Source organism: Engystomops pustulosus, chromosome 1, assembly GCF_040894005.1.
Source record: "Engystomops pustulosus chromosome 1, aEngPut4.maternal, whole genome shotgun sequence".
Taxonomy (NCBI): domain Eukaryota; kingdom Metazoa; phylum Chordata; class Amphibia; order Anura; family Leptodactylidae; genus Engystomops; species Engystomops pustulosus.
In genome coordinates this window covers 27,696,515-27,840,693 of record NC_092411.1, presented here as the reverse complement: position 1 = coordinate 27,840,693, position 144,179 = coordinate 27,696,515, and the positions used below count along the sequence as shown (strand labels likewise).

General features: G+C 41.4%; 1 protein-coding gene across 1 annotated transcript; it reads right to left on the bottom strand.

Annotated features, from left to right (window-relative positions):
* Window positions 1-68,621: 68,621 nt before the first annotated feature.
* FGF10 (fibroblast growth factor 10) lies at window positions 68,622-134,025 on the bottom strand. Its single transcript, XM_072136410.1, has 3 exons — window positions 133,148-134,025; window positions 70,627-70,733; window positions 68,622-69,339 (listed from the first exon to the last, which is right to left on the bottom strand). The coding sequence occupies exons 1-3, from the start codon at window positions 133,449-133,451 to the stop codon at window positions 69,148-69,150; spliced, it is 603 nt and encodes a 200-aa protein (XP_071992511.1). The 5' UTR covers window positions 133,452-134,025; the 3' UTR covers window positions 68,622-69,147.
* Between the last annotated feature and the right edge of the window lie 10,154 nt (window positions 134,026-144,179).

Genomic DNA, 144,179 nt, shown 5'->3' with positions numbered 1-144,179 from the left:
AGCCATCCATCAGTCTAGTAACCCTTTCTAGACAGGGCCGGACGGCAGAGAGCTGGGTGTGGCTCAATAAATCCCAACAAAGCAGCAACCTTAACCACAGTTCACACACACAAAACACAAAGGAAAATTAACCCCACGGACAGAAGAGGACACTGCCACGGATATTGGTTAAAAAAAGGAAAAAATATTTGATTTGATTGTCAATAGATGTAAATATAAAACAAAATACATATTATACATATTACTGTGTATAGAATAAAAAAAGTGTTATTTAGAGGACAGTGTGAGTGTATTTTTTCAGAAAAAGTTCCCATCCTTTAACAGAACAAGTCAATAAAAGTTAATTAACAAAGCTTATGTGCCCCATTTAAAAATACAATGGGGCAGATTTACTTAACCGGTCCATTCGCGATCCAGCGTCGCGTTCTGTGTGGAGGATTCGGGTCTTCCGGCGATTCACTAGGGTAGTTCCCCCGATGTCCACTAGGTGTTGCTGCTGCGATGAATTGCATCAGAGTTCAGTGGAGTACACCAAGCCAGGCTAGGTGCAGGTAAGCACGTGTCAAGCGGCACTTTTTTTTTAAAAATGCGGCGGTTTCTCCGAATCCGTCGGGTTTTCGTACGGTCATGCCCCAGATTTCCGTCGTGTGCATGCTGGCGCCGATGCGCCACAATTCGATCGCGTGCGCCAAAATCCCGGGGCAATTCAGGGAAAATCATCGCAAAACGGAAAAATTCCGCCGTAAAAACGCGATTCTCCACATTTCTCCCCAAAATACTCTTGAGCCAAGTTTCAACCAATCCCATACTTTAATCCCAAATTCACCCGCAGGTCCAACCAAGCGAAGTAAAAACTTGAAAAAATCCAGCTTCCACCGCTCCAATTAGAACGTGTTAATTCCCACATATAACTATACAAAATAAAACCTCCACTCTTAAAGTTCATATCCCTAATGCTAAACTTTCAGGGAGTTTCTATACGTACTCTACATAGACAACAGAAATGCGTCGGCTTGTGAAATTATGCAAATGAGGCTGAGGGGCTCCAGCCTCCATAGGTATCAATGGAGTCTGGAGCCACTTGGCTCATTTGCATAGGTTTTAAAGCCCTTTTCTCTTAAGCATAATAAACTTAAAGAAGAGCAGACCCTTCCAGAGAGAGCACACACCAGTATGTCAGTGTGCTTGGTTTACAATCCTTGATCCAGGTGGTAGATGTCCTTTAAGAAAAATTTTGATCTCAAAATTAATATTGAGACCAGTAGGTTGTAGTGTGCTAAGGTGTTATATCTAGGGCCTTTTCCTAATATGTAACTTTTTCTCAAAGTCCTGGCCTCTCCAATTGTCTTTAACTACCTCTATACCAAAAAGCCATAAAGGGAACCTGTCATCAGGAGCCCTTTTTCTAGATAAGTTAGATCAAACTTTATCTTTCTGTATGCAGAACTGTGTCCCTAGTCGCTTGGGAGTGGCCAGTGAGGATTGGAAATCCCTTGGAAATCCGATCCGCCGTGCTTTGATTTCAAATAAAAATTTCCCATGTCCTCCATATCTCCTCCCCCACCATTGCTTCCCTCTTCAGGACGTTATACATGTCTGCCCGTCCCTGGCTCCTCTTCTCATTGACCATCCCCACACTTGGTGTTGCTAGGCAGTGAGGTGGGTACGCAACGTGCTACAGAGTTTGCGTACCCCTCGGCCCCTCTCTGCCTAGCAACACCAACTGTTTATGTGCTGTTTTGGTTCTTTGGAGAGCAGAACCTCATGAGCTTCTCTGCTAAACTGGTATCAAGGATATATTACCGCTTAAAAACTTGAGCCAAACCTTTATCTTCTTCTTGGATCACTTCTTTATTCTCTACAGCTGCCTCCTCTGTTCTTTTATCCCTCAAATGCATAAACGCAGGGCATATGATTGTAGCACCTGCTGTGCTGGAATAAATAAAGCGGTGGGCTGCATTAAATCGGACAATTATGGATTGCAGAAAATGTCTGGTTTTTCATAAAAATGTAAAACATAGGTATTGTATAGTCAACGTACCAGTTGGCAATGGCCAAGTTGAGGAAGCCCTGACTTTGAGGGAGCGACCACAGCACCGGTTAGGTACTATTTAGTGTGATCACATGGGCGGGTATGGTTTTCATTTCTCAAGATCTTATTATGTTATAGACTAAGGTTGCATTCACCTGACCGTAGTGTGGACATATGTGCAATATACATCCTCATACGGTACAGTACGTGTGGCACTGTACTGTACCGTATACTGGGAAAAGATAGGGCATGCTCTATCTTTCCCTCTGTTTGTGGGCATTCGGCCCTGTTTGCTATGCAGCGCTCAACCCTCCTCCTCTCCAACACGCTGCCGTATGCTCGCCCGGCTACGCCTTACTTTGTCACCCATAAAATTAGAATTTTTTACAACTTGTTATGGAAGCCAGGGTTGTGCTCTTGAAGCTTTTTTGGGTGGGGAATCATGGGTCGCAGGTTGTAAGGATGAGAATTCTGTCTTTGTATTGTCTTACTTTTTTGGAATGTTATGAAAAATCTTTAATAAATTTATGTAATTATGTAATTTATGTAAGTACCCGTTGGCTTCTTTTGCATTCCTTTGAATTGGCTTCTCAGGTTCCTTGCCCACTATTCAGTCTTGTACAAATGTGACCAAATTCTTAGACTACTCTACACATACTGAGCTCGAAAGTGTGGGACAACCTCCTTGCCTTCAAATGTGACAATGCAGAAGCATATCTTGTTCTATCCTGAACTGAGTGGTTTTACTGAAAAAAAACTATTATAAAATTATGATAATGAGGCTCTGTCGCTCCTGTGGCTGCTCAGTGCTTCTCCTCTTACCCTTATTAATCACTGCTTCAGAGAACGCTGTATTCACTGTGTTGTCCCTGACAGGAAGAAGTAATCAATCACTGCACAATCCCCCAGCTGCTGTGTATGAGTCATCAAGGTTGATAAGTCCTATCTGGACAGTTCAGGAAACTCTGTGTAATGTGTTTATGTAGACAGGCAACCTGTCTGAATTTCCTGAATTTTATAATTGTTTTTTGAGCAAAACCCCTTGGATCAGGGGTTAAACAAGATATGTTTCTGCATCAGTGTAGCTACAGCATTCTCAAGACATGTTTGGTTCACAATGCATAAAAACAAATGGTAGATTTCCATTAAAAATTCTCTCCTCTTCGCATGTATCTGTTTTTCCGATTCTAAAAATACTGCAGTAAAAACATCTATTGGCCTGTTTACTTTGCTCCATACAACGGACATGTGCTAACATTGTTTGTAGAAGAATGCATGGATCCAGCAGGAGAGGTAACAGGTTAATCCGCAACTTAAGAGCACAAAGGCGACTGGTTGTGTTCCGCTGGACGATGCTCGGGATGTAATGGAATATTTGGACTGAAGCATTGCCTAAAGAGAACATTTGTTCCATTTTTCTAAGTTCTTGCATCTATGGCAAAATAAGACATCTGACTGTTTTCTTATTTCACTGAGGTCAATGGAAAAGGGCATCTGACAGAAAGATACAATCTTGTCCACTTCCAGTATCCAGGAAACAAATTGTTTGCAGAGGCCTCTGCTAGTTTAGCCCTGTAGCGATGAGAGAGCATGCAAAGTAAAATCACAGCCCGCCAAACATGGAAGTCTCACCCAAAATATATTTAAAGGTACATTACATGTAAGAGATTCATGCACGGGGAGTTACTGTTGTTATTATATATTTACCACTTAAAGGCCTTTTTGTGTTCCATTTTTTTTGGCTGTTCGTCAAGTCATAGGAGGGTGTCGTTTCTGTGAGACAAATTGTACTTCCTAGTGGTCCCATATGATATTCTAAAAGAAGGACATTCCAAAAGTGGTCAAAAATCAGAATTTTTTTAATGTTATTATTTTTGCGCCAATATTTATGCGGTAAAATTTACACATTGTGGGGAATGTAGCAATTACTAAGCGCTACACTATTAGTAAATCAGGCGCTGAGTAGGAGCGTCGAAAAGCAATCTCCGCCAAGTCTTATAGGGCAATAGTAAATACGACAGGCCAGGGCATTCATGTCCCCATGAAATCTGGTAAAAGTGCTGAAAAATCAGCTATTTACATGCCTTGTCCATATTGGCAGGGCTGCCATCAGGGGGATTGAGTGTGACTGTGTTCAGGGGGCCCTGAGGAGGAGAAGGGGCCGCAAGTCACAGAAAACTCCCCTCCCAGGTGCAGGGAACTCACTGTGCACACAGGGCAGGATTATCATTCTATAGGGGACCCACAAAATTTGATAGTCTGGGACCCCAAACTTTCTAGTGGTGGCCCTGTATATTGTGTCAGTATAATAGCAGAGATGCCTAGTTTATATAGTATTTTAATGTGCTTAGAGCTTTAAAAATGTAAAAAAAATATTATATTTTTTTTAAGTTATTATTTAAGACATTTTTAAATTGTAAACCCCTAGTGATGTTAACACAATAAAGATAATTTTTAGCCCCTTACTTTACAATTTTACTCAGTTTTATTGCTGAATTGGCATCTATCACTCAGTGATGGTCAGTGTAAGATTCCAGAGTGTGGGCGGGGACTCTCTAAGTAGACACTTCATGATTCCTCTGTGCTATGAGATGCTGTGTGCTGAGAATGTGCTTATATTATCAGGGTACAGGTTTATATACACTTTCATTTAGCTTCTTAACTGAGATGGATTCATGAGATGGATATAAAACATAATAACACTCTGCTAACTCACCTATAATACACAAAGGCAGCTCTGCTATATGCTTCCTTTTAGGATAAAGATCTTGTTTTGCCTCTATCTTGTAGAGCGTGCTGCTTGCTAGCAGGAAGCACCTGTGTCTGACCTGGTCTTTTAATGCCAGGGGGTGCAGAAGGCAGAGAGCACTGCAAGGTGCATACAAGAGAAGCTATTCATAAGAAGAATCCATCCATACTTATAGTCAAGATTTACAGACAAATCCAGGGGCAACCAAAATCAGTCCTGGTGTACACAATTTTGATTGCCCCTGGACCTGAACCTAGAACCTCTGAGTTTAGAGTCGGCAGACGTATTGCTCTCCTGTCTGACACTGCACTGAGCTCCTCTGTCCCTCTAGCCCTCACACTTGCGTTCCAGGACCAGCTCACACACAGACTGACTTCCTGTCTGCAAGTAACACATCTTGAGGAGAGTAAAGGTGCAAGCTACAGACAGATAAGGTCTTTATCAGGTGAGGACAGGATATAGCAGAGCTGTGTAAATTATGGCTGTGAAGATAGCGCTGAGAATGCCATGTGTAAAAATCATCTCATGGGCAAACCCCTTTAAGTATCTTGTCTTCCTGGGAATACCCCTTTAATATGTCTTTTAGAAATGCACAACTTTTTGATCACTTTTATTTCAAATTGTTGGTGGTGGCAAAATTGAAAATAAATGTACAAGCAGTCCCCTACTTAAGAACATCCGACTTACAGACTACCCCTAGTTACAAACGGCCCTCTGGATGTTGGTAATTTGCTGTACTTTAGCCTTAGGCTACAATGACCAGATGTAACAGTTCTCAAAAGTGTCTGCAGTTAAGCTTTATTGATAATCCTGTTTCTTATGACAACCCAACATTTTTAAAATCCAAATGTCACAGAGACCAAAAAAAATTGTCTGGAGTTACAATAGTTCCGACTTACATACAAACCAACTTAAGAACAAACCTACAGATCCTATCTTGTACGTAACTGCCTGTATACTCCAGAACACCCACTTTCTACCTATGCAGTGTCTTCTCCATCATTCTTCTCAAGTGATTTATTTCCCTGTTCTAGGATTTTTCATGCTGTATTTGTTTCCCATCCTAAAGTGGTACAATTAGGATGTTTATTACACTAGTTGATAAAAATTAACGTTCCCATATACTGTGAGTTTGGCAGTCGCAGATGTTGCCCATTGAAGTTTTGAGACAAATCCAAATCTAAACCACATCTGAGGTTATGTGAAAATAAACTCTTGATGCCAGAAGAGAGTTTAATGTTTTATTTGTCGGCCACCCCCTTAATAAACAGGGAAAGTCCCATAATCACACCTTCCTACATCCTTTAGTGAACCTTCATAAATATATTAGAGAACTAAAACTTCCCCTTAACAAGGACATCATTACCTCAAGGTACTGCTTCTACTATAACTAACAGTTTTTACAACAATAAAGTCATTAAAGACATTCACCCCTTCTATCTTGACAAATAACGTCTCTCAGGAGGAAATGCTCCGCCCCTTTGTCATATCAGGGACAGTAACCTCCCAACACTCACACTGCTCTCGAGATTATCGCAAATATTTCAATCAATTTTTATCTCAGATTTTTGTTGATGCCTTTAAATGGGATTATCCGGGATGGATTATATAATTTATGACTCTGACCTGCAGTATGCACATGCATGGTTATACATTTGCGCTTGTATTTAGTACCTTTCTTTGCATATAGACAAGTAAGCTACAATATTCTAAGGGTATGATTATATCATGCTTTTTTTGTGCACATTTACCACTACAGTTGAAAAACTGCTAAAAATTGCCCAAAAGAAGGCTCAGAAAACAGAACCACTCCTGAAACCATGGATGGCCACATTGCATGAGGATAACCAGTGTACAACCATAGCTGAGAGAGCGACAGAAATCTGAACCTCAGCTCTCTGCTAAAAATTATGGGGGCAGAATCAGAATCAGAATCAGTCAGTTGTATGATGGGTTAACACACCCTCAGAGGACTCCTTAGTTCTGTTTTAGTTAATAACTGCAGTATTCCTGGTAGATTATCTATGTGGGCATGTAGACACAGTGATGCACAGGTAACCTGTACTGTTGACATTGTGTGGTATATACCTTGGACCAGAATGTCGTTCACCTCTTCTGCTGCTGAGCCTGGCACCCTGCTTCCCACTCCTGCTCCCCAAGGTAGGCATCTCCAATCTCTGCTCACCACTAATTTATGTTATGTATAAGACAGGTTCTTATAGGGATTGTCTGAGGGTATCAAAAACCTTTTGGGCGGCCCGGAAGGGGCGGCCTCCAGTGATGCGAACTCCCCGGTCCGTGCCCCATGTAAGCAAACAGGTGCAAGGAAGCCCACCCGTTCCGCATGATACAACGCTGTGAATAGGGACAGGTGGGCGTGGCCAGACACCATGGGTGGCCGCAAGCTGAGCGCAGCATGGCTTTCTTGCCCCTGTTTGTTTACATGGGGCACGGACCAGAACAATTGCAGCGATGGACATAGGCGGGTAAGTACATGCTTATTTTTTTTTAACCCACCCCATTCCAGCCACCCAAGGGTATATTTTATTGTTGTAGCTCCAGACAGATCTTTTTGCTAGCACCGATCGCGGGTGTTTCCGGTAAGCCTTTGCTGTAATATGCAGCAAAGACTTACCGGCTATGGAGAGGGCTCAGCCCATGAGCCCTCTCCATGTACCCGCACCCGGCATGTGACGTAATACTACATCACATGTCGGTAAGGGGTTAAAGACCATACACCAATGCCCTGGGCCAATGATATCTATTTACTATTTTAAATTGCTTTTGGTTTCTTAGTCAGGGCATATTTTTAAGTTAATTTAGCTCCTTCATCGCTTCAATCCATCTACTATATCCTATTAGAAAAATATAGTAAAGGGGGTTCGAGGGGTCCACTTTAACCTGTTTATCACTTGACCAGATTAGAGAGGGGTTACATGGAGCATCTCTCTTGCTCTGGAGGACTTGTCCTGTCCTACATTGGGAACCCCTTGATATGAATAGGCATCGTGTAATGCTTAACTTTCCCTGCAGAGGCGCTGTAGGGAAATTAAACCCTTACTTCTAGAATTTCCTATACATCACAGATTTTTTATTTGCATGTTCACGAGACTGTTCTAATAAGTATAGAACCCCCTTTCACACGTTCACATGCATTTTTATTCAGTTCTCCTAAATCACAAGCAGATATTTTTTTTTTAAGAAAAATCTGTTTCTTCCATCTGAATGTAGGAACTGAGGCTTGAAAATAAAATCCTCCTTAACTTCTTGGCCGAAGCGATTGCTTGCTTGTATTCATGAAGCGGATTTATAACAATATACTTGAGTTTCTATTCTCTATTCTCAACTGCTCTTTCTTTGGTTTCCAACTTTCCTTTGAAATATTTATACCTGGAGTCATTAGCTTTAACTCCGTCGCAAAGGCCACAAAGAGCCGGTCGGACAAAAGAGGCAGATATTGGTGAACGGGCCTCTCTGTGTGAGTTACAGTGAGGAAATGTAATCTGTACAAACCAGGTGTTTCACTGGAAGGTATTTTATGCATTCAGCCATCGTGCTGCAAAGTCTCTGTTTGCTTTGTATTCATCCTGCCTGGAGGATAACAGATAAAGGACGTTACCACTCCAGACTGAGGTAATACACCCCATTAAAACATTAACCGTACATAAATAGTCATTAGAGCCATAATGAATACACTTCAGTATGCAGCCCAACCTGTCAATTATTTACCCATTATATTAAAGGGGATTAATCAAAATTCTTCTGCTCTGACCCGTGTAAAGTATTTGTGACGATTCCCCGATCCCCCGCGCCATCTGTAGCTTATTACTAATACCCCTTGATGGAAGGAACATGGAATTTGTTCCGCTGACCTACAGTATAATAGACCTCACAAAATGTTATAGGGATTTGTTTCCGATTTCCTGCGCAGCCCAAACGTACAGTTAAATGGAGCTTAGTTGAACACATGGAAAAGTTCGGTTAGTCGAAATATAAGCTGCTTTCTAAAAAATAAAAAAAAATTATTTCGTAATGCGTGCAAATTGGGAGAGAACATTGCTCCTAGCTGAGACCGTTCTTTCTTTCTTATAATCTATGGATGGGAAAATCATAGGAATACATAAAAAGCAGTCATGGCACCATAGAGTGACACTTGGAATTGGTCTTAACTTTGCTATGAGCATGATATATGCATTATTATCATAATGATTACTTGGCCAGAGGTTGAAAAGCATGGCAGCTTTCGTCCAAAAACAGTATCGCACCTGACTATGGTTTGTGCTATTGCACAGTTACAATACCAAAAACCATGGTAAGGTGTGGCGCTGTTTTTGGAACAATGCAGCCATGTTTTCCAACCTCGGGACAACCCCTTGAAGGGTTCTTATCCAGGAAATCTGGAAAACACTGAGGCATAGGCATAGGAGCCATACAAAAGAAAAAAACCTTATCATTCTTTGGCTCCCATTCACCCCTTTGATCAGGTGATTTTGGCCCATTCTTGTCCACTTTGGAATGTCACTCATTCTTACTTATTCTGACGTCCTATGACCCCCCCCCCCCCCCCTGCCACTTCTAGCTGTGCGGAGGTGCAAAAGACTAGAAGTCCTGGATCAATGTGGGGATCAGGAGCCAGAATTTCTGGACCAATTACAGTAATGCAATTACTGAGCAAACTGTAGAATGCTGTGTGTATGAAAAAATTCAAATATTGATATTAGGCATGAGAGGACCCATTCAGGTTTGGGTTAGCCAAACCTGAAGTTCAGCCGAACCTGAAAGTTTGGTTAGGTTTCAGATACCCAGACCCTCATACTCCCCCAATTGCTAACACTCGCGACTGGTGCTGGCACCATCTGCGCATGCTACCGTTTAAATGCTGCCAGCAAAGCTGCTAGAGGTGCTGAAGGTGCGTATGAACCACCATTACCCATAGGATCGTCGATCACCAAGACGGCAATCATGGGTTCAGGTCCACTAAACTCTAATTGGTACGTATTGTGATGAAAACCATGTCAGATAGGGTTTTTGCAAACAAAAATTTTCTGGAACAAAATTTTATTGAAAATGCACAGTATATTCTAGAACTACCATGTGAACACAACTTTACGGGGTGATTCACAAATAATAAACTGACGAATGTAAATCTATAGCAAATATTATAATGGCTTAAAGGGGTTTTCAAAAGTTGTGGTCAGACTACTAGTTTAGGGTGAAATATTTTTTAAAAAAAGTATTTTGACCCCTCCTGAGAACCCTAATTCCAGCTATGGTCCTTTGATCCAGTGGCTTCAAACTAGAAGTGGTGACGTCCCACTCATTGTACACTGGACCACATCATGCAATGACGTCCTATGAATGCTGAGGTCAAGGTTCGGGTCAGCCTCTACGTACACAATGAATTACAAACACATCAGGACTCTACTGGACTCTACTAGTGTTCTGGAAAGAGGAGAATATTTAGTTTTTTTGTTTACTACACTAGACTTAAAATTTTAGAAAACTTAATAAATTTGTTTAACTGTTGACTTAAACACACTAAGCAAGATTTATGAGAAGTGGTAAAACTGTTCTAGCTGCCCATGGAAACAATCAAAGCTCAGCTTTAATAAACAACGGTGAGAACATGAAAGCTGAGCTCTGATTGGTTGCCATGCTCATCTAGAACAGATCTGCTCTCTGACACTTCTGTTATATCTCAGCATACCTAGATGGTGGTCCCTCAACATCATCTCCACCAGGTGTCCAAGGATCCCCAAACTGACATGGCCTATATCACTGAAGACCCAGCCCCTGCATTCTTTTCCATTAGGCTCAGGTTACTCCAGCTCAACATTAACTCCGGTACCTGTAATTATTTTCTGTAACCAGATTGTACACAAGCGAACAGTCGGGTAACTAATGATGTTCATATTCCGTCCCAGCCGCTCTCCAGCTTTTCAAACAATTTAATTACAAAGCAAAATTGGGAACACCTGATACAAAGCTTTCCGTGAGAGGCCGCACAGTTTTTTTTCTTTGCAAAGGATTTTGCTCGGTTGCCACACATGATGTAGACAACAGAAACAAAGCCATAGAGGAAATCAACAAAACTAAACTAATATGATAAAAAGAAGTTGGAGACAAGAAACCTCATATGTTACTAGTTTAGCAGGATCAACACATATGGAAGCCAGGGCTCTTCTCTGGCACTTGCAGGTTTTTTTGTTTTTTTTTATTGTGCTCAATGGATCCTATAAGTGACACTGAAGAAACGCCCTTTATACCTTGTAATGGACTTGTGCCTCTTACATGTGTTTACTATCTACATACTGTGTAACTCTGAGTAGCCTAGCAGACATGTTGCCTTACTTATCCTCTCAAGATCTTGGTTACATTGTGACTCCTTGGCTTACCACAAAGTCTTATGGGGACCATTTCTGGTGCTGAGATGGAAGGGAACTTAAAGAAAACCTGTTAGTAAATTTAATCGCCCCTACATAAACATATTTTTTAAAACTCAGATTAGAAAGCATAGCAACCACCATCCCTAAATTGCTCCTCCTCATGCCTATAAACACATTGGGGCAGATATACTTGCCCGGTCCATTCGCGATCCAGCGGCGCGTTCTCTGCGGTAGATTTGAGGCTTCCGGCGATTCACTAAGGCAGTTCCTCCGACATCCACCAGGTGTCGCTGCTGCGCTGAAGTCCGGCGAGGTCCACTGGAGTTCACGATCCATTGCTGGGTGAAGGTAAGCGCCTGTCCAGCGACACTTTTTTTTAAAAAATGTGACAATTTTTTCGAACTCGGCCACGCCCCCCGATTTCCGTCGCGTGCATGCCGGCACCGATGCGACACAATTCGATCGCATGCACCAAAATTCCGGGGCAATTCAAGAAAAAACTGCGCAAATCGGAAATATTTGGGTAACATTTCGGGAAAACGCGAATCGGGCCCCCCATTCTGTTCCCAAAGTTATCTCACCATGTACGCAAATCACCCTATGTGAGTCTGATCTGTGTCTTCCGCAGCTATGTCTGTCATATACCTCCACAGCCGCTCCACAAGAATGAGGGAGAGGGAATTAGGGAACTGATTTCTCTTCTGTGAGTCACACACAGCCAATGTCTCTCTCAAGTCCCTCATCCCCATTCACTCAGGAATTCTCTTCAGCGAGTCAAACTCAGCTAACGTCTCCCTCAAGTCCCTCACTCCCCCTCCCTCAGGGATTATCTGCCGTGCTGCACACATAGCCAAAGTCTCTGTCTTCCTGAGTGAGAGGGAATAAGGGAGTTGACCCGAGTGAAGAGAAAATCTCCTGGCAACTTTTCAAAATGTGATTTTAACTGCACCCGAGCAATGAACTTTTCTAAAAAATAAAAACATGGAGCGCAGTATCAGGATTTCTGTGGGATGCTGTTATTAGGTTTAAAGGGAACCTGTCACCAGAGATCTCATTTTCACTAAAGACAGGAGGTAAAAGCCTATGACACCTGCAGTGCAAAATGCCTCTCTGCCTTTTCTAAGCATTTGCATTACAATAGAATTGTGTGTTATAACTTACTCTTGCATCCTGACAAAATGCTGGGGTCGTCACAGGGGTTGGGCTTTGGTTTGGATGTATTTCAACAAACAGCATGTGACTTGACTGAGCTGCAGGCTGCCTCCATCTTTGTGCTCATGTACAGCTTGTCCCTCCCCCACTGATGTCAGGCTGACCAGGCTGTGAACTCTGAGAAGAGGAGCAGGAGGTGCAGCTGTATAGGAGCACAAAGGTGGGGGCCAAGCTCTGAGGAGTGAGTAACACAGACAAGCCACATGTTGTTTTTTTAAATGCATCCAAACCAAAGTCCAGCCCCTGGGACTACCCCAGGATTTTGTCAGGATGCAAGGTAAGTCATAACACACAACTATATTGTAATGCAAATGCTTATAAAAGGCAGAAAGGCAGATTTGCACTGTAGGTGTAATAAGCTTCTGCAACCTGTCTTTAGTGAAAATGAGGTCCCTGGTGAGAGGTTCCCTTTAATGGTGAAAATCTATCACATGTTTCTTATTATAGCTTCATTCACATTTCATTCACATTGCATTTTCTTCATAGGCATATAAGCCAGGGAAGCTCCCGAGGTATAGACTGAGCATATCCATACAGTGGCTGATGGAGGCATCCTATTTGCCTCTGTATGCCCAGATTATGTCACATACTGTGGGAAACACATGATGGAAAAATGCAGAAAGATGGCTCTTTTCATCCTGCTCCCTCCTGCTGATTGATGTATATGCACAGTAGAGGCTATTGGATTCTATGGGGGACAGATACAAAGTATTGCATCCATCTTGACCTCCACTGAGCAGGGAGGTTCCCAATGATGTAACTCTCCTAATAAGGACAGTGACTACAAGGAGAAACACAGTGAAACATCAGCAGCAGCCAATCACTGGCTGCTGCTAATGTTCACTCCTCTTCCTGCTCTCAGGAGGAAGGGGAGGAGCAAGGTGACACATCCCACTCTATGTGCATACAGTTTGAAACGTCCTTGTCCTCATTTGGAAGTCACCCAACATATCCTTGTAACAGATGTGATGTGAAGCTAGCCTAATCCAAAATCCGACTGGACTCTGGAGTAAAATATTTAAAACTTTAAAAAAGGCATTAAAAATAAAATCCCACATAATAAGATTCTGGTAAAGTAAAATAAAGTTATCAGTTTCTGGTGATTTTGGAGGGATTGTCCTCTTTTACATTTCTAAAGTGAAGATTGATTTTATGATATTTGATTGAATTCATTAAACACCCTCTTGTCCGATGTTCACACAGTACTTTGCAATGAACTGTCTCCATATTGACCATCATTGATATATTTATATTTTCTTCAAACAGAATTATTTTTTTTTTTGCTCAATTCCCGCTCACAACACATGGATTCAATTTCGGAATGTGTACAGAGCTTTCACTGGGGGCATGTTCTAAAAACTCTTGGCTGTAGAAAGTTGCAGGAATGAGGACAAATTTGCCATGTTTAATCAGAGAGAATGATCACATACAAACACACGATATTTTATTTAATAAACAAGGTATCCCTTTTATCAATCTCCTTTTTTTTTCCGTATCACCTTCACGAGAAATATCTCATAGGCAGTCAGGGTGGAAATTTATCGGCAGACATAGCAATAACACAAACAAGAGTAGACACAGAAAAGACTGAAACAAAACAAATAGAGATTTCCTACAAGTAAAAGCAACCATGTAAGTATTTGTTTTTCTTGGACTTTTGGGGGTTTCGTCTTGGATTAAATCAGGCTTGCCATTGGATCTGCTTTAACGCTTTCCCACTTTAAGATCAGCTTCAACTATTTTTAACATTTACCATCTGGGACTCGGTCTCAGTTGTCATTTTGGGTAAAACTGTTACCTTGTGAATAAACGGAGTATAGATACTGTGGCTTGTTTTAAAAGGGATATTCGGGAATTACTGTTGGCTTGGCCATCATATCTGATTAGTGAGGGGGGGGTTCATATCTGGCCATGGCAAAGACCACCCCGATGAAAGCACCAAGCACCATAGCCTTTAACAGTTGGATCTGGACTTTAAGTCATGTCCAGAAGCAAAACTGCAGCTGCATCTAACTCATATAGGAGCCACAGCTGCAATTATAACTTCCCACCACTACGCAGAGTATGGAGCCAACCGAAAAAGAGTCTGTGCCTTGTGTTTGCACTAGACAACATAGCTGATCTATTGTTAGGACTGCTCCCTGACCCCCATCAATCAGAAATGGCCTGTTCCAATTATTCCAATACTAACCCATTTAAAGGAAATCTACCACCCAAATCCCGCAGGATAAACCGGGGACACTTCCAGGTACCGGGTGGTAATCGGGTTTGACATTGAGATTATTTTAAAAGTTTTTTTTTTTGTCCCTGTGGGTAACCCCTTTAACTCGATTTCCAACCTCCCAATAGACCTGGATCCAGAAGGACACTTACGGTTGTTGTTCGCTGTCCCACATGGCAGGAGATATGTGCTAAGACGTCAACTCTGTCAGCATCCGGAGTTGATGTCTTGGCTGGTTACAGTGATTTTGTAAATGGATGTCAGCTGCCTGCATTATGCCTGTGTCTCTGCTTCTGCTGTATGTAGCAGAGCTGCCAGCTTCAGAGGTACACACAGCAAGAGAGAGAGGAGCTGCTGCGGGGGAACGGGGAAAGGTGTTTATAATTTTGTGGGCCACAGTAAGAGGGAGACCTACTAAGGGGGATAAGAGGGAGAGCTGTTGGGGGGTAATACGGGGCACTGCTTGGGGGAACAATATGAGTGGGAGCTGCTGGGAGGCAAAATAAGAGGAAAAGCTGCTGGGGGTCAAAATATGAGGAGGAGCTGAAGGGGCAAGATAAGAGGAGGAAATCCTGGGGGTCAAAATAAGAGAGTGAGTAGCTGGGGAGCATAGTAAAAGGGTGACCTACTAGGGGGGATAAGAGGGGGAGATGCTTGGGGGGAGCAAAGTAAGAGGGGGGTACAATAAGAGAGGGACCTGCTGGGGAGGCTAAAAAAGAGGGGAAGCTGCTGGGGGGAGGTTTGAAATAAGAGAGAGAGAGCTGCTGGGAGGGGCACAGTATGTGGGGAAGCTGCTGGGGGGCACAATATGAGGTGAAGTGGGTGGCAAAATGTCAGTGGGGCTACAATGTGACAGGGAGTTGAGAGGACAAAAGGGGAGATGGAGGGCACCAATGGTAAAAATTTACAGTGTGGGGTGGGAGGTACGAAGTATTTGCTAGCAAAACCGCCTGCAATTCTCAAAGTCACCACTGGGGGACCACACTAAGACACCAATAGGATTGTTGTCTTGTGGGCGAGTATTGCAAAATCAAGTGCAATTTGTTGAATGAAGAAGAGGTAAGTTGGGGTAGGACACATATGTACCACTGTTTGCATTAAGTATTTGGTGCTAGTGATACAAAGAATTGATCCAGTGCCGGCAGCAGGTAGCTGGACCAATGATGGCAGAAGATGTCTGACTGTTATATAGTAAAATAATAAACACCATGTAGAAGTGTACAAACAGTGGCGCAGAGGATAACACGGAGGAGCATGACGGCCTGTCACAAGGTGTTTATACTAGAGGGCATCTGGATCCAATACAGGACAAGATGTCAAGAGGCGATTTTCCTAAAAGATTACCCTCATTAGGTCTCTGCTGAAAACCTGAGATTTCCATCCAGCACCCGGGTCTTATATTGCACCATTTGGGCAATATTCCTACTAGTCATATTCCTCATCAAGAATATAGTACGGGTGCTGTGATATTACACTTCACCAGGAGAGAGACTTAAAATCCAAATCAGGTCAAACCTGCAGGCAGCATATTGCACAGCAGGAACAGATGAGCAAATTGTACATTATGTCCTATCTGCAGGCAGCATGTTATAGAGCAGGAGGAGCTATGCAGATTATACATCGTGTCCTTTCTGCAGGCATCATGTTATTGAGCCGGAGGAGCTGAGAAAAAAGTACCTTGTGTATTATCTGCAGGCAGCATGTTATAGAGCAGTAGGAGCTGAGCAGAAAGAACCTTGTGTATAATCTGCAGGCAGCATGTTATACAGCAGTAGGAGCTGAGCAGAAAGAACCTTGTGTATAATCTGCAGGCAGCATGTTATACAGCAGTAGGAGCTGAGCAGAAAGAACCTTGTGTATAATCTGCAGGCCGTGTGTTATAGGAGCTGAGCAGACTTTACATTTAGGCAGCAAGGTATAGAACAGAAGTAGCTGAGCAGAAACAGGGGAAATAGGCACAATTTTTGGCCATGTACCAGAAGTTGAACCTATGTCAAAGATTGTACACCAGATATTAGGTGTATAAGCCCTGATAAAAGTGGCTCATTGTCTTAAGTACAAGCAGCATATTACATGTTATAGAGCAAGATGATATGATCAGATTGTACATAGTGTCATACCTGCTGGTAGCATGTGATAGAGCAAGATGAGCTCAACAGATCACACATAGGGGCTTATTTAATAAGGGTCCCCCGTCCGCATTTTCGCCCGGTTTCCCAACTTTTCCGGGACCGCGCTGCGGATTGTGTCGCACGCGATCTGATTGTGTCACAATCACACTGGCTTTCACACGACAAAAAATGGGGCGTGGGTCGTGGGACGGTCCGACGGATGCGGACTAAGCGTGGGATTTAACATTTAAATTTGTGTCGCAAGCCAAGCACTTTCATGCAACGGGAAGAAAAAGGTGAACTCCGGGGACCTGAGTGGAGCAACACATGAAGGATATCAGGCACAGGATCTACGTGGATCAAGGTACAGTGCATCATCAACGGGGAACACACCTCAGGGATCACGACTCGGACGGGTAAGTAAATGTGCCCCATAGTGTCATACCTCCACTCAGCATGCTATAGAGCAGAAGAAGCAAACTGTAAATAATGGCTGCTCTGCATGCTATAGAGCAGGATAGATGGCGCAGATTGTATACAGTGCCCTGTATCTGTAGGAAATGTGATATTGGAAACAAAGCCATTGAATAGTAGCTATCAATATCAGATCAGTAGGGACCAAACACCTGGCACCCCCAAATATCAGCAGCTCCCAGGAGTCACTGGGAAACAGAAACTAGTTGTGGGATCATGGCGCCGGCCTCTCCTAGTGGTCAGGCCAGGTATCGCAGCTGAGATCCCTACATTGGTAAGAGGAGATCAAGTGTTGGACTCCCACTGATCCGATACTGATGACGTACTCGATGGTTAGGTCATCCATGAATACATAACCCAAAAAACATGTATTTCACCTTAATGACTAAAAACATCTTCTCCCTTCACTTCCTGTGGCATCTGAAAAGTGAAACCTTGGACATTCAGCAGACGCGGCCCAAGAAACCAGAAACATTACTTTACTCGATTAAAGTTTTCCTGTTGCTGGATCGCTTCATTGTCCTGTGTATGAATTGTAGGGGCCTGGACATCGTCTGGACCTGTCCAAGAGGACAGTGATCAGGGGAGCGAAGGTTTCGGAGACGTCTTTTATGTTCCCTTGATGTCAGATAAATTTTGCATGTCGCATCATCATCAGAGTTTATTTATTGTAGACGTCTGAAAAATCTCAAATCAATTCCAGCTATGACCATCAGTGGAAATGCCTGGACTCCTATACGCATCACTATGTATGAATCTCTGCACTAAATAGTTCTGCCACAAGATGTCACATCAGAAAATGTTTCCCTATGTGCTGCCTGAAAGTGAATTGCACTCTATGGTACTCTATGCTGCAACAGTGCGCCATATGGCCATGCATGGTACTGCAAGTGAGAATTATATAACTGCAAAGCTTGAAAATAAGTAAAAATGATATTAAATAATATAAGAATACTTTTCATAGGACTTTCTCCTCCAGCGACTAATTGGATGCCGTTGTTAAAGGGGTTGGCTAAGATTCAGTATTGATGGCCAATCAGGAGGAACACCACTAGGATACAGGCCACGTACATGATCATCCTCCCTTTCCTTGAAGATGGTAATCTGCTATTGGCATTGTCCGTTTTCCTTCTGCATCAGTCTGTCATTCATTATTTCATGTTTATTGTTCTTATGCTCTGAACATTTCTTGAACACAGAGAAGGTCTCTTCCTGCACAGATTCCTTGTGCTTCCCCCTTATGAATTGGGTAGATTGTTAACAGAAATGTGTAGTGGCTGGGCTGCGTTACTGCATCTAAGACCCCATTCATATAAAGTAAAGCTGCAGTTATGCGGTAGGACCTTAACATGGAGAACTGCTGCCTTCTCTGGGTTGACACCAGAGGCAAAGAAGTTCAGAGCAATATAGATGAGCGGACTGGATGGTCAGTTCGGCGACCTAACATATTGCCAAATTGATGGAAGAACAACCAATCAGGCAAATTGACGCCCGTAGCCATGCAGGCACCCCCTGGCCAATCATAGTCATAGCTTGTTTGGGGCGACAATTTACCGAATTGGCTGTTTGTCCACCAATCTGGAACTTCGTCTGGGTCAGATGGCCAAACCGGACTATCGGGTCTTTTCATCTCTAGTCATCAATATAATTTAGCTGGAAAACCCCTTTAATATTTATGACGTACCCAATACCCATCCCTAATTTTCCTACTCACTCACTAAAAAAGACTTAGAGGGATATTCCATGAATATTAAAAATAAAAATTATGGGGTTGGGTGAGTACCTGCTTCTGGGACCTAATCAGAATTTTTGGAATTCATGGGAATCCCTGAATGAATGGCCTCCTCAGACACAAGACGTCACTTCCGTTTTATTTCCATTATTGTGTCCTGGTCCAGGAAGACTGGTTGATGAAGTGGATGCATTAACCTTCCAAATCTTTTGGTAGAGCTTAAGGCATATGTACATATGTGTTCCGGAAATAATTCCAAAATAATGGAAATCTCCTTTTAAAGTAACATTGCTGATGTGACCATCTCCTTCTTACAGCACACAACACCTAATGTATGGCTTGTGATACACCATTCATGGTCCTTCTGGCAGATTTCCCCAGCATTTAGGGGCTTCGTTTCCTACCCAGAGAACTTTGCTGTAGTTACATGTGAGGTAATTAGTCTTGCGGCAGCTTCACTAAACATACAGACGGTGTGTCTAATGACACATATGGCAATGATTTCCAACTTTTTCGAATATGACTTCATCTCTGTAAGTTTATGTTCAATCTTGATTTAGCAAACTGCAGTGAGCAAACTCAATTAAACTCTGGGCATCGCGCTCTCATGTAAGAGGTGGTCTGAACTTTTGCACTTTATAATGATAAACTTTTTGGAGATACAAACTTACTACACTCATTACATGGTTTACATTGCAAACCAATGTCAAATAGGCAGAAATAGTCAGTAGCATGAACAGGTCACTATGGGTAAAGCTTATGCTTATTCATAGAAGATTTACATTTAAGTTATCTTGCTCTAATTAGTTGTTCCGAGAATTCAAGAGAGGTTTTACCAACATATTTATGTAATAGCCTGTAAAGATGGGAAACCCATTAACTTGTGTTCTATTGGAGCACATAGCTGTCACCCCGAATCTTTGTCCATTAGAACTAAGGTCGCTCTCTGATCCCCACCCACTTGGTGGGGAGAGGGGGGAGATCAACTTTAAAATTTTAAATAGGAGCCCCATTGTAGATTCTGATTCTCTCTACGATTTAATAATTTTCATCGACAGATGGTGCTGTTTTAATCGGAAAATCAAAATGGGTAAAAAAATTGTTCAAAAAGGGGGATATCTCAAGAAATACACATTGAGACGCCTTTATCAGGGATTACATGTCTTGAAAAGGTATTTAACAAGTGTTTGTGCTGGGATTTTGGTGCACGCTGTCGTTTTTTGGTGCAGCTGCGCTGACTTCCATGTGGTGCAAATTGGGGCCGTCCCGTCGGACGATCCAACTGATTCGGACTGAGCGCGGGATTTAACATTCAAATTGTGTCACATCCCAAGCACTTACATGCACCACTAAAAAGATGGTGAACTCTGTCAGACCGAGCGCGGAAGCGACACACGCAGGATATCGGGCGCATGATCTTAGTGAATCGTGGCACAGTGCATTATCGTCGGACAATGCACTTTTGGTGAACTCCAGCGGACGGGTAAGTATATGGGGGTCATTTACTAAGGGCCCGATTCGCGGTTTCCCAACATGTTACCCAAATATTTTCGATTTGCGCCGTTTTTCCCTGAATTGCCCCGGGATTTTGGCGCACGCGATCGGATTGTGGCGCATCAGCGCCGGCATGCACGCGACGGAAATGGGGGGGGGGGGGGCGTGGCCAAACGAAAACCCGACGGATTCGAAAATACTGCTGCATTTTTAAAAAAATGTGTTTTGTGAAAATTGCACTTACCTTCACTCAGCCCGGCTCGGTGTATTCCAGTGCGTTCCGATGCTTTTCAGCGCAGCAGCGCCACCTGGTGGACGTTGGAGGAACTGCCTTAATAAATCCCGGCCGGACCCGAATCCACCGCAGAGAACGCGCCGCTGGATCGCGAATGGGCCGGGTAAGTAAATCTGCCCCTATGTGCCCCATTGCATCAAAGAAAACAAAAAAATATGTGACAAATATTTCTCAAATATCTACACAGTGATGCTAAAGTGCATTGTCCGATGATATTGCCCTGTACCGCGATTCACCAAGATCGTGCGCCCGATATCCTGCATGTGTCGCTTCCCTGCTCAAGTCCAACAAAGTTCACCTTCTTCTTCCTGGTGCATGTAAGTGCATTGTCTGGTGACACAATTTGAAAGTTAAATCCCGCGCTCAGTCCGAATCAGTCGGATCGTCCAATGGCCCGCCCTCCCCCCATTTCTGTCGCATGAAAGCGGCACAATCCAATCGCGTGCGACTCAATCCCAGCGCAAACCCCTGTTAAATACCTGTCAAAGCTGCAGAAATCCCGAAAACCGTGAGCAGTCCGAGAACAGTCCTTAGCAAATGAGCCCCAGTATTTTCACCCCCGGTTGTGTGGTGGGAGAAACTAATTTTATATGTAGGAATTACATTCAGCATAATTCAGCAGATTAACGCTGCATTCATAATAGTTTTAGGTTATTTTCGGGCGTTGGTGTAATATTCGGAGAGATCATTACCGTATATAAAGTAGTGTATGAAAAGCACCAAGCATATTCTCTTTATAGGCTGACACCCATCTCCTTGGAGGTCATAGTGCCAGCCCAGTCTCCTCCTCTGTATCCACTCCACTGTTTTAGGATCTAGCTCTGGATTTGGCTACTTAGCAGCACATGGTAAAAATATCATTTCTATAATCCCCCCTGAATCTCACGTTAGTAAAGCTGCTCCTTGGTCTTTACCTGACTTTTATCTTTGGGAATTGTAAATAATGTGCACTAAGTAAGGAGTTTTTTTTTACTAGAGAAGACAAGTCTCTAAGATTAATATGTTCCTTGCATGTTCCTCAGAAGATGTTGTTTATGCGTGGAGAGAGTGCTATGTATATAGGTAGAACAATTAGAAACTGCAGGAAAGATTAAAGAAGCCGGTGAGATCATTGTTTAATAAAAAGATCCATTGACTCCTTTATGGAAACATTCTTTTTCACAAGACATAAGAGGAATTTAAATGAACGTGCAATGTTTAGTGCAGACAAGATATGGGGATTACACGGAGGAGGTCACATTGTTACTGAATGTGAGGTCCTAATTGACTTTCAAGGTGTAATTTACTTTATAGCCGTATAGTTTATGGGAATAGAAGCAGAAATAGAGCCCCAAATAGCAACCAAGAAGACATGCTGAATGGAGATGGATTATAATGTATCTCTAGTAATAAACATTTAAGGAACTTATCACTCTGCAGTTGGTTTTCAACATGTTAGAGAGCAGGAGGAGCTGAGCAGATTGTACATTGTGTCCTATCTGCAGGCAGCATGTTATAGAGCAGGAGGAGCTGAGCAGATTGTACATAGTGTCCTATCTGCAGGCAGCATGTTATAGAGCAGGAGGAGCTGAGCAGATTGCACACAGTGTCCTATCTGCAGGCAGCATGTTATAGAGTAGGAGGAGATGAGCAGATTGTACATAGTGTCCTATCTGCAGGCAGCATGTTATAGAGCAGGGAGAGCTGAGAAGATTGCACATAGTGTCCTATCTGCATGCAGCATGTTATAGAGTAGGAGGAGATGAGCAGATTGTACATAGTGTCCTATCTGCAGGCAGCATGTTATAGAGTAGGAGGAGATGAGCAGATTGTACATAGTGTCCTATCTGCAGGCAACATGTTATAGAGCAGGGGGAGCTGAGAAGATTGCACATAGTGTCCTATCTGCATGCAGCATGTTATAGAGTAGGAGGAGATGAGCAGATTGTACATAGTGTCCTATCTGCAGGCAGCATGTTATAGAGTAGGAGGAGATGAGCATATTGTACATAGTGTCCTATCTGCAGGCAGCATGTTATAGAGTAGGAGGAGATGAGCAGATTGTACATAGTGTTCTATCTACAGGCAGCATGTTATAGAGCAGGGGGAGCTGAGAAGATTGTACATAGTTTCCTATCTGCATGCAGCATGTTATAGAGTAGGAGGAGATGAGCATATTGTACATAGTGTCCTATCTGCAGGCAGCATGTTATAGAGTAGGAGGAGATGAGCAGATTGTACATAGTGTCCTATCTGCAGGCAGCATGTTATAGAGTAGGAGGAGATGAGCAGATTGTACATTGTTTCCCATCTGCAGTCTTGTGTCTATTTTCTAATAATTCTGCCAACAGTTGTTGCCTTCTAACCAAGGTTCTTGCCTCTTATCCTGTAGCCAAACCCAGATGTGTGCAGGTCTATAACTCTGTCCCTCTTGAAAAAAAACTTGGCACTCCTGTGATACTTGATTTGCATATTTTATTATAGTGAATCGGCAATCCAAAATTAATGCAACGTTTCGGTCTTATAACATCAGACCTTCTTCAGGCACGGATTGCTGGGCTTGCGGTGGTGTGAATACGGTTCTATGACCGTTGTGGCGCTTGGGGAGCTGTGGAGCGTGGGAGACCCCGCTGTAGGTTGGCTGCGGGGTCTCCCGCGCTCCACAGCTCCCCAAGCGCCACAAGTATGCAAATCAAGTATCACAGGAGTGCCAAGTTTTTTTCAAGATTTATTGAGAGGTGTTGCAGCCTACTTGTGCACCCATACCACCAACATTGAGTGACGTGTACTACTTCCACTATAACTCTGTCCCTGGCGTCCTTAGCTCTTTGGTCTTTGCCGTGGTGGTGAGGTTGGAGTGTGATTGATTAATTGTGCCGACAGGTGTTTTTTATACAGTTAACAAGGTCAAGCAGGTGGAATTAATGTATGTAATAAATGTAGAGTAGGAGGGGCTACAGGTGATAAGTGCAGAATAGGAGGAGCTATGAGTAACGTGTACAGCGTAGGAGTTAAAGTAACAGGTCTGAGAAAGCCAGATTACCTGCTCTCTGGTAAGGGATGAAACACTCATTTCATGCAATAAAATGCTAATTAATTATTTAGAAACCATACAATGTGATTTTCTGGCTTTCTTTTAGATTCTGTAATTAAAAATTACAGACCTCTCCATTCATTGTAGGTAGGAAGACTCAGAGCAGACCCTTCTCCATAAGCAATTCCTTCATGGAACTGACCCACAAGAAAAAAGATAAAGCATTGTCGACCTGCCACAGAGAAACAAAGAATTGTTTATCCTCCCACTGCCAACCCACAAGAGGCACCGCAATAAAATATAACTTTATGTTCCATTTTTATGTTAAGACACATTCTGCAGAAAATAGTCTTTAAAAGGCAAGATCTCTGTTATGATACTCGGGGTCAAAGAGAGGATACAGTACATTATCCCAAAGAAGTAAATGTTTTTATGGTAAAAGAGAGAAGATTCTTTTTGACTGTAATTATATTTATTTGTATATTTGCCCAAAAGGATTAGCGAGGTGATGATACTATGAGTATGGGTGAAACGCTCTCTACACCGCAAATCCAAAACAAAATGCAGCTGAGTGTTCAAATCCCTATCAAAGCCACTGTATGCAAAAAATTTAGAGAATGCTGCAGACCTACAAACCCGCAGCATGATCACTCCGGTGCAGAACAACAATGGGGGGATTTATTAAACCATTTGTGCAAGAATTCTGGTGTCATTGACATAAACCTTCAGGGTTCTTAGATTGTTTGTTGACACTTTTGTGACTAGTGCAACTAGGGGACATGGTCTCTATAAGGAGGGCTTAGCCTTACAGAAAAAGCCTTTGCACCCAAAAAATATTAAAGGAAACCTACCATTTCATTTGATACATTATGAAGCAAACATACCTTTAGAACGCTGTAGCTACACTGATGCAGAAACATATCTTCGTTAATCCCTGAACTGAGTTCCTTTTCCTATAAAACAGATATAACATTATGATAATGAAGCTCTGTCCCTTCTATGGATGGTTCAGCACTTCTCCTAGCTTGTGAGTTTTTCTCTGCAGGAGAGGATCATGCAATAACTGCCAGAATAATCAATTGCTTCACCATCCCCCAGCTGCTGTGTATGAGAGATCCAGCTCAGGTTGATTAGTCATGTCTTGAATAACCTCCATTTGTAATTCCAAGCTCCGTGTGTAATGTGTTTGTCAGCCAGCTTGACCCAGCTTCCCCAAGGTCAGGGATTAACCAAGATATGATCCTGCATCAGTGTAGATACAGCAGTCTCAAGGTATGTGTGCTTCATAATGCATCAAATCAAATGGTAGGTTTCCTTTAAGACAGTATACAGGGGTCGGAACCCGGGTGTGGCAAATGGCCAGGTGGAAAAGGGAGGGGTAGTGAGTCTCCCCACCCATCCCCTCAACATTGAAACACACAAATCTGCCTAAATATAAGACATGTCCTTTATTTTGCCACATGGCCAATTTACGGTTCAGTCAGAAATACGTCCAATCAAATGGATGACATTATTTACCAATGCAGACAATGGGGCAGTGTTGGAGCAGTGTGCTACCCTTAAAAAAACATTGTAGTACGGCTATAATGTAGCCATAAAATATGGTCATGTGCATGTAGCCTAACACTGTGCCAGATTTATCAAACAAGTGATAAATTCAAACAAGGATAAATTCCCCCCCACCCAAGAGCTTTCACCAAATATTTAAACCTTAGTAGGGCATGGGGTAGAATCTGCTTTGAATCCAAATAAGAATCTTCAGCTTCCAAAACATTGATTCCAAAAAGTTTTTTCCTGTAGTCACCGCTTCCTGAGAAGTCATTGCCACAAGTTTTGGCACCCAGTTTGCTAACTAGACTTATTGCTGTCAGATGGGGAATTCAAGGCTACCTGCTCCAGCCCAGGCCCACCCACATGACAGTATATTTAGAATATTGGATGATGAAGCTAATTGCAATAAATGCTTGGGAATAGAACCTGAAAGGGTTCACTCATCCCTGGTTGTAACTCTTGCCAAATGTTGGCCCATTTCAATCTAGGTCTTGAGTTATCATGTTTTCCTTGCAGCAATAGAGGCTCTTGGTTCAAAGACAACATTTGACGGATGCCATAATGTAACCCAGATATATTATATTAAGGAATATGAGGTGTTTGCTAAAAAAATTTTTGGTGGAAGGATTTCCCCCAGAGGTCTTTGGCAATGGCTTACTCCCTTTCTCCATTTAAAATGAGTGCCCACTGGGCATGCCCAACGTGCACAAACAACACAGGAGCTTACATATATTTGAGATCTGAAATGTGCTGAAGGAAGTGCAAAAGTGTACCAAAAGTCATACATTCAAAAGGAACCTGTCATCAGCAATTGACCTAATATACCACTGACACAATATGGTCAAGCAGCGTAACACCTTCTAGTTTTTGTTTCTTTCATGGCACCATGTGGTGGCATCATCCAGAAAATCAACCTTGAAGTGAGCAGTAAATTGGTTGTATAAAGTAAAGGAGGGGAGTTTAACAACAAAGTCAATGTGGGAAGCTGTGAACACCTCCTCCTCTGCACTTGAAGTCATACAACGGATTTCAGAAGATCTGTTTAGGGATTTCTCTAGATGCAGGACCATCAATTACATTGAAGGAGCTTTCAGAGGAAAAGAGAGCTTGACTTCAGTGTTAAACTCTCCACCTCCTTGACTTTATACAACCAATTTACATCTCACTTTAAAGTAGATTTTCTTGCTGATTCCACCATACTGGGTTGTGAAAGAAACATGATCTGGAAGGAGTTCAGCTGCTTGGCAACATTCTGCTAGGGAGTAATTAAGCCAATTTATGCTGACAGGTTCCCTTTAAGCAAAAATAATTAATACAGCAAAATCCGTAAGCTGTAAGCTCGGCCTCTTTCACTAAGCCACTTCCTCATCCACTTCCTCAACACTCCCATTTTTGCCTCAAAAGTTGCAAATTGTTGGAACAAAATTACCTTGATCATACTTTTGATTCCATAGATCAGAGGAGAATATAAATTCCCTCCAATAACTACAGTAGTGATGTGCACTCTGCCTGCCTGATATACTAGTAATAGTAATTGATTGTAACGTCAGCTCCTTACGTTGGTAGTACTGGGTATACTATGGTTTCCCCAGTTCATGTCCCTTGTTTTGTTGACCGAAATCGAGTGGCGTTCTTTACTCTGTTGTATTCTACTAGGTTCCTGTTGGCAAAGTAATACACAGATAGAGTTATGTAAAATCACAAAAAGATGTGCATCCTTGGATACGCCTCGCAATACACACTTAAATACCAACAATCCGTGCATGATTGCACCCCATACAGTCCGCTCTTAAGACAACTCAATTTGCATGCTCTTCCATGTCAATTATTTTCATCTTTATTATAAACATCTGCTGCACGGTGCACACTCCGATGATGAGTTAGTTCCTTCGAGATCATTATTTTCTTTCCAAGAATTTTTTAGTAAAATCCCACAACTTGGCTCTGTGAGTATTAGTTATAGCCGCCGTGATTAGAAAGATGTCTGCGCGTATATTCTGCCCATTGCCTGTACCTGTTGCTTTTGTAGAAAATTTTGTATTGTGTTACTTAATTTTTTTTCTTATATTTTTTTCCTTAATATCTAATGAATATCTATATTCTAACATGCTAAAATCTTGCAGTTTTCTCAAAGGTCATGTATAGTAATGAGCAGCCCCAAACCCACACTGTTCGGATACATAATGAACTCGACCTCAGACTTCAGACAGAAGTTCAAGTTTGGTTCACCCCGGCCCCATTTAACACCAGCCAGCACCAAAGCGAATATGAACCCTTTAAATGTCCCCAAAAAACCCACCTGGGGGAAGTAAAGGCAGATGGCCTATGCAGGTTGCTACCCAGATGTCATTGCTCCCTCATGACAATTATATACAGTAAATCCTGCCGGCAGCTGTGCCATGTATTAACAGAGTTTACAGGGTGTTAAGGGTATTGAATAGGCTTCCTAAAAGTCATGCTTGATCAAGGCAGCTGCCTTACAAGTTAGCTAAAAAAGGCATGGTTTTCCCATCCTGGAAAATAAATTAATTTATTTGCATATTTTCCTAAGACGAATAAGTCATTTTTGCAGTTTTTCTTTTTTATTTTTATCAGAATTTGTTTTTATAGTTCTGAATGACACAGTTTTGTACATGTAACCTTATGGCCCATATCACACTTGAGTCAGGGCTTGATTTAGCATTCTCCATTTTAGTAGAACACAACGGAAACGACAAATGTTCTTTCTACTGCTTATCTTCAATTGTCAATGGGAAACATATCTTTGTTTCTGGTCTGTGGCTTTTCTTGTGAGCTTGTTTTTCGCTCTTTCCATGGACAGTTTTTATCTTTGGCTCTAGTTGCCTCTGATTTATGCATATATATTGGGGCAGATTTACTTACCCGGTCCGTTCGCGATCCAGCGGCGCGTTCTCTGCGGTGGATTCGGGTCCGGCCGGGATTCACTAAGGTAGTTCCTCCGCCGTCCACCAGGTGGCGCTGCTGCGCTGAAGTTCCCCGGAGGCACGCTGGAATGCCCTCAAATTCACTGGCCTATACCTGGTGAAGGTAAGTGTAATTTTCGCAACACATTTTTTGTTTTAAATGCGGCGGTTTTTCCGAATCCGTCGGGTTTTCGTTCGGCCAAGCCCCCCGATTTCCGTCGCGTGCATGCCAGCGCCGATGCGCCACAATCCGATCGCGTGCGCCAAAATCCCGGGGCAATTCAGGGAAAATCGGCGCAAATTGGAAATATTCGGGTAACACGTCGGGAAAACACGAATCAGGCCCTTAGTAAATGACCCCCATTGTCTCTTTCTTTACATTTGTGTTTGTCTCTTTTTTTCAGAACAATTGCAGGCTCCCTCAGCAAAGATTTCGGTGAGGTAGAATGGTGAGGGCATAGAATTGCAACTAAAAAGTAGCAAACTTGCCCAAAATGGCAGTTAAATCAAAGAAAACATCTGTCTTGCAAAGCTACATTAGGAACACTGCAACAGACTGATGAACTTATTGACACCCAGACTAAGGCGCTGAATTGCAGGGACATTACTTCTGGCGGCCGAACAGCTGCACAGGAACTATATTACCCCAACTAGTCTCTACATGATATTTCTATATAGTGCAGAGACTCCTGTCCTCTTCTCTGTGCAGCCTGTGGGATCGGGCCATCATATGGACCTCTCTGCCCCCTGTGACCTCTGGTGAAGCTCTCTGGATGTTACTTTACTCCCAGGCTGTACTTATCAGCTGTAAGGTGTCTGTTATTAAGTTTTATTGATAATCTTTGTTCCCATTACAGCACAAAATTTTGAAAATCCAATTGTCATAAAAAGGTTTTGTCTGGAGTTACAATTATAAAATATACAGTTACAGACCTGCCTTGTATTCCCAAAAAGGTGCAAAAAAATAAAATAAAGAAATGCACAAAAGGAAAAGAAAAGCCAAAATAAAGATATACCGTATATACTCGAGTATAAGCCGACCCAAGTATAAGCCGAGGCCCCTAATTTTACCACAAAAACCTGGTAAAACCGACATTTTCTTTACTCGAGTATAAGCCGAGTTTGGGTTTTCAGCACATATTTTTGTGCTGAAAAACTAGGCTTATACTCGAGTATATAAGGTATATCCTCCATAGAATAGAAGGTTACCTTGTGTTACATTTCTATTGCATATTACTTAGAAAAGCCCTGGGCTGCTGCGCTACATTTTCCAGTTTTAAAAAACAGAAATGGGAAGAAACTTTCCTAAACCTTTCTGGGGAGAAATAAAACCATGAACATGTAGCTTTTATGCATTACTTTTAAGTTTAGCATTACATTTTTAATATTTTTTTTGTTTGTTTTCTAGTTCAACCGGTTTTTTAAAAAATTTTTCCAGGCAGATAACAAAAGAAACAACAAAAAACAGCAGTTCTAGAAATTGTTGTGCAGTATTTACATTTTTTTTTATGCCATTCACTGCAGTGGACAAAAAACATACACCTATTTTGTGTAGATTTTCTTTTAATTTTATATTTTGTACATTTGTACATGTTAACTCCGGGAATATGAACATCTGATTAGAAAAACCCCATAATGCTGTAAATAAATGAATATAATAAAACTCAATCTCATTAGTCACATAATGGAGCTTAAATAGTTGGATTTTATGATTCACAAAATGTTATGGACTTTCTAAAGTAGGCGGAGTTATCACCAATATGGCCGCCACAGAAAACTACATGTCCCATGAACCTCTAGTTCTCAGTAACTTCTCCTCCCTCTTATGCTCTACTCCCAGTGATTATCTAACAGACTGTCCTGCTCTGTTACCATAGTAATGATGTGTAACTGCCATCACTGCACACTACCTCACTGAGATCACTTTTGTCCACAACACCAGCCATACTGGATGCCAGGGGCGTCGCTAGGTCAAAAGACCCGGGGCTCGTGCCCCCGATCTTTTGGCTCGAGCCCCGGATCTCCCCTGCGCATCCTCCTCTCTCTCATCACGATCTCCACAGATCGTCATGAGAAGGAGTCCAGTCACTGTTTTCCCCGGCAGGGGCTGCAGCCTCTGGAGGAGTAATACTCTGAAGGACCTGTGATGATGTCATGGTCACCTGACCTGCCGGGGAAACACACAGTGAACACATAGACCTGCATCATTGAGGTAAGTGGGGCTGTGTGGGGGACATTACCTACAGGGGGGGCTGTGTGGGGGCACATTAGCTACTGTGGGGGCTGTGTGGGAGACATTACTTACTGGGGGGGGGGGGCTGTGTGGGGGACATTACTTACTGTGGGTCCTGTGTGGGAGACAATACTTACTGGGGGGGGGGGCTGTGTGTGGGCACATTACTTACTGGGGGGGGCTGTGTGGGAGACATTACCTACTGTGGGTCCTGTGTGGGAGACATTACTTACTTGGGGGGGGGGGGGGCTGTGTGTGGGCACATTACTTACTGGGGGGGCTGTGTGGGGGACATTAGCTACTGGGGGGGCTGTGTGGGGGCACATTAGCTACTGAGGGTAGCTGTGTGGGGGCACATTAGCTACTGAGGGTAGCTGTGTGGGGGCACATTAGCTACTGAGGGTAGCTGTGTGGGGGCACATTAGCTACTGAGGGTAGCTGTGTGGGGAACATTTTGGGGGTGGTAGATGTATGGGGGTCATTGCTTTGTAGCTGTGTGGGGCACGTTACTGGGGGGCTGTGGGGGGGGGCATTTCTTGGGGCGTGTTCACACGTGGCAGTAGAACAGGCCTCAGTTTGATCTCATTTGCGTTTCTAGTGAGAACAGTGTGATGGGTAACAAGCTCCTGGTGTTTAAATGCAAGCCTTACAGTATTTGGGGGAGATTGTTGGGGGCAGCAGCCAGATAACACTGTCCAAGATGTAGGGACAATCGGGAACATAAGATGTGGTGATGTCTAATGGAGAAGATGGAGGACGCGTCACCTGCAGTCACTGGAAGGAAAAAGTAGGGGTTTCTCCTGTGGTTTCTGTAGTTGTATACACTGTCAGGTTGTTATTGGCACAAGCACATGTGAGGGGGTTGTGTACAGGGGGGGCATTACTAAAAGTCTGATACACATGCATTGGGGCCCATGCCCCGGATCTTTTTCCACCCTAGCAACGCCCCTGCTGGATGCAGTGCAACCAACCAACTACAGTCAAACATAGTAGTGATCACATGACCTGGCCAGGCAGGTGCCGGACATATGATGTGGACATGTGACCTGCAGCCATCTTTTGTAGCATTTTAATTCTTCATTACATTGTATGTCCACAATATTTTTATGCTAAGTGGAGACAAATTTTAAATAACTTTTTACATATTAACTTATATTTTAAGACCCATTTGTATATGAATTATGCTTATTCCTGGAATACCCCTCTAATTGCCATAGTATACATTGACTGTTGTATCTAAGGAGCTAAACAGCCAGGATGGGATTTTCCCCCTCTTAGCTGAGCATTCCCTCTTCTCTGCCCAGAAAACACAGGCCTGGGTTAAGTTAGGCCACCTAAACACATATTTATGGTTATGAAGGGGTAAATGACCACATCCTTGAAGGTCTTATAGTCCTTTCGGCTTTGTCTCTCGGCTTTGCAGCAACCATAAGTTTTTTTTGTTGACTACTTGTTTTATTCAGAATATATTTTTAAATTATTTTTTATGACACACAATGTTTGGATTATACAAATTTTGGATTATAATTCTCTTCTAATTGTATATATTTTTTCTTTTATGTATTCAAAAACAGAAAATTCAACTATTTTTTGGTGACCCAATCAGACTCAAGATTTCCTGGTGACCTAACTGAAAGAGTTATTTCCCTTTGATCATGTTGTAGTCACAGGCTGCAGTAATCAAAGAGTTAATAGCAGGGATTATAGTTTCCTCTGATACCGACTGAAGTACAAGAGTATTGCCCGGGAAAATTAAAGTAAATGTATTCCATTTTATATTTTAACTAAGAGCAGATAGTAAAACATATTCTTCTTTTCTAATGTGTTTTTATTTTCCTATTATTATTTGTAACTATAAAGGGCACTTACAGTTTAAAGGGGTTTTATAAATGAAATTTATCCTGTAGATGAGACCCCCACAGATCACAAAAACGAGGGGTCTGATGGGGACCCACGTACCTCCTTTGAACCCCTTGTCGCTCTGGGAGAGTAATGGAGCAGATGGCTGCACATGACCGTTCTGCTCCATACATTTCAATGCAGGCAACGAAAATTGGCCCGATTCTGGGACCCCTTGTTTTTGTGCTCTGTGGGAATCTCATCACTGAGACCCCCACCGATTAGCAAGTTAGGCCTTATCCCTTTGACTTATTTAGCTAATGTGGCAACCAAGTGGCATCCATATGGTATTGTAGGGTTAATGTAGTGCACATGCTGCCATGAGGAAATTTGTTTATATGCAAATTAGTATACTGGTGTGCCATTAGCATGATCCCCACCAATATATGATCCCATAGCACTGACATATACAAGGTCAGATGGACCCACCAGAGGAGCAGAGAATCCTCTGTTAAGCCCCCTTTTGGATGGTCATGTGATCACCAGGTTGCAGGCTACATATGTTATAGGCCTAGGCAGACCCGCGCAATTTTCAGGAAATTTTGGGTCTCACTTTTAATTGTGCCCAGGATCACACATGTTCTAATACCTCACACTCCACTTATTGCCCTGCGTCTCCTGGGAAAATAGTCAGGAAGGGGTGTGCTGGACCTTAAGGTCACGCCCACAATGCACTGCAATACAAATTTGCATATAAATAAAAATTTATATTTTCTTCATTCAAACCACAGATTTTCTCAAAAACACCAGGCTTATGATGCAGAACACTTCACCTACAAGACCACATGTTTACTTTATACGTGATCTCCGAGGTGACAGAATCCCTTTAAATATTTTCTAAAAAAAAAAAAAAAAACACCACTTTCCAAGACTTTCTAAAACTTGTGACCGAGCAGATTCTGGTTCTAATTTGTTGCTCTCCTCTTGGAGGGAGCGTCAGCTCTCAAGTTGTCAGAAATGTTTACAGTAGTTTGGTAATAAGTATGATAAATAAATACATTTTTCACATTCGCCGTTGTGTTCTTTATGGTTTATGTCATAGCGAGCGCGTAATCTCGCATTCCATCAGCCTGACATGTATAAACGGATTAAAGCGCTACGTACAGATCACAAAGCTAGCACATGGCTAATTTGAATTGGAAATCTAGCAATCACTCATTAGCGGCTGCCGACTGTTTTCATAAGGAAGTAATTATACATAAACCCGGCTTCTATTTAAAAGTGGGACAATGTGGATTTAGTTGGCCCGAAGCATTAAATATTTGTTATTCCACGTGTCAATCACTTCTTAAGAGGATATGGTTAAAGAAATAATAAATATTAGTCTCCTTCAAATCCAAGTACTTGAACTAATTTTCACAAGATTAGCCTCATTTTCATTTACTCCCTGAAACGTATGCAGGCGGCTTGACCACATATGAAGAAGTCTTGTAAATGGTAACTAGATTCCCATGAAGGACCATGATTCTAAAGATGGGGGATGACTGCCTGATCACTGAAACCCACACTATGCACCAAAACATTGGTTGCTGTTCCCTATATTGTAGGGAGCAATGGTTGCTCAAAGTTATAGTTAGGGTCACAAATATTGTAAGCATAATATATCTGTTATAATATATTTCAGATCTATTCATCAAATAGGATATAAATATTGAGAGAGAGAGAAGGCACCAATAGTTCTATATTATTATAATTATTATACAGCCAACATAATATATATATATATATATATATATACGAATAGATCTGAAATATCTTATAACAGATATATATATATATAAAAATGGAGCACCGTTAGTTCTATTATTATTATTAATATTATTATTATTATTATTATTATTATAAAGCCAAACAATTTTAGGTTCAGATACAAAGCATAATAACATAGAATATGAAAACATAGGGGTCACGTTGTATTTAATGTGCCGGGTACATATTACATATCACACACGTATCATATGTGTTGTGATCGGTATATTTTGACATTTGCAAGAGACACAGCAAGGTCAGTAGTTTTTGTTGGGGTATATATTGTTTAGGAGCACAGTGTGCAGCATAGTTATTATTATTCCAGGCACACAATGCTTTAAGTGGTAAAATATGGAGAGGTGTTGCAAAAGATGAAACTTCTGGTGATAAGATATGGCCCGGGACAAGTCACCATGAATTTCTTGAGCCAATATAGCAGAATTGTTATCTGTGTTTCTGATCAGCGGGGTCAGTAGGCCCTTGGGCGACAGAGCCTCAGTGGGTCCCTTTGCAGTGAAATCACATGGTGGCATTAAAAATTCAGAAACTAGAACAGTCTCCTGTTCCCTAAAATATTCCCTAGTTTATCATCCCAAACATTCCCCTTATGGTTATTTGATATAAGCCCCCTTCACCCTATGGATTCCCTATGTACATCCTTATGTGGCCTCTCCCAGCAGTTCTGGGCTCTGACACTTGCCCAGATATGCCCTATGCTGGGTCCAGCAGAGGCAGAGGCAGAGTACTGTCATTCACAAGTCAAGTCTTCCTTCTGACTATAGCAGCATTGTGAGTTGTTATTAGTGTTGCCAGTTTGGGGCACTTTTTATGGTTTGCTTGGTTATTTTAGTGGACATGATATAGAAGGGGATCAGGGGTTGGGAGCTGTGGTTATGTTGCTAAGTCCAAAGGATGCTGGGAATCAAAGGCGGATTAATACAGGAAAACACAATCTAGTTTCTTGGGGAATGGAAGATGTGTGAACAGGAACAGATGTATGAGGATTTCAAGGTCCGAATCAGTATAAAATTTGGTGGGTGGTTTTGGTGGCCATGAAAGCCCTTGGAGGCTTGGCTCCCAGGCTACTGCCCAAACCACCTATATTATAATCCACTACTTGTGAGAATAGGCACAATCTCTATAAGGCCCAGATGCCATGGTTACCGTAATCAAACACTAGTTAGGTCATCAGTATATCAAAACCCCCTTTAAGTATCTCTGGTAGTTCCACATTTACAACTATTTATCCATTTATAATGGGTAACACAGGACCTTGATTCCTGTGCTTGCTAGGGATCATCTCCTGGGATCCACCCATGGTTAGATCTGTGTAGCCAATTATGTAGATAGATGTAAAGTGTTGTTCATATGACGCCCCCTTTAATCGACATGGTTGCTTTCAGCCTCAAACCCTCTGTGGGAGATTTATCAGAAGTGTCTGAGGTAATAATTTTCTAGTTGCCTATGGAAACCAATCAGAGCTCAGCTGTAATTCTATAAACAGCTGTGGGAAAATGAAAGCTGAGCTCTGATTGACTAGAAGTTCTAGTTCTGCTCTCTGACACTTCTGATTAATGTCCCCCTCTAAGGCTACATTCACACGAACGTATGGGGGATGTATATACGGCCAAAGTATATACGGCGTATATAAGTCCCCCATACATCGCAATATGGCGTATATACGTCCCACCATACATCGCAATGGCCTCACGGCACCGTAGGACATGTCCTATCTTTCGACGACATACGGCACCGCGCTCTATGTTAGGCTATGGAGAGGGGCGGGGGTGAGCGGCACTCTCCCCCTCCTCCTCTCCCTGGCACCATCCTGTGCACGCCGTGTGCCCAACGGCAGTGTGAACGTAGCCTAAGTGGGCCATTAGTGATGAACCTACTACCTTTTTGGCATGTAGGAAGTGTGGAGGGGGCACTGTACTGCCAATCCTTTCCTAATAGAACCCCTTTAACTAATAAAATTCCATACAGTTGTATTTTTACTAGTACATAACCTTAGCGTGCATCTTACAAGACATCACAGTGAAATTCCTTATTAAAGGGGAGGGGGGCGCGATGCACGGGGAGGTGTTTATGGTCACAGGTGTTTTTAAATATGGGTTCCCGTGAGACCAAAGTAACATTGTTTTGCCTCTTTCCTCTGATGAGAAGTGTAAACACGTCTTTTGAACTAAATTGGTGTGTATTGTCTAAGGATAATGTCCCGCCATTGTAGGAGACATGTCATAACCCGTCCGCATTAAAGTTCTGTCGCTGAGAACCCTTTGTGTACTCCACATGACATAGTTCTGATGTCTTCATCATATGATGTTTACAGACAACCTGACTGCAGTTTTCTGCATTTTTGTATTATTATCAAGCAGTAAAATTCCTTGAATCTTGGAACCAATCATCTGGAAATTCTGATAGTTCAACATCTGGTTATGGCACAAAATGTGGAAGTTTATAAGAGAAGTGTTAAACAAATGACTGTTTCTGTGACATTCCTCCAGCCGATAGCAACGTAATAGTTACTTATTTTATATGAGTATTTTGGCTTCTTTTAGACTTCTTGGTACTTGGTTCATTGCAGATTTTACCTGCATTTTTGCATAATCTGAATGTTCTACTTACCTTTTCACCTACTATGAGCTTATGATTAGAGATGAGACCCCCTGGCCATTCAAAGACAATGGGGCATATTTATCATACGCCAGCGCTCATGATTGCCCCGCCGCTGCATCAAGAGGCTTCACATATGAAAAGTCACTGGCAGCAGCGAATGCGCCGGCACGGGACAGTAACACCCTGCTCCAGCCCACTCCTGGCCGGCCGTGCCTTCTCCTCGGCTGGCCACGCCCCCTCACGCCCTTTCATGCCCCACTGGTTATGTGATGGAAACTTTTACAATTTTCCAATATACAGGCGGTCCCCTACTTAAGAACACTCGACTTACATACGACCCCTAGTTACAAACGGACCACTGGATATTGGTAATTTATTGTACTTTATTCCTAGGCTACAATAAACTGCTATAACAGTTATCACAGGTGTCTGTAATGAAGTTTTATTGTTAATCCTGATTCTTATGACAACCGGACATTTTTAAAATCCAATTGTCACAGAGACCAAAAAAGTTCTGGCTTGGATTACAATGATAAAATATACAGTTCTGACTTACATACAAATTCAACTTAAGAACAAACCTAACGACCCTATCTTGTATGTAACACGGGGACTGCCTGTACTTTCAGTATATTCTACTATTTGTCACGGTTCTCTAGATCTCTACTTGCTGTCATTCTATAGAAAGCATCTATGTTTTACTTTCAGTTTGCTTTCTGTCCATGATCATTTGATGTCATATAGGTTCACATCCAGGGGGCGTAACTACAGCGGTAGCAGCCATAGCAGCCGCTATGGGGCCCGCAATGTCAGGAGGCCCCTTTATCCGACCTAACACAAAAAATGGAGGATGTGCAGCATTATTTCTATATTGTACTGCACATGTCCAGCATAACATGTATATAACATATACTGTGATGTATATATGCAGTATCTGTGATGTATATATGGTGTCTGTATACACCATATGTTGTATATAGACACCATATATATATGTTGAGTATGTTGCATATTACACAATGGGGCAGATTTATCAAGTGTCTGAAAGTCAGAATATTTCTAGTTGCCCATGGCAACCAATCACAGCTCCCCTTTAAAATATTCATGAGCACTCGTAAAATGAAAGCTGAGCTGTGATTGGTTGCCATGGGCAACTAGAAATATTCTGACTTTCAGACACTTGATAAATCTGCCCCTGTATGTGTGGGTATATGCTGTGTGTGCACATGAGTGTATTTATATGTAATTGTAACTCGCATGTATGAGAATACTAATATGTATATTTTTAAAGTGTGAACGGGGGCCCCATGCAGTAGCCTGCTAGGGGGCCCTGTTTCTCCTAGTTACGCCACTGTTCACATCTCATTATATCCCTGGTCATATGACACATCTCTGAATACTCTGATACTAACAAGCCGTGCACCTTCTCACCCTACCTTCCTAAATGCCCTCAAAAGGGCAGTTATTAAATTATTACACCAAAACTCTGTTTCTGACTGTCCCTCCAACTGTAGTCTCTCCCTACCTGCCTCCTCTCTGTAAAGGCTGTGACCCTGCCTTTTATACAGGAAGGTCACATGTTTTGCCGGGCAAATTACAGCCATGCAATTGAGGGCATGACTGTTGGAGTTAGGGCTGAAACACAGAGCGCTAATAGTGGTGTTCTGATCCGCTCATCACTGCTCTTGTCTAATAGTCTACAATCCAGCACAGAACTGTGATTATCTTCAATTTACTATGTGGGATAAAGGCTAAGGAACTTTTCACAAAGATGTTGTGGGGACGTATAATTTGTGGCTTTATATTTTTGTGGCAAATTTGTGGCTGGATATAAGTAACAATAGATGCCTAAGGTGCGGCTGCCAAATGGTGAGAACACACGTGTCAAGCCGTACCTTAACGTGAATGGGGAAAAGAAAGAGCATGCTCATTCAGCAGCCACGCCATATGCGTCTGTGGGGGCATATATCCAGCCACAAATTTGCGGCTAACTATATGTCCCCACAACGTCCTTGTAAAAAGTGCCTCAGTCTGTATCCCACATAGTAAATTGAAGATAATCACAGTTCTGTGCTGGATTGTACACGATTAGACAAGAGCAGTGATGAGCGGATCCGAATGCCACTATTAGGGTCCAGTGTTTATAGGTGGTTTGGATGGTAGCCTAAGGCCAAAGCTTTATAGGGTTCATGGCCACCCATGACCATCCAAAGCACCTGCCAAATTTTATACTGAGAAGGACCTTCACGCATGAAATCCTCATACATCTGCTCCAGCTCTCAATACACATTTACACAAGAGCCATTTCAGGACCTTTGTAGGTCCTCCAAAGGTCATGAAACCAGAGTTTGAAAGTAAACAGAAGGGATTCATTCTCTATTCCCCAATAAGCTGATTCTAGTACCATATGTATGAAATGATTCCAGACTTGTAGGGGCTATAATATTCATACAGCTCTGGGTAATACCAGTTACAGCCACTAATGGGTCAGAACAGGTTGGACCCCTTTATTCTGAAAATGGGTCATCGGTGACTGGAGACCAAGAGAAGGCGGAGATAGGTTTTTTAGCTCCGTTTATACGATAGAAGAAAGAACTTCTGACGTGGGTGATGCCAGTGCGGGTCATGCACCCTGTAATATACTAGACTGGCTGAATGTAGACATGATCCAATCTAAGCTAAATAAAATAAATGTGTACAAGGCTCCTGGACCAGATGGGTTACACCCCAGAGTTCTTAAATTCCGTAATGTCTGGTGTGGTGCCAAGTGACTAACGCAAGGCAAATGTGGTGCCAATATATAAAAAGGGCTCTAGAACTTTGCCAGGCAATTACAGGCCTGTAAGCTTAACTTCCATTGTGGGGAAAATACTGGGTATGTGACATCAAATAGTATAATAAGTGACAGCCAGCATGGGTTTACTAAGAATAGAAGTTGTCAAACTAAACTGATCTTCTTCTATGAAAAGGTGAGCAGGTGCCTGGATGGAGGAGCTGCTGTGGATATTGTGTTCTTGGACTTTGCAAAGGCATTTGACACTGTCCCTCATAGACGCCTGATGGGTAAAATTAGGGCTATTGGTTTGGCAGAAATCATTTGCAATTGCGCTGTGTCTATTTTTGCAGATGACACCAAACTGTGTAGTGTAATACAGTCTATGGAGGATGTTCATAGGCTGCAGGGTGACTTGGACAAACTGAATGTTTGGTCATCCACTTGGCAAATGAGGTTTAATGTGGATAAATGTAAGGCATAACAAATTACACTTCCTAGTGACTGTATTTAATATTCCATACCATGTACTGGGAAGCTCGAAAAAAACGTTCTTTAGGGGTCTGTACAATCTTTTAATCACTTTTTAAACAGTACAGTCCCAAAGTTTGGACACACCTTCACATTCAAAGAATTTTCTGTATTTTCAAGACTATAAAAATTTTCACAAGTAAGAATTGATACATGTCGAATTATATACTTAACAAAAAAGTGTGAAACAACTGAAAATATGTCTTATATTCTAGGTCCTTTTGTTTTGATTACTTGGCATTCTCTTGATGAGCTTCAAGAGGTAGTCACCTGAAAAGGTTTTCACATCACAGGTGCCCTGTCAGGTTTAATAAGTGGGATTTATTGCCTTATAATTGGGGTTGGGACCATCAGTTGTGTCCCTCATAGACGCCTGATGGGTAAAATTAGGGCTATTGGTTTGGCAGAAATCATTTGCAATTGGATTGAAAACTGGCTGAAGGATCGTATCCAGAGAGTTGTGGTCAATGATTCCTACTCGGAATGGTCACCAGTTATGAGTGGTGGACCCCAGGGTTCTGTGCTTGGCCCACTACTTTTTAATATATTTAATAATGATATAGAGGTAGGAATTAATAGCGCTGTGTCTATTTTTGCAGGTGACACCAAACTGTGTAGTGTAATACAGTCTATGGAGGATGTTCACAGGCTGCAGGGTGACTTGGACAAACTGAATGTTTGGTCATCCACTTGGCAAATGAGGTTTAATGTGGATAAATGTAAGGTTATGCACCTGGGGGCCAATAATCCAAAGGCAAAATATGTACTTGGGGGAGTAAATCTGGGAGAGTCCCTTGTTGAGAAGGACCTGGGGGTACTAGTAGATCATAAATTGAATAACAGCATGCAATGTCAAGCAGCTGCCTCTAAAGCTACATGATCTTGTCATGTATCAAAAGTGGTATGGACTCTCGTGATAGGGATGTAATATTACCACTATACAAGGCATTGGTTTGGCCTCACCTGGAATATGCTGTCCAGTTCTTGGCACCGGTCCATAAAAAGGATGCCCTGGAGCTGGAGAGGGTTCAACGTAGAGCCACAAAAATGATAAGGGGTATGGAGGGTCTTAGTTTAAGACAGATTAAAACAACTAGATTTATTTAGTCTGGAAAAGAGACGACTACGAGGGGGACATGATTAATTTATTTAAATATATGAATGGTCCATACAAAAAATATGGTGGTAAGTTGTTTCAGATTAAATCAAATCAAAAGACGAGGGGGCACTGTCTCTGTTTGGAGAAATCAAGGTTTAATCACCAGAGGCGACAGGGCTTTTTTACTATGAGAACTGTCAATCTGTGGAATAGCCTGCCTCAGGCGCTGGTCACAGCAGGGACAGCAGAGAGCTTCAAGAAGGGTCTAGATGCCTTTTTACACCTAAATAACATTGATGGTTATGTTATATAGAATTGTTTCCCCTAAATCCCTTCCTCATCCAATCCCTTCCCTTCCTTGGTTGAACTTGATGGACAAGTGTCTTTTTTCAACCGTATAAACTATGAAACTATGAAACTATACAAAATACAGTGATCTGCTTAGTAGAAATTAAAGATACTGCAGCAATAATCCCAATGCCGATCTTCAGATTGTGAAATATCCTCTTAATACAGATGTCTTAACCTTGCTATTAAAAGTTTCTTCAGTCTGTGCTATTGATGTCTTCATGACAGGTACTTTAATGTAAGATAGTCAGAGTGTAGCAATGATTTATAAAGAGAGCACCATAAGCAGCGTTACCGTGTAGTAATCATTAGATTATCCGGCATTAAAAGAGATTAGCTCAGCCTTTCTCCGCTTTGTACCTTACAATAATATGGCATGACTGCAGGATGACTGATAGACCTGTAAAATAAAGGCAAGGATTATTCTGGGCTAGGATCTTCTTTGGAGGTCACGTCATATCTCCTGGAGCCTCTAAACCCAATTAATCCTTTATGTCGAGAAAAGTGTTTTCTGGCTTCCACTTCATCACATGACTACCTACCTATCTAGTCACATTAGTAACATACCCTCCATGAATGTGGAACACATATAACAGTACGGTTACGACATAGTTACATGTCGAAGCTGCAATTTGTTAACCCCTGAATAACCTGACCATTTCTCGTTTCTGCTTTCCACTCCCTACTTTCCAAAACGGTTTCCATTACGGCTTTTACTTTTTTATTTTTCCATCCAAAGAGCTCTGTGAGGGTTTTTTTTTTGCATAACAAATTACACTTCCTAGTGACTGTATTTAATATTCCATGCCAAGTACTGGGAAGCTGGAAAAAAACTTTCTTTAGGGGTCTGTACAATCTTTTAATCACTTTTTATACAGTACAGTCCAAAAGTTTGGACACGCCTTCTCATTCAAAGAATTTTCTGTATTGTCATGACTATAAAAATTATTAAAAGTATGAATTGATACATGTGGAATTATATACTTAACAAAAAAGTGTGAAACAACTGAAAATATGTCTTATATTCTAGGTCCTTTTGCTTTGATTACTTGGCATTCTCTTGATGAGCTTCAAGAGGTAGTCACCTGAAAAGGTTTTCACATCACAGGTGCCCTGTCAGGTTTAATAAGAGGGATTTCTTGCCTTATGAATGGGGTTGGGACCATCAGTTGTGTTGTGCAGAAGTCAGGTGGATAAACAGCTATAAGTCCTACTGAATAAACTGTTCAGTGGCCATCATTACTGTTACAACTGTTAAGAGAAGACTGTGTGCAGCAACCTTCATGGTAAACTAGCTGCTAGGGAACCACTGCTAAGGCAACAAGCACAAGAGACTTGTTTGGGCTAAAGAACACAAGGAATGGACATTACACCAGTGGAAATCTGTGCTTTGGTCTGATGAGTCCAAATTTGAGATCTTTGGTTCCAACCACTTTGTGTGTCTTCGTGCGATGCAGAAAAGGTAAACAAATGGATGACCTGGACTCCACAGTCCCCAGACCTGAACCAAATCAAGATGGTTTGGATTGAGCCGGAACACAGAATGAAAGCAAAAGGGCCAACAAGTGCTAAGCATCTCTGGGAACTCTTTTAAGACTGTTAAAAGACCATTTCTGGTGACTACCTCTTGAAGCTCATCAAGAGAAGCCAAGAGTGTGCAAAGCATTCATCAAAGCAAAATGACCTAGAATATAAGACAGATTTTCAGTTGTTTCATACTTTTTTGTTAAGTATATAATTCCACATGTGTTAATTCATAGTTTTGATGTCTTCAGTGTGAATCTATAATTTTTATAGTCATGAAAATACTGAAAACTCTTTCAATGAGAAGGTGTGTCCAAACTTTTCTTCTGTACTTTCAGACATTTGGGTTATCTATTTTTCATTTATTTATCGGACATTTTGGGACGTGGTGATAACTACCGTATATACTCGTGTATAAGCCGAGTTTTTCAGCACAAAAAATGTGCTGAAAAACGTCCCCTTGGCTTATACATGAGTCACAACATTTAAAAATTAATAAACTTATATACTCACCCTCCGGTGGCCCTGATCTGCAGCGCTGCTCCCCCGATGTCCGCGCGGGTCCTCTTCTGGCTTCCCGGCGCCTCTTCTGCCTCCTGTACATCGCCCGGGAGACAGCAATGGCAGCGCCCTGCGTGATGTACACAAGACGGGTGCAGGAGCCAGAAGAGGACCCGCGCGGACATCGGGGGAGCAGCGCTGCAGATCGGGCCACCGGAGGGTAAGTATATAAGTTTTTTTTTTTTTTTAATGCTGGGCTGGGCTGTATACTACTGGGGGCAGGCTGGGCAGTGCTGTATACTACTGGGGGCAGGCTGGTCAGTGCTGTATACTACTGGGGGCAGGCTGGGCAGTGCTGTATACTACTGGGGGCAGGCTGGGCAGTGCTGTATACTACTGGGGGCAGGCTGGTCAGTGCTGTATACTACTGGGGGCAGGCTGGGCAGTGCTGTATACTACTGGGGGCAGGCTGGGCAGTGCTGTATACTACTGGGGGCAGGCTGGGCTGTGCTGTATACTACTGGGGGCAGGCTGGGCAGTGCTGTATACTACTGGGGGCAGGCTGGGCTGTGCTGTATACTACTGGGGGCAGGCTGTGCTATGCTGTATACTACTGGAAAATTTGTGTCGCATGAAGAATAGTGCAGCCATGACACAAAAGGGTCCCGTGTGACGCTAAATGTGGCGTGGACACTTAATAGATACATGCGTACAGTTGTACTGAAAACAACGTGCAACGTCAAGCAGAAAACTGTCGCAAAGGCCTTAATACTTTACTTTAAATTTGTTAAAAAATTTGGATGATAACTTTTGCATTTAGTTATAAATTATTATTTTTTTTAAACATTCTCCATTTTCATAGTTCTGAATTCTCTGTTTTTCAGATAGATAGTGATACCACCCAAACAACTAACATTCCTAGTATTTCTGCTTCATGTTGGCATATTTTTTTATGCATCCTCTCATTTTTCCAGGATGTTGTGAGGCTTAGAATTTTGGTTGCGATTTTAAATTTTTTTAAAACCTATATTTATAGGGAACTTCTCAGCTTTTATGTGCCTAAATAATGGTACAACCCTGTAAATGACCCCCTTATAGAAATGACACCTCCCAACATGTAAAAAAAAATACATTTTGAAGAAGATTGTTAACCCTTTAGACGTTTCACAAGCATTAAAACAAAACGGAGGTGTGATTTAGAAATTATAATTTTTCTGGACAATACATTAATTTTGGCCAAAATTATACATTCATAATGCGTTAAATAACATAATAATCAACACCGCAAAGTTTGTTAACCAATTTCTCCTGACTATGAGGATCCCCCATATGTGTTGGTAAACTCCTGTATGGGCATCATAGAATGGAAGGAGAGCCCAGGGCTGTCACTAGGGCCCCACGAAGACTGTCACACTAAACCCTCCCTGATGGCGGCCCTGGGAGCGCCATTCAGAGCAGATTTGCATTGTCACATTGTACAGGCTATACTTTTTTGGACATATTAGGGGTCATGAGATCTACTTCTCAGGTACATCATTTTGGGTCATTTACAGCTAATTGATGAGATTTCATTAACAGTTTCTTGGTGGAGGAAATTAAAATCATCAATTCTTGTTTACGATTTTTTTTTTTGGCTGTTCACCGTACAATAAAAATAATACTTTTTCGTACTGTATTGGTCACTATGATTATGGCAATACCTCATTTTTCCTCATACCTCATAATTTTCCCCCAGGGGATCAATAAAGTTGTATTGTATTGTATTGTACAGGCAGTCCCTGGGTTGCGTACAAGATAGGTTCCATAGGTATGTTCTTAAGTTGAATGTGTATGTAAGTCGAAACTGTATATTTTATAATTGTAGCTGCAGACAAAATTTTTTTGTGTCCCTGTGACAATCAAAATTTTTTGCTGTAATGGGACAAGGATTATCTATAAAGCTTTGTTACAGACACCTTACAGCTGATCATTGCAGCCTAAGACTATAGTAAAGCATCCAGAGAGCTTCACCAGAGGTCACAGTGGGCAGAGGGGTCCGTCTTTAACTAGGGGTCGACTGTAAGTATTGTATTATTATTATTATATTATATTATTGTATATTATTTCCCAAAAAAGACAAAGGTAAGTTTCTCCTAAGGAATGTTCTAAGTGAGTGTTGCTAAGGAGAGCCTGAATTCACTATGTATAGTGTGTTAACCAGATAGCTCTCCTACAGCTGATCTCTGCATCACACATCATCATTTATCATTTGTCATTTGTGAATTATATGTGATATATGTCCTTCCACCTATCAGCAATGCAAATGCCCAGAATACCTCTTTTCAAACAACCGACCCCTGGTCTTTCCCTTTATTCCAAAATGGTTGACCCTAGTTTCAATGGCCCTAGTTCTTTATGCAAGACTTTCCTATTTGGCAAAAGCTGGACACCATCTCACCAACTATATCAGTTTGCTTCTGTAAGATGATGCACTCCTCCTCTTCATCATTTGCATTTTTCTGCTTTATAACAAATTTGCTTTATAAATTTCTGTTTAAAGGGGTATTTCAGGAATCAGCATAATTCATATACGAATGGGTCCTTAAAATAGAAGCTAATGTGTAATTAGTTGCTATTTAAAATTTTGCTCCCCTTAGCAGAAAAATGCAGTTAATATACACTGTAAAGTACAATTAAAATGCTACTGGCCCTTTAATAAGTCAGTTGATTTCCTCTGCGTCGAACAGACACAGGACAGAAGATGTCTGCTGGTCACATGTCCACAACACATGTCCTGCACCTGCCTGGCCAGGTCATGTAATCATCTTTATATTTGGTTGTAGCTGGTTGGTCGACTTGCAATGCATCCAGTATGGTCAGTGTTGTGGTGTTGTGTAGGGATGGCAGTTAGACATCATTACTATATTAACACAGTAGGACAGTCTGTTACATCATCACTGGGAGCAGAGCATAAGAGGTCATGGGAGTTGTAGTTTCCCATGGCGGCCATCTTGGTGATAACTCTGCCTACTTTAGAGAGGCAATAAAATATTGAAATCATAAAATAAAAACAATTTAAGCTCCATTTTGTGACTAATGACATTGAGTTTATTTATAGCATGATGGGTTTTTGTATCAGACGTTCATATTTCCAGAATACCCCTTTAAGGCTGAATATCCCAAAACATAGAAGGACATCATTGTGGCAGCTAGAACCTATTACTAGAACTGGAGATGTAAAACACAATGAGGACAAACTCCAAAAATGTAGTGAAGAATATAATTGTTGTATTTCTTACCAAAGTCTTTATGATGTGAACAATCTGCTTTTCATTACTCTACTATTTGATTTTTCTTTGTCTATGAATGTTAATGAAGATTTCTTCTGTGATTTCGCATGGGGTAGCGCAGTTCTACATCATTTCGTGGAATATCTGAGGAGGGGGCGCTGCTGTAAAAGAAGAGGCGCAGACCTTATTTTTAAAGACAATGGATGGAGAATATCCATATAAGTATAATAAATGTTCTGTGAATTGGATTATTTCCTTCTGAAGAATATGAGGCTGAGATCATAATAAAATGGAGTCAAATGTGCACAGCACATAAACCTTAATAAGGGAAGGTTCTGTTTAAAGGAACACTCCAGGAAAAACTGAATTACTATAACTATAACTGCAGCATCTAAAGAGTTAACCGGCGTTCTGCTGTACCACTCGTCTCCCCCCAGGATCACGGAATTGTGTATTGTCTGTTCATGTCTTAATAGGTTTGGACCAGCTAATTAGGATGTAAATAGGGATCATATTGGAGCCAATTGGTAAATCCATGCTATACCCAATTTCCAGGTGAGGTATAAAAAGTGCATATACTGATTATTAAATTATTAGATAATAATTATCTAATGAACACATCAGATTTTTGCTGCAAGTTGCGCCAGAAATCTGACATATTTATTTTTGGTAAATTTGCCCCCATCTTCTTTGTCACTCAACAATGGAGCACATTTGCTACATGGAGGTTTCAAGTCTGTCCCAGTCACTGAACTGGAAGCCACAAAGCTCCGCATAATGCTGCACCTCCCTACGTCTCCTCTCTCATCTCAGTCTATTGCCCAGTCTGTGCTTCCGATCTGCCGGCAGTCTTAAATTATTCTCTTTTTTATTTCGAACCTCCCACTTATGTCTCTCGAGCTGCAGGTATTCTCTGGAATGCACTACCCCGGATCATCAGACTAATACCCAACCACCAAAGCTTTAATTGTGATCATAAAGGGATTGGCCACTTCACCCTTACTGTTTTTGTAATGTGTGTGTAAGTGTGTGTGGGGGGGGGGGGCAGGATAGTAGGTGAAGTAGGTAATTTGCCAATGTACATCTATGAAAAGTTCTGCACCATGTTATTGATATGTAAAGTGAAGTCTCATGGGCTGGATGTCCACATGCAAAATGAAATTGAATGTACTATTTGGGCTCCACTGAACCATTGGGCAGTCACCGGGAGAAGAGAGTCGCTAGAAGTTGAATGGTTCGAGTTTTGATGTGACCCCCTGGACCTTTAGTTGGTTCATTGTCTAAGATCGGCCGGACAGTTCCCCCCTTAATATGTGAAACAACCATTTACTCATGTAGAACGTGGGTAGAGCAGACCGGTTGTCTTTAGCTCTCCGTACAGTCCCATCATCGACATTTCGATGGAAATACAGAAGCAGAAATGATCCACTGACAACGATGACATCACTGAGAGCCATAAAGTGAAGCTCAGCAGGTTTCAACCGGCTTCATAAAATCTCCACATTCAACATTCACCATAAAGTTATGCGACTGTAACATTTTATTGTAAACCTGCCCAAATCAGGGCAGAAGCAGCAGAACGTTTTTTAAAAGGAGGCGGCACAAGACATCTCGGGGCCTTATTAATGGCATGGATAATCGTATGTGAAAACAGAAGGCATGTTTATTCCAAATCTTGTCCCACTAAAACTAAAGTGTTTCCCTATGTCCTGCAACAGACTTGTTAATCCCGAGGCTCTTTCTTGGTCTGACTAGAAAATAACTTTACCTATCCATTTAATGGTATCCCCTAGGAGCAAGTAACTGGAAAGACCATTCTATGAACTTCCTGTTCAGCTGCAAAACTGGAGATTCTCAGCTGAAAAACAAACTGCTCCTGGTTTTCATTTGCGAGCACACGATCTCCTCCGCTTCTTTCTGCTTTCACCTATCTCTGCATCTGAGCTTGTCACGTATATCTCACTGCTCCACACCGTCTGTATTTCTCTTCTCCATAGGTGGTCATAGACATTGAGTTTTCTCCATGAAACTCCCAACAATCCTATATCTCCAGTGACCAATGGCGGAGAGACTAGGCAGCCAGTAAGAAATGATGACGGGGTCAAAGTCCCAATTTCATATGCCCTGAAGTCGTGTCTGCCCTATGTACAGTATCTCAGATGTATCCCTCTGATTCAGTAAGTAGGTATTTAGGACAAATCCCATTGAGTTCTCAGGATGCCCGCTAGATCATTATCATAAGTGCATTTTCCTATTTACTTTTCCGCAATTAATAAAGAAACGTTTAATGAAAAAAAAGCCTTTAGGGTTTTCAATGAACTCATTATATACAGGATACATTCAGTGTTCCTGTATGAGCGAATTCTATAAAGGAATTCCTCCCAGGGAGACATGTCCCTCTGCCAGTATAATGGCTATTGAATTAAGAAGCTATGTGGACAGGAACAGCCATTATAATAATACACGCTTTATTTACATGAATAACCTTTACATCCCGTGGGATTTCTTAATATAATATATGTTGGTGGCTGTACTGATCACATATTCCGGAATAAACTGAAATGGATTCATGAAAGGAAAAATAATAGGCAGTAAACATAGATGGCCAATAGTTTAATAGATAGATAGTAAATACATACCAGATAGATAGATAGATAGACAGACAGACAGATAGATAGGAGATAGATAGATAGATAGATAGATAGATAGATAGATAGATATGAGATAGATAGATAGATAGATAGATAGATAAATAGATATGAGATAGATAGATAGATAGATAGATAGATAGATAGATAGATAGATAGATATGAGCTAGATAGATAGATAGATAGATCGTTAGATAGATAGATAGATAGATAGATAGATAGATAGATAGATAGATAGATAAAAAGTAGAAGATCCAGAGCAGCACAGCTAGCGGTGGGTGCAGAAGCCGGTGATCCCTTGGCCAGGGTCTCCAATATAGGTTCAGTGAAGAGGCAGCAGTCCTTGTAGTAGTGAAAGGGTTGGCTGTTTGTTACTCACATTATGCTTGATAAAGGTGTAACAGTACACCGAAACGTCGCTTTTTATGGAATAAAGCTTCACCCCTTTCACCACTACAAGGAGTGCTGCCTCTTCACTGAACCTAGATAGATAGATAGATAGATAGATAGATAGATATGAGATAGATAGATAGGAGATAAATAGTCACACATTGATCATGTAAATGGGGATACAGTCTGAATTGAGTGCATTCAATTGTGCTGGAGGTAGGAGGGACCCCTGCTCTTGTACTAGGTAGGGGGTCCCAGCAGTCTGACCCCTAACATTCTACAATACCCAAGTAGAAGAGCATCATAGTCGCACAGTATTTGTGACAATGAGCATAGGAAGCCTACAATGTGTTTCTTTCCCATATGACACTGATGGTGAACCTTTTAGAGATCGATTGTCCAAACTACAATCAAGTCCCACTTATTTATCGCAAAGTGCCAACACAGAAATTTAATTTGTGATTTATACTCCGTGCTCTGTCACAGCCTTCATTTATACCAGCACCTGAGGACACCAATAAAGCAGAAAATAGAAGAAATTTGGATGATCATTGTAGCTTCCCTCTAAGGTCCCATAAACAGGAAGAATTTTCAGGGCCAGAGCAGAAGCTACAATAATAATCCAGATCTGTCCACACCTTCCCACTCCTTTCAGTAGTCCCAGGGAGCGCTGTCACTTTAATATAGCTCTGTGCACAGCAAGACCTGGGCTGTCTGGTACTGCAGGAAGATACCTGGAGTCCTTTGTGGTGATGGCCTGAGTGCCCACAGAAAGAGCTCTGAGTGCCACCTCCGGCACCCGTGCCATAGGTTGGCCACCACTGCCATATGAAGACAGTAGGGCTTTTAACAGAACATTGGGGCAGATTTACTTACCCGGTCCACTTCTTATATTCCTGTGCAAGCAATTTGCACAGAAAAAACGTGCAAAGTCCGACAGAAAACTGGCCCAAGAACCTTAGTTAATGTTCCCCAGTGTCTCTTCATATCTGATGTCAGCATTGATGTGAGAAACTGCATTGGGAACCCACTTACTAAAAATATAACCTGATACATTACTACTGGATGGAGTAAAGGGGGCACCATTTTATAGCTTGCCACAGGCAGCAGAGAGTTTTGGTCCTCCCCTGTTTGGGGGCAGTTTGTACATTGAAGGCCAGCAGCTGCAATTGATGCTTATGGTTGGCACTCCATTTGCTGCTGTATAGTAGTTCTCCACATTTGCATTTCTCATACTGTAGACTAGAATAGGCACCTGTACACATGAGAGAAAAGTAGGATGTGCCTGCAGGTTTGAGGAGGGTTTGCCTATTATCACTTGTATATTGGGTCTGTCAACAGATGACATTGAGGGAAGGAAGGATTGTATTTAAAAATGTTAAATCTTTTGAAAAGTCACATAAATGCCTGGAAGTGGCTTAAAGTGACACCAAATGGGAAATGTCGTAGTACTTTTCATGCTAGTAATAAGAGTTGTACAGAGCAATAGTAGGGCCCAATATATGTCTACATCGACCTTCTTATGGCTACAAGTAAAAAACATGGAGGTTCCCAAGGATCCACAGGTATGTAACTAAAGCCCCTGCGCACCCTGCAAGTGTGATGCGAGTTTTAATGCTGAATTGCTCTCATTATGACCAAGAAATATTATTAGAGACATCTTAGGACCAGAGTTTCCCACCAAATGTGTGTATTTAGTAGGGATGTAAATAGTTAACATTTTCTGCTACAGTCCGTACAATACGCCATTACATAAAGTACATTTGGTTGCTATTAGGGAGTAGATAGCTAACATGCAGACAAGATGTGAACGGTAAAACAGCTTGCTCTGGAAACTCCAACCTATGAGAGGTATACGTATGAGGGAGGTCAATAAAGTTCACCGGGGATACTCCTCAGATCAGTTGGCAAAATCAGAACCATATATCATCTCTCTTTATCTATCGGGCCAAGTGTCACTGACATGAAAAGGGGTAAAAGTACAGAATCAAAGTGGGTTGACGGAATGACTTAAAATTCATGAACTGGAACCCCCAAGTAATGTATAGCAGAGAGGATCATCCATGAGATTATAATGTAAAGTAGTCACTCTGAAGGGAATATACAGATTTCCAGATTGTCCATGCCCTTAGGATCTAACAGAACAACCTAAATGTTCTCTGCTGCTGGACTTGAAGGTGGTCAGGCATCAATGGTGGAATATGTTCTCTGATGTCAAGCTCTCACACACTACTGGAGACGATTTGGATTTGTTACAGATTTTTTTCAGGATTGGTTAAACCCAAGAGTGGAGGAGAAGGATTTTCTAGCAATTTCAACCCTACAGAAGGATCTGATGATTGCTACATCTGATCCCCAAGTTCCTCGCCAAGGAGTAGTCTCTGCAACCACTGATAAAACTTAGCAGAAGACATTGGGGAGTTGAATCAAGACCCTGAAAATATTTGACAAGACAACACTTTATCGCTGGATTGTAAAAGTCTTCATACAGATTTGTTGTTGTCCTGCTGGAAGTCTGAAGTCTTTTGCCACCTCTAAAAGTTTTTTTTCACCAGGATTTCCCTTTATATAACTCCATCAGCTTCCCAGTCCGTGCTATAGAAAAGCATCTACACATAATCATCATCATGGGGCACCACCACCATGCTTGGGGATGGTGTGTTCAGGGTGATGTGCAGTATTGACTTTCCTTTACAAATAGCATTTGGCATTCAGATCGAAAGTTACATTTTGGTCTCCTCTGACCAGGACACCTTCTTCTTTCATATGCTTGTTGTGTCCTCTACATAGCAAACTACAAATAGGACTCATTTTGGTTTACCTTCCAGTAGGGGATTTTTCTTGGAACCCTTTCATTAAGTCCAATATTTAACCCCAGAGCTAATAGGCTCCTCTAAATGTACAGACAAAGGAAGACAAGAGAAGAGTCCCAGGAAAGAAGAAAAGACCTTGTTTCCATGTGGGAGTAGGTCTCAGAAGACCTGGATACTGGGCATGGGAGCCTCATGGAAAAGGGCACAATAAACAGAAGCTCATGGCCTTAATGCATGAGAACCTCCTACTTACCACACCAATCTATAATACTAGCATGTGCCGGTGTGTCCAAATTTTTCTGTGTAACTTGAAGCTGGTGAATCCCAATATTGGTTATTGTGCTCTTCATATGTGTTAGAGGAACTTTATGGGTCCCGAAAGGCTCTTGAGCCTGGGTATAAGCATACCCTCTGCACCCCTTTGTGTTACAAAGAGGTAAACAAATATCTGTGGAGAGCAAACATAACACAAGCTGGGGACATTCTGAAATAAGCAACAAATTTCATTAGATGTCCAAGAGCAAAAATGGGTGGTGAATGCCAAGTAAATACCACAAACCACATACTGTTGTTCTCAGTTTGCTTGTGATTGAAGTATAAAGTATCCGTCATGTAAACACACTGACTCTTAAGCAGATCTTATCACTGTAAGTGATGATAACATTGGCGGGATTTGAACATTCTCTAGAAAATATGGCCTATCATCAGCAATAATGGTTGAGGAGGGGTCTTCTGATGTTACAGAACACATTTGTAACCATTCTAAAATAGATTACAAGGCCAAAATATTTGTGGACACAGTAAGTGGTATTGGCCATGTCATCCACAACCACTGCCAACAGAGTCATGGCCTCTCTAGAGTCAAACACTAATTGTTGAAAGGGTCAAACAAGTGCACAGTTGTGTTCCACGTGCCACTGCCATAGGATACAACCTATCCAACAAGAAAGTTCATAAAATTTTTCCCATACATTCCTAGGCTGTCCATACATATTAGTGTTCGAAATCGGTTCATCCCAATCTTTCCTCCATACACACTATATGGAGCTGGAACCAAGCCAACCTTGGCCATTCAATGCATATTAGATGTTTAGCTAGTCCCACTGAGATTGGTAGGTTTGAATGCCTTAATATCTATATCTTGGGATGAAAATACTGAATGAATTATTTGGAATGGCCATAATTATTAGATTAGTGGGTGTCCAACACCTGAAACCCCCAAGTAATCGCTGAAGTCCAGTGAGCACCATCGGTGAGCTGATAAATGGGTGTTGGACCCTGTTGATGACCTATCCTATGAATATACCATCAGTAATAAGATGGAAATACACATAAGACTAAGGTTTTCCAAACAATAGGTCAGTATCCATCAGCCAGAATACCTGAATTGGAAACATCTAAGTGCAACATAACTTCAGTCATGACCAAACAAGTTCAAAGAATGGGATGGCCAAGCCATCAACATAGCAGGGAAATATTAGCTGTATAGAGTTTGAATACTTACGACCAAAATTCCAGGCTACACAATGAGAACTTCTTCCAAGATTACGGTTTTTAAGTGGTCATTGCAATACAGCTAGTCCGAACATCATTTGAGCTGTATTACTCCTGCTGAGCACTTACATTATTTAGAACAGATGACGAGAGTGGTTCGCTCTTGGAATGCGTTGTTCCTGTATATATTTTAATTTCTCAAATAAAATGTTTAAAAAGGAGATCATCTGAGCTGTATCTACAGCAGCGCAAGAGATATCTCCAATTCTTCTTTTATACATTTCAACACATGGATCCTATTGAATCGGAAGGAGATGGATGCAGCAGCATCGAACATGCTAATGACCAAACGCATGCTAAGGACACACATGCAAGTTTATCTCATCCTTTGAAGCGTTGAGCCTCTCTTCCAATTCCCATCACTGGAATTCTGACAAAGGCATTTTTAAATTCAGCATAGCATAATAATAATAATAATTCTTTATTTATATAGCACCTACAGATTACGCAGCGATACACAAAGCATGACAAATCAGTCCCTGTCCTCAAGAGGGCTCACAGTCTAATCAACCTACCAGTATCTTTTAGAAGGAAACCCACGCAAAAAGGGAAATAACATACAAACTCTTTGCAGATGTTGACCTGGGTGGAACTTGAACCCAGGACTCCAGCGCTGAAAGGCAGAAGTGCTACCCACTCAACCACCGTACCATTTGTACCTGTCTACAGCTAAAAGTTATATTCCTGGTGACAGGTTCCCTTTAAGTATAGACAGATCTATATACTAGAATTTTGTATATTTTAGATGTGACCTATTTAATAGAAAATCTCCAATTAAAGAAACCCCAACAAATGCAGTTCAAGACCGATCAAATAAAATATGAATATGAATACTTACTCGCTTCATACCAATCTTCCATATTCAATCTTTGCATAGCTGTTTTTGACACAAAACATGGAGAAAACTATTGGTGGCATAATACGGTATACTGTCTTCTACCGATACAATCCGGTGTCCAAAGGTTGATATGTAGATGCCTTGATTGTAAATGAGAAAGGGACAGAACATCCATAAGGAAACTAGAAACAACTCAGGTAGCAATACTCACTCAGACTTCAGAAACTAAAACTCTGCCTAAAACTCAGGCCTCACCCTTTAACCCCTGCTTATGGATTTGGTCTTCGTTGAGGTGGTTACCTCCCCCATGGTCCCAGTATGTCATAAAAGCTCACACGAAGCACCAGGGGTGAAAGGAACAAGCCAGAATCTGGGTATCTAGGGTTCCTGTGAAGTGGAAGACGAGGCTGAAAGTCAGAACAGGAAGCTCAACTATGTGGTCAAACTGGGGGCATCATGGAAAGGTAGCACAGCAGTGAAGGTATTCAGAGTCACAGAACTATGTAGGGTTGTAAACATGGAAGACACACAGTAGTGCACCTATCCAGGACACTGGCTCTCTGGAAACCCTACCACATTTATAACCAGAGATCTGCTGGGATTGGCCGCAGACATATTTATACAGGACACATTGGTCTATAAAATCTAACTGGTGTGGAATGCATTGAAGTAGACAGAAGAGGACAGGGTAGGAATGAAAAGGTATGAAGAGGTAAGGAAAGGACCTCTCCTTATAGTATGGTGAGTGACCCAAAGGCTGTAATTGCTATGAGGAACTAAATCCTTTGGATCCTGAGCCACCAGTGTTACAGTAGTCATTCTAATCTATGGGCCACTATGATACATGGTGAAACTCGGACCCCAAAATGGGAGTTGGGATCTCGCCTATAATATATATAATATATAAGGGGTATTTGCATTTCAGCAAATTAATGTTATTGATTGTATAATAAATAGCTTTATAATTTTCCAATATAATTTCTGCATCAATTATTAACTGCTTTCTAGATCTCTGCTTACTGTCCTTCTATAGAAAGCTTCTATGTTTACTACCAGTGGGCAAAAATCTGACCATGGTCACACAGGTGCACGAATAGTTATATCATACACCTCTGATTACTCTCTGTGATACAACGAGCCGTGCACCTGTGTGACCATGGTCAGATTTCTGTCCACTGGAAGGAAACATAGAAGCTTTCTATAGAAGAACAGCAAGCAGAGATCTATAGAACCATTAGGAATTAATACAGAAAGTATATTGGAAAATTGTATAACTTACCATTATACAAACAGTAACATTTATTTGCTAAAATGGGAAAACCCCTTTAACAAAAAGTGAGAGACAACTGAAAATGTGTCTTATATTCTAGGTTCCTTTTGCTTTGATTACTGCTTTGCACACTCTTGGAATTCTCTTGATGAGCTTCAAGAGGTAGTCACCTGAAATGGTCTTCCAACAGTCTTGAAGGAGTTCCCAGAGATGCTTCGCGCTTGTTGGCCCTTTTGCCTTCATTCTGCGGTCCAGCTCACCCCAAACCATCTTATTTGGGTTCAGGTCTGGTGACTGTGGAGGCCCGGTCATCTGGCGTAGCACCCCATCACTCTCCTTGTAAAATAGCCCTTACACAGCCTGGAGGCGTGTTTGGGGTCATTGTCCTGTTGAAAAATAAATGATGGTCAAACTAAACACAAACTGCATGGAATAGCAGCCACAGAAAGATGCTGTGATAACCATGTTGGTTCAGTATACATTCAATTTTTAATAAATCCCCAACAGTATCACCAGCAAAGCTCCCCCACACTCTCACACCTCCTCCTCCATGGTTTACAAACCAGGAATCTAGAGTCCATTCATTCTCCTCCTTCACATTCTTTCACCTTGACATGGTGGTTGAAACCAAAGATCTGAAATTTGGACTTAACAGACCAAAGCATAGATTTCCACTGGTCTAATGTCCATTCTTTGTGTTTTTTAGCCCAAATAAAAGTCTCTTGTGCTTGTTACCTGTCCTTAGCAGTGGTTTCCCAGCAGCTATGTTACCATGAAGGCTGCTGCACACAGTCTCCTCTTACCAGTTGTTGTAGAGATGTGTCTGCTGCTAGATCTCTGTGTGGCATTGACCTAGTGTCTAATCTGAGCTGCTGATAACCTGCGATTTATGAGGCTGGTGACTCGGATGACTCTTGGTCTTCCTTGCCTGGGGTGATTCTCATGTCAGCCAGTTTCTTTGTAGTGCACTTGGGGACACTTCCAAAGTTTTCTCAGTTTTTCGGACTGACTGACCTTCATTTCTTAAAGTAATGATGGTCACTCATTTTTCTTTACTTAGTGCTTTTTTCTAGCCATAATACAAATTCTACAGTCTATTCAGTAGGACGATCAGCTGTGTATCCACTGGACTTCTGCACAACACAACTGATGATCACAACCCCATTTATAAGGCAAGAAATCCCACTTATTAAACCTGACAGGGCACCTGTGATGTGAAAACCTTTTCAGGTGACTACCTCTTGTATCTCATCAAGAGAAGCCAAGAGTGTGCAAAGCAGTAATCAACCAGAATACATACGAAAGGGAGGGTGGTGTATACCCCCTCCCAACACCACTTGGTAGGTATGACAAGAAGTACAAGGGAAGTGGAGGACCAATATAAAACTTAGCTTTTAATACATATTATGATATAAATAAAAATTAGATTAATATAACAATAAGAAGAAAACGTATCAGTTACCAGTGTTCGTGGAGATGATGCCATATAATGGGTATAGGCACTGGTGATGCAGAGTGGCACTCAAATTTCTAGGTGTATGTGGTTCTGCAATTGTTATCCCCTGTTCGGGATGCCGTATATTGTGTAGAGAGGATATCGTCTGTAGATGATATATCGATGCTCACAGATGATATTGGGTGCGGAAACTCTGAGAGAATGAGACAAGGTAAGAAGGAGGGGGGGGGGGGGTTGGGACACTCCAAGCTATAGAGTGCCTTAATCGACCCTAGTATTGGAGATGACAAGTCCCTGTCCGACCCTTCGAACCTCAACACTGAGCCGCAGCCCTAGATGGCTGCCACCCCGTCTGGAACCTGTCCCTGCCAACGGCCCTCTAACCCTAATACAAGGGAGGGGAGGAGGGGGGAGGGAGGTAACCAGAGAAAAGTCTCTTGTGATGCAACAAGTACCCAATCTATCTAGAAGGGGAGAATAGATGTGTCCTCTATTGTGAAGATAGTGGGTATTAATGGCAATAGGCAGGTAGAGAATGTATAGCTGCAGGGTCACATCTGGTCGTGAGAACCCTACATGTCATGTTTTGCCTCTTCAATTGGGCTCATCAGGGGCAAAGGAGAACAGAATAACCTGCTTCAAAAGCTCATATAGATGTGTCGGCTGAGGACAACAGAATGATTTTATATGATCTTGAAAGGAATCAGGGCAATGGCCGGATCGAGAAGGTCCATTTCAGAAAGTGGTTGGCATGGACCGTAGTGGCCTGGACTTAGAAGCGCCAGATGCTGCGCTTAACGTCCGGCGTGGTGCCGGAGATGTCAGTGGAACATATGAGGCACAATCGAGCCAAAGCAGTAATCAAAGCAAATGAACCTAGACCAGTGATGGCAAACCTTTTAGACAACGAGTGCCCAAACTACAACCAAAACCGACATATTTTACACAAAGTGCCGATGCGACAATTTAAGCAGTCATTTATTACTCCCTGCTCTGTCATATGTTTAAATTGTATAGTCCCCTGAGGACAGTAATACAGTAGAAAGAAGGAGTAGAAGTTTGAATTATCATTGTAGCTTCCTTCTAGGGTCCTGGGCTGCCTGGGACTGCAAGAGGCCTTGAGTCCTGTCTGGAAAACTCTGCGCTGGAGCGAGTGCGCAGGTACCCATAGAGAGGGCTCTGAGTGCCACCTCTGGCACCCGTGCCATAGGTTCGCCACCACTGACCTAGACCATAACACATATTTTCAAGTGTTTTGCACTTTTTTGTAAAGTATATAATTCCACATGTGTTGGTTGAATGATCTTTGAATGAGAAGGTGTGTCCAAACTTTTGGTCTGTACAGTATATGGACATATAGAGAACCTAATTGGACATATAGAGAAACTCTGTAAGAGTATAAGAACGTTTTAAGTCTCTGTTCAACGAAACATCCACTAGTAAGAAATCCTGCAGGATTGTGGATTAGCAGCGGAAAGGGCCATAAGCCTCTTCTTACTTCGTGTTTAAGATATTTCAAAGGGAGAAGACAAGCTTTCTTGTTCTGTTGCTGTTCCTTGATACGGAGCAGTGCGTGTCTGTCTGCACCTCTTAAGAGTCCAGCATAAACGGAGGATCAGAGACTTGTATAGCCGGAGCATTCCATGCCTGTGCTTATGTATGACAGCACCACAAAGCTCCAAGCTTCAACCTGTGCGGGGAAATCCCAGAGACTGCAGGTGAAGCCAAAAATCGTCATAAGTAGCGTGCACTAACTTAACCATGCAATATTGCCATGTTTTATCCTGAAATAATAATTCAGTCAATTTCACTTTGTATAGAATTATAACATCTGTTTTATTGTGTTTCACGTTCGTCTTTTTACCTTAGTCCCTTGTTGACAAAACATCATCAAATTAATTTCTTACTTTGGAAAAGAAAACATTCCCTAAGTAAACAGCGACTTTGTTCCTAACGGTAAAGTGAGTAGATTTATGTGGATCTTTCAGCTCGATTACAGAGTGCAACGACTGGGTGGGTATCAAGGAAATATGTGTATAACTTTATTGTACTTAATAAGCAAAGCAATGGCAACATTATTACTGAAGGGAATCTACCATAAGGATTCTACTATGAGAAGTAGATCTGATGGTAGATTCCTCCTGCCTGCCTCTGCCCTAATCTGTAATGTTATTATCCTAGAACCTAACCTAACTTGTTATAAAACTTTATTTTGGTAATATGTAAATTAACTGCAAAGGCTTCTGGGGCATGTCCTAGCCTGTAGTTAATTTACATACTACTTAAATAAAGTTTATTTAACAAGTTAGGTTGGGTTCTAGGATTATTAAATTACAGATTAAGGGCAGAGGCAGCAGGAGGAATCTACCATCAGATCTACTTCTCATAGTAGAATGCTCATGGTGAGTTTCCTCTAATAATAATGTTGCTATTACTTTGCATATTAAATACAATAAAGTTCCACAAATATTTCCTTGATACACACACAGTCGTCACAATCTGTAACCGAGCTTAAAGATCCACATAAATCTACACACTCTATCATGAGATCTATTTCTGATGTAGATTCCTTATGGTAGGTTTCCTTTAAGTTATAGGGGTCTCTGGGGCAAATATATTAATATCCTAGCCATGGAATAAGCCTTTAAAGGAGTTGTACCAACTCCACAGGATAACAAGCTGATTGGTGGGGGTTCAGCTGTTGGTTCACGAGAAAGGGACTCCTAGCGAACCAAAGAAGAGGGGGTCCTGTTCTCACTAAGGGGTCGATCATGCTGATTCTGAACCTGAATTAAATTGTATGTAAATGGCAGGAATTGCCAGACCCCCATCAATCAGCTTGTTATATCTTGTTCTGTGTAAAGGAGATAAAATAAATAGGTGGTATAAATTCTTTAATTGGCGGGAGTATAACACACAACACTCTCAGAGATGGTTCTGGGTGTATCAGTTCTTAATAACTGGTAAAGAACATATAAAACAGGAAGCAGAAAACTCCATTTCCTGTATAGTGGTCAGATCAGGTTATGGCTTTCATTTATTTATCTAAAAGCCAAACTGTAATGAAATTGTTCTGCCAATATAGAAAAAAACTGAGATGTCTGCCTTCTGCTGTATTTTCTGCTGAGAAAAACTTACCTGTTGGTTATTGGACGAACCTGATACTGCTGACCTATTCCTTAAGCCTAAATAAAAACCTTTTAATGACATATAATGTCCCCAGTAGTATACAGCCAGCCCAGCCTGACCCCAGTAGTATACAGCCAGCCCAGCCAGCCCCCTGTAGTATACAGCCAGCCCAGCCTGCCCCCAGTAGTATACAGCCAGCCCAGCCTGCCCCCAGTAGTATACAGCCAGCCCAGCCTGCCCATGTAGTATGCAGCCAGCCCAGCCTGCCCCCAGTAGTATACAGCCAGCCCAGCCTGCCCCCAGTAGTATACAGCCAGCCCAGCCTGCCCCCTGTAGTATACAGCCAGCCTAGCCTGCCCCATGTAGTATGCAGCAAGCCCAGCCAGCCCCCTGTAGTATACAGCCAGCCCAGCCTGCCCCATGTAGTATGCAGCCAGCCCAGCCAGCCCCCTGTAGTATACAGCCAGCCTAGCCTGCCCCATGTAGTATGCAGCCAGCCCAGCCAGCCCCCTGTAGTATACAGCCAGCCCAGCCAGCCCCCTGTAGTATACAGCCAGTCCAGCCTGCCCCATGTAGTATGCAGCCAGCCCAGCCAGCCCCCTGTAGTATACAGCCAGCCTAGCCTGCCCCATGAAGTATGCAGCCAGCCCAGCCAGCCCCCTGTAGTATACAGCCAGCCCAGCCTGCCCCATGTAGTATGCAGCCAGGCCACACAGTGGCCGCAGCATAGCATGCGCTGGCAAGGAAGATATCATGGGCGCGCCCCTGCCTGCTGTACAGAAGACCGAAGACAGAAGAGGAGCTGCGGGGACATCGGGGAGTCGCGCAGAGCAATAATAAAAGTTTATTACTTTTATTGACGAGGTGATGTTTTTCAGCACATTTTTTGGGCTGAAAAACTCAGCTTATACACGAGTATATACGGTAGCTACAATGACCTTATCTAAGTCTGTGATTGGCAGGGTGGACATTTCCTGTGTGTCGAGAGGGACCAGGAAGTAGGGAGCAGCCAGGGACCCTAACAAAGCCCATTATATCCCTCATTGACCCAGATTTCCCTGAACTCATTGCTTTTCCTGATGTTGCAATATTAAAAAAAAAAAATCTAAACAAAAATGTTTCATAACAAACCCCACTTAGTTTTTAAACACAGTATCCTGAGGGGTAGACTCCAGATGTAACAGTAATTAGAGCATATGAACTTAAAGGGATTTTCCCACCTGATGCAAGTATCACAGCTGCCTCTGTATTTCCCACAGCTTGTAGGAGTTGAAAATTACTAATTCGAGCAGGATACGATGATGGTGGGTGCTGGAGGTGTAGTCAGCCCATTGAGGAGTGACAAGCAAAGTCTAGGAAAGGAGTGGACACAGAACAGGAAGAGCAAGTAAAACAATGAATCCACCCTGTAACAATGGATCACTTTACACCGTGTGATCAGTAGAACAAGAAAGAATTTGTTTTAAGTGTAAGTGAACCTTTGAAGAAATGTTTTATTGGATAAATGAATAATGCAGGTGACAATAGTAAGCTCTGTAAAATAAACTCCCTTTAGTAAAGCCACTTCTATGTGCCTTGTTTCTGCTTTTTTGTCCTGCAGTGAGCAGTCAGTCTGAAAGCCTGCAACTTCAGACAGATAAGGAGGCTAATGATTAACTATTTCCATATTGCCCTTGATGATTCAGGTCTCTAATGAGATTAGATTATCAAGGGTACCAAAGGTTAGGCCACCTGTTACAATCCTTAAAGCTGAAGATCTGGCCACCAAGATAAAATTGACTGTATTTGACAGGAAATCATATCCCAATCCACCAACTCCATTAATCCCCTTCTCTTCATTCTGTTCACTCTCTTCCTTTGAGCCAGTCACAGAGGAAGAAGCATCCAGGCTCCTCTCCTCTGCTCGCCCCACTACCTGCACTAGTGACCCCATCCCCTCACATCTTGTACAGTCTCTCACTCCAGTGGTCACTTCTCATCTCACAAAAATCTATCCCTCTTCCTTCAAGCATGCTGCCCATCCAGTGCTGCTAACTACGACCATTCTCTGATCTCCCTTCCATCTCCAAACGGCTGGTCTATTCTTGACTAAAATGTTATCTCTCAGCTAACTCTCATCTTGATCCCCTACAATCTGATGTCACCATAACCCTGAGGCAGCAGGCCCGCTGTCTTGGGTTTGTGCTGGACTTCTCCTTTGCACCATATATTTATTCAATCTGTTGCTCGCTCTTGCCGGATGCACCTTAAAAATATTTCTAGAATCCGACCATTTCTTTCAATTGAAACCTCTAAAACACTAATTGTTGCACTGATTCACTCTCGACTAGATTACGGTCTTCCAATCAGTAAACTCTCTCCTTTACAATCTATTCATAATGCAGCAGCCAGGCTCGTCTTTCAGACCAAACGCTACACGGATGCCTCCAGTCTGTGCCAGTCACTGCACTGGTTGCCTGTCTCCTTCTGAATACAGTTTAAGTTAATAAACCTCATACACAAAGCTCTGCATAATGCTGCATCCCCTCCCTCTCTTCTCTCATCTCAGTCTATCGCCCCACCTGTGCTCTCCAATATGACAATAATCTTAGATTATTTTCTTCCTTAAATTGAACTTCCTACGTATGTCGCCAGGACATCTCCAGAGCTGCACCAATTCTCTGGAATGCCCTACTCCGGTCTATCAGACTAATACCCAACCCCCAATGCTTCAAACCTTCTCTTAAAACTCATTTATTTAGGCAGGCCTATCACATTCACTAACTGCATGCAACGTTAACTCTTTATTAACTAATTCTGGGTACTCACCCTGTCAAAAATTGCTTCTCTTCAGTACCACTGACTTTGGAATTTGTACAAAAGATGGCAGCTGATGGCCAGTTCAAGCAGCAGCAGAATGTTTTAAATTTATTTAGTTATTTTTATTCCATCCACTTGGGCCATTATACAAGCTCTGATACCTCATGAGTCCCCCCTCATCCTTATGAGCAGGGCCCACACTCCTATTGTTTCACATGACTGGTGCTACGGAATTTGACGGCCCTATATAAATAAAGATTATTATTATTATTAGAGACTGTAAAGAGTTAAGTCATTAGGCACTTTATCAGGCTTGATTTTCAATTCATCATTCTGCAAATGCATTGTCCATCATAGACATGACCTACTGTAGAAAAAGTCTGATAACTTTATGTTTTTGTGTCTTTTAGTGGTCTTTCAATTGCAAAATCATGCTAAAAATGTTATCTACAAATAGTCTGACTGTAATCTCCTGCTCCCATACGTAGTATAGAGATAAATAGGGGTTTGGGAAATAGCGTAGAACAGCAGGGTTCATTTGTCTTGCTTAAAGGCTATGGACACCTTTGTGCAAGATATATCAATAGACACCTACCTCATTCATAAATCATCCATCCATCATTCATCATCCATTTCCAAACTGCAGCTTCTTCAACACTCAGACCCTAGGGTGCTTCCTAGTTAGCATAACTTCTGCATTGCCTCCCTCTCCCATCCCTATAAACACTGTATGGCTACCACTACCAGAACTAAATCCATATACCCAAAGTATAAGCAGCCATGAGACCCGCATAGAAGAGATCCCCATCAATTTGGCCATCAGACCCTAGAAGATGCAATGTGATGATGTCATCATGCCTGCCAGTTTCAAAGCCATGAATATCAGAAGCAAAGAAGAACTGAGGGGAGCTCAGCTGCAGGGGAACAGGGAAAGGTGAGTTTTTTTTACCCCGGTTTGACAGCAAAAGATTGGGAAGGTGGACATCAGGGAAGATGGCTACAGAAAAGGGTCAGATACCAAAATGAAGACATAAGACTGGGGAAAAGGCTATAGAAAGGGAGGCATAAGTTGAGGGGTTTTTAGGTGGGGTTACAGAAAATGAGCCTGAGGTGGGGGGCATTTAAATGAGGGAAAACAGAGAGTATGTGGGCTACCAAAATAGTGAAAATTATAAGTGGAAGCTATATGGAAAGAGGACATTATAGTATATTGGGGCTACTGTATGTCACGGTGCTTGGCATAATCTCATACCACAATGTAGGATTCCATAAGGGGCATAGGCAAAAGATTTCTAGTTTTGCTCATTTATAAAAAAGTAAGTAAAATGAGGACATTTTTCCTTTTGATATGCTCATTTATAGTTACGCCCCCAGGTAGCTACTATGAAGTGATGAGTGGACCCATCAAAATTTGAGTTGACTGAACCCAAGTTTTAAATCCCTATTCTGGTTTGGGTTCAGGGTACTGTTTAAATACCACTAGCAATGTCCCTTGTAGCATTTAAATGACCCCGTCCGTGCACCAGCATTGACATACTGCCATTTGGTGGGGGATCCAGATGACATCATACTAGTCATGCTAGTATCGGCGCTACTGAGAATGCTTGGAAGAGGAAAGACTGAGCAGTGTTACATAAAGAGGGTGAGTTGCAGGGCTTCTTGTATCAGACTAAGCTGTCTGTTTTTTGCTGGAAGTGCTATGGGGGCATTACCGAAGCCCCTCCATGCTCTAGCTTTACAGGCTGTTACAGTGTCTCATCCTCCCCCCCTGCTCCCTCTGTACTTCTCCACTCCCTTCAGAAGTAGGGTTGAAGGTTGGAAGAGCTCATCCTAGGTAGGAAGCCATGGATAACAGGCACTGTGCTTGAATCGAAAAGTTAGAGCCCCTGGTTTATCATGATTGATTTTGATGGTATATTTTCTTTAATAATCTTAATCAATATGGGGGGTGTTTATCAGGTCTGTGGTGCGGAAATAATCGCAAATGCTAGTTTATAGCTAGAACTTGCAATTATTTTCCCCAATCTGCCACCTTCAAGCCAGTGGCGTTCCTGTTCCTGCACCTGTGCACCCGGAACATTTTCCTATACGAAGCCTCTTGATGTATCTGACTGCACCAGAGCAGTGACGGGGCTATCATACGCCAGCAATAGATTACCCCCTATGTCTTCAAACATATATTTGTTTTACAGATAGTAAAATGCATCAAAAGTCCAATAAAACCTGTACAAAATATTTCTAAAAGGTGACCCTTACATGCACGAGTAATGTGACACAGACCTCACAGACATGTTATGTTATCAGCTTTATTGAGGAAGACCGCACAATCTAACCATTTTTGCAATTTATGGGAAAGCTCCTTTAAAACAGCTAGTATTTAAATAAAAGATTTTACATTGGAAGTGCTGGTAAAAAGCATTGACTCAAATAACTTATAAAACCACAAACGACCAAATATTTCTAGTGGTTAAAATTTTTTTTTTTTAGTAAAAAGACACATTAGTAAGTATCTCATTTGTACCAAAATACAGTCTCCAAAGAATAAAAATAAAACATATTGAAGAAATTTGAAGATAAAACTGCAGCATCAATATAATCTCATATTACCAGGTAAAGTGTTTTGTAAAAAAATAATATTATTCGTCTACATTAATCTGAACAGAACGTTGGGAAAAACTCATGTTACGGTAGTGTTATGTAGTGGTATGTATAGGAGATGGGCAGTTCTCATCTATTCTAAAAATAAATATTTAGGCTAGGTTCACAACATGTTTGGGGTCAACACTCATCGGGAAATTTTTCCAATGTATTTACCAAAATGATCTTCATTGACTAATCATATGTCTTCGATGTCTTTATGAGTTGGTCTACCTTTGCCTCATGAAGACATCCCTTTCTCAAAAGAAGCCAGTAGAGAATGTCCAGATTCTCCAACCTTCTATGATCAGCTTTTAGGGGTGGAAGCGCAATCTGCCTACAAAGGAAATGTTCTTGGCCATAAAGTTGACGGCCAAGGCAATTGGAACTTCCAATCGAGAGTTCTCAATGGACAGTTCTTAATCTTGATCAATGGAGAGAACTTGATCTTACTTAAAAAAGGAACCTACTAAGACCCCCTACTATGTCATCTGTAGTAGATGCATGTTGGCATCAGAGGGATGCAAATGCATAGTCATACAGTTGCCCATTTCTGAGTCACATGTTGACCAGATCCAAAACAGATGAATGAATTCCCCAAAAGTTTTGTGAAAAAAGTCTTATTTCTGCTTCTTTGTAAAACGGCAAAGTCATGGAATTTGACAATTCCAATTCTTTTGGAAGACTTGGCAACATTTTAGTAAAAAAATTAAAATATTTTTGTACTATAAATTTCAGGTAAGATAGTATAATCGGAGGACAGACTTAACATCTCCTTTAAGTATACCCCACAAAATATTTTGTATTCCAAGGTCGAAGAATTTCAATAAGTTGATCTGCAGGAATGTTTTGGGGCATTTTGTAGGGTTTTGTTTTTTGTAGCTGGTAAGGATTATAAGGGCCATGAATGTTGTTTTGGTGGTTTTTAATGTATTAGGCAAGGAACTATGTGGAATTTTGGCCATTTTTTATTGTCTCTTATAAATTAAGTAAATTAAAAAGACCAAACCCCCTACTAGAAATGTTTAAATTAGCAAAAATATGTATTAAATTTAAAAGTTATTTTTTATAGTCCAAAAATATATGATAAAGGCTAATCCTGTGTTTCAAGGATGTAAACCATCACATTATATGTCATTAATTTGGCAAAATTGTACTAAATGTACAGAGCTGTATCTATGGATCAAATTCAAAGGTTCTTCAACTCTGTCCTGAAATAGAATTTTCTTTCGTATATCCTGCGATTATTTCGATGTAGAATTTGGATTATGAGTACTCACAAGACAACAGACATTATATACTGTATCATAGCTCTACAATTCAGACCATCGGCTTATATCATCTAAAAGAGGTACATACTGTACTATAATAAAAGCGGTAAATATGAAACCAATATAATTTCTGCCACAAGATTATAATATATGACCCAGACTTGTAGCTAGACTTTACTCCCCCCAGGGCGATATCTACTCCAAGCCAAGGAAAACTTCACAGTCACCATCCCTCAAGTGATATGGAGTCCCCGGTGAAGCACTTCTAGCTACGCCCCTGATATGGTCCATCCGCAATAAAGTCAGTTCTTATAGGTTATTATTATCTCTTTTTGTCAAAGCCATATACAGCTCCGAAATGGTACAGAAGAGATTACAAAGTTACGTTGATGATGGTGTTACATCATGAGCCAATCTCAATGCCAAAAAAGTGTCTGATCTCGTCTTATCTTGGTAGAGTCAACTAGATGCCGCTTAATTACTATGGCCCAGCGAGTCCCTTCTTTTAGGTCCTTACAAGCCATAACTACAAAATGAACATGGTAGGAAACACTAAATGATAATTTATTGTAATGTATTAATCATATGATGTCAGGAGACTCAAATTTCTCCTTCCAAAAACATCTGTGCCTCGATATTCCGTCCTGTCCGCCAAAGTAACCTGCCTTTTAACGTAACACCTTTACAGCCAACTGATAAATAGTGTTCTCTATTTTTTTCTTATATATAAATGTCTCCATATCTTTCATTACTAGAACTTTATTATGTTTAATAAAGTTATCTTTAACTTTATTATTTTTTATCACGTATTATGTTGTTTAAGCATAAAAAAAAACATTGGGCCTCGTTTGTCAAAACTGCCATTGTTTCCATATCAGCCAATCAGAGCTCAGCTTTTATCTCTTAATCTGCTTTCTAAAAATGAAAGCTGGATTATGAGTGATTGCTATGGACAATGGGGAGATTTGTTTGTCTATTAGGCCGTTTTGATTAATGGGCCATTTTTTTTATTTATTTTGGATAATGAGATTAAAAACAGATTAAAACAGATGCAAAATTGTAGACACACGACTCAAACACGGAAGAGACATAGTAAACATTCTATTAAATAAATAACTTACAAAGAAACAGAGGAGGGATAGGGGATGGTAGAATACACGGGCATAACACAATAGTCATTTTTTAAGGAACAGTTTGATCATGTTTACACATCTTGATCCTATACATTCTTTTTAATGTCTTGTCAGAAATATCCATTATTTCGGTTGTGTTGACCCAAGTGCTTCTTCTCTTTGCTTACATGGCTGACATCTCATTGGGCCTGAATAAGCACTCGGATTTAAGTCAGTATTCCATAAATAACTTTCCCAGACGATCATCTGTCAGACTGTCTCATATCCGTGTATCGTACAAATTCTTCGAGCTGAAGTTTTAGCTTTAATTATTCCGATCACAATCGCATCTATGACACTGTACCACTAAAATGTCCTCAAATGTCCAAATTCACACATGGTCCACCAGAAAAGTGAATCTTTTACAAAGTTCTCAAGAACGTTCTTCACAAGACTCTAGTCCAAATATCCATCATATCCTTCATGTAATGTTATAAAGGCATGGGGAGAAAGTGGGCGTTCATGTTTTTCCTCCTTGTTTTTGGTCCTCTCTTTGGGGTTCCTTTTCCATTTAGTGCCACAAACATTTGTCTCTCATTATTTTTCCATGTAAGAGATGCATACGTGTTGTAGCCGTTCTCCTCTATTCTCTCTCTTAGTTTACAGTCTATATTAAATTCTTTCTGTAAATATGAAACATAAAACATATATTATCAATTGGTATTAATATAAAACAAACATAAATCCTATATGCAAATGTTTGGCAGTGAATTTAGGCCATGCTCAACTTGACACTCTTCACTCTGTTAGTGGTCCCAGCCAGTCAGTAGGTACAGGTCACACCCCAACTGATCTGCATATTATCCTCATTAATTAACCCTGGTAATCCTTTTTGACCGGTGGCAATCGGCAGAATAAAAGGCCACACTTCATTATATTCATCGTCTGGATAGGCTGAATCAGTTTACAACACTGCATACATCTACCATACCCCTGAAGAAGCCGATATGATACTCCTGTAGAAACACGTGTTGGGGAGAGGCTCCCTTGGTCTGTATATTATCTACTCTGTAATTGTTGTATCACTATCCCTTTTTTTTTTTGTATCACTATCCCTTATATATGACAATGTTCTGCATTTTCTGTGTTGTATTATATGGCTTAGTACACTGATAAGAGGACATTTTTGTAAGTAGGGATTCCCCAGGATGTCTATTATGTCTTCCTATCTTTGTTTATGATTTTAAGTAAAATGTCCTTGATTTTCAATAAAGTTTCATTTTGTCATGATTTTTGCCACTGCTCCCTGTAGTTGTAGTATTAATTCTGTGGGAATTATGATTGTTGATAATTGAGAGAGTGGGGAACTTCTACTGCTTTTGCCTCCCCAATTTTTTTTATCTGTGTTTATTTATGAAAAATAAAGCAAAAAAAAAGTAAAAAAAAAACCCCATTATCTACCGATTTGTAAATAAAGTTGTATGCCATACTACAGATCTTCTTTGTTATGCCGCCACCTTTTTCCTGAGAATCGTCACCCCCGATGACATCACAGGGGGGCAATGACCCTCAGGAGAATGGAGGAGCACACACCATCGTCATTTAAAAAGCAGGGTGCATGGCTTTGCCAGCAGCGATTAAAAAAACTGAAGAGTCAACTTCCACAAACTGGAACCTAAATGAGTACACTCATCCCTAGTGGCCACTTAACTATTAGTCAAACTGCTTCCCAATGTACTTGGTCCATCTTTGATTCAACTCTGTGCCCCAATCCAAAAATGTCTATAAGGAAATTGTCCCCCTCAATATATTATGCAAAATATTTTATTAGTCTGTGTTGCTTGGTAGTTAAAATCAATCGGTAGTGGTAAAACTTGAATGGTAGAGTACAGGAACCAATTTCAATAAAGAAATTCACACTGTGAAATATAAATAATGATATTAAAAAAAATTGTAAGAAAGATACTTACAGAGCCATAGACTTTGCCTTTTTTACTCATGGCTAAATAATAATTGCTGTTGATGGCTTTGATGGCCACAATCCCCCCAACATCCACAGATGTTATCTCCAATATACCTAGAGAAGAGGACAAAACAAGGAATTTTAGAAAATCGGAGAAATATTGTTATACAACTTTATTTAGTTCAGTAAGAAATTAAACAAATTGGGAACAGCATAATGAGTAACTAAAAAGTTCTAAGAAACCAATTTGGCCTGCAACAGACATCTGATATGGTAGCCCTGAGCTTATAAGTGGGATGTACCATACAACCGTACATATAACACACGCTCGTGCTATAATAATGTCCTCCTGTCTGTATTCGTAAAATTATTTCTTATATACAGGACAGCAAATCCTCACCAATGAAGCCCTAGGTAAAAATGGTTCAACACAAACAGCCCTTTAAATGGACATTGAGCTAAGTAAAATGATGGTTAAAGGGGTGTGTTGAGGAGCAGTGAAGTAATAAAAGTTTACCATTCTGGTCTGGCTACTCCTGATCCTCCCCGAAAAGCACTTCCTGTTTGTCTCCCGCCACCACAGGAAATAGAAGGGTAGGCCAATCACTGCTTATAGATATGACTCACTTCAACCAATGATTGGCTGCGAGGCCTACCCTAGTTTTTCGGGAGAGGCACAGGAAGTACAAAGCAGCAGGGAAGAGGGAAGTATTGTTAATTATTAGCAGGCTCATACCGGGTCTGGGACAATAAGAGGGAACTATTGGTGCATTTGGATATGGGAGAAAGAGAAAAATTGTGAGTGCAATCAGGGGCAAATGTAAATGTCAGACACATGAATCTAATAGCTGGAGGCAAGTGGAACATGTTTTACTGGTGTCAATAACCAAGAGATTACAGGAAACAAAACAGAGTTAACTAGTCACTTGTGCCAAGTCAACGTGCTGAATACTTAACATACTTCAGCGGCGTAGTCTTTCACACTATGGTGTTCTGCCAAATCCACCAAACAAGTAACACGATAAACAGATGAAGTGGCGACATATGTAAAACAGCTGCAATCCCCCTCCTTATGTATTTTATGGATAGTTCGTATGTAACAGGTAACAGCCGTCATGGCAGCCTACGGCCGCTCTGCACAGATAACCCGACAGATCCTGGATGTGTCCTGGATTGCAGGTGCTGGGCTAATTGTCTCTGCTGAGAAATGTTTTAATTTTCTTTTTTTTTTTTTAAAGTAATAAAACGCAATGTCTGATGGGAAAAGCAGATTTAAACAACCTCATATGGAATTTGGACATCATTAGAGGCTATATGTACAGCCTGAGTGGGATTTATTTTCGCTTTATTATCCTACTAGGTTGTAGTAAAACATATTAACATGTGTTATTCCGTTGTGCAGATTTTTAAAATGAATAAGGATCCAAATTTTTCTAGCGGGTTACAGGAGGATGTGCTGTCCTATGGCTAATTGTGTCAGCATATAATGCTGGACCCACCCCCCTGGCGCTTGATGGATGCGGTAAATCCAGATGGCCCACTGTGCAGTGCACTAATGTGCCCACTGCACAGCCCAGCACTGCCCCCTTCATGCCCACCTGGCATACAGGGGGTAAAAGTCACAGTTCCCAGGGTCTACACTGGGAATTGCGCAATAATTACAGCTTGTACGTCTATCGGAAGGGGTGCAAACCCCCATATCGTTTGAGGGATATATTCATCACACTTGGTGGCTGTTCAGTTCTATGCCAGGTCTTGTCTTCTCTATACTGTAACCTCCATAAGTTCTCAGCAACACCCTTAACTCCTCTCCATACCCATTTGGCATGGGATGAAATAGTTGCAATTACTGGCTGTACATCTACAGTTGCAATTATTTCAAGGCTTGTACACTTGGCTCTGATAAATTCCACCCCCAGACCACGCTGGGGACTATCTCTACACTACTCAGTCACAATCATGTGATCCTGCAAGAGGTTGGATAAGCAAGTAATATCATTTTTCAGCCTTCGATTTTTTATTGGTGGGGGGGGGGGGGGGCTTATGGCTTAGCAATAGGTTGCACACTCTTGACATACTGACCACAAAACTGCAAAACATGGACCTTAGATCTATTGTTTGCACACATGCTCTAGTACAGGTAGCCGTACAAGTAGTACAGATTGTCCGGAGAAGATTTCGGACACTTGGTTAGAGTTCCAGTCTATAGGCTTCAGAGATGATCTTTAAATTACAAAGTCTGAAGGTCTTACAAAAATTAACACATCTTCATAAACTTGGAATTTTGGAATTATTTGTGTGTTCCGTTGAGGTTTAGGAACCTTCAAGTGTACAAGGCCCAGAACATGGACTGCACACAGCGAGGTGATGGAAGGTCACTGATAGAAAGCTGAATGTTCTTTATCCTCATAGAAGTTTTTACTGGAATGTGCATTGCTCTGATGTTTTTGACTCGTACTCGATGTTTGGAGTACAATGTTTTGACTTGCACATGTGCCTTCCTCTCTGCGCCTGGTTTCCTTAGTGTACATTTCCAGAGTTAACAATCTGTATCGGATTTATTGGGATTTTTTTTAATTTGACACACAGATAAAACTGTCCAGTCCCGCAAAGCATTTTTACTTCTTCATCCAGGGAAGGGATGTTTATAGAAGGATTCCAGCCACAATACAAGAGGTGGGGGTAGAGGCCGGAACACACAAAAATAGCTCTACATTTATCAGATAAGAAAGATTAAACAAATATGTCCCCCTGTGTTAAATTTCTGGAGTGTAGGTTTAATATTTGACCTATTATGACTTGGAAATGCACAGATAGATGGATAGATAGATGGATAGATAGATAGATAGATAGATATGAGAGAGAGATAGATAGATAGACACATAGATACTTTAGAGATGGAGATAAATAGATATCGACACCCATAAATACATTAGTATCGGGAAAAGTAAAGTAAATTAGTGAAGTTTATTCCATGGCTGGATGCAATGTTTCAGTGTTAAACCTTCATCAAGTGCTGAAATGTTGTATCCACTTATGGAATGAAATTAACTAATTTTGCATTTAATTTTTGCAGTGCTTCTGTGGATTTAGATATTAATGGTTTGAAGCAGCAACCATATGACTTACTCAGGGGCGGATTAAGTCTGCCATGGGCTCTCGGCTGTATGGACTTTATAGCCCCTACAAGTCTGGGATCACTTCCTACATATGGTACTAGAATCAGCTTCTTAGAGTATGAAAATTATTTTTCTGCCTGCTTTCAATCTGCAGTTTCCTTGGAGGACCTTCAAAGGTCCTGAAATGTGCATATGTACATAGAGTAGGAACAGATGTACAAGGTGTTATTTGGTGAAGGTCCCACCCAGTATAAAATTTGGTGGGTGGTTTGGGTGGCTATGGGCCACCGAAAACCGCCTACATTATAATCCAATGCTGGGCTTACTACCATGCCTTAATTAGGTCTGTGCTCTGCTGCTCTGGATTTTCTTTGTTTAGATAGATAGTAGTAGGGCAAAATCAGCACCCCAGAGCTATGGTATAATTGGAAAACACTTTCATTTTATTCCATAACAAGCAACATTTGGGTTCTGAGAGCCTTTCATTCTAGATAGATAGAGATTTTGGGGGATATTTATCAGGACCTCTGCGCACCGCCAGTGGCGCAGAGGCCCTGAAATAATCGCAAATGCTAGCTTATTGCTAGCTTTTGCGATTATTTTTCACAATCCGCCACCTTCACGCCAGTGGGGCGTGAAGGGGCGTGGAGGGGGGGGCGTGGCCGGCCGAGCGGGGGGCGCGGCGGGACTGGAGTGGGCCGGCGCGGGGCGTTACTGTCCCCGCGCCTGCGCACTCGCTGCTGCCGGCGACTTTTCATACGTGAAAAGTCGCCGGTTGCGGTTTTTTCTACGCCAGGCCCTGTCTGGTGTAGGAAAAACGCTGGGCAACTGGCAGCCCGATACATCAAGAGGCAGAAGCCTCTTCATGTATCGGGCTGTGAATTTGCAGCGGCGGGGCTATCATACGCTGGCGCACGAGCGCCAGCGTATGATAAATATCCCCCTTTGTAGCTACACCAACATGATGCCCAGATACTGCAAATAGATATATACTTAGATAGATAGATAAAAAGATAGACATGATGGATAGATACTGTAGGTAGACAGAGATGATAGATGTATAGGCAGACAAATTGATAGATACACAGACAGGTAGATAAAAAAATACAATAGATAGGTTCTCTGAAGTTAGATAGATAGATAGATAGATAGATAGATAGATAGATAGATAGATAGATAGATAGATAGATAGAAGATATATATGAGATAGATAGATAGATAGATAGATAGATAGATAAAAGATAGATAAAAGATAGATAGATAGATAGATAGATAGATAGATAGATAGATAGGAGATAGATAGATGGATGGATTGATAGATAAAGAACATTTATCATGGGAATTCACTTTAAATTACATAAAGGAAGTCACCCAGTTTTTAGGATTGGGCATAAAATCAAATACGCTTAAAAGACTAATTAAAGAAGGCTTTTTCTTATGCAGACAGGATCACCCCCCCCCCCATAGAGGACCACGTTTCAACACCCCACTGTTGCCACTGCTAATAATGCTGCTATAGACCTGACACACTGTTCCTGCACAATACTTCCCTCTAGACCCCGGCTACTGGTCCCATCAAAACCGCTGAAGAAACTGATCCTCTTCCCAGACATCTGGTTGACGTTGCCTCCTCTCACGACACCTGCCCTTTGGTGAGACCCTTTTAAAGCTCGCGTCTTTGAGATGTGTTTCAGGTGTCTCATTTGCAAAGTATAGATAAGACGCTCAAAGCATTAGACAGAAAATTAAGAGACTCTCATGAGGGTCAACCTTCGCCTTTGAACATGAAAGTCTCTGAAGCTGTGAGATCACTGACAACCACCTGCAAGAACATCGTCTATTATGAGGTGTGAACATGATTATGAGGTGTAGGGTTTTTTTTAAGACAGGTTTGAAAGGAGGCAGAAAAATAAGCACTAAAATACAAAAACATTTTCTAATAAGTTCAAGTTAGTTCAGGAAAATAAAAAGGCCGGCACTTATGTTTCTCATCGCGATTATAGCCCCAAGCAATGAATCATTGAAGGCAGAGCTGCTCTTTATACAATATATCATCCATTGTAGAGAGCAGCAGGAAGGGGGCAAAATTAGGAGCCGCACCCAGACCCTAGTGGAGATTACCCACGTGCTTAGATACAGATGTAGCAGGTTTGGATTTGTTATATATGGCATATTATATAGAGAGCAGTCACCAAAATTAAATCAGGGGTTGGGCATTCAGGACCCTCAACTTATTTTGGAACCCTCTGTCAACAGAATTACACTAGACATCGGAAATGGTGCTCTCTGTTTGTTGGCCAACTGGGAAGTAGGAGCTCATCTGCAGTTCCTGTGATTGGCCACTACATGATGGTATTCCAGCATAGCAGGCTACAGAAAGCAGATGATCAATAGGAATCCTAAATGTCAAAACTCCACTCAGTGTCAGACTAGGGTTCCTTGGGCCCATCCTTTACCATCCCCTAGGAAACAGAACTAGTAGACTCTGAATAAGATTGTCTTCTACTCTATATATGGAAGCCAGTATAAGTTAGATAATGGACCCACTGAAGGTTGCTCTGGTTCTCCGGTGTACAAGTCCAATATTGCCCCCAGTGAACTCATGCTGATGACCAACATCGGACTGGCCCACCACAGAATGAGAGGATCCTTTGGTAGGACCAGCATCTAACCTAATACTGGACTCCAGACTTCCAGCAGTAGACAACCCAATTTGGAAGCCACTAAGGTCTACGTCAAAGAGATTGTTGGATAGTAGTATAACTGTACCCAAGTCTAACACAGTCGAAGGCCTATCTTATGGATGGATCATGAATATCCTAAAGCAAAACTTTATGTTAGAGGGACCCAGGGGCATAACTTTAGGGGGTGCAGAGGTTGCGATCGCACCTGGGGCCAAGAGGTTTGGGGGGCCCTTATGGAGTCACTTTCCCATATGAGAAGACTATTACTATAAACCATACATTATAGTCAGGGGCCTGGCACAGACTTTGCACTGGGGACCATCAGCTTCAAGTTACGCCACTGGAGGGACCTAAAGAGTGGTAATGAAGCTTTGGTGTAGATGGGCACCCCTCCACTAGCTAATAGAGCCTGCTGCGGTCCCCCAAACAGCTGGGTGGACAGGAACCCTGCTGTGCAGGGGAAAAATTACAAGAGGACATATCACTGCTACTGCTTCCCCTTCATTCTTAGAATTCTCAGAATCGTGTGATATTATCTGTCACATGACTTAGCTCTGCTACATCTGTACCTACTTACATTAATAGAAGTAGCAAAGGAAGCTGAAACCGGCATTGCCGCAAAGAGTTTCTATGCATTTCCTTCAGACCTAAGCCAAAGAGGCTTGTGTGTATGCCTCATCCCAAATGATTTCTTCACCAAAAATTAAAAGCAGCTGCACCCCCGCAGTATTCTAAGAGGAGAAATTAATTATCTGGTAAATCTGGAGTCGATTAGTCTTAAATAATTGTATTCTGTCCCGTAACATAAACAGTTCTCTCTCCTCCGATACATCGGCAATACACCGTCATTCCATAAACAGTCGTTCAACACCTCATCAGACTGCGATAGAGACTTTCAACTCTCCAACGTACATAAAAGGCCACGGCAGCCCGGCCATCATCTTACACCTCGGCACGGTCATTACCGTCACATGCATTTTGCAGGATGGAGCGGTTAGATCACATAGCTGGATGTCAGGAGGACGTCTAGACTGACACTAGGATCTAGCGTTGCGTGTGAATACAGGGGGACCTTGACTGTGAGTGATGACAACTCTGTAAACTAAAGCCAAACATGAGCTGTGTTAGCAAGATGCTCAGTTTCCAGAGTGAGACAGATTTGAGGGAAGATTTGTATCCAAAATTATTCTTCTTATAAGATAAATAGTGGTTCACAGGATGTCCTGCTGCTGGAACTACCAACGATGAGCTATTATCTGAAGAGAAAGTCAGTGGCATGGATTACATTTCCTTGCACTGCCCCCACAGGATATATGGAGCATTACACATTTATCTGGAAATTAATCTAGCAGGGCCAGGTTCTCTATACTATATAGCAATTCCCATATAGGATCATCGGGTCGTTTCATTTTTAACCAAACAACCCCTTTAACAGCAGAAACCAGATATTTGTGAAATTGGACTATAACATATGGCCACTCTGAGATTTACATTACTCTAACTCATAAATACAACTTTCTTAAAACCTTCGCTAAATACCTGTGTAGCAGACAACTACTCAGCAATTCCTCTCAATCCTCCCATATACATGCATGCTCAGCTTGGCCAGGCATGCATGTATCCTCCACAAATAGTAAGGTGCTGCTAGACACCTAACTGTAAGACAAAATAATCACTATGCCTGTTCTTTCTGTAACCTTATTCGTAGCCCGGAAGCCACATGCATGTAAGATAGTCCACCACTGCAGAAGAACCAAAGATGAAACCTTTTTATTTAGAAATTTAGATTCTGTGGTATAACAGCGCCCATCAAATATCATTTTCAAAGAGCTTAATTTGACTAATTGATTTAGTTCAGTAATCTCGTTAAATCATCATTAGCAGTCCATTAGAACTGGGGTTCAAAATGCCCCACAAGAATCATGGACAGAAAGACTTAACTTTTCCCTCCAAATTTACAAAAACGACCCCAATTTTCAGCCCCACAAGCTAAGTTGCTGGGTCCCAATGCAAATCTGTGCCATGCCCCCTAGCCAAAGTGTATTGTTTATAGCCTTGGTCTCTTCATAAGGGGATGAGACACCTTTTGGGCCACCCTAAGACACCTGGGAACCCCAATAAGTTACTTTTCTACTCACTCCCATATTGGTTTATAATCCAGTTAAGTCCCAGATAAGTTCCCGTGACCTAAAGCCAAAAGGGAAGGGACAATCCATGGATGGGGAACTGTATGTAAGTTGATCCCTGGTCTATTACTTTGTAACCACTTCCTGTAGGTGTGAATGACACCTTATATTTAGCAGCTGCTTTTGGATCTCAGTGATGGAGGGGGTGGTCTACATTTTCTTCTTCTTCACTTTGTCAAGACTTTTGCACTTCTTGTCCAAAGTATTTCATGTTTAACCTATTACAACATCTTTGTTTTCCACTAATCATTACGTTTTCTGCATTCTTAAAATGATTTAGATTTTATTTTAATACTCTATTTTTTCCTATAGTCTAAAGTGAGATATCCAGCATCTCGGAGAGACTCACTATCTACAAGCTGACAGATGTTTAGAGATGGATCAGAGAAGAATGCACGGCCCAGGTTTTGGATTTGCATAGCGGTTGGCAGAAGCCTGTTAGTATGTAGTGTTCTCCGTGCTATGGGAAACTTCCTCCTGTCTCAGAAAACATGAGGTACATTGGGTTGGGGGCCCCTCCAGTAATGAATATGCTTAAATGCAGGAAAATTGAAAACATCTTGATGTGGAATTGTACCGAGTCTGATCGCAGTAGGCCCAGTTTCTATCTGACAGCAGATATAACTATACAAAAGCTGAAGACGGTGTCAGGACTGTGGAGTCGGTAGGCCAAACATCTGATTCCTCAATTTCCCAAACATTGACTCCGACTCCAGCTCCACCAAAATGGTCACTGGTTGCACGACTCTGACTTCCCAGTCCTGTTTTCCTGTTTAATCTAGCAGTGCTGAGGTAAATATAGACATTCTTCCCAGTGCTTTATAGCACTGATCTACAGCAAAGGAGCTTCATTACTGAGCATGTACATAATCAGCACAAATTCATCCCAACTAAAAGCCTAGTAGAGGATGGACCACCAGCACTTACAGGCTACATGCAGCCTGTCACACCATGAGTCGCGGTACATACCTAAGAGGCCAGATGACATCAGGTAAAGCTGAGAAGTCCTTACTGCTCTTGGGTCCTCTAGTCTGTGTCCTTAATCTGTCCATAGTAGGGACATGGGGGATGGGAAGTAAGGGGGATCAGTTATAGAAAAAACAGACTTTAGGATGCCATAAAAGTCTTTCAAAGGAAATCCTCTTATACTAGGGGAAGGTAATACTATGAGGACCCAACAAATGTTGTAGAAATATGTCTTAGATGTGAATACACTACTACAAGTTAAATAATATCCGACCACCATTTAATTCTGTGACCTTTGCAGGGGGTGGGTATTTACTCTCTAAATGGTGGAAGCGTCATTGAAATCTATGTGCTGTGTGCAGCCACCTTGTGTTCCACGTCATTTTAGGGAGTATCATCACTCCCTGATGATGTTGCAACATCCACCACCGGGGCCTAGCCTTTTTCTTGGGGCCTGGAGGCAGCCGGAGCCACAAATACCAGAGTGGCTGGCAGTTGCGGCCTAGGCATGCTGATGTCTCGGTGCTTGGTATGGGGACCGCAGGGCTGTCCTACAGCCTGGCAGGTCTCCAGCAGGTGGTGTGTGCAAGAAATTAAATGAGAGGGAGAGGCTGATGTACTGGATCTTCCCGGGGCAACCCCTTAGTGTCTGTAGTATATGTCCCTGGGTAGTGGATGGGGAAGCCCGTGATGGTACAGCCGTATACAGGGACCAGACGGAGGCAATGTTGTGCAAAACTAACTCACGGTTCTTTATTGGAACAACTGTGGGCAACTGGCCAAACAATTTTAGAACAGATGCCGGATTATTGGAGAAGTCCGGATTACTGGAGTGGTCATGGAGAGTGATCCTCAGGAGTAGATTCACCAGCCTGGTAGTAGGTTCAGGCTGGGAGGTAGTTCAGGATGGAAGCTGCAGCCTTGTACTGGGTGTTCTGTGTCTCCTTCTCTCAGTTTGTGTTATATATTAAGAGCTGAGGCCTAGGAGCTCCTCATTTGGTGAGAGCTGGGCCTGTAAAGACCCTTCTCTGTCAAGAGCTGGGGACCAAGAGGACTTGTTACTCCCTGGTCAGGTGGTGCTCACTCTCAAATCACAGTCCAGCTTACAGATTGGAACATCATTGGATAACAAGAATTACATACAAATTTAACCCTTGCCTGTTCAGGCAGAATCTACCACTGCTGAGTGCCTATGACTTACGGCATTCTCCTTATGAGCTGATCAGACTTACTAGAGGGGTTCTATAGGTAGAGGGCTTCATTCGCAAGCACTCCCTTGCCTATACATCGGCAGGGGTGTTGCAATGTCATGGGCGTAACCATTCCCTCCAAATAGCGGTGTCCATGCACTGCTGGAATTTAGATGCCGCGGGTGGTTTGTAGGCATTGTTTAAAAGGTTAAAGCCCATGAGTGGTCCCAGCACCGATCTTGAGTGTTACCTGTGGGATCATCACTTATCACCATGACCCTCTCTCCTATTGTTCCATATAACTGTTTGTACTCTGTAATGTAGATGAACACTGTATGACACTGTATGATAGATGAAGGCCCTCCTTGTCCAAGATTATGCATTAGGATCCAAGAGCTCCATGTCCTACCTTATTGGAAACACAGCCAACCATGCATGAACTGCTATAAATGTCCTTACCGGTGAATTATTTTATAACTACTTCAAGCTTTTTATTATTATTTGCCACTCTATGCCAATATAGACTTACTTAGATGACTTATCTGACCCTTAACCTGAGGATAGGTCATCAGTATCTGATCAGTCCAACATCTCCACTCTACTGGGTCAGCTTTTCCACTGGCCAAAGGGTGCCGAAACATGCACAATGGATGAACCAGAATCAGAGGTCTCTTCAGGCAAGTTTTAATACACTTGAATAAACTGATTAGTTATTGTATTTTTATATGTAATATTACATTTACTCTCTGGTGTAATGGGGTTGTACAGTACTTTGTATGTTTTAACTTTTGGCACAATATGTTTCTGCAAAAAAAAAATCTGACTAAGGTTTGACACTTTCAAAACGAGAAAAAAATGTGATTCCCCAAAATTACATCTAGTACAAAAACTTATAACACTAAATATTTTCTCTGAACACGTATGCTGACTAGGAAACTTTCTGCCCATAATGATAATATAACTGCCCCCGCTTTGCGTTCCTCATCCTACTGACCTTCTCAATAAATAATCTGCAAATCGTTCTGCATGTCAAGAAAACAATAATGATGGCAGGAGCTTACACATTATTTAAAGTGGATTGTAATTTCCCTTTAATTGCTTCTGGAGTGTGGTGGGAAAATAAAGTAGCCGAATGAGCCTCATAAAACATGTGCTGGAGACAGTTGGGACATTATTCTTCCCTCCCTTCAAACATGGATTATGTTACTTTAATAAGAATACTCGGCTTTCATCTTAAAGATTTGTAAAGGTCAGCAGGTCACTCATTAAGAAACCTTAGCGCTGATTGTGCAACTGCCACTTGGAAGCTGCCCGTCAAGCTGCCACCAGGTTTAGGACCATTGTAAGTGACGAGAATAAGTGTGATGGGGGTTGTTGATAATATTTGTGGGTTATAAGTATAGCACTAAGGACATCTGTAGAAGAAATATTTCTTGGTCAGGGTTGGATGGAAACTAAAGTCAGTTACATGACTAGATAGTAGGTTTGCTTTGAAGAGTAACTTTGAAGAGCAAGTGAAGGTGGTGAGACCTCCACAAATTCTGAATTCATCCAAGGACTTTTGTCTCTTTCATTATGAAAGGCCAACTTCTATCCTGGTTGTAAGAAAACCCAATCTTTCCCTTATGAGTGCTAAAGAGGGACATTGCTCATTGGGGTGTTGCTGCCCTCAACATTTGGACAACCAACAGCAGATAGAAGTCCATCAACTCCAAACTATAGTGCTACCAAAGTAGACGAGATACCACATAAGGCTGATGGCAACTGGACCATAGAGAGGAAAAATATCCTTCCAGACAGAATAAATGTTTCAATATCTCATATGAACAATCTAGTTTCCTTAATTGTTGCTTTCATGAAAGACAACAGGACCGACTTGAGCCATGAAAGCAGGTTCCATAGTCTCAATAATCTTCTCCAAACCTCTGAGAGGCCGTGTTCACATGTCTACTGAGATTTCCATTTTTTTCTGTATCATTATAGGAAGAGGAAATCCCATTATGGATGGATTCGTCTTTGGCCGGACACAAATGTTTCTTGATGGACCCCATTGACCATAATGGGGCCCATTGGGTAACTTGGATCCATTCTACACATATGGATCTTTTATCATTTTGACATAATCTATGATGAAGGCTTCGAAAAGAGCACAACTTTTATTTTATAAATATTCATAACATGACCATATTGACTTGTTTACGCCCATAGTGTACCTCCATGTGCCCACAATTTTATGCCATAGTAGTGAGAAGTATAATTTGAGCATCTTTTAGCATTTGATGAAGATATTCTCACCCAGAAGTGTCTTTGCTCTACAATATAGACCTTTTGAGGGTCCCCCTAGAAACTATTGATTACTATAGGGGCGGTAGGATACCTACTTATAGCATTCATGTACAGCACCATGTGGCCTCTGTCCACACTCTTATCTCTAGAACGGTCATTTGAAGATAATAATCTGGTAAGATTTTTTAGAACAATCATATTCATGGCAGCACACTACTGGCAAGTAGACCCGAAATCCAAGCTGTACACATTGGCCTGGTACTGAGCGACACATCCAGTATTTCCCGGACAGTAACACAAACATGTCACTTATTATAAACTATCTAACTCAACATGTTCCCACAGCCTCAGCCATAAAACATAAAAACAAATCGCTACAAAAACATTTATAACGTTTACAAGGTTTTTTTTTTATACTGCATTGATTCATTTTTATTGTTCTTCATTATCAACTGTTACATTTTTACTATTAACAGATTGCACAGTGTGACCAATTACTACGTAAACTGGTGCAGGTTAGTGGCACCATAGCTGTATGTCTAGTACAGGTAGTCCCCGGGTTACGTACAAGATAGGGTCTGTAGGTTTGTTCTTAAGTTGAATTTGTATGTAAGTCGGAACTGTAAACTGTATAATTGTACCACCAGCCAAATTTTTTTTTGGTCTCTGTGACAATTGTATTTTAAAAATGTTGGGTTGTCATAAGAACCAGGATTAACCATAAAGCTTCATTACAGACACCTGTGATAACTGTTATATCTGTTTATTGTAGCCTAAGGCTAAAGTACAGTAAATTACCAACATCCAGAGGTCCGTTTGTAACCAGGGGTCATCTGTAAGTTGGGTGTTCTTAAGTAGGGGACCTCCTGTACTGACTGATAGTTTGTGTAGCTGCAAAGTGTGGAAAAAGATACGATTTGCCAAGGATACAATGATACAAAAGCAAATATTACACTAAAGTAGAGCCTTCACTATAAATACTCTTGTTACTTAAATACAAGTTACACTAAGTCTTCTGTAGTGATGTGTATAGGTATGGGGTATCATAAAGTAGACAATAATGAGCAAAGGGATGTGTAGTTTTCTATGAGTTTCTATGAGTTTTCTATGAGGACAGGAAGGGGGCACACACCAGTATGTCAGTGTGCTTGATTTACAATCCTTCATCCTGGTGGTAGATGCCCTTTAAGATGCCTATAGTTGAACTTTATCTACAAGGGGGTGGTGGGTGCATAGATTTCCCTGCGGTTGCTATGCTCTGTTACTGGAGCTGAATTGTATATAATAGCAATATTTAAAATGAATTCCTTATTCCTTCCTAATTCTATGTAAAGTAATCCAGGGCTTCATTGATGTATCAAACATTGCCGCAATCCACAGAGCAACAGTCAGATTTCACTTTCAGTATGAATAAACAAATATAATATGTTACTATATTTGCATAATTGAAAGAACTTTTATAAGCAGAACAATATGTTCTCAATCTATTAGGAATTTACTCAGAACAATGACTTACAGGCAAACAATAAAAGAGGCCCCAATATTAGAAGAAGGATATGAAAATACTTCTGCATTAGGGATGCCAAGCGCTTTATGAGACTCGTGAGGAACAAAGTAAGGGGCTGGATTTACCTTACTGTGTGGCAGGACAATGGGCAGACGTAATATACAAAAAGTCCTGGACTGCAACATGTTGTCACTACATGATAAAATAAAATAGATTCCAAAAGGGGCTAGTCACACAAATTTTATGCCCCATTCACAGGGTAGGAGATAACTAGCAACTTGCTGATCTATGGGGGACCCACACAGATCACAAGAATGGGGGTCCCTTGCAACTCAGGTGAATGAAGCGGCAGATCAAACATGAACAAAACAGCTTCATTCTCTACCGGTAGGAGCTGGGCACTGTGTTTCTCTGTCATTACTGGCTGCTCTGATACATTAAGAACTCCTGTTCTCATGATCACTGGGGTCCCACTAGAAGTACCACCAGTGATCAGCAAGTGGATAGGGGAAAACTAGGGGACTGGACAACCCCTCTAAAAGCTCAAGAGCCTCAAATCAAAGTCTTAAACTTGATAGGATTAGGGACAGTATGTTTGGCAACTTTTGTCAGTTCTCCTACACAGGGCTGGTGTTAGGGGGTGGCAAACTGGGCATTTGCCCAGGGCCCCCTGTCTAAAGGGGCCCCCTGCATGTGCACTATTGTAACCAGAGGATGTATTGATTCTTAAATACCCCTTGGTTGTATATCAGGCTGAAGACGCAGAAGATCATCCATCTCCTGTCTATATATATGTATATAGACAGGAGATATATGATATATGTGTATAGACAGGAGATATATGTGTGTATATATATATATATATATATATATATATGGACAGGAGATGGGTGATCTTCTGTATCTTAAGCCTTATATTCAACCAAGGGGTATTTAAGAATCAATACAATCGACATCCTCTATCTGTCTCGTTATCCATCTTCTATTATTTGTCTATTTCCTATCTATATCTATCTATCTATCTATCTATCTATCTATCTATCTAACCATTTATCAATCTATTTTTTGGTCTATTTATCTATATATCTTGTATCTATCTACTATCTATCCAACTATCAATCGATCTTCTATCTCTTATATAAGGTGGTCCCCAACTTAAGAACACCCAACTTACTGACGACCCCTAGTTACAGTCTGGATGTTGGCAATTTACTGTACTTTAGCCCTAGGCTACAATAATCAGCTGTAAGAGTTAATAAAGTCTGCAATTAAGGTTTATTGATAATCTTGGTTCTTATGACAACCCAACATTTGTCACATAGACCAAAAATAATCTGGGGTTACAATTATAAAATATACACAAATTCAACTTAAGAACAAACCTAAGGAACCTATCTTGTACGTAGCCCGGGGACTGCCTGTATATATAATATACTTTATGCATCTATAAATCTATATAATCTTTCATATTTATCTTCTATCTCCCTATCATGTGTCTATCTCCTATACAATTCTCCTACAGTCCCATATTACACATTGCCTACACTTTATTGTGCAGGGCTAAATGAGCCTCTTACTGACTGTGACTATTCATAATACAGTTTTATTTTGGGGCCCCAATTTTGGTTTTGCCCAGGGCCCCACTTTGTCTAACACTGGCCCTGCTCCTACACCTTGAGTCCAGCACATGGCAGGAGTCAGTGTCGGACTGGCCCACCCGAGTACCAGAGGATTCTCCGGTGGGCCGTCAGAAAACAACACAATTTGAAGGCAGATTATATTTCATGGGGGATAATGAAGAGTGGGACCCCAGTTTGATTTTCTCTGGTGGGCCTAAGAAAACCCAGCCAGACACTGGCAGGAGTAGAAGAGAGCTGCAGCACTGGATTTGGCAACCAAACTTCACTATTAAGCAGTTGGGTACAAATCCATTAACCCAATGACCCAACACCTTGACCTACAACTAAGCTGTAGTTTTAAGTGTAAGTGCCAGCTGGAGAACATCCCGTGACCAGTGATGTGCCAGGACAGGAACATAAGGAGAATTCCAAACTTCTGCTTGGATATCAATCAAAGATACGATGCTCTAACACTCTACCTACCACATGCATAACCTTTATTCACTTATTGCCCCAAGACAGAAGCAGAAACATAATTTTTAGGTTCCCAAGATTCTTTCTCTCGGATTCATCCTTCATAGCAGAAAACATGAAGCCGATGCCAATAAGTTCTGCTCTGGGAGACATCCCACGTGTTCAATGGTGCATTCAGTTATAGACATAGATATGGTCAGAAATGTCAATAATATTTGGGATAGAACATAGAACTAATGGGATCCCACCGTGACTTGTATTGATTTTAGCTGATCGTATATTATTTTTATGTATATGATTAATGTATGGAGAAATCACACACGACATAGTATTAATCTCAATGACTCATGGAGTACACAAGCCATCCATCTGTCCCTCAGAAATGGCTTAGCTCATACTAGCCAAGGGGGAGGAAACCCAAAAAGGCAAAGAAGTTAGAAAATTAGAGAAAATCAATTAGTGAAGGTAAAATGTCAACAAAGGAATTTATATTCTTACATAAAATGTGAGTTTGGCTGAATACGATCTATAATGTGAAACTTCAGGGGATTGTCCATCCCAGCTACACGGATTGGTGCAGCTTTATGATCCTTCTCTGTTAGGGCCTAACTTTGCAACCAAGCCAACATTTTACCCAAATTAGTCACAAAGATTTAGCCCCTGGCTTCAGTATTTCTTATAAAACAATACAAGGGCACCATGCAGCCACCCAACTTGGTCAATGTGCGGTGAGACACTTTGTGACCAGGTGACATAGACATGTGACATCGTTGTGTGTATTATCCCTGTACTGTGACATCACTGTGTGCATTATCCCTGTTCTGTGACATCACTGTGTGTATTATCCCTGTACTGTGACATCACTGTGTGCATTATCCCTGTACTGTGACATCACTGTCTGTATTATCCACGTACTGTGACATCACTGTGTGTATTATACCTGTACTGTGACATCACTGTGTGTATTATACCTGTACTGTGACATCACTGTGTATTATCCCTGTACTGTGACATCACTGTGTGTATTATCCCTGTACTGTGACATCACTGTGTATTATACCTGTACTGTGACATCACTGTGTGTATTATCCCTGTACTGTGATATCACTGTGTGTATTATCTCTGTACTGTGACATCACTGTGTGCATTATCCCTGTACTGTGACATCACTGTGTGTATTATCCCTGTACTGTGACATCACTGTGTGTATTATACCTGTACTGTGACATCACTGTGTGTATTATACCTGTACTGTGACATCACTGTGTATTATCCCTGTACTGTGACATCACTGTGTGTATTATCCCTGTACTGTGACATCACTGTGTGTATTATCCCTGTACTGTGACATCACTGTGTGTATTATCTCTGTACTGTGACATCACTGTGTGTATTATCCCTGTACTGTGACATCACTGTTTGTATTATCTCTGAACTGTGACATCACTGTGTGTATTATCCCTGTACTGTGACATCACTGTGTGTATTATCCCTGTACTGTGACATCACTGTGTGTATTATCCATTTACTGTGACATCACTGTGTGTATTATCCCTGTACTGTGACATCACTGTGTGTATTATCCATTTACTGTGACATCACTGTGTGTATTATCGCTGTACTGTGACATCACTGTGTGTATTATCCCTGTACTGTGACATCACTGTGTGTATTATCCCTGTATGTCACATAACTGTTTGTTATCCCTGTATGTCACATAACTGTGTATTATGGCTGCACTTTGTGCTACTTCCTTTTGGTAGCAGTGTCCCTTTAAAGGACACTTGGTTAGGAACCCAATTATAGCGCATTATTTATTCAGCACCAGGTGGTTTATTTATTTATACGGACACTTAGACTCAGATAAGGGAGCTGCTTCTGTGATATGAGACTGATCTTTCCAGCTCTCCACTGTTTCCTATAAGATCAGGTTCCCATTTCCACAGGACAGGTAAGATAATAGCGCTCCCTCCCCAGCCTGGGGTTTAAACTAAAACACACACAAGGGAAGGAAGGGCGACTCAAGATAACAACAAAGATGCTGAGAGATTCATTCTAAATCCTTGGTGATCAAAGATCGCAGGAGCCCAATACAAAAGAATTTCATGAGAACCTAAGGGGGAGTCGTAGCAGCCGCGTCCTCCTCATCCTCTCGTTATATGATTTCTTCATAGAAACAGAATACTGCGCTCTCATAGAGAAGAAAATGAGCCACAATTCACTCTAACAAAAGCATCTGTCCTACTTGTTTAGATTCTCCGAGGCTTTGATGTGACGTTACGAATATCCCCATGGTTTTACCTTTGACTACCCTGATTTAAGGTTAAGTTCAAAGGAGAACCTGCCCGTGTCATTATCGAAGGAAAATCTTTGAAAAGTTACAACCATCGCCTCCTGTGAATCGACAAAAACATACAAAGAAAATTGCATAGACATCAACTCCCTAATGCAATGCTATTATCGAAATTGCTTCTTTCCAATAGTCAAATACTAAACCGTAGGTGATGTCCGAAAATATGACAAAAGTATTGGGGGCCTGGGGTCCGTCAGTGGATATATAACATTATTTTAATTATGAGACAGTAGTCAGTCATAGGATGTTACTAGGGATGATCGGTGCAAGCACCAATCATGGGTGTTACCAGTGGGGGAAGGAGCCAAACGTCGGGGACCAGATCCCGCTCATAACTAGTATTTGCCTAATCACACACTCAAAGGGGCAGCACATTGGCTTAGTGGTTAGCATTACAGCCTTGCAGCGCTGGGATCCTGGGTTCAAGTCCCTGGGTCAACATCTGCAAGGAGTGTCTATGTTCATTCCATGTTTGCGTGGGTTTCCTCCATTTTACTCCCACATTCCCAAAACATACTGGTAGGTTGATTAGATTGTGAGTCCCATTGGGGCTGTGTAATCTGTGTGCCCTATATACACAAAGAATTATTATTATTATTATTATTAAGACATATCTTTGCTCTTTCCTCACTTTTCTTTCAAAGTCATAGCCCTCTGCTACCGCCGAAGAATCTGTAACAAGTCAGGAAGCCTCTGGTTCACCATACAAAAATCACACCCTGAGGTGTGATCCTTACGATTACCAGCCCCTTTTGCTTTTCTAGAATGAACACCCTGCTTAGAGACTTTGGTTGTCTCAGATGTTTCCTCCAAGAGCAGTAGTGTCTCAAACTACTAGTTGAGCTCCGATAGACTTTGGGACTCTTAGATGGGCCAACCTCGAATGGGTAGTTTTAGATCCGACATAGTCTATGACCAAAGTCCAGGGAATTCTGAGAAGTTGTTGACACTTTCTAGAAATGAAGAGGGAATTAGGCATCGGAGGAAAGATCCAGAAGTTTGAAAAAGAGGACACCACCAAAAAAAAAATGTATGGACCAGAGGTTAAGTTTAAATGACAACCCAGATGTAGCACCATGGAAGCTTGAAAAACAATTTGTCCTCCTCTTTTGTTTGTGAAGGCCTTGGTTGAATTATCTACCCTAGTTTGCTAACATTGCATGACCACTAAAAAAAATTTGTGTCAGTTTCTGTTATAACCATTAGACATCTCCTTCATCTGAAGAAGAACATACTCCAAGGAGCACAGACAAAAACTCAATATAAAGCATATAAACAAGCAGTAGAAGATAAAGGTTACTACAGATGTTCGTCGTAATCCTCCGACTACCACATGGCACCTCTAATTGAAGTTGACGCAATGCCATAAAAATCATTGGATTCAAAAATAAAACACAGAAGAGACAAAACACCTCATGAATCAAAGACAACAAATGAAGCATCACTGACGTGGATGAGAGCAGATATCTCATAGATACGAAGGAAATCAGTGACACAATTTACACTGCACAGACGTTCCTGATCAGCTCACATATCCTCAGCTTTTTAAGGAATTCCATTTAGATAAGATTCCCCTACAAGGTGCTCACAACAGGAACTGCACTGGTCACGGTGATGAAACGTGACTTGTCTTAAAGTGGCCAAACATGTTTGTTTAAAGTTGATCAAAACAGATTTCAACCAAAATCATTTGCCTGGTGAAATGAAGAAGAGATCATCAGCAGACCTTCACCATGTATCAAGAGATCTTATGTTAAAAATATTTTACAAAAAATGTTTCCGTAGAGGAATGTTCACACAAATATCATTTGTCTATCACCTACTTTTAATGATTTTAAAGTTATAATTTCTAAAATGTGTTTGGTATAACGATTGTTCACCAGATGACCATTTGTTTAGTAGCTCTTTAAACATCAACCCAGTCCAAACACGAAACTTCAGTCTACCTTGTTTATGTTCATGATGGAAGTCACCATGCAGTGCTTGGTCCGTAGCCTGAAAGATCCAAACAACGTTTGAGGGATACCATCACATCACTGTTTTTTTTATTTAGCAGAACATGGCTTTGGTTCAATCTTTTTTCCCTCACCGTTCTGTATGATGGTTCTCCAGCTTTTTTTTGTTAATCTCCCGAAGAGCAAATCTACATGGTCATACAAAGTGACACAGTAATACAACACAGTTGGGTTGAAAACTCCAACAAGGAGATATATCTCAGTAGGTAAATCAATGAACTTAGTGGAAGAGGTCAACGGAAGTATGAGTGGACATACTGTAGGTAGAACTCCACAACGGTCCTTCAGTTAAGGACAATCAATCACCAACACATCTAATGTAAGATTTACTTACCCGGTCCATTCGTGATCCAGCGGCGCGTTCTCTGCGCTGGATTCGGGTCCGGCCGGGATTTATTAAGGTAGTTCCTCCGCCGTCCACCAGGTGGCGCTGCTGCACTGAAGAGTTCACCGAGCCGGGCTGAGTGAAGGTAAGTGCAAGCTCCGCGTCGGGTTTTCGTTCGTCCATGCCCCCCGATTTCCGTCGCGTGCATGCCAGCACCGATGCGCCACAATGCGATCGCGTGCGCCAAAATCCCGGGGCAATTCAGGGGAAATTGGCGCAAATCGAAAATATTCGGGTAACATGTCGGAAAAACACGAATCGGGCCCTTAGTAAATGACCCCCACAGTGGTTTCTTTAAGTGGGTTTGTGAGAGGGCCGTTTTTTAGTCTTTTTTTGGTGGGGTGGAATTTCTTTATTTTGAACTATCCAATGACTCTAGGTTGGATTTTAAGCCTTTCTGTCCTATGTAGAGGTGGCTTGAGTTAAAGAACTGGAGTTAAAATTCATGACAATTTACAACTCTGCTTGGCCCATCTTTTACAGCACATCTGCTATAAAGTTAAATGAACATTTCCTTTCTGGCTGGGTCTGTGTACATGTTTGCATCAAATGCTTGTAGCTGACACCTTTGATCTGGCCAGTAAGTGATGTGCTCCTCGAGAGCTTTTACAGTTAAGCAAGAGGAAAAGATAGCTTGAAGGGTGCTAAAAACTACTGTCATTACATGAGGACAACCCATCCTGTGCGTTTCATCAGCGCTATGTGTCAACAACATGTGAGGTTCCTATTTTTTATTGTGCGCTTATAATTTCCACATTCTGCTCCCACATTAAAGGGAATTTTCTGATAGCAAACCAAAAAATGTCAAATATGTAAATACTTCATTTCCAGAAAAAACACACACGGTAATCTATCAACATTACATAAAGGCAGCTTCTATGTAGTTCAAACTGGATTTAGTAATTTGTAATGAGGTGTATCAACTCTACCCATCTATTACTTCATCGGTAGCTGGAATTACCAGGGGAAGCCATTGCCAGCCATTTATTCCCCCTCCATTCCTCCAATGGAAACTTGGTACTACAGGCGGTCCCCTACTTATGCACACCCAACTTACAGACGAACCATAGTTACAGACGGACCCCTCTGCCCACTGTGACTTCTGGTGAAGTTCTCTGAATGCTTTACTTTAGTCCTAGAAAGCAACAATCAGCTGTAAAGTGTCTGTAATGAAGCTTTATTGACAATCCTTGGTCCAATTACAGCAAAAATTCTCACTGGGGCAAAATTTTTTTGCGTCTGGATCTACAATTATAAAATATACAGTTTCGACTTACATACAGATTCAACGTAAGAACAAACCTATGGACCCTATCTTGTATGTAATCCGGGGACTCCCTGTATATTGCATATGCAATAATGGAATCTATGCAATTGCTCCTGATCAGGAGAGTCCCATAATGTGGGATGTAGCCAATTCTCCTTGTCTAATTGTGAAAAACATACTACTATTTCAAGAACTGCTTTGAACTACTTGAATTGTACTTGGCATCCATGGGACACTGATACAGCGCAGGGAAGAATATGCTCTTTGTTCAGCAATTTTGAAGTTTGCATTAAAGGAACCCTCAGACATAACTTTCCTTGGGGCCTGGGAAATTCCAAATCTGCCCCCACATATACTATATGGATGGCTTGTAAATGGAAATCTCAATAAAGTTTCCACCCTCATTGATCTTACTATTCTCTAGCCTTGCGTTAAAGATCTTGTCTGGTGTTGTGCGGCAATGTTCAGGTCTATGCCAAAACTTGGAGGTACCAATCCCCAAACATAGAAGCAACTTCAGCCAGTAGTTTTTGTTTGGCATTCGGCTTACCCAGGGCATTAATACGTGATCAGTGCCACGAGTAAGTGCGTGCCGGTGGTGAATGCAAGCTGCCATTTTCTTGTGAAAGTGGTGGCACGCAGGTGTTACCGGTGGGGGTCAGTGTTCAGAATGGATCTGCTCATCTGTAATCACGTTCAAATGCTGACTAATGTACCCAATAAGGATATCAAGCCATTGCTTAGTGACCAGAGTTTAAGGGGAACCACACAGATGTCAACAAAATGCCAATATAATTTAGAACAAAAGACTTCTTGCTTTGAAGTGGAGCTATGCATTATGGGGGACCCAAACATAACATTGCTAGGACTCCAAAAATGTTGAAACCACCCCTGCTAGTTAAATCTGTGGTGGTCTACTGCACCAGGGACCTATGTAAAAATGGTATCCTTATGGACAAACTATCATCGTTTAGGATGTTAAACAGGCACAATTAGAATTCCTATTAAAAAATTTTGGTAAATTTTATTATCTTACCCATGGTCATTTATCTTATCACTGTTTGTTTTGGCTTATTTTTGCCTGTAATTTATCAATCTCACTTTTTCCTTGTGTTAAATGTTTTTTTTTTCAGATCTCTTTTTGTGACAAATGCCTCAAAAATGTTGCACAAATGTCTCAAATCATTTCTTTCCATTTTCTAAGTTTTTCTCGAATATGGTTTAGTCTGGAGTTTTTTGCTCCAAAAAATGTGCAAGTTTTAGACAGTTTGAAAAGATTAATGTCATTTGCGACATCTAGCACATGTGGAATAGAAGATAAATGTGTCTTACTGACAATAAACAAGTACATGTTTCAAAAAGTTCCCAAAAAGCTGCAAAAATGTCAATGCGCAAAAAAATAAAAATAAATAAATAAATGATTACCTATTTTTTTCACACTTTTTGCTATAATTTTAGTAAACACCAATGAATAACAAGTCACTTTGGGGCAGTTTTGCAAGAACCAATAAAAATGAATAGACAGAATAAGACAGAAAAGTAAAACCAATTATCAAGACAAGAAAAGCCCTAAAATCTGCAGAAGCAAAAAAAAAAAAACAAAAAAAAAAAACTAGGTATAAAAGGTATAATAACAATGTATGGTCACATAATTAACTAAAATAAAGTGTCTGCTCCTTTTAAGTTGACACAATAATATGAATGAGTCCATTTTAATGGAGCCTGCTGAAGGAGTAAATTTGGTCAAACATGGCAAATTGTCAGCTATAAATTAGATGATGTAGAGATGTTGAGTGAAAATTCACAGGAAAGGCTTTTTCATAAAAGTTTGGGTTATTAAAGAATAATAAAGCAGCTGGGGATTTCATTCTGAATCTGTGATGGACACACTCCAGAGCAGCAAGCTCAGCTACCGCATGTCCTGAGTCACACCAATCACTTCTAACAACACATGTAACATATTAACAGGCCAGTAATTAGCAGACATTCCTCCCAGCTTCCCTCCCGCACACGGCTTTTCCTCCTCCCTCTCGGTTTTATTACCTTTGATGATTCACATTAGCTCCTAGCATCCACAGCTCAGCTCTTCCCACTACAATCAGGCTGTACACACACTTCTATAGAAATCTGTTTGTTAGAAAGAGCCCTCAACTACAAGCTTTTCACAGGTTGTCTTCGTTGTTGGTGCCCCCAACAATCAGTGATGACATGTGGGTAAACATGATAGTATGTTGAGAAAAGTGTAGAAGTAAACATGATAGGAAGTAGTGATGAGCAGATTCGGACCAAAATGATCGGCAACGTTCGAGTCCCCGAATCCAGACTTCAGCCAGAAGTTCAGGTTCAATGTTTTGGTCCACATGGAAAAGCTGGTTGTTCGCCCGTCGACCAGCTTCTCACACTCACCACTCACACCCTGCACCGATCACGGGTGTCAACCTTTTAAAAGTCGATGGCATGTGCACACGTCCATTTTTTCCTAGGATTGTTGTTCCCAGATGACGTCACTTGGATAGATAAAACTAAGGGAAATGGCTGCCCTCATGCCCATAGCATTTAAAGGATGAACACCCTGTGTTAGCAGTGTATTCAGGTTCCTGAACCAAACTTTAGTTTCAGGTTTGTCTGAACTTGCCAAACCCTACTTGGACCCAGCTCATCCCCAGTGATTTATCAACAGGTACCCTACGAATTATGCCTCATTCACACTGCCGCATGGGGGACGTATATATGTCCGACGTATATACAGCCGATATACGTCCCCCATAGACGGCAATTGGCATACGGCACCCAAGGGGAGCGGTACAGTGCCGCACACGTGCGCCATATATACCTATGGAGAGGGGCGGGGGTGAGCAGCGCTCACCTCCTCCTCCTCTCCCCGCGCGGTGCTGTGTGCCCATCGTGCTACGGTACGGCGGGCAACAGCAGTGTGCATGTAGCCTTAATCAGTATCGATAGAAAGTAAAAATATGGCTGTGTAATATACAGATCTGCTGGGTTCTTTAGGAGAACAATGTACATATGTTCTCAGACTGGCTCATAGATATTGTATGTATCCAAAATAATTCAACTTAGAATTTCCTCGTAGACTATTATATTCTAAAGCATGCAAACTATTGAAAAGATTCCTTCAAATACTCATTTATTTTTGCCATATTGTACTAATTTTCTTTTCCCGAAGATAAAGGACATACTGGTGAAAAAAAACACTGTACTCAAACGTGACTGCCAAATACACAAATGCTACAAAAACAACATAAAACCAAATTCTGTGTATGTACTTTTTATATCTTCCTATTGACCTGTAGGAAAAAGACTTCTGGACAAATTTTACACTGTTAGTTTTATTACAAGAGTCACTGTAGATTTTACACCACATGTACTGCGCGGGGGAACAACAATAGCGAAAATGCACAAAAAGATTTGACATATGTCATATTCAACAATTTCAAAAACTATAGGGTCCTATATTCACATATACAGACTATCGAAACCAATGGAATCAATGTCCCTATGCAAAAACATCCAAATACAAGTAGTTCCACTAATAAAAATTTTAAAAAAAAAACAATAATATTGGCAAATTTATTTCCGAAATACGGTAATAATTTTATGCTGTCAACGACCCTTTTCTAAAAAAAATACAGCTGGGCATGGTAGAAATTTGTTATATGGTCATTTCAAAAGAACAAAATTTCTCATGCACTTGTGTGACTTTGACAGAATGCAGTACAGTATACCTTAAAAAGCACCACAGGGTCATTCAAGGTAAAATGAATTCCAAGTATTTTGTGGGATATCTTGGGAAACTGTATACTATAACCACTATACGATAGCTCTAGGTGTCTAGTAAATCCAAAAATAGGTTTAGCCCAATTTCCTGCTACCCTTATCATGTGGTACTCTGGTTGCTGATATAAGAACCGTTCTGGTTACATATAGTATAAAAAGCTTATTCACACACCAAATTTTTCAGAGGATTATCTTTTGGCAAAATCCATGGCACAATTGCTCTCCCCTTGAAATCAATATACCCATGAAAGCAAAATACAAGTCAACTCCCTTATATTTTGGGTATAATCCAGATGGATAACACTCAGCATTTAGGGCATTTTGGACAAAATTAATGTCGGAAAGCCCAACATCAGATTTTGACCAGGTTTGACTAGTAAATGATGGGTCAAAAACAGCCATATGAATGTATACTTAGAAAGAAAATTAGCTCCTACCCTACATAGGATACCACCAACTTACATGGCGACTTAAAGATGATTGGGAAAAGTTTTTGACAAAGTTTTCAAAAACATTAGGGTAAATCCCTGTTTGTATATACAGCACACATCATATAACTTTACATGCTATAAAAAGAACCAGTCTTTGATATGTCTTTGGAAATCATCATTTCCTTTGTGAGGCCACAGCAAGATTACAGATAACCTAAGAAGCAGTACAAGAAGTCATTATTCTTCCTTTCAGCCTTTCAGTGGTTGTTATAGATGGTCTCCATATGCAACTCTTGAACACCTTAGCAATTGGCAGCTATTAACCTCTTTCCCAATCTTGCTTTGGGAAAGGTCATGGTACTTCACTGAAGTAACAAATGACATCCTCTAAACCATGGTCCAAGGTCACTACTGCTTTTATTGACTTGCCAAGGGCTCACGGTCTGATAAACCCTAAACTGTGGCTCGAAGTTTACAATTAAGAAAAAACTTCAAGATGATCAATCAGAGCAGATGGAAAAAATTGCTTCTGAAATCTAGACAAAATTAGAATGGAGACACATTTATGGTCACAAAAGAAGTTCTGTTCCATCACCAAATGGCAGAACAGGAACCATGCACTCAGTCACTTACGAGACTTCTGAGCTTCCTTGACAGAACGGTTATGAAGAGTTGACTTCCTAGTTACATCTGGAGAAAAGATAATATTTAGAACATTTGTTTCCCAGGGACATTTCTGAAGAAAATCACAAAGTTGACTTGTTTAAAAATGTTTTCTTCATGAGCAGAGAACGTTGTCCGTGCCAATAAGTGATACAATGGAAGCCTGCAGAGAACATCTGCGAGGTAGAGAAGCTGGCAGAGAAGTGATGGTTTGTACTGTCATTATGACACATACATTGACAGGACGTTCACATTCCTAGACCCATTCATCATTGGAGATCCAATCCTCGGGTCAAGACTGGACATAGATAGATGACCATCTCATAATCTCATATATGACTTTGAAGACCAACACGAGTGCCAACACGCTCTAGACATATAGAATTGTTGTCTCCAAGTCTAAGTCTTAAAGTTTGTTACCTGTCCATATGTACACAGAAAATTCACTTCTAATAGAAAGGTCAAATTCTCAACAGACTTCCTTTAACATTACTCATTTTAGTCATACATTATAAACTCTGACCAGTTCCTTTAAGAAGACCAGTCCCCTTCAAAGGAAATCTACCAGCAGGATTCAGTAATTTAAACCAAAGACTCTTACATGCTGATATGTGCTCTCTTAGTCAGGATCCGCTCTTATTTTACTTACTCATGCTTAAAAAATGCTAAAAAAATGTCTTTTACAATTATGCAAATGAGCAAAGCCTGAGGGGCTCTGGGAAGTGTCATTCTGTTTTTGGCAATTCCCGTGCATGTGTGGTTGTGCATGTGTGGTTGTGACATCAGCTCAGGGCATTGAAGCCAGAACAGGACAGTATATTTGTAATTGGCCGATTTGAAGCATGTGTTGAGTCACATGCTTGTTACATCACTCAAGGTCCTATTTTTTGCATTCCTCTACTACTGACATTTCCAACAAGACTCCTGTCCCTCTAGCTGTTCTATACAGTTTCCCATGGTAACCAGAAAGCATGGCAAATGGAGATTAGCCTAGGTGAACCTTTTAGAGTCCGAGTGCCCAAACTTCAACAAAAAGCCACTTATTTATAGCAAAGTGCCAACACAGCAATTTAAGCAGTAATTTATTTCTCCTTGTTCATTGACAACTTTCAATCCTTCAGCCTCCTAAGGACGCCAACCCAGTTGAAAGGAGGAGGGAAAATTAATCTATCATTGTAGGAAGATTCTGCAGGAAGATTCTTTGAGTCCTGCCTGGTAAACTTCATTCTCGGGCGATGGCCTGGGTGCCCACAGAAAGGGCTCCGAGTGCCACCTCTGGCACCAGTGCCATAGGTTCGCCATCACTGGCCTAGGGGGTAAGGTCAAACGTCTGCTAGCTGATACACACCTGCAGATAGCTAATTAGAGGAAATTAGAGAATTGCTTATTTTTGCAGAGTTAGGCAAAAGTTTTTATGCTTACAGTTGTACTTTAAAGCAAGCTTAACCATTCAACAAAGTTTGCATAAATCAATTCAGACTAGATTCCACAGTAGCAGTATTTTTTCTAAGAAGAGAAAGAGGAGAAAGAAGCAATTTCTTCTGATAAGATAAATTACATAGTTTCCTCTGTTTGCTCATACTATTCATTTAAAGCTTGTTGAAAAGTTGCTGACTAATTATTACATTTGATTCTCATTACATAATACGAATAAACAAAGTCAAAGTCAAAGAATTTGGTGCTAAAATAAACCTAGCAATATAAAGGAGGTACAGGTTATACACACAATGTATTGAGGCCATGATCTGAACACAGAAATTGTAGGCAGATCACAGTCCCCATAGAGCTCTACTACACCCATTCATGGGGTGGTAAGTACCATGACCAAGCCATTCAGATTTCAGAGTTTTGTCCAGGTTCTGACCAAGGTGAGGCCTAAAACAATGTTATTTTTTTTAAGTACAAGTTTATGACATTCAAACAGAAAATCGCCAGCTCAGCATTTAAGCTGTAGATTAAGACCAGCAGATATTTTTTTCATTTCACACCTTTTTCAACTTTATAGTTATGCAAAATCTTTTACACGTATGACCCACGATGACCTATTCATCAGAAATAGCTGATTCACTGTGTCAACACAATAAAAAAGTTACAAACTGCTTTAACATACAATGTTTTTATAGTCTGAATTATGACATTTGCAACCGGTGACACAATTTATACATTAACACCAACTCAAGTTCCCCAAGCATGTACTTCTCTTTAAGGTATTCTATCTTAAAGGAAATGTGTGGTCTACAGATCTGAAGATAAAAACATCTATACAAAGGCTTTGCAGCTCCTTGAAGCACATCTCCACACTGCGCCCCAAAAGCTTCATTGTTTGTGCTTTGACTCGCTCTGTATCACACTGTGCTCCTAAGTAGTATATACCATTCACACCACAAGTGACCCCATGGGCCTTTACATATATCACATGGTGCTCCTAAGTAATATGTACTACTCACCCCACAAATGACCACACGGACCTTCACATATATCCTAACCTTCATACAAAAACTGACAGGAGAATGGTGGTGACCCATTCAAACCTTTACCTATTAATCTAAACATAAGGAGTCTAAAATACCTTCCCTAACTTTGGAGGATCCAGCAAATTTGAATACTATATCGACAGCTCATTGATATAAATGTAATCTATGTAATACTGCATTTTGCCTGTAGGGGAGCTGTAGTAAACAATTCCCTCCAGGTTCTCTATCATATCACCACTGACTGCTGAAAGGTCCAGCAGTGGCACACCATTATTTTAGGGGTTTGTTAGCATTTGGGGGTTTAATATGTGATACAATCCAATCACAAAAGTGATTTTTAAAGTGTATGCTTTATTCATAAGTTTGAAGGGAGGAAAATTTCCAAGAATAGACCCAACAGTTCAAAAATTGTTATCTCATAGTGAGGGGTCCTAAATTGGATCTGTTTAATTATACTTCAGTGTATTGTAATGGACTTTTTCGTCCTGGCATGGTTAAATACGTCATAGAGGTCACACACAGCCATTGTTCCACTGCAGGTAATTTTGGTATTTCATTTTTGGGTTAGAGGGTAAAAATACACATCCTATCAAAATCTTTTTATCATAAAAAACAAATGTCTTCCCTCAGGCGGTTTTTATTGTTGCACAGCGGATTGTATGTATACACATCACGGCTTGGGCTGGGGGCCAGGATCTTGTAGGGGTTGGATAACGCTGCGCTCAACATGTGGATGATGGCAGTTGCATCTTGTCATCTGCGGGGAACATTATATCATAAACAAAGCGAGGCCGTGCCAGAAGACACAGTTGTGTTCTAGGCTTCGTATAATCACATTTTCACACCACGATTTATTACACGGTCCTGACAGCCTCCAAGTATCCCACCTCGTAGCTCAGCTTTAAGCATTATTACGCATTAGGCTGCCTTATCTAATTCATTCTGCTCAACAAATTCATTACTCTGTGGTTCAGGAGCTTTTCCGAAACCACATGTGCCGGGTTGCCCACAATTCCCGTCTTCATACCTGTGCTTTGGCAGCATGATGCAGGTAGCAGAAACACAATCTGCCTTTTATAGCATTTTCTTGGCTTCTCCTCTGATGACACAGACAGGCAGCTCTTTGACGCCATGCCCAATGCTTTTTACTTGCATTGCTGCCCAGCTATTGTTCCAGTGGATTACTGGAAATGCAGTGTTTTGGAGCCAGGGAAGCTTTCAGGCTGTGTTCTGATCAACACGAGGTTCTTGGTGTGACTTCCAATTAGGAACAAACACTTCTACCCCCATCTGCCATGGCACTGCAGCCTGTGTGGTCCAGAGAGTCAAGTGCCATGCCGTATAATGACATAATCAGATTTCACTGAATTATTTTCAGGCATGTTTAAGATATGAGTGATGATATCTTGTGTCCTCTGTTTTTGTAGATTTTCAAACAAACCAAAAACCCACAGTGAAAACAAATCTGTTAGTTACTCATAAATCCTGAAGTGGAAACTCATTCACTTTGACCACCCCATGTTATCCAAATTCTCAACCTCCTTACAAGTGACTGACCATGACATAAACCTACAACATTCTAGAACATTCCATATGGTAAATTATTCCATTCTGATAAAATCTTCAACACATAATAGTTTAATAGTCACCGCTGGCAGACAGGGGCTCATTTACAAGGGTCCGAAAGCCGCAAATGGGGGGGGGGGGGGACATGCACGTAAAACAACCTGACTGATTCGGACAAACCGCGGAATTTAAAATTCTAATTGTGTCGCAAGATCAACACTCACATGCACCGGGAACAAGAAGGTGAACTCTAATGGACCTCAGCAGGGGAAGCGACACATGCAGGAAATTGAACGCACGATCTTAGTGAATCACGGCAGCTCCGAATCCTCAACAGACATTCCGGATCGGCAGCATCAACGGAACGCATAAGTAAATGTGCCCCACAATGTCCATCTAGTGTATGGAAGCGTTGAAGATTTGTAGATATCCCAAGTCAAGTTTTATAGCTCAACCATTCATTTACAGTATCGCCATCTATAGTAAAACGTATTTACATATTTAGCTGTATCCATTGTTACAAGCATTGCAACCAGTGGGGCAAAATGCTAAGAAAGCTGCCCATAGACTTTGACTCAGATGGTAGATACTTACTGATTGTACTAGAAAGAGAGGTTTATGTTCCTTTTTGTGGAGAAATTATTTGCATATGTTTTTTTTCCCAAGGAGCATTGCTGACATTAGTATAACCCTATACTCAACAGATACCCATATACCCTATGCTGATGATGGGCAAGAACCCCCCCCCCCCATGGGTCCTCTACAATTTTTTTTTGAAAAATATATTCCCTTCCCTTTGACATCATCCATGAGATAAGGTAGGCTCCCGTAAAGAGATATCACTCCCAACAGTCCCAGGCCCGTTCTCTATTTGGAGCCTGCAAGGATGCCATTAATTCATATTTCAAGGCTCTTTCCTAGGTACGACACTGACTCACATGATATCTCTACCTATTGGTGGTACTAATGGGTCTGTGACGTCAGGATTTTTTAAAAATTTTGTGCTGTCATGGGAACAAGGATTATCAATAAAGCTTCATTACAAACACCTTATTGCTGATCATTGCAGCCTGGGACTTAAGGAAAGAATCCAGAGAGCTTCACCAGAGCTCACAGTAGGCAGAGAAGTCTGTCTGTAAGTCGGGTGTCCATAAGTCAGGGATCGCCTGTATTTATTTCATTGATTCTTTCTCTCCTTATGTAGATGTGACGTGATGCCAGGTAAACAAAACTGACAAACAAATTGACATCAACTTTAATAGAATTTGGTACTAAATACCAACATTTTTAATAGACGTGGGATAATAAGATAACAATGACCTTTTTTGGTAACAAAGAAAATAGTTGGTATTATGAATTGATCCAGATTCCCAATGTAATCTCTTGGGTGGTCCGACATCTGTAACAGCCCCAATAATGTTTTTGTCACTTGTTAAGCCACTTGTTTCCCTTAAATAAGAAAGATGGGGGATACATTTCACAAATTGTAATAGTTCTCAAACCTCCCAAATAAACGATAGAAGAAAATTAGGATATCTGTATAGTCTTTTCATAGTTTTTCTGCTGATGAAACATGTGGCCGATATCTGCCGTCGGCATCCAATGTTTAGAAGAAATCTACTTCTGCCTTATACAAGCCACTGATTATTATGTATATTCTATACTTATTACTGATTATTGTCACAAGTGCTAGTAATATAAACCATAGAGTACATACGATCGGCCCCGTAACTACATCACTATCAATTACAGGACCCGCGTTGTTTTATTTTTGTAACCAAAAATCTTTCACTTTCAACAAGTCTTTGGAAAGTCACCTAAACCTTTGTCTTTCTACAAGGTTCCTTCCACCAGTCATAATGTAACACTACAAATGATAGATTACACATGCAAATGTCATGGTTACATGTTTATTTAAGGAGGGTAGGTTTTTTTTTTTTCGTTTCTGGAAGGTCATGCTTCACACACTTTGTAAAATAAATCCAAGGCTTTGACTCAATTTTAGCTTACTCCCAAATGTTAACACAGGAAAGCTTGTGGAAACATAATATTGTGTATGATGCCCTCGTTCTCACATGCTAAGTCATTAATAAATCAAATAAACATGGCCATCCAGCGAGAGGGTCCCGTAGAGGTGGGTAGTGTGCGCTGACATGAAAGTGCCGTGTACGCAGGAAGGGCTTGAAGTGTAGTCTAGCCAAGAGGACCTTTCCCCCATAACGTTTCCCGAACTACTTCTCACATTCTCACAACATGGTCCATTCTACATATGGAATTAACCAGCTCAATTTTTGCAGATTCCAAATGGTTTTTATCTTTAGCCTATAAAGTTTAGCCCCCACCTAGGTACATAAGATGAAAACGGCTTGCTACAACTGATTTCCAGGGCATCTATATGGTATATGTATGGTGCCCTCCAATGCTTCCTCCACTCTCCACCAATGGCAGATGTCAGGGGGAGGTGACCGTCAGGCATACTAGAATTTAACTACTTGCTTTTGTTATCCAAAGATAAACCATTGCCCATCATGTGGACCAAGGATATGGAAGAAATATAAAGGGAACTATTGAATTTGTGATTATTCCTACTCTATACGCAAAATGGGGCTCCCAATCTAATCAACCTGTATGTTTTGGAGTGTGGGAGGAAACTGGAGGAGCCAGAGGAAACCCACACAAACACGTAGAGAATATTCAAACTCTTTGCAGATGCTGACCTGGATGGGACTTGAACCCAGGCCTCAAGCACTGCAAGGCTGTAGTGCTAACCACTGAGCCACCGTTATGTACTTTGAATTGGCCACTAAATAGCCCAATTTAAACAATCACCTATTGTGTGTTATATTGCCAATCGGCAAGTGTAATGGGAAGTTTTTACATATCTAAATAATTTCCCATTTAATCATATTTACATAAACACAAAATCTCATTTTTCAAAATACATTTTAAATAAATGTCCTCATAAGGTCTAAATTTCTGAACAGTATATATATGGTGTGCTCTGCTCTATTGTCCTTGCATATAGATTGAGTGATTTTATCATTATACCCCCATTCATTGGGGCTAAACATCTGTTATGATCACAATGCTCACTTGTGCTACATTCATACTGGAGACTTGATGACCTTTGTTCCCATCAATGGTTCCCACCTTTGGTCCAAGTCGTCAGATATCCATCTGTTGTACAATTAAATTTTATTGTAGAGAAAACATTGATTTTATAAAAGGAACTGCAACTAAAGCAACTAAAAAATTTTAGAGAGTGCATAGAGAGGCATTTCTGTTACACTTTCAACATTATTACGTGGTTGCAACTCAGTGTTCTAGAGCTGTACCAAATGGAACCTTGCTATCAAGTCATATCTACATTTGGCAATACACTTTTGATTCTTGTCCACTAAACCTGGTGATTTGAAAAAGACCGGAAAACCATTTCATTAAATATTGGGTCCGATGTGATTCTTTCATTCTCATGTGAGATAACCCACCACCAAAGATGTCTGGCAATGACTTATTCCTCTCTTCCTATGCAGAACACATGCAAGCACTTTAGTGTGTTAAAGAGTATGGCCAACTTAGAAAGAGTCAAGCCTACAACTAGTACTACCAAATATACATGTGTTTTACAGATCTGACGCCCCGATTACAGGCTCTAGCTGGCACTTTAACAGTTAAGAAAAAGACAATTTACAGGGGTAAGTATTTCCTTCTGTGGTCTTCTCCAGCGCTAATGTCCGGAAGGCAGTTAATAGGCCCCAGAACTAGTTATAGAGAAATGGGATCTACATTCCCACTAAGAAATAGAGGAACCAAAAGGGCAACCAACAGCAAAGAGAAAGCAGCAACATAGATTATGTAATGTACGACCGTTCGTGTTTCATATTGTGACGAGAACGCGAGCCTCCACCTAATCTATAAAACAGATGACGAGGTTTGATGTTGTATCACAACCTGGCCTTTGAGTATGCAATAAACTTGCAGGACAAGACATTTATTGGACATTTCCAGGAAGGAATTACTATAATACCTAGAAGGCATCACAAATATTATCTAATATTTACTTTAAGCGAGAGGAGCGTGTACATTCCACATGTGTAGTCATGGCTATGCTAAGACTGTATATATAATATATACTATAGACATAATTTAGCATGTATAATAATCAGCTAATAAAAAAAATGCATCTTCGAGGCTGATCTTTCGCACTTTATACAAAGTCTGTGGGAAATGTATTCCCTATGGATATGAACCCCGTTAACTACAATAGGACTAGGACATCCACAACAGAAATCCATGGGCGAGCCTAATAATATACAGGGAGAAGTCACATAAGGTCTTTCTCATCTTATTTTGGAATATTATCTATCTACGCATATATTGTAACTGTGGATCCTACTTTAATATTAAATGATAAGTAGAATAACATGTTGCATGAATGAAGCCTACTAAAAAGATTAGCCCTCCCGTCTAGTAATACAATATGAAAAGGGTTATCTTATGGAGGTTTCCTAAAAAGTCAGTACAATTCAATTCAATTTTAATTTTAATTTTGCCAAATCCTGGAGGTGGATCCTAACATAGAAAGTTTAAAGAGCCTCAGTGGGCCCCTTTGCAGTGAACTCACATGGAAGCATTAAAAATTCTGAAACTAAAACAATCTCCTGTTCCCTAAAATATTCCCTAAATTATCATATCAAACAGCCCCCTCATGGTTATTTTATAAGCCCCTCTCTCCCTACGGATTCATTATATACAGCCTCTCTTAACCCCATGAGGTTACAGCCTTATGAGGTTCCCCCCAGCAGCTCTAGGCCCCGGGACTTGCCCAAGTATGCCCAGTGCTGGCTCCGGCCCGAGAAGAATCCAAATACAGGAGCAGATTGTAGTATTTGCCAAGGTTAGAAATACAGAAGTGTCACAATAATGGTGTTTCACCCATCTTCATTTATGAAATAGGAAGTCATTAAAGAGTGTTTTTTCTTCTGGAAGACCATTCGTCAGAGGATAGTCCATGGTAACTGTGGTTTTAATGGTAATTAATCTCCTGCAGGAAAATTGAACAGTTGTGGTCAGTGCTGCCCATAGTTGACCACTGGGATCTCCAACAGCAGGATATCATGATACCAGTTTGTAGTTGGGGGTATTGTTCCCCAAAATGGGTTTGTAAAAAAAATTCACAACCTCTTTAATCATGTGGAATGTTAGATTGATGTCTATTGCCATTTCAGGAACGGGAATAAGCCTCCTCAGATGTTAATCATATCGACAAGAATTCTAGCTACTAATGTGACTCAAATAGACCCTTGTCATCTTAAAAGTGGTTTAAAAACCCATAATAGTGATTTGTTTTTATGAGAGAAAAGTATATAATTGTAAGACAAACATGCGTTGATTCAACATGAGATTTCCTTCGTATGTAAACCACTCGCAGATCCAAATGACATATAGCCGTGACTTTCCTCTTCCAGGTCTTCATGAATAGGAGACCTACAAAATTAGTTTGAGAAGGAAGAAAGAGGTTGACAAGCCAAAAAGAATTTAGTAAGCTATTTAGTATGTGAGGAATGGTTTTCATTACGCTTAAGTGAATTAGGCTGTTTCCTTTAAGCAGGAGAGATTAACAAGCTGCCCTCCACCGCCTTTGGGATTTTGACACTTTTAGTGGCTTGTGACATATGACTTGTGAACGACAACCTTCCTCTTGAGGCTAGAATGGCTTCTACTTCCATGGGGTAATCAACCATTTCACAGGCTACAAGTTCTGAAGGTGTGGGGAAAATTAGGCAAGACAATTCCCATTTTTTCATGGTGGTTCTAGGATCTGGTTCATGATTCGAGAAAAAAAATAGTCAGTGAAAACCAACTATTTCATCTAAAAGGTTTCTAAAGGAAATACCCCAATCCTTTTGTTTTATGTCACACCATTTTGTATTGTCATTCTACAAGCAGCATAACTTAAGGGGCCCAAAATTTGTAGACGGCCCAAAGACCATGTTATCTCCATAACAAGAGACTGGTACTAGTAACAATAGATGATTGTTGGGGGCTTGGTTCAGATTTTGTATCATAGCCCAGAAGTTTTAGTTACACCTCTGAATTTTATCTAAGTTGTACCCTTCTGGGAACTCTTTGTAAGCCTTAAGAGGGGAATAAAATGGTTTAACCCGGCCATAGAAATTAGATAGTATGATATACTTCTCCAGAACACCCAATAGTCATGCTGAGGCTGAGCTTGCATGCAAGGTTTGGTTAAGACAAAGGGCAAAACTAAAAGTGGGGCCCAAAAATAAAACTAAAGTCACAGTCAGTAAGAGGCTCCTAACCCCTGCACAATAATAACACTTTGTAGTTAAACACAGTAGTAGGTAAGTATCTGTAATGTGGGGCTGTAGGAGAATGTTAGATGATATAGACAGATGATAGGAAGATAGATGAAAGATTGTATATATTTATAAATATAAAGTAGATTATATATATATATATATATATATATATATATATATATATATAAATATAGATAGCTAGATAGATGATTGAAGATAGATTGATACAGTAGAAGAGAGATAGAATATTGATAGATAGATAGATAGATAGATAGATAGATAATAGATAGGTAGATAGATATGAGATAGATAGATAGATAGATAAACAAAAATCCACATGCAGGAGGCCTCATTAGGACATGGGGCCCTGAGAAAATGCCCAGTTTGCCGCCCCTAACGTCGGCCCTGCTTGCATGTGTTCTGAATGGGTAGAGGTCATTGACACTTCTTGTGGTAAACCAATGGTTTTGCTACATGAATTCATGAGTAGCAGTCACTACTGGGTCTTGAAGCCTGATGGGGCCTGAAAACATGATTTTAATATACATACAACTTGGTGACTGGCTGACTAGAAACATAATTCTGTAGACTTTAAAATAGCAAACTATGATCAAGTACCCTATCACCAATGAAAGTGGAAATTACACCTGCTGGTTTAACAAGTTTATTTCTGGGCAAATAAGATAATGGAATATTAAGAAGAATATGTATACCCATTGGGAGAGCCAGTGTTGTGCCAGGAGCTCACCAGGAGTTAGTCCTCCATATAATTTCCACGTGAAGACCATGTGAAAGCCACTTTCATTTTAATATTTGTCTTTAGAAAATATTATCAGTAAGGTTTTGTTGAATATTGGTCTTGAATCATCCTAGAAACAGACAATGGACTGGAATCAAAGTGAACTAATTGGGTTTTGCTTTGGGTTTCAAAAATATTGGTATAGTGAGATATATGGAACTGTCTTTGGTTGGTTTGGGCTTTAAACAGTTTTTCTTTTGGACATCTTTAAAAGCTTTGTTCTCATTTAGAACATTTTGTTACATTTTCTTTGCTAAAAATAAATTCAAAATGTTATTTACACCCTAAATGAAAATTTGACACATCAAAAGATGTATCAAAGAACACTATAACTATAATATAAAGGGAAATGATCCCTTTAACTGTGAGTTTACCAAAACTACACAAAAATGATCTTCATGGTTCCCATGATAACCTTGTAGGAGTTAGATTTTTAGCATTATTTATCATAAAAAAACATTTTTTTGTTGTCCACTGCAACCAATCATAGTGCAGTATCCATTCTATTCCACTCCTACAAAATGCAACCCGCAATTTGATTTGTTTCTATTGTTTTCATTGCAATGGGATTGAAGTGCAGAACTGGATGAGGTCTATTTAGGTTTTCAGCCCCAACAATGTTGGTCATTAAAAGCCCTGAGAGTCTTCCTCAGTGATGGTAGATGGTCATAAGTGGACCTGAGTCGAATTCGTAGTGAGTTTGGGTTCTTAGTACACAAATCAGGGCTTCAGTCTGTAACATCAGTGCTATTCTCTACATGCCGTGGGCAAAGCTGCCAATAGCATGTAATTGCTGGTGACATATACGTGCAGCAACTTTACTGATGATCGTTACTCCCCCGTGACTGATGATCACTGCGAAAATGGCAATCACAAATGGTGACTTTGGCCACTGCCTGTGAAGTATAACATTTAAAGGGCTAAAATCCGTTCATAATTGGGTTCGGGTCCGTGAATCTAGACTTTTGGTCCCAGTTCGGCCAAACCGCTTGACCGGAATACTGGATAATGGGAGCAGAAGAATAGAACCTACAAGTCTTTCAGACAACTTCCATAGTGTAAGTGTGTACTTTGGCCCAAAAGAAGCCATGACTTAACCAGTCTCTGACTACAGATTGGGGCTGTCCTAAAACATTGTACGTTTGCCATTTCGAGCTGTGTACTCATTTGAGACTGCAATCCATAACGCTAAGGGTTTAAGCAAAGAGAATCAGGCTCCAGTGCCGTCACCATACTCAAATGGAGTATTATAACTTGGTAAAGGGCCACACTTCAAAATGTTACTCTCTAACACACAGACTGTACTTGTATCTTGCCAGTGTCTGGCAAATTTCCTGACGAGTAAACGCCAATACAGCACTAACTAATTTTAACCGTTCCCTCAGTGATTCTTAAAAAATCTTATGATTCTTCCTTGGCAAAACACATGTCGGACATTATGCATGTGACACAAATCACAGATCCTGAAGTACAAATGATCTCATTTTCAGCAAGAAAATGTTCAAAAACTGGGCACATCTTCAAGGCACAATTCTGACCCTTTTCACATATTTTGGGCATGTAACAATTGTCACCCATAAAAATATCTACTCAGCGGAGTCAAGATGAAGAAATGAAGTTAATAAGGGTTTTATGTTTCTTTCATTGTCTTGTTGTCTGTCATTAATGTTTGTCTCCTTTGACCACATTATGTCACTGTCCCTCTCAGATGTATCCAGCCCTACCGCATTACATAAGAGGATGCAATGACTCAGGCTCCAGCATCCAAGTGCTTTCAGATGTAAGCTCCACCACTGGATATTGTGGCCACAGTCTCCAAACATCTCTTGGTTAGTTTGACACCACTGAAGGTTTTATGGACTGATGACTCTAAATTTGACAAAGCAGAAGACCAAATGTATTTATGCACGAAAAGAATCTTTTTTATCTATGTAAGAATAGTCTTCTAAACAATGTACATTCAGCAGTCGGAGTATAATTTAAAAGTCAGGGTTGAAGAGCAAATTCCAAAACTTTCCATTAGGTAAAAAAAACTGTCTACAAAAAGTTGCTTTCATGTAACAAGAAAGTGGGGCTCATTTACTAAGGGTCCGCGGACCGCGATTCCACCGGGTTTCCCGAATATTTCCTTTTTGCACCGAATTGCCCCGGGTTTTTGGCGCACGCGATCGGATTGTGGCACATCGGCGCCGGCTTGCATGCAACAGAAATCGGGGGCAGGTCGTTGGATTTGCCGTCTGACAGGAAATTGGACGCACAACCTTAGTGAATCGCGGCAGACCCGAATCCTCATCGGTCAACGCACTGCGGGATCGCGACAGGACCGGGTAAGTAAATCTGCCACATTATATTAGTTACCATTATGTTATCATTCATTTCATCAACCTACCTTGGATGGTTGTGCACATTTTGTGCTGCAAACAAAGCAGCCACTGCTGCCTTCTGTTAAATCACACTTAAAGGGATATGTTCCTTCCATTTCAAGTTTTCAAATTACTGGTGGAATGACACCACGTGAGGGACCTTCTCACTCCAATGTTAGCTTATGACTAGCGATCCACTTTTGTCATATTGGATACCCTTCCTTCGCACAGGCACTCCATTGCCATTGGCCGCCTTAACCAAATTCCATCATTTTTCATTGCGATAAGAGTCGATAGAGATGACTGGTTGTAGCATGTTGGTAGGAGAGTGAGAATGAATTTACTGTACTCATAACACTATTACCAAGCATCCTTTTTCCTATCATGGTAGTTTATTAGTCTTAGATAGTCAAAGCACAACCAGGATGGTCATTAGCACAGTAGATACAACAAAAGCAAAAAGGCAATAAAGATAAGATGTTATAAACAGGAAGGGAGGATTAGAAAGTCTTAATAAACTGTGGGATACAGGCAGCTGAATTTTTGGCTGACATCTATTCCTACCAACCTTTCCAGATACACAGTCACAATCAGCTTTGTTAAGTGTGCATGTGCTTCTAATACGGAGAGTAAAGAAAGTCGCTGCCAGATACGTCTGGCGTTGGGTTATATTCCAAAGGTACCAGGCATGTTAATATCCATCACCTAAATACCACATACAACATATCGGTAATTTTTTGGAATTTTTACAAGACCCCACATTTGTCTTCGTCTCATGAATTTTCCATTGATCAAAGAACAGCTAATCGTGGGAGTTCTGCGTGACAGATCCCCACCAATCTAATACTAATGATCTATCCTGAGTATCATAATATCCCCCTTTACCACTTAAGAAGACTCCAATATTATGTTAAATATAGTTACGAGGCCGTGTGAAAAATACTGTGACCCAAGCAACAAGACATCAACCTTCAAGACTTCTACTCTACTTGAGGTGCTCTGAGATTGCAAAACAGACTTTGAAGACCCATGATAAGATATCAGCGATAGGATAAGGACTTTGAAGATCATTGCTTAGATACAGTATCACCTTAAACACTGGAATACTTTTTGAACCCTTTACCAATACAGAACATAAATTTTCTGGACACGCTACAAGGAAGGATTATTAAAATAAAACACATCCTTGGTCATAAAATCCATGAGGAAGGTCCAAACCTTGGAGACAATGATGTAAACCATCGCCTTTACAAAGACATAACTACACCGCCGATGCCATCCACAGCAGGGAAAATCCAGACAATGACGATGAAACTTAACAGACACGCAAGATGCGCAGTGTTTCTTCGGTCACAAGTGCATCTTCAAAGTGCTTTGTTTGACTGGTCAAGTGCTAAGTGACTTGATGACAGTGATCAGTGCTCTCTATGATAAGGTGAACTTTAGTTCAAATGGTATTTGGGAAAGACTCATCATGAGTGATGGAAAGTGATGGGTCTAGCGTTCATTGAAACTGCAATTGCCAATAGACAGACATGTCTTGACCAAAAATCTAATGTTGACCTGTAGAATGCTTTGGACAAATGAATATGATCCAACTGGATCCAAGGCCAAGTTGTCATTGGTGATGGTTCCCATCCTAACTCTGACGCCTAGACTTTTATAACCTGATATTTAGTATGTGGTCAAACCTAATCCTATCAATCTTCCCTTTAAGACTGAGGTAAGATTCGTTTCAGATATCAAAAGAGAGACCCACCTCTCTAAATTTTTGAAGACATAAGGGGAGATGCATCCTTGATGTGATGTTTCGACTAAATACATTGGAGAGGAATCTATTTAGTCTTAATATTCCTCCCTATGGGCACACGGCATGCCATGCAAATAGTAGGCTCCACCCTCTTGGTCTATCCAGACGTGATCTTGGCTAGGTCAGACATGTCTAACTTATTGAAGGTTTTAGATGTAGCTATATTATAGTAAATATGGAAGAGTAGGGCTTTTACATCCCAACCTCCTTGCTCTCCACCATGTCAAAAAGTCAGAAAACTGGTGAAGAAGGCATAGAAGATCTGCCCCATATGTATATCGACAGAAAATAAATGTTGATATGAGGGGTCCACTACTAAGGCTACTAACCTAAAGAAATGATCCAATGGAATACAGTCAACAGCAAGCAACATAGCAAGCATCAAAAAGAGATGACTTTAGATGGTCATCTATTCACTTCATGTCTAGTGCTCTTGATAGGTAGGGAGGTAGGGCTCTCAGAGATAGCATTTCCACCTATAACACATTCACAAAGATCACTATGGGCCAGATGTATCACAGTTGAGGCATTCTAATTTAGTTTTTGCACTTAAATGAGGCGCATTGTTGCGCCTTAATTATCACAAGCTACAACCCTCTGTGAGTTCATGCCTCTTATTAATCACTTGTGAGTCTCAGCAAGATTTAGCATCTGCACTTTACTTTATGCAAAATTTTATATTCGGGCACCTACATGTAAACCTCCTACAAGCTCTTCTCTGCTTCTCTCCCACACCCCAGCATGAGAATGACCCTCACAGCAGCACCCAGGTGTGTGTCACCCAGCACCCAGTGATCTCCTCAGCAGTGGCTTCTCCTGGAGGGGATCCCCCAGTGCTGGTCTCCTGCTGCCCCCCTGTAATTCTGGCCAGTATCCTCCTCAGGAGCAGCTACACGGGGACACTTCTCTGTCCTGTCTATCCCCCGCACACTTCTTTTCTATCCTGCTCTGAGCTGCTGCTTCTGTAGATTATTTGTAAATAGAAGCTCCTGAACTACAAATAGAGGCTACACATAGTGTAAACACTGTCTGAGCTCTGCTGCTGCACTATACAGGTGCTACACTGCTCTGCAGAAGAGCTCAATGCTTGCTTCTCAGTCTATGCAACTCAGTTTTTGTACCTTATTTGGCAGGCCCAACAAAACATCTGAATTGATAGGATAAATGTGGAAAGCATGGTTATTTTTGATGTGCAGCTAGTTTGGTGTTTAGGCACAAAACTGGCGCAAAAACACTGCAACAATATGAAAAGTTGGAAAACGACCAAAAACACAATAGGTACATCCGGCCCAATATTCACAGCCTAACATTGGTATATATCTGCTGACTCTACACATAGCAGCTGTGCAGCTTTTTTTTTTTTTTTTTTAAATTACAAAATGGCACATGGACAAGTCATGTGACCGCCATCGAAATAAGTAGAAACTGACAAAGCCAGCATTAAAAGCTCCAGTGACCCATAGAAACATGGCCCATAGAAAAGGCAATCCTACCATAACCACCAATGTCAAAGTACTCTATCCTTCTGGACTTAAAACGAGGCCCCGCAATAATTGAAATTTTTGTTTCTAAAAGAAAAGCAGATCTTGTTTTTTTTAAAAATGCTCAGGCGTATGTTTTAGTGCTCAAAGAGCTACATTTACATACCAGAATCTCAAGATTTTTAGTCTATTCTACAGATTTATTAATGTATTATCTATACAGGCGGTCCCCTACTTAAGAACACCCGACTTACAGACGACCCCTAGTTACAAACGTACGTCTGGTAATTGGTAATTTACTATACTTTAGTCCCAGGCTGAAATATACAGCTATAACAGTTGTTAAAGGCGTCTGTAATGAAGCTTTATTATTAATCCTGGTTCTTATGACAATCCAACATTTTAAAAATCCAATTGTAACAGAGCCCAAAAAAGATTTGTCTGGAGCTACAATTATAAAATATACAGTTCTGACGTACATACAAATTCAGCTTAAGAACAAACCTACAGACCCTATCTTGTATCTCTAAATTTGCTATACAACTGTATATACTATATTTACTGTATATATCCCTTTAAGAAAACCATTGCGAGAGCTCTACAACGGTGTATGATTCATGTCATATAATTTTCTCTAGTGTATGGTATTTATAAGACCCACTAGACACGACGAGTTGAGCAGATGGTACAGTAAGTCCTAGGCTTTTCTGAAAAAAAAAAATACTTTCATAAAATGGAAATTTTGTTTGAGCCTTAAGATCCCCGTTTAAGTAAACTTCCCAGAAAGCCAATATGTATGTATGTAGAAGAAAATCTGGAATATCCATACATTCTTAAAATGGAAAGCACATTCTTGAGCATCGGGAAGGTTTGGTAACACGGAGATGTGTGCCTTGTGTAACTGTCTATTTAAATCACTTACAACGTAAAAATAGTAAAGTGCAATGCGCACCAGCGGCCTATAAACTACACACAGCTTTCTGAATGGGGGCCAATTGTGCCAGACTAAACAATGTACAGTAGAAGTTTCCATTTGGTACAAAAAGTTGCCAGATGCTCATTGGGATCCCGGTCTTTAGAGGGATTTTCTGACGATAGAAGTTGCCACATGTTAAAATTATGAATTCAGTTAGTGTACATTTCTTACAATTACAATTACCTGACGTTAGGGGGCGCCATTACAAGGATGTAACAAATGCAATATTTTACATTATACCCATTAATAAAGCTGCCTGTGTTGTAGGATCTAACATAGATTTGTAACATGTATAAGCTAAATAGAAGCTGTGACCTCATCTATTGTCAGTAGTGATGTAATGATGGCTCAGTGTTATCTATATAGAGGTCATTGTACAGGGAGGGGGAGGAGATAAGCTGTGACATCATCTATTGTCAGTAGTGATGTAATGATGGGTCAGTGTTATCTATATAGAGGTCATTGTACAGGGAGGGGGAGGAGATAAGCTGTGACATCATCTATTGTCAGTAGTGATGTAATGATGGGTCAGTGTTATCTATACAGAGGTCATTGTACAGGGAGGGGGAGGGGATAAGCTGTGACATCATCTATTGTCAGCAGTGATGTAATGATGGGTCAGTGTTATCTATATAGAGGTCATTGTACAGGGAGGAGGAGATAAGCTGTGACATCATCTATTGTCATTAGTGATGTAATGATGGTCAGTGTTTTCTATATAGAGGTCATTGTACAGGGAGGGGGAGGAGATAAGCTGTGACATCATCTATTGTCAGTAGTGATGTAATGATGGGTCAGTGTTATCTATATAGAGGTCATTGTACAGGGAGGAGGAGGAGATAAGCTGTGACATCATCTATTGTCAGTAGTGATGTAATGATGGCTCAGTGTTATCTATATAGAGGTCATTGTACAGGGAGGGGAGGAGATAAGCTATGACATCATCTATTGTCAGTAGTGATGTAATGATGGGTCAGTGTTATCTATATAGAGGTCATTGTACAGGGAGGGGGAGGAGATAAGCTGTGACATCATCTATTGTCAGTAGTGATGTAATGATGGCTCAGTGTTATCTATATACAGGCCATTGTACAGAGAGAAGGAGGAGATAAGCTGTGACATCATCTATTGTCAGTAGTGATGTAATGATGGGTCAGTGTTATCTATATAGAGGTCATTTTACAGGGAGGGGAGGAGATAAGCTGTGACATCATCTATTGTCAGTAGTAATGTAATGATGGGTCAGTGTTATCTATATAGAGGTCATTGTACAGGGAGGAGGAGATAAGCTGTGACATCATCTATTGTCAGTAGTGATGTAATGATAGGTCAGTGTTATCTATATAGAGGACATTGTAAAGGGAGGGGGAGGAGATAAGCTGTGACATCATCTATTGTCAGTAGTGATGTAATGATGGGTCAGTGTTATCTATATAGAGGTCATTGAACAGGGAGGGGGGAGATAAGCTGTGACATCATCTATTGTCAGTAGTGATGTAATGATGGGTCAGTGTTATCTATATAGAGGTCATTGTACAGGAAGGGGAGGAGATAAGCTGTGACATCATCTATTGTCAGTAGTGATGTAATGATGGGTCAGTGTTATCTATATAGAGGTCATTGTACAGGGAGGAGGAGGAGATAAGCTGTGACATCATCTATTGTCAGTAGTAATGTAATGATGGGTCAGTGTTTTCTATATAGAGGTCATTGCACAGGGAGGGGGAGGAGATAAGCTGTGACATCATATTTTTTTGTTAGTAGTGATGTAATGATGGGTCAGTGTTATCTATACAGAGGTCGTTGTACAGGGAGGGAGAGGGGATAAGCTGTGACTTCATCTATTGGCAGTAGTGATGTAATGATGGGTCAGTGTTATCTATATAGAGGTCATTGTACAGGGAGGGTGAGGAGATAAGCTGTGACATCATCTATTGTCAGTAGTGATATAATGATGGGTCAGTGTTATCTATATAGAGGTCATTGTACAGGGAGGGGGAGGAGATAAGCTGTGACATCATCTATTGTCAGTAGTGATGTAATGATGGGTCAGTGTTATCTATATAGAGGTCATTGTACAGGGAGGGGGAGGGGATAAGCTGTGACATCATCTATTGTCAGTAGTGATGTAATGATGGGTCAGTGTTATCTATATAAAGGTTATTGTACAGGGAGGGGAGGAGATAAGCTGTGACATCATCTATTGTCAGTAGTGATGTAATGATGGGTCAGTGTTATCTATATAGAGGTCATTGTACAGGGAGGGGGAGGAGATAAGTTGTGAGATCATCTATTGTCAGTAGTGATGTAATGATGGGTCAGTGTTATCTATATAGAGGTCATTGTACAGGGAGGAGGAGGAGATAAGCTGTGACATCATCTATTGTCAGTAGTGATGTAATGATGGGTCAGTGTTATCTATATAAAGGTTATTGTACAGGGAGGGGAGGAGATAAGCTGTGACATCATCTATTGTCAGTAGTGATGTAATGATGGGTCAGTGTTATCTATATAGAGGTCATTGTACAGGGAGGGGGAGGAGATAAGTTGTGAGATCATCTATTGTCAGTAGTGATGTAATGATGGGTCAGTGTTATCTATATAGAGGTCATTGTACAGGGAGGAGGAGGAGATAAGCTGTGACATCATCTATTGTCAGTAGTGATGTAATGATGGGTCAGTGTTATCTATATAGAGGTCATTGTACAGGGAGGGGAGGAGATAAGCTGTGACATCATCTATTGTCAGTAGTGATGTAATGATGGGTCAGTGTTATCTATATAGAGGTCATTGTACAGGGAGGGGAGGAGATAAGCTGTGACATCATCTATTGTCAGTAGTGATGTAATGATGGGTCAGTGTTATCTATATAGAGGTCATTGTACAGGGAGGGGGAGGAGATAAGTTGTGAGATCATCTATTGTCAGTAGTGATGTAATGATGGGTCAGTGTTATCTATATAGAGGTCATTGTACAGGGAGGAGGAGGAGATAAGCTGTGACATCATCTATTGTCAGTAGTGATGTAATGATGGGTCAGTGTTATCTATATAGAGGTCATTGTACAGGGAGGAGGAGGAGATAAGCTGTGACATCATCTATTGTGGATCGTATATATATTTCTCTTTGAATTTCGTATGTGCTTTATGTCAATTTTCAACCAATGTTTTTATGACCTAAGGAAAACTTATCTTATCTAATGATAGCACAGCTTTCATCTCTAATTTAGTTCCTGATGAATAAAAGCAGTGCTGTGATTGGTTGCAGGGAAAATTACCATACAGTGCTAGGCAACAAAAGGCCTCTTGCAATCACTAGGCCCTAAAGCAAAATCTGAGAGACAACTGTTTAGAGTTCTAATAGGAGAAGGATGACCTATGACCTCCTTCAATCGTCTACATCCACAAAATATTTTTAACTAAACTCCACGTGAATTATTGAAAAATGTCAGCAGGAAATTCCCTTGTTTCTGAAAGTACATATAAAGTTCCATGAAAATGGGAAAAACATGTTTCAGCGATATCCAGGGTCAGATACGTTATACCGTACATCAACTGTGGTGTAATACTTCAACTTTCATGTCTACCAAAAAATGTTGATGACTAACCCCCGAAAAGAAGCCTCGATGGTAAATCACACATTACACAGGGTTATAATTATCACTCATGATAGAAACATCACGCATTCCCAGTGGTTAACGGAAGGGTTTCTCCATGTCATGGCTACCACCAGAGAACTCAATTATGTTAAAGGAGTTGTCATATTAGGAGAACCAAACCTAACCACTTCATAGTGATTTATGATTTATGACTCCACAAAAATTTTTTTGGCTGTCCATGATATAAAAGTTTTTTAAAAAAGCAAAAAAGTTTAGGAAGTATGAGACAGCTGCTGTTCATGTACCCCCGGGATCTTAAAGGAAACCTACCATATGATTTGATGCATTGTGAAGCAAACATACCTTGAGAATTCTGTAGCTACACTGATGAAGGATCATATCTCGGTTAATCCCTAAGCTGGGTGGTTTTGCTGAAAAAACAATTATAACATTCAGGACCTTATAACATTCAGGACTAATCAACCTGAGCTGGATTACTCATACACAGCAGCTGGGGGATGGTGCAGCAATTGATTATTCTGCCTTCAGGCACAACCCAGGGATTACATCATCCTCTCCTGCAGAGAAAAACTCACGTGCTAGGAGAAGTGCTGAACCAGCCATAGAAGGGACAGAGCTTCATTATCATAATGTTATATCTGTTTTATCGGCAAAACCACTCTGCTCAGGGATTAACCAAGATATGATCCTGCATCAGTGTAGCTACAGCATTCTCAAGGTATGTTTGCTTCATAATGCATCAAATCAAATGGTAGGTTGATGGTATGGGCTCAATTGCATACAGTCCTTCATCTTGTTGGTAGACATCCTATAAAGGTGTCTTAAATTCTTTAAGGGAAAATTAAAGGGAACCTGTCACAAGATTTTAATCTTTTCCTATGAAACCACAGTTAAGTGGTTACGGCACATTTTTGTAATCATGCCTTTGTCAGTATTGCCAGTAAAATGTTACCCAAGAAGAAAAAAGTCAATTGCGTGATGCAAATTGTATTGTCCTGAGGGGTCATGCAGCCCCGACTTCTGCTGCGGTTGTGAAATGTCAATTCTCCATCTGGTGCATATGTAGTGTAGTAAGGTGTACAGTCACAGGCCGTATGTGTGGATGTGCATAGTTGTGCTCATGTGTACCCCATCTTCCCACAAATTTTTAGGGAGCAGTCCAGAGTGTGTACACAAGGAATAACACCGGTCATTATGTGCCTCATATGAGTAGCTCTCATCTACAGTATGCTTGTGAATTTACAATTCTCTATGTGCCGCTGAGTGAAGATTAAGCTGTCGTGCTTCTGTATATCTTACTAGCAAGAGGGAATGTATCAAAGGTTTCAAAGTGAAAAGTGGATTTTGAAGGGAGGAGTGAGGATGATTAGTGGAGAAAGAAGCACTTTCCTATGATATTTGACAAACGTTCTTGCATTCACTTGTACAGGCTGTCCCTTACTTAAGAAGACCCGACTTACAGACAACCCCTAGTTACAAACGGACCTCTGGATATTGGTAATTTACTGTACTTTAGTCCTAGGCTACAATGATCAGCTGTAACAGTTATCACTGGTGTCTGTAATGAAGCTTTATTGCTAATCCTGGTTCTTATGACAACCCAACATTTTGAAAATCCAATTGTCACAGAGACCAAAAAAATTCTGGCTGGGGTTGCAATTATAAAATATACAGTTTCCAATTACATACAAATTCAACTTAAGAACAAATCTATACTATTAGTTTATACAAAGTTTGTTGACTAATAATGTGTGTTATTCACTAGCAACAGGCAAAAAGGGAAGGTAAACATCTGCAAAGAGTTTGTATGTTCTCTCTGTGTTTGCGTGGGTTTCTGCCGGGTCCTCCGGTTTCCTCCCACACTCCAAAACATACTGGTAGGTTGATTCGATTGTGAGCCCCATTGGGGACAGGGACTTGGCAAGCTCTGTGCAGCGCTGTGGAATCTGTGTGTGCTATATATATATATATAATAATTATTATTATTTCTTAAACTCCTTCACATGAATTGTGCCATACAGCACAACCAAATCAGGTGAGCGGGTAGTATTGTCTCCCACCAGGGAATAGAGGAGTGTAACTAGCTGCACACGGAGGCGCCGGTCTCCTCTTTTTGTATTTTGAATCAAGGCCTCATGGTAAGAACTTTTAGGATGATATGAATGACTTATATACACGTCGCACTTGTCCGTAATTCAGTACTTATAGGGGAAGGTCTAAGTACTGTGTATATAGGGAGGGCTGCTATTTAATAAAGGGGTCATTTATCACGTTTTGTCTTTTAACCCTTCGTTTTATATAATCTGCTCCTCCAATTCCCATTTTATTACAAACCAAGATCTCTATTCAAGGAAAACACATCAGTCAGGGCGGCTTTTCCGATTTATAAACCAATTAAACCGGTAATGAATCATGAAAGTCATTGTACATGGGTGAGTGCATTAACTATATTGCAACTTCAGTAAATCTTCCTAAATATGACAGCAGCTGGTGTAGTTTGACATTGTTGGGCACATTTCCAAGAACAGCAAATCCTGTTATGGTATAGCTGTCCAGAATTAAACACATACATAATCACTACTTAATCCCCCATACCCTAAACATTTATGCCAAACTGGCACCTCAGAATTTACAGTATATAAAGCTAATCCCATCGACAGGCCCTGATGGCTTAAAGTGTAAACCAATCCATGGAATGTTCTAATGTTATTACTCTTTGCCAATTAAATGAAGATACAATATAGACTTATTTTCCCTCTCCTGATCCTTTTTTGGCATCTGTGATTTTACATACTATATTTCACAGCTGTCTACCTGATATATGTATGTCGCAATGTAGGGATATTAACACTTTGGCAAACTTTTATCACGCTCCAGTACATCAAGCAAAAGAAAAGTGAATATAGTCTTAATTAAAAATCTCCAATTCGCTGTGTATACAGAATGTATGCAGATTTATGTGTATCCTTGGTAACAGACTACAAGCAAATACTGTGTAGTCAGATCCTGATGTCAAGTTGAACTCCTCTTCTTCCGTCTGTAGTAAGAGGTGACAGATTTCTTTTGGCTTCTAGTCTGTAAACTCCTCAACATTGACATTGACATTGATTTAGAATATAAATTACAATCTCTATGCAGTAAATGGTTGGATTATATTACGATGAGTTTACATACTGTACAAGAAGTTGTTTCAGGGGAAAAAAAAATCAAAGAAGTTAATACCAAAATTGAGCCTGGCCAACGCATTTTGGTCGCTTCTTAGGACACACAATTCATAAAAAGAGCACAATTAGAAATTAAAGATGTGAAATAATTGTTTTCCAAAGCCAATGTTGGTGATACCAAAACTCCATTCACTTGCATTGTATCAGAAATGTTTCTGGATTTCATGTGGTTTAAATCGGTTTTAGACTCCCTCGATGATTTGATTCAGGCAAAGGTAGAACAGAGTCACAAGTAAATTCTTTGTGCCCTATTTACGTAAAGGACCGTGTGGCAAGGTCATAAATAGTGATGTCCAGCCGAACCCGAAAATTCTGTTAACCCCCTCCGACTGGCACCGATCGCTGGTTAAAAGAGGCCAACAATGAAGCATTTGAGAGATAACACCTGCAATTGGGTTACAGGTGTTACTGACAGGGGTGGGGACCACCCTCTGGACCAACGCGGGAGGTGGTATGAGGCCCGCGGTGGCAGCCAAGGTAGTACGTCTAAACCTGAGATGACAGCAGGAAACACGGAGGAATACTGCTTACGCTGGCACACAGAGGAACACTGGTGATGCAGGGACGGACTGTAGATTCTGCTAGACAGGAACCCTGGAAGGCACAGCAGGACAGGAACCCTGGAAGGCACAGCAGGACAGGAACCCTGGAAGGCACAGCAGGTCACAGGAATGGCAGAGACACAGAGGAACAATAGTAACGCTGGAACACAGAGGAACACTGGAAACACAGGGAACACAGGAGGGCTTTCTCTTAGCAGGAAATTATGCTGAAGATCCGGCGGGGAGTGAAGGGAGGTGCCACATTATAAGGGTGAGCCAGATTAGTAAGAGCCAATCAGGAGGACGCTGGCCCTTTAATTCTTTTAATTGGGAGCGTGCGGCCTAGCAGGAGTACACCCAGGAGCGTGGAGAAGTGGGTCCAGGCCGGGGAGCGGGACAGCGGCAGCGGGGACCGCGGCACCCAGAGGGGCACGGGTGTGCCCGCAATCCGTGACAAGGATTGCTGGTGCATCAGTGACAGTTGATTATTTCGGTGTGGGCAATAGCTAAAATCTTTTAATAATTCCACATATGTGACATTTTTTTCTTAAATTTTAAAGGAACATTACTGTGATATGTCTTGGGGCCATTCCCCTTCACTATATAACACTACACATGTCCCTGGTGAGTCTGGCACACTGGCCGCCCTGGGGGTCCGCACAGCAGCTGCCCCCAGCCATCTCTATTATAACATCACAAAGAGAAAGCGCTAACAGAGGCCAACAATAAAACCCGCTCTCGACTACCTCACACACATAATCAACTTCTAAGGAGGGCGCACATAATCCTTCAGCCGGGGTGGATCACGTCCAGCAGGTATGTGTTTATTTTTCAAAACAGCGAGCTGCAAGGAGATAACCGCTAATCCAAACATTTATTTAGAACCGGCAAAAGGGCACACCATTAAAATACTGCGGCTATTTATATTACGAACAGCTTGTAAGCTTCACCCTTATAATATTTATAGAGTGACCATGTGATCAAGTGTCGGAGATACTGGTGGCACGTCGCCATCTGTGGCCTACACTGGAGTTACTCAGCAGATTACGTTCTTATGGCTTCTCCGGGAACTGGACAGATGTTCTCGTCGGCTTCCAGCATGTAATTTTTTTTTAAGGATAAAAGGAACATATCAGGTGTGGGTTTAGGATCAAAACTATCTAGCATTTACTATAGTTTAAACATCCTAATTGGCTACAATTTACCATTTGGTGGGTTGACTAACTTGCCTTTAGGGATAGTAAGATCCCGTTCCCATGTAATTAGGCAACATTTAGACAATATCTTAATGACACCATGAACTTGTGCTGAGGGTCTCCAGCTGCAAACCACGGCAGATCTTCTGATTGCACAACCCAATGTGGAATTAAAACGTACAAAACCTATACTTTGACACAGATGTTCATTAAGAACAAATTAGAGCACGGAGGGGGCCTACTGGAACATATACGTTGTTTTAGGGCCCAACCTACGCAACGCTGTCTGCTGACATTTTAGAGATCTGTAGGTTCTTTGATGTAGAAAAGTTCTCAACATGACTAAGGCTGATTCTTGTGTCGCTAATGACTTCTGTACAGACAATTACTATAGTGAACATCATTTACGTCTAGAAATGTTCCACACATAGACCCATTTTATCCAGTATACTCTATTCTAGCTCTGGTATAACAGGGGTTCCCACAAGCAGCCGACCCCACTACATCCATGAAATGGGTCTGAATTTTTGATTATAAGAATGCCAAAATCCTGATGGACCCCAACATTAACCGGTAGATAGTTGACTATGATTATGATAATCACAAGTTCTTTAAGAATGGTAGCCATGTGTAATACCCAGGCCCAGAGACCTTTATAGAGTCTGTTCTCAATATCAGAAGACCTTTACCATAAGTAATACATTGTATTTGGGTGTCATGGTGCTACATCACCAATGCACTGCCCCATGTTACACCCAAACTCTCCTCTAATTCCGAAATTTATTGGCCTAACTAACGAATTTTGGCTGTGTCAGACAATAATATTATATGGTGGAGGGCATCACTTGAAGGGCTTCTCTATCAAGATACTTAGTGGGGAGACACATTACAACCTGGCAGAAAATTGGCAAACCACATAAATCTCCCAATCCCATCCAGTTTCTGGTATTCTTCGACCCGCATAGATTGGGGGGGGGTGAATGGGGTGGGCAGAGAGCAAGCTGGGGTGTGAGCATCCGGCCCATCACATTTATTATAGGTGGATACTACAATAATTGAAACGTTTTTACAGCCTGTCAAAAAACTGCACTGAGGGGCTCTGGTAACACACTCCATTAGCATGATTATGGACACATGTCTATCAAGGAAAGCAAGGGATAGGATGATAATAGGGTACAGGCCCTTTATCGCCCTTAGTGGGTCATGTTTCCCCTACAACCAATAAGCACAAAACTGTCCCACATCTGAGCGATTCCTTCTCCGCGCCCCCCTTCGTGCTCCAGTAATATGTTTGTTTTCTTCTTGGAATACAAACAAGGCCGCTATGTCTACAAACATGTGAAGCACTTTGCTCGGCGCTCCATCCATTTAACTATTATTTTCAAGCATCAATGAAAGCAGATACCAATGCAAATAAAACATGTGTGCTTTGGCATTGTAAAAACTACACGACATTAAGGATTAAAGTCGGGATGATCCCGGGAGATGGGATACACCCATTGACTCTGCAAGACATAAAAGTTAGAAACTTTGCAGTGAGCTGTTAACCTATCAAAGGGGCGATCCTGTGATGCTGAGACTCAGCAAACAAGAGGTGTAATAGCTACACTGGATGTCTGGCCGCATAACAATCTGCCCGGATTAACAAATGGGAACGGTAGCACGACAGCGACAACATCAAAGCCACCCGGCTTTATTGACTTGATTAAAGAGCAAGGAAACCCTGCAATGTGTAGCACCACAACACAATTACCAAAATGATGGATCATAATAAGTCGCTGTCAGGTTGGAACAGCAACAAGCAAACAAATGTGGAGCTGCATGCACAAAGGATAGGAGAGGAGGAACATGTAAACCCGAGTGTAGGGAACAGATGCATGGAGATATCTCCTGATGTATGTCACACCAGGGACTACTTGCTGGGATACATTTACAACACTTTTGTGAATTTGTGAAAATGATGCCTTGTGAGTATCACTGACAGGTCTGTAAGAAGAGTCTGCACAAGGCACAGGTCTCCTACGGCACGTATAGGGCACATATGGAGACTATGCTTCATCACTCCGGTGCCACATACATACTGTAGGGAGCAGCAGGTTCAGGGGGTCAGTCAGGTATTTAGATAGTTAAGACTACTACACAAAACTGAGCTGAAAAGCACTTTGATAAAAAGTCAAAAAAATATATCATATAGATTGTGAGCATCGCCCTCATTCCTATTGTATCATCTCACCAAGTTGTCACTATGTCATCTCTTATTTTAATTGTATGTGCACAGCATGATCTGTACAGCACTGTGGAAAATGATGGCACTATATAAATACTACAAGATACTATATAAGGGAACTGAAAATCTTTGAGAAAATCTTTTCTATTATCCATCATCTATCCTGGCAGCCAAGATCACCAGTAGCAGCTTCATCGGAGCACCTGAAATGTAAGTGATCACAACCTGAGCCTTACCGCAAATCAGGAGGACGCTGCACCAAGACTCCAATGCCAGCAACAACCAGACAGCCTAAGCGCCGGTACTTGGCAAAAGTAGAGCTACAGGCAATGTCTCTTCTGCCAAACCAATACCAGCAGCAGCAGCCCCACTAGATTACCACAATACCGTTAGTGCCGCACTGGTCCCCCTACTGTAGTAGTCCCTATACATGTCTAGTCCATGTCTATTTGTTATTGTGACATGTGGTATATTTTGGTACCATAATTGCTTCTCCAAAGTTAATGTATTGTGTGTTCATGTAGCCTGTATTGTGCTGTATCGCAATGACCTGTAACTATGTTTGTATGCAACCAAGGAACCAGCAACATGTAAGAATGCGCCTCTCCAAGTATTTATGCATTTGTATCTTCAAAATTGTCTCTAACTGCGTAACAATCGTCGGAACACTATGGACAAAATAATGTACCCCCAAGGGAACAATACAGTTGCATTGTATTGTATTGAATTTAACTTTTTCATATATATCTCATATCTATGTATAGCTATCAGTCAATTTTCTATCTAACTATCTATCTATCTATCTCATATCTATCTATCTATCTATCTATCTATCTATCTATCTATCTAACTATCTATCTATCTATCTATCTATCTATCTATCTATCTCATATCTATCTATCTATCTATCTATCTATCAATCTATCTATCTATCTATCTCATATCTATCTATCTATCTATCTATCTGTCTCATATCTATCTATCTATCTATCTAATATCCAAAAAATTGAGGCAGCACTCCCAAGTGAAAGTGAAAAAATGGAAGGGTTTATTCACAAACCGGCGACGTTTCGGTGTTTATCACCTTTTTCAAGTCTTTGTATGACACTGTGCTGCTGTGGACTTTCTTTATCTATCTATCTATCTATCTATCTATCTATCTATGTTTATATTTGTCTATCTATCTATCTATCTATCTATCTATTATCTATCTATCTATCTATCTATCTATCTATCTATGTATGTTTATATTTGTCTATCTATCTATCTCATGTTTATTTATATATAAATCTATTATCTAACTATTTCATATCTATCTATCCATCTAACATCTATCTCATATATATGTATCTATTATCTTTCTATCTTTTTCATATGTATCTCATATCTATGTATAGCTATCAATCAATTTTCTATCTATCTATTTATCTCATGTATATGTAGTAATCAAACAATTATATGTCTATCTTTATTATATCTATCTAATAAATAGAAATATTTCTATAAAATTATCCATTTCATATCTATCTATCACCTATCTATCTTATACATATGTATGTATATATGAGATATATCTATCAATACCTCTATTACCTATCTTTCTTATACATATGTATCTATCAAATTATTATCTATCAACTATCTCTTTACTTATCTATCTCATATATATCTTTAACTATCAATCAGTCTATTTATATCTATATAACAAAATACTTCAGAGAGTTTTTATGAAATGTTTAAAGAAAAAAATCCAGAAAATGAAAATCTTTGTACTGAGTAAATCAGTCCTGGAATTTGTCGAGCCTTGAATAAAAACATACGTAGATCAATAAATAACAAGAAGGGAAGACAGATAAAGAAATAGATACATGTGGTTAAGATAAAAAATGTAGATAGACAGAAGAGCAAGATGTATAAGATAGATATGAGATAGATAGATATGAGATAGATAGATGATAGATAGATAGATAGATAGATAGATAGATAGATAGATAGATATGAGATAGATAGATAGATAGATAGATATAATATAGATAGATAGATAGATAGATAGATAGATAGATAGATAGATAGATATGAGATAGATAGATAGATAGATAGATAGATATGAGATAGATAGATAGATATGAGATAGATAGATAGATAGATAGATAGATAGATAGATAGATAGTACAAATGTTTAAGGGTGAGATATAGGAAGATTTAAGCCTCTTTCAATTTGCCCCTCAGCCTTTACAACCCAGAGTTATCATGTGTGGCCCGAGTAGATTATCCCCCTGTAGTGCTCAGTGCCAGTACTTCTATTATAGCTAGTATATAATGGTTCTGCTTAGTCTTGATGTAAAATAATGGACTGGGGTCTCACCCATTTATCACATGGAGGACAAACTAGAGCCGGAAGAGAGAGCAATAAAGACTGAATGATCCAGTTACAGGTCCCTATGATACAGGATGATTATAAAGCATCCTCAAAATAATAATTCCCATTGATAACTTTAGAGAAAACTTTAAAAACACATTTCAACCAAACATCTGCATTTTTTCAGGCCCTATTTTACAACTTCCAACATCTTGTAATCTGAAGACATATGAAAGAACATATCAAACTGTATTATATACTGTACATTTATTAGCTATTTTAACACAGGGACAGAAAATAGATTAATTTATGTAATAGCCAGAAATTTAAGACTTGGAATGGAACCATACAAGTTGGGTTGTGCCGATTGAAATAACTACATTCAATGGCTTCTCAATTTTTGCATCAATATGAATAGTTAAGCTGAACACAACTATTACGGAGCATTAGGATTGGTCTTCATATAATCTCAATGCAATGGTCAACATGAGAACACCCTAAAAACTAGTTAGACCTAGTTGTAGACATCAGTAGAGAACAACCCAGAATTTAAGTTCTAGCAGTTGAGTTTCTAGGTATGTAGGCTACATGGCTCCCTGTATTAGTCCAGCTTTGTAGAATAAGCTGATGTCCAGCCCAGTTACAACATTTTTCACTACCTTCTGCCATTTTTTCGGCATATGACTTGTTATAAAGTTTAGGTTTAAACTTTTTTTGTAACTCCAAAACCCCACTTTACATCAGTCCTTGTAAAAGCACATCAGACCTTCCATACTGTAGTTACGTTCAGCAATATGTACAGAGCAGGGGATGTATGTTAAAGAACACATTTAGAAGTGATACATTTGTCATACACAAAATTGCTACAAAAGTAGAAAAGCCTGAGTCGACAGAATTTCATAAGAATGTATTTTTTTAAGGGTTAGCAACCCCCCCAAACCAGACCCCCAGCCAGAAATCATTTGCAATATATTGGACACATGCTCAGCCAAGGAGGTCAAAGCCATTAGGTAACTCACACCATACCAGACAACCATAGGGGTTTTGTATAAGTCTAGATTTATGGGTCTCTTATGAATGTAGACCTGTGCTCACAGCAAACATAGGCAATAATAAAAGAAAAAAAATAAAAGTGCAGGTATTTAGAGCAGAGACTATAATGTGGATGACAGTTCCTGGTCCTTAGTACACAAGAAATCTATAATCATAGCTGGGGATGGAGGCATTCCAGCAATCATCCGCCATATGTAAGCGGGTTGTGATTGCATTTCGTCACAGAATTCAATGTATCCAAACAAGGCAAGAAAACAGTGATGTAGTCATTATTATTGTTGTCTACTTGTAACATTTGTACATAGTACAGTATATGATCCCTTACCCCGGCCCTGCACCCTAATCTAAACCAGAACTCCGCTCTTAAGCAGAAATCAACTCTTTTTCATTTAAGATCATATACACTCCTTAAATAATAAAGGATAATTACTCTCAGACTCGGAAGATTTACTCCTTCAGATCTCTATCATCCTTTGAGTTTCTTATTTTTTCTGTTTATTTAGAAACAAATGGAACATTTACAAATAAACGTTCCAGAGTGAAATGGATACATAGTTGCAAATGTATAGAGGAGGAAAGAAGGGGGGATGTGAGAGCCAATAGGTCTCCATGCAACATTAGAACATACTGGGAAAGGGGGGGAGGATATAAAATACTATAAGTAGAGAAATAATCTGCATTTATAAAATGTGGAGTTAAAAATCCCAGTTTGGCTCAGGCTCCTGTCTGAATAAGGTTGTAGCTCTATGTGACAATTCACTTTAGGGAAGGAAACTTGGTATTTTTGACACATTGAGGTCATTTACAACTGATCCTAACGTTTCACATATGACTGCAAGGCCAAGCAGAGTACATGCAAGGGACAGATGGCTGAGCAGTGTCATAAAGTTAGAGCCCTAGACATCATATGTCTTATAATTCAGTAACATAGTTGTTTGGAGCAGTGATTTCTGCTTTATAGGATTACCTGCAGTCCCATGTAAAATTACAAATATTCATGAATTGTGCTAAATAACAATCTTTTTTTCCAATTGTTTTGCAGCAGATGCAAAGGCAAAATGGTAAATAGAATCATGTAGCAAACACCCTATAAATAAATATAATATCAATGTATAGTAAAAGGTCAGGCTGCACAATACAATACATAGATATCCAGTGACCTATTATAGCAATAGCTTCAATACCTCTGGTTTGCAGAAAAGTAGTGCAGAGCTCAGCATTCTGCAGATATTCAGCTGTTGTGCAAATCCAAGGCACAGCATATCCTGCTGGGACTTATAGTTCCACAACAGCTGAGGAGCTCCATGGAGCCTGTTCTTGAATTGGTGGCTGCAATGTCCAGTAAAGTTCACAGGTCTGCATGCCATGGTTTATGACCCTAGTGGTGCCTTTCTGTCCCAACAGCATGCAGACAGAGTGTCAGGACTACAACCACAGCTCATTAACCCCCTAGGGTTACCCACTGTAAAATGACCATTCCCACCCCCCCACACTACTAGCACTAGTCTAGACCTTCTTATTCAGGGGCACACTCCAAGTCATAGACATCCACACTCTCTGTAATAGCCATCCACCATCACTGCTTGTACTAGTAATCCACAGTCCCTGCAATAATAACAACTTTCAGTGCAATACAAGCTCCATCCTCTGCTCTTGTACCAGTCACGCATAGTCCCTGTAGTAATTCCTTTCAGTTCATGTAATCACTCTCCTTCCCTGTACTAGTTTGTCCCACTTTCTCCCTCCCTGGACTAGTTTTATACCATGGCTAAACTATAGTAGTCACCTACACTCTCCGTACTCACACTTTATGTATCAGTCACCCATCTTCTACATCTAATTTGATTTATTATTTATATCAGGTAGGTACTAGGTATCACAGTCTCTGAACTATTTGCACCAAATAGTGTACACTCCTAAACTTATTCCCCATACTCCATGTACTAGGTATTTGCCCACATTCTCTGTACTAAGTAATTATAGTATCTGTACAACTAGCTTTACTTTCTACACTTATCCAAGTATCTGTCACCCACAGTCTTGACTGGTTTCCCACCACTACATTTAGTTTTTAACATTCTCTATACTAGTTACCCACAATTTGTACATGTTACTTATTGAATATGTACTAACCACCCAAAATCCTGGGTTAGTTTTTCATTCCCTCTGTGCTAATTAGTTGCCAACACTCTCTGTACTAGTTACTAGTTACAGTCAGTAGTAGATAAAATAGCACAATATATATTATACAACTAGACGTCTTCTGTACTTGTTGGTAGTTATCAACTCCCCAAACTTTTGAGTTGCCAACACATCTGTGCTAGACACCCACACTATCTGTAGTAGTTAAAAAAATTAGTCATGCTCTCTGTACTATTTATTCATAGAATATATACTGTACAACTAGACGTTTGTACCTGTTATTTCCCCAAACTCTTTGTTATACTTCCCCACACTGTCTGCACCAGTTAGTTGTCTACAGGCTTTGTACTAGTCACTTACACCATCCACTAGTAATCCATACTCTCTGTACTAGTTATTCTCTGTGTACTAGGCAATTACACATCTGTACCAGTTAGTTGCTCACACTCTTTGCAGTATTCACTCACACATCATCTACTATTCACTCATACACCATGTACTTGTCACTTACACACTATATACATAATGTACATGACACACACCATATATTAGTTACTTATAGTCACTCACTCACCTTGTAGTTGTTCTCCTTGCCATGTACTCACCACTACATGTACTAGTTGTCTATGTCATGTACAAGTCATTCACCTACCATGTACTAGTTCTCCACATCATCTTATACCTCTTCACACCATGTACTAGTTCACCATGCACTGATCACACATACACAATGTGGTAGTTCTCTATACCATGTAGTAGTCACAAATACACCATGTAGTAGACATTCACACCAAGTAGCAGTACTCCACACTATGTACTAGTAGCTCATACACCATGTACTAGTAATACATACTCCATGTACTAATAACATATACTCCATGTACTAGTAACACATACTCCATGTAGCAGTTCTCCACACTATGTACTAGTGGCTCATACACCATGTACTAGTAACACATATGCCATGTACTAGTAACACATACTCCATGTAGTAGTTCTCCACACTATGTACTAGTGGCTCATACACCATGTACTAGTAACACATATGCCATGTACTAGTAACACATACTCCATGTAGCAGTTCTCCACACTATGTACTAGTGGCTCATACACCATGTACTAGTAACACATACTCCATGTAGTAGTTCTCCACACTATCTACTAGTGGCTCATACACCACGTACTAGTAACACATACTCCATGTAGTAGTAACACATACTCCATGTACTAGTAACACATACTCCATGTACTAGTAACACATACTCCATGTAGTAGTAACACATACTCCATGTACTAGTAACACATACTCCATGTAGCAGTTCTCCACACTATGTACTAGTAGCTCATACACCATGTACTAGTAACACATACTCCATGTAGTAGTTCTCCACACTCTCTGCAGTAGTCATGTGCCAGGGGCAGGTAGGTTACTCACTGTAGGGGCAGTCATTCTTCTTGGTCCCGCTAACCCTGCCAGTGTCATCGATCTTGAGGAAATACTTGTGGAAGGAGAAGAGCTTCCTGAAGCGAATATCTCCTTGAAGGTAGTTGTAACTTCGCACGTGTCTCCCAGAGGAATAGTTGGAATAGTTGGAGGAGATCTCCGGGGGGCGCACTGACCCTCTACTCCAGACCTCATTACAGGTGGCAGACAAGGTGTAGACCAAGAACAAGAGGAGCAAAGACAGAGGCAGGTGAGATAAGCCTGGGGCACCATGTGTCAGTATCCATTTCCACATTGTACTGAGGCTGAGGGCTTCAGAAGATGCCTCATGGAAAGACACATAATGAAAAGTTAAAATCCAAAGTGGGGTGAGCTGGGATCTGGTGACCACTGACCCCCAGGACTCTGCTCTGTGTTGTAGACTCTAATGCATCACCATCCATAACTCCTTAGGAGACCATCCGCAGCTGAGGAGCTCTCCTGCCTCTGCTCTCCTGGAGATCCTCATCCAGAAGATGCTGCTGCTGACTTGCCTCTACTTCATACACCCACTTTCCCAGCAGTCTTGCAGCATGTTAAAGTCTGCAGTGCCTGGAAAAAAAGACATGACATGTTCACTTCTCCCCAAAAAAAGAGTCTTAATCCATGTACAGCCCCCCTCCTCCTTCTCCTCCTCCTCCTCCTTCTTCTTCTTCTTCTGGAGATGAGCAGTCAGCTCTGCTGTAGACAGGTTGGAAGCTGAAGTGTAAATGACAGTGATTACAATGCAGAGGTGGGATGTCTCTTGGTGGGGTCAGGCAGAGGTGGTCATCTGAAACCCAGGAGTTAGGGGGGAGTCCCACAGGAGGGGAGGGGGATTGTCTTGAAGGCTGGATAGACACAGAGACAGAGATCGCTGATCTGGATGCTACTAATTTGCTGCTAAACTTCTCTGAGCTGCTGCCCACCAGCACTGCAAACAGACTGCCTACTATCACTGCACTCACTGAGAGCTGCTGCCCACCAGCAGTGCACGCAGATAGCCCTGCTCTGCACACACTGAGAGCTGCTTCCCCACCAGCACTGCACACACTGAGAGCTGCTTCCCCACCAGCACTGCACACACTGAGCTGCTACCCACCAGCACTGTACACACTGAGAGCTGCTACCCACCAGCACTGTACACACTGAGAGCTGCTACCCACCACCACTGCACACACTGAGAGCTGCTTCCCCACCAGCACTGCACACACTGAGAGCTGCTTCCCCACCAGCACTGCACACACTGAGCTGCTACCCACCAGCACTGTACACACTGAGAGCTGCTACCCACCAGCACTGTACACACTGAGAGCTGCTACCCACCAGCACTGCACACACTGAGAGCTGCTGCCCACCAGCACTGCACACACAGACAGCCCTGCTCTGCACACACTGAGAGCTGCTGCCCCCCAGCACCGCACACACTGAGAGCTGCTACCCCCCAGCACTGCACACACTGAGAGCTGCTGCCCACCAGCACTGCACACACTGAGAGCTGCTGCCCACCAGCACTGCACACATTGAGAGCTGCTTCCCCACCAGCACTGCACACACTGAGAGCTGCTGCCCACCAGCACTGAACACACTGAGAGCTGCTGCCCACTAGCACTGAAAACACTGAAAGCTGCTACCCCCCAGCACTGCACACACTGAGAGCTGCTGCCCACCAGCACTGCACACACTGAGAGCTGCTACCCACCAGCACTGCACACACTGAGAGCTGCTGCCCCCCAGCACTGCACACACTGAGAGCTGCTTCCCCACCAGCACTGCACACACTGAGAGCTGCTACCCCCCAAGCACTGCACACACTGAGAGCTGCTACCCACCAGCACTGCACACACTGAGAGCTGCTACCCCTCAGCACTGCACACACTGAGAGCTGCTGCCCACCAGCACTGCACACACTGAGAGCTGCTGCCCACCAGCACTACACACACTGAGAGCTGCTACCCCCCAGCACTGCACACACTGAGAGCTGCTGCCCACCAGCACTGCACACACTGAAAGCTGCTTCCCCACCAGCACTGCACACACTGAGAGCTGCTACCCACCAGCACTGCACACACTGAGAGCTGCTGCCCCCCATCACTACACACACTGAGAGCTTCTGCCCACCAGCACTGCACACACTGAGAGCTGCTTCCCCACCAGCACTGCACACACTGAGAGCTGCTACCCCCCCAGCACTGCACACACTGAGAGCTGCTGCCCCCCAGCACTGCACACACTGAGAGCTGCTTCCCCACCAGCACTGCACACACTGAGAGCTGCTACCCCCCAAGCACTGCACACACTGAGAGCTGCTACCCACCAGCACTGCACACACTGAGAGCTGCTACCCCTCAGCACTGCACACACTGAGAGCTGCTGCCCACCAGCACTGCACACACTGAGAGCTGCTGCCCACCAGCACTACACACACTGAGAGCTGCTACCCCCCAGCACTGCACACACTGAGAGCTGCTGCCCACCAGCACTGCACACACTGAAAGCTGCTTCCCCACCAGCACTGCACACACTGAGAGCTGCTACCCACCAGCACTGCACACACTGAGAGCTGCTACCCACCAGCACTGCACACACTGAGAGCTGCTACCCACCAGCACTGCACACACTGAGAGCTGCTTCCCCACCAGCACTGCACACACTGAGAGCTGCTGCCCCCCATCACTACACACACTGAGAGCTTCTGCCCACCAGCACTGCACACACTGAGAGCTGCTTCCCCACCAGCACTGCACACACTGAGAGCTGCTACCCCCCCAGCACTGCACACACTGAGAGCTGCTGCCCACCAGCACTGCACACACTGAGAGCTGCTGCCCACCAGCACTGCACACACTGAGAGCTGCAACCCCCCAGCACTGCACACACTGAGAGCTGCTGCCCACCAGCACTGCACACACTGAAAGCTGCTTCCCCACCAGCACTGCACACACTGAGAGCTGCTACCCACCAGCACTGCACACACTGAGAGCTGCTGCCCCCAAGCACTGCATACACTGAGAGCTGCTGCCCACCAGCACTGCACACACTGAGAGCTGTTACCCCCCAGCACTGCACACACTGAGAGCTGCTGCCCACCAGCACTGAACACACTGAGAGCTGCTGCCCCCCATCACTACACACACTGAGAGCTTCTGCCCACCAGCACTGCACACACTGAGAGCTGCTTCCCCACCAGCACTGCACACACTGAGAGCTGCTACCCACCAGCACTGCACACACTGAGAGCTGCTGCCCACCAGCACTGCACACACTGAGAGCTGCTACCCCCCAGCACTGCACACACTGAGAGCTGCTTCCCCACCAGCACTGCACACACTGAGAGCTGCTGCCCACCAGCACTGCACACACCGAGAGCTGCTGCCCACCAGCATTGCACACACTGAGAGCTGCTACCCCCCAGCACTGCACACACTGAGAGCTGCTGCCCACCAGCACTGCACACACTGAGAGCTGCTGCCCACCAGCACTGCACACACTGAGAGCTGCTACCCACCAGCACTGCACACACTGAGAGCTGCTACCCACCAGCACTGCACACACTGAGAGCTGCTACCCACCAGCACTGCACACACTGAGAGCTGCTACCCACCAGCACTGCACACACTGAGAGCTGCTACCCCCCAGCACTGCACACACTGAGAGCTGCTGCCCACCAGCACTGCACACACTGGGGGTCATTTACAAAGGGCCCGATTCGCGCTTTATCAACGTGTTACCCGAATTTTTCCGATTTGCGCCGATTTTCCCTGAATTGCCCCGGGTTTTTGGCGCACGCTATCGGATTTTGGCACATCGGCGCCGACGTGCATGCGACAGAAATCGAGGGGCGTGGCCGAACTAAAACTCGACGGATTCGGAGAAACCGCCGCATTTAAAAAAAAAAAAGTGTCGCTAGACACGCGCTTACCTTCACCAGGAATAGGATCGTGAACTTCAGTGCATTAGGCGGGCCTCGGGGAACTTCAGCACAGCAGCGACACCTGGTGGACGTCGGAGGAACTGCCTTAGTGAATCGCCGGAAGACCCGAATCCACCGCAGAGAACGCGCCGCTGGATCTCGAATGGACCGGGTAAGTAAATCTGGCGCACTGAGAGCTGTGTCCACCAGCACTGCACACAGACAGCTCTGCTCTGCACACACTGAGAGCTGCTGCATGAGCCAATCCCCACCGTGGAGCCCCTGCCTGTGTTTTTGGCAGTGAAGTGCTCCACCTGGAGATTGTTTTACTCCCCTCTACTAGAGAAATGTTGCAGACAAGCACAGGACAGGGTGGATGGGAACACACACAAAAAAAGCTTCCTATTGTTAACCCTTAAGTGCCCCCCAGACTAAGAGCAATAGAGAAACATCCTTCAGAGCTGGAGTCAGGAAATAATCAGGCTGCAAAATAATCAGGATTAGAAGCCGAGAGACCAGGGACCACCAGGGACCTCATACATCACTGATTACTAATATTACTTATTATTAAGTATGACATTAAATATTTTCTATCACCTTTATAATATCTTATCTATATCTATCTGTATCTTTCTATATATCTATCAATCTGTAAATATGTATCTTATACATCTCATATCTTTCTACTATTTCATTCTTACTGTTTAATATGTATCTACAAAAATAGAGCAGCACATTAGTACAGGCAGTCCCCTACTTAGGGATACTCGACTTACAGATGACCCTAGTTACAGACGACCCTAGTTAAAGACGGACCACTCTGGCCCCTGTTACCTCTGGTGAAGTCTCTGGCTATATTCACACTGCCGTTGCCCGCCCGCCCGTACCGTACCGTAGCGGGCAACGGCAGTGTACGGGGAGAGGAGGAGGAGGTGAGCGCAGCTCACCCCCGCCCCTCTCCATAGCAACCTATGGCGCACGGCCCCGTATTACGGGAAAAGATAGGACAGGTCCTATCTTTTTCCCGGGTACGGAACGGTACGGTGCCGCACGTGTGCTGCAAAGTACCACTCCCGTAGGGTGCCGTGCGCCCATAGAAGTGTATGGGGGACGTATATTGGCCGTATACACGTCCTCCATACGTTTGTGTGAATGTAGCCTCTGGATGTTACTATAGTCCCAGGCTGCAATGATCAGCTGTAAGGTGTCTGTAATGAAGCTTTATTGATAATCCTTGCTCCAATTACAGCTAAAACTTTTGAAACTCCAATTGTCACTGGGGCAAAAAAATTTTTTGTCTGTATCTACAATTATAAAATATACAGTTTTGACTTACATACAAATTCAACTTAAGAACAAACCTATGGACCCTATTCTGTACATAACCCGGGGACTGCCTGTTTTCGGTGAAAAAAAAATAAGTGGTTTTATACATACAGGCGGTCCCCTACTTAAGAACACCTGACTTACATACGACCCCTAGCTACAAACGGACCTCTGGATGTTGGTAATTTACTGTACTTTAGTCCTAGGCTACAATGATCAGCTATAACAGTTATCAATGGTGTCTGTAATTAAGATTTATTGTTAATCCTGGTTCTTATGATAATCCAACATTTTTAAAATCCAATTGTCACAGAGACCAAAAAAATTTTGACTGGGGTTACTATAATAAAGTATACGGTTCCGACTTACATACAAACTCAACTTAAGAACAGAAGCTATCTTGTATGTAACCTGGGGACTGCCTGTATAAATAGTCTTTTTTTCTTTCTTTTCTATAATGCTATAATCTTTTTTACTTGTCAATTGTCTGTTTATTTACATTCTATCTATTGTTAATTTTTTTTTTTCTTAAGCATTATCTATCTTTCTTCTAGCTATATATTATCTACCTTTCTGTCTATTTTATGTTTGCATGTTTATTTCAATAGCTTTAGGCTAAAACACATGTTGCTTGTTTTTTCATCGCTAAATTTCAAAGGCCTTAATTTTTGTGACCTAATGGGGCTTGTTTTTTAGTGGAAGGGTTGTATTTTTTAAAATCCAACATTTAGATCTTCCAACTGTACAATGTGCTAGAATTACTAAGCTAGATGCAGTAAAATTCAGACTTAGTTTGTTCTGAAAAAGATTCCCCATGGTGTGTACTACAATGATTATTTAATATACATACTTATATAGACGTATATAGAATTGTCCAATGGGAAAAGGCTTTAAAAAAAGAAAAAAGTAATAGTTTGGTTTTTTTTTTAAACCTTTTTTTCAAAAATTTTCAAAAATTTTCCTAAATTCTTTTTTTAGTCTTGTAAGGGGACATATGTTCATTGTGCTGTGAGGCCTAGGGCTGATAGACATTGGTAGATCCCGGGGAGGGAGGAGATAGTGATAGAGGGAGCTCCTCTCTAACCACTAAGATGTCACATCTGAAGGTTTAGCAGTAATACATACCTCCCAACCATTGTAGCAGAGAAAGAGGGAGAAAACATTTGCGTCACAGAATTTTTTTCGTCCTAAGCCATGTCTTTTGCTCTGCCTGTAACTCCACCCAAAACAGTACAGGCGGTCCCCTACTTAAGGACACCCGACTTACAGACAACCCATAGTTACAGACAGACCCCTCTGACCTCTGTTGAAGCTCTCTGAATGCTTTACTATAGTCCCAGGCTGCAATGATCAGCTGTAAGGTGTCTGTAATGAAGCTTTATTGATAATCCTTGGTCCCATTACAGCAAAAAATGTTCAAACTCCAATTGTCACTGGGGACAATTTTTTTTTGTCTGGATCTACAATTAAAAAATATACAGTTTCGACTTACATACAAATTCAACTTAAGAACAAACCTCCAGACCCTATCTTGTACGTAAGCCGGGGACTGACTGTATAATTTTCCCCCTTAGTGTCTTTCAACCCCCCTCTTATGGTGTGCCCCCAGCTTCACCTCATATTTAGTGCCCCTCTAATTTACCCCCCCAACAGCTCCACCTCTTATTATTCCTCCGTAACAGCCCCCATCTTATTTTGCACCCCCAGCAGCACCCATTTTTATTGTGCCCCCCAACAGCTCCCCCTCCTATTTTGCAATCCCCAGCAGTTCCCCCTCTTATTGTGCCCCCCATAGCACCTCTCCCTTTTATTGTGTCCCCACTGTAAAATAATAAACAGATACTCACCTTTCCCAGTTCCCACGTGGCAGCTCCTCTCCTCTTCTTCTGCTGTATGTAGTAGTGAAGCTGTTAGGCAGAGATTGCATCATCACATGATGTCATCACCTGCCGCCTCTGCTACACACAGCAGAAGCAGAGTCACAGTGATAGTGCAGGGAGCCGTCTGCTGTCTGCACTATCACTATAATCAGCTCTGCTGGCTCCCGGAGCATGCCGGCGGAGTTGATGTCCAGGCACATACCTCCCACCGTGGTGCTACAGCGGGACAGAGCCCAAAAATGTTAGCTGCCCTGCTGGATCTGGGATGGTTGGGAGGAATAGTAAAGTTGTACAGTCCACATCCTCTTAAAGATGTTTTGTAGTACTTGCAGGCTGTGCACAGTATTTGGAGTTGTACCTCATACAATGATGTAAGATAGGAGAGGTCCTCTAGGAATCTGCTCTGTGGCGAGGCACATGTGCTGTGGTCACATGCTGTTATATGACCTTGCTGACTTGTGACCTTGTAACATCACTACAAATTAAAGTCAGGCAGTATCTATCTATCTCTCTAGTTTATGATAGTACAGATAAGTACAGTAAACGGAGGACCCAAAAATAATCCATGGGTGCACCCCCAAGAAAGGCATTGTGAGACATTGTCACCAGGTTTTCCCCCACTAAACTACTTGAAATTTCTAGAATTACCACTTATAAGTGAAATCTCATTTTGTTTACCCTAAAAAAAATCTCCCCCAGATATGACTCTTCTCACCTCATTTTCACACAAAATGCGTCTAGTTTAGCTGTTGCAGGGGTAGTGTCATTTCTGAAACCCGTACTCGTACCTTCTGTTCTATAGCACCTAGGAACTTGCTTTCTGTGTCACATTAAATGTAGGAATCTCGTCTTATGGTTCTGTGGTCTACAGAACTGGAGAAAGAAATGTTTATAAATAGGCAGGAGCCGGATCTTTATCTGCATTTGCAGTCTGTGGGGCTTATTTACTTAGGGTCCCGCAGCCGCATATTCGTCGGGTTTCCCGACTTTTTGGGGATCGCCCCGGGGATTGTATCGCACGCGATCCAATTGTGTCGTAATCGCGCCAGCTTTCATGCATATCTATCTATCTCATTTCTATTTGTATAGCTTGTATCTATATCTATTAATCTCATCTACTGTATCTACATATTGGGCCACATGTATCACTCGTTTTTTTCTGTTGTTTTTGCGCTTTTTCATTCAGGTGCACCGTTTTTGCGCCATTTTTGCGATTAAACGCCCAACTAGCCTCGCAGCAAAAATAACCAGCTTTCCATCATCTATCTTGCCAAACCAGATGTTTTGCTGCACCTAATGATATTCATCACTTGCAACGTTTTCATTTAGGCGCAAAAACGGGCGCAAAAACACTCCAGCCCGAAGGTGGCGTTGACTGAGAAGAAAGCACTGAGCCCCTTTGCAGAACAGCTCATCTCTAGCAGCAAAGCTCAGCCAGACACTAGAACAGATAATACAGACATGAGATACTCTGCAGACAGGAGCTGCAGACTCTATTTACAGTTCATCACCTTCTATTTACAAAACATTCTGCAAACTCCTGAGCTCAGAGCAAGAGAGAAAAGAACTTTGCAGAATGTTGCAGATACTACAAACAAGTGTCCCCCATGTAATTCTGCACAGTGTCTGAGGGGGATATTGTTCAGAATTACAGGGGTGCAGCAGAAGATCAGCACTGGGGGATCCCCTCCAGGAGAAGTCACTGCTGAGGAGGTCACTGGGTGCTGGGTGTCACACACCTGGGTGCTGCTGTGAGTGTTATCTTCATTATGGGATGTGGGAGAAGCAGAGAGGAGCTTGTAGCAGGATCACATGTAAGTGCCTGAATCTAACATTGCGCCGAAATTGTTTTAAAGTAAAGTGATTAATAAGAGGCAGAAAATATACTTATCATAGATGGTTGTAGCTTGTGATAATTCTGGCAAAACAGTGCGCCAGAATTTAGGCGCAACTACTACACTTAGGCGCACAAAAGTGATAAATGTGGCCCATTATCTATCCATGTATCTATCTATCCATCTATCTATTTATTATCTATCTATCTATCTCATATCTATCTATCTATCTATCTATATATCTATCTATCTATCTATCTATCTATCTATCTATATATCTATCTATCTATCTCATATCTATCTATCCATCTATTTATCTATCTGTATCTCATATCTATCTATCTATCTATCTATCTGTCTATGTTCCAATTGATCTGTCTTTCTATCTACTATTTTTTCTTGCTTTGTACCTATTCATATGTTCTTGTGTTTTTTCAAAGAGCAGGAAAAAATCTGCACTTTTCTGTAGAGGTTGCGCTGTGCGGGGGTCTTTCTACAAGATGGGACATTCTGAATACATATATGTGTTTGCTGTGTTTTCTTTTTCCCATTAGTTGAGTGTTTAACAAGCGTGATTCCTAATCTCATCTGAAATCCATTTCTAGATGTTGTATTAATGTGTAAGGCCATTCCATGATCATTACCAAGAAAGAGTCTGACAATTACCCAGACGCTGAAGCGTGAAGGAGCTACCTCTGTTTTCCACGGCTCATGTCTAGCGAGGTCATCCTGATCTTAGACTTGTGTGTTGTGCAGTCACCGGGGAGGGAATACGTGACTTACACAACTGTTTTCTTATGATAAATCTTGATATTTATCAGTGATGTGCAATACATGGGACTCTAGCGCTCATCCCCAAAACGCAGACACAGAAGCCTAATGCAAACCTGTAGTGGTCCACCGGCCGACCATGTGACATCTACCGGTGTACCCAAACCACCCCCTAAATGCAATTTTACACTTCACCTTCTATCTATAGTCATATAACTTTGCTTCTGCAGAGCTGTGGGGCACAGGAAGGCATACGGTTGCGGATGTGGAACCTGAGTCCAATAGGTATAGGAGTCCAAGTGCTTCCAAGGTAAGTGAGTACTACAACAGCACAGCTATAGTTAAAAAAAAAATAGGGGAAATGGACAATGGGAGGCAGTACGGAAAAAATGGGCAAACAGTGGAGATAATATAATCTTAAACTGCGGTCTAGGACTCGGAGTTCTCCTCTTACTCCATAACGCTTCAAGTGAATAGTGTCCAAGAGCAAAATTGACCACAAAAGATATCACGATAAATATATTTTTTTACTTCAAAATTCTTCATAGGACATTCGCATTTCCAGTAAATATACAATAAAATTTCCAAGTAGTATACTAGCTGCTTCCATTTTTTTAGACCAAAAGACTCGGTGAGTAAATCGACATACTTTCAAACTCGCATAAGCATAGTAACAGTCCATCCATTGAATGTCCAATTTATTCAACTCGCGTATCTTGATGCAAAGACGGAAACCACTACTCTAACAGATGCCTCCCAAAAGTGCTACGAGCACAGACAATGGGGCACATTTACTTACCCGGTGCTGCGGAGTTCACGAAAGTGCATTGTCCGAGGATGATGCACTGTGCAGTGCATGATGAAGATTGTGCGCCCGATATCCTGCATGTGCTAAATAACAAACCAGGCCAGTGTCATAAACCAAAAACAATCTTTTAGCTGGATAAAATACACAAATGTATTGATATACTCTAAAAACACATAAAAGACACTGTGGAAATGACTAAGGGCCCGAATCGCAATTTTTTGTCGGGTTACTCAAATATTACCGATTTGCGCCGTCTTTCCCTGAATTGCCCCAGGTTTTTGGCGCACGTGATCGGATTGTGGCGCATTGGCATGCATGCGACGGAAATCGGGGGGCTTGGTCGTCGGAAAACCTGACGGATTCGGAAAAACCGCGGAATTAAAAAAAAAGTGTAGCTTGACACTCACTTCCCTGCACCCAGGATAGGATCGTGAACTCCAGCGAAATCCAGCGGACTTCAGCGCAGCAGCGA

What these genes read in the sequence shown, in the direction of transcription:
- FGF10 (XM_072136410.1), bottom strand. Translation starts at nt 133,451, where the DNA reads ATGTGGAAATGGATACTGACACATGGTGCCCCAGGCTTATCTCACCTG. An exon ending in GAAGAATGACTGCCCCTACA is followed by an intron (nt 70,734 to 133,147) that starts GTGAGTAACCTA and finishes CCTCTTCTCTAG; the next exon opens with GTATATTGGAGATAACATCT. An exon ending in AAGGCAAAGTCTATGGCTCT is followed by an intron (nt 69,340 to 70,626) that starts GTAAGTATCTTT and finishes TCATATTTACAG; the next exon opens with AAAGAATTTAATATAGACTG.